At 43.5% G+C, this 142,158-nt stretch overlaps 3 protein-coding genes across 3 annotated transcripts; 2 read left to right on the top strand and 1 right to left on the bottom strand.

The window, feature by feature from the left end:
• Nucleotides 1-35,266: 35,266 nt before the first annotated feature.
• On the top strand, nucleotides 35,267-37,050 carry IL13 (interleukin 13). Its single transcript, XM_055144137.1, has 4 exons — nucleotides 35,267-35,399; nucleotides 36,382-36,440; nucleotides 36,596-36,700; nucleotides 36,913-37,050. Exons 1-4 carry the CDS (start codon nucleotides 35,267-35,269, stop codon nucleotides 37,009-37,011), a joined length of 396 nt encoding a protein of 131 aa, XP_055000112.1. The 3' UTR covers nucleotides 37,012-37,050.
• A 14,842-nt stretch (nucleotides 37,051-51,892) lies between these two features.
• On the top strand, nucleotides 51,893-60,729 carry IL4 (interleukin 4). Its single transcript, XM_004609965.2, has 4 exons — nucleotides 51,893-52,027; nucleotides 52,288-52,335; nucleotides 57,705-57,830; nucleotides 60,628-60,729. Exons 1-4 carry the CDS (start codon nucleotides 51,893-51,895, stop codon nucleotides 60,727-60,729), a joined length of 411 nt encoding a protein of 136 aa, XP_004610022.1.
• Nucleotides 60,730-73,248: 12,519 nt separating this feature from the next.
• Nucleotides 73,249-138,444, bottom strand: KIF3A (kinesin family member 3A). The gene is made up of 17 exons (XM_055141899.1): nucleotides 138,312-138,444; nucleotides 134,361-134,634; nucleotides 120,232-120,376; nucleotides 119,255-119,339; nucleotides 113,840-113,945; nucleotides 106,202-106,341; nucleotides 105,234-105,431; nucleotides 103,818-103,992; nucleotides 99,299-99,397; nucleotides 91,609-91,765; nucleotides 90,721-90,901; nucleotides 87,716-87,826; nucleotides 85,965-86,090; nucleotides 79,793-79,846; nucleotides 79,454-79,522; nucleotides 78,802-78,926; nucleotides 73,249-76,383 (listed from the first exon to the last, which is right to left on the bottom strand). Exons 1-17 carry the CDS (start codon nucleotides 138,315-138,317, stop codon nucleotides 76,335-76,337), a joined length of 2,100 nt encoding a protein of 699 aa, XP_054997874.1. The 5' UTR covers nucleotides 138,318-138,444; the 3' UTR covers nucleotides 73,249-76,334.
• Between the last annotated feature and the right edge of the window lie 3,714 nt (nucleotides 138,445-142,158).

Raw genomic sequence — 142,158 nt, 5'->3', positions numbered from 1 at the left:
AGCCCCCAAAAAGATGAAACAGAAATAGAATCTGATGCATAAGGTTGCTGTAAGGAATAAAAGACACACTGCTTGGAACTGCCAGGCACACAGAGGATACCATGTATTAGAGTTGCCAAAGGTTAAAATTTCATTGTTTCAAATAGCTAAGTAGCTTTCCATCATGGCTTCCTTACTGATGGCAACTCATTCTCAGAGACTGCTCAGATCTTCATTCAGTTGACTTGTTGCAACCATCTTTAGCCCTCAGTTCGCAACTTTCCTGATGGATTGAGAGCTGTAGCCCCCTTGACTTACATTCTCCAATACTATTATAAACTCATTATCCAGGTGACTATGTAACAATCCCCAGGCTTCACAGCTCCTGTCTTCTAAGAAGTCACTCATAGTCATGACAGTCGGATCCTTTGAGTTAAATAACTGCTGTCCTGCATGCTTTATTTAAGCATCTCTCTGGCAACCCCTTTGCATCTTTACAATTCAGTCCTGGGATACTCAAGCATAAGCAGTTCTTTAAGCTCAACCATTGGTTCTACTTTTTCAGTTCTTCAGTTCCCTTATGCTTTTACTTATTGATTAACTTCATCCCATGGCCCACTATCCTATGGCTGTCTTGTTCCTCTGGCCTCAAACTTGCCCACAACCTGCCACGCTGGCAGAGACCTGCGTGCTGCCTGCAGTTTCTTTAGCTGGTGCTTCAGCTCCCTGACCTTTTCACCTTCTAATGCTTTCCAGCTGAGTCTGCACCTCAGTGGTGGCTTTAAATTTCATTATCTTAGTTTAGGTTCTCCCAGAAGCCAACATGAAGCAATGATTCAGATGTAAGTTTATAGAACTGGGGAGGTAGCTCAGAGGTTTAACACAGACTGCATGCAGGATGCCCAGGTTCAATCCCAGCACCACAGGGTCTTCTGAGCACTGTGGGAGTGACTGCAAGGAACAAGTCAGGTGTGGCCCAAAAATCAAAAATACAAGTATACAGTAGGAGACTACAGTTATGAGAAAGTAGCCAGTGAAAAGTCAATTTTGGTGAATGGGAGGTATCAGGGACCAACCCAGGCCTACTGAGGTATGAGAACATGTGGAGCGTCTACTTTGCTGTTGAGCTATAGGCTAGTCCCCAAAGTGTGTTCAACCCAGTACCATAGTAGGCAGTGGGAGCTTAATCTCAAGAGGCTAGAAGATTTGGTCAAATACCTGCTCAGAAGAACTCCCCAAGGAGCAAGAGAGCTTAGGAATGCCAACTCCTGAATATTGAGCCAACAGGGCTATTTCCAAGTTCTGTTTTCCACTGGCTTGCCTGTGGCTAACAACCAGCAGAGCTAATGGTCACAGTTTCACAGTTTTAAAATACAAATAATGTAGAAAAATTTAGCTATTGTAGCTTCCCAAGTTCCAGGGTGCCTCTGTAACTACCTAATCCCAAGAAAATTCTTGAGTGAGCTGAACAGCTTTTTCACCAGACAAGGGGAGATGAAAGAATAGGAGGACTGGAACAGGAAGGGGGGCTCTCGGTGAAGAGCCTGCCTTTGGGGGCCAGAGAGTATAGACAGTGGGGTGCTGGCAGGAGAGATCCCTGAGTCCATTGCCAAGAGTGTGGCCCAAAAAAACAAAGATCCTGATTTTGATTCCAGTTGTACCCAGCGCAGTCCCCCACAGTGCTGCCTTTTCGGGTCCCTAGTGCCACAGTAAAGTGATCTTCAATGTATCACAACGAGGTGTGAGCACCACACCTAAAGTGCGCATCCCCTGGCGACAGGGTAAGCGAGTACCACATCAAGCGTGTTATATCTCCATGCTGCCCCCAACAGTGGGGGGTGGGGAGATGGTGTGGCAGGTATAGCTCTTGCAAGCAGCCACCCAGGTTTGATCTCCGGGACTGCACATGTTTCCCAAACCCCATCCAGAATGATCCACTAGCAAACTGGATATAGCCCATAATTAAAGTAGTGGAGTTTTAAAAAATAATAATAATAAGGGGCTGGAGCGATAGCACAGCGGGTAGGGCGTTTGCCTTGCACGCGGCCGACCCGGGTTCAAATCCCAGCATCCCATATGGTCCCCTGAGCACGGCCAGGGGTAATTCCTGAGTGCAGAGCCAGGAGTAACCCCTGTGCATCGCCAGGTGTGACTCAAAAAGCCAAAAAAAATAATAATAATAATAGTAATAAATGGTAGGAAATAGTCTGCTCAAAAAGGTTAAGTACACAGACTCACTTTTCCAGGCCTTGGCACAAAACTAGCAGTTTGAGAGAAACACCTAAGTCAGATATTAAGAAGACATTAACCAAGCTTGTACCACAGGGGGCAAGAGTAGCTGGAACTCTGGGGAGGGGAGCCCTGAACTCTACATCAATATAACTCTACATCAGCCATGTTAGGACACCCTCTAGCTTGCAAGTGGTGACATCACTGCACATGGCCAGGCCTCCAGCAAGCCCACCATGACCATGCTGAAGCCGGGCAGCTCTCAGGAAATAGGCCTGGGGATAAAGCCTCTGTGCCTGCCCCTGGACTCTTGTAACTCCCTCCAAAGGTCTGGAAACCAGCAAGACCTTTCAGCTGTGCACCCACAGGACCAGGTATAGGCAACCCTTAAAAGCTGACACCACAAGCTGCCAATCGGCGGAGACTAGGTGGGAACCGATGCCTCCCAGCTCAGGGCTGGCCCGTGGTAAGGCACCTGCCTTGCAGGCAAGTTTAATGTCAGGATGGCCCCTATCTGCTGAGTGCAATCCCAGTGGCATTGCCATTTGTGAGTCCTGGAGCCACAAGAAAGGTGCGTGACCTCTAGCATACCACAACCAAACGTGTGAAAACATCAGAACTAGAGTATGCAAACTGGCAAGCATCAGCTCTGTGACAACACCCCCTCCACCCCCCAGGAAGTACTACAGCCAACATTGTGAGCATGGCTGCAAACAACTATGTGCAACCCCCAGCTGGCATCACCTCCAAGAGTGCAAGCATCACAACCAAACGTGTTCCACCCCCTGGTCGTCACAACAATGGAAAGAAACGTGGAAAAAAAGTTAAAGGGTAAAAGAAAAATAAAAGAAATAAATATAAAGGTAAAAGTTCTCCTTCCCTTAGAATGTTGACAAATATTGGCATGCTCTCAATATCTGAACTTATGGAGAATAATCCAAGCTGTCCAACCAATCACAAGGTTTGAGAAACAACCAAAATGACCAAAAAATAGGACAAACTTGAATGATATTCAGCATGTACACAAGGAAAACACTCAAACTGGCAACTGTCTCACCTAATACACAGAAGCAGGCAAAATAAAACAAGATTATGTTCCAAACAAAAAGCTTGGGGGCCAGAGCAGTTGTATAGTGGGTAGGGCACTTGCTTTGCACACAGCCAGCCTGGGTTCAATCTTGGGCATTCCATATGGTCTGAGCCCCAGGAGTGATCCCTCATCACAGAACCAGGAGTAAGCCCTGAGCACAGCCAGGTGTGGCCCAATCCTACCCCGCCCCCAACAAAAGCTAAAGTTGCAGTAAAAGACTTTGGTAAAGTCATAGTAAAATAAATTCAAAGCGATGTCATAAAGATGCCCACCTAACTTGGGAGAAGAATGAATAGAGAAAGAACTACAGCAAAGTAAAAGACAGAACTACCAAACAGGTCATAGGGTTAAAAAATATAGTATTTGAACTGAGATTTAACAGCAGATCTGATGAGGCAGAAGAATGGGTTCAAAGGGTGGTAAAACCAAACAAGAAAAATGAAGACATTTTTTCATTTTTGATTCCATTGAAGATAATGAAGAAACAAAAAATTAATGAAGACAGCCTAAGGGACCTTTGAGACATCACATAGAGTAATATTCACATTTCCATGTTATCCAGAAGGAAAAAGAAAATGTGTGTAAAATTGATTAGAAGAAGTTCCAAACAAGATGAACACAAAGGGGTCCCAACCAAGTCACCTGAAATGTCAGAAGTTGAAAATAATCTTCAAAGCAGCAAGGGGAGAAATTGTTACATATTAACATATTAATACAGAAGGCTCAACCAACAATAAGAGCTTAGTAAACCCTCAGACAAGGACTTAATGACCCTATTGTGAGACAACTGTCACTGTCACTGTCATTCTATCGCTCATCAGTTTGCTTGAACAGGCACTAATAACATCTCCATTGTGAGACTTGTTACTGTTTTGGGCATATCGAATACGCCACGGGTAGCACGCCAGGCTCTGCTGTGCGGACGAGATACTCTCGGTAGCTTGCCGGGCTCTTGGAGAGTGAGATAGAACAATTTTCACAAATTTTCTTTTACTTAAGTTTTGGGGGTTTTTTTGCTTTTTTGGGGGGTCACACCCGTCGATGCACAGGGGTTACTCGTGGCTCTGCACTCAGGAATTACCACCTGGCAGTGCTCAGGGGACCATATGGGATGCTGGGAATCGAACCCGGGTCGACCTCGTGCAAGGCAAACGCCCTACCCGCTGTGCTATTTCTCCAGCCCCTTAAGTATTTTTTTTTTATAATTGTAATAGCCAGTTAGGTGTAATAAGCAATTTAAAATGAATTATTCTGTACCTGTTAAAGGGGCATTTTTGGGAGGTGGCTGGAAAAATGATGACAGTGGGAGAGGGAAGGTCACACTGGTGGCAGAATTGGTGATGGAATATTGAATGCCTATAACATGCATCATAAACAACTTTGTAAACCACTGTGTTTAAATAAAGGGGAAAACTTGTTACATAAAAGGGATTTTCCCCACAGCCTACCCTGCCTCTATATGACCCATAGCAGAAACTCTACAGATCTGAGGGAATAAGTAACATTCAAAGTACTGAAAACAAAAGTGTTCAACTCAAAATACTCTTATCTGATGAGGTTATCATCATAACTGAGGGAAGATAAGTTTTCCAGACAAGCTAGAGCTAACAGCTCATCATTATCAAACCAGTTTTCTAAGGCTCTTTAGGCTGAAAATAAAAAACACTGGATTAAAATATATATATAACATATGTTGGAAAGAAACTCACTGGTAAAGGTAAATAAAGGTAGTGGGTAATTATAAAGCTAGATGAAATGTTAAAAGACAAAAGTTTGACTAATAACTGAAACTACAATAATTAGATAAGGGATGTGCACACCAAAAAGATACCAAAAGGGATATAAATTTTGACTTTAAAAAAAAAAAAAGCAGGGCTGTAGAAATGGGTTGAAATCCGCAACAAGGCCGGAATGATAGTACAGTGGATAGCATGCTTACTTTGCCCTACTTGGTCCCATGAGCACCACCAGGGATCACTTCTGATCACAGAGCTAGGAATAGCCCTTAACTGCTGGCTATTGCCCCCAAAATTATAAAACATGAGGCCAAATATTTAGGGTTCTTTTGTCTGCTTTTGGGCCATATCCAGCTGTGCTCAGGGCTTACTCCTGGCTCTGTGTTCTGTCCAGGGATCACTCCTGGAAGTCCTTGGGGAAATATATGAAACACCAGAAATCCAAATCCATGTCAGCCTATGCAAGGCAAGCGACCTAGACGCTGTACTATTGTCCCAGCACCGCCCCCCCACACACCAATATGTAGTTTATTTTTATTTTTTTAATTTTTGGGTCACACCTGGCGATGCACAGGGGTTATTCCTGGCTCTGCACTCAGGAATCACCCCTGGCAGTGCTCAGGGGACCATATGGGATGCTGGGAATCAAACCCAGGTTGACCATGTGCAAGGCAAACGCCCTACCCGCTGTGCACCAATATGTAGTTTAATGGAAGAGCAAATGCTGTGCTGTGCATGTATGAGGGACTGTGTTCAATAGACAGTGAACAAAAACATATACTACATATATACATCTTATGGTAACTGCAAAGCAAAACCCTATAGTAGAAACACAAAAAGAAAGAACAAAATCTGGAATAACACTCAGAAAGACATCAAGGGGCAGGAGGGAGCTCAACAGACAAGCACAGGCTTTTGGGGTGCTGGCGGCCCAGCTGCAGCCCCCAGCACCACGTGGTGCCCTGAGCACTGCTGGGAGCAACTCCCTAAGTAGAAAGCCCAGAGTAGGCCCTAAATACTGCTGGGTATGAACCCTTTCTTCTTCCCCCAAATACAGAAAATCATGAAACCACAAAAAGGACAAGCAAATAATTGATGGGAATTACAAAAACCACCAGAAAATAACAAAATAGCAACACATACCTATCAATGATCACTTTTAATGTAAATGAAAATAAACCTAATACAATGGCACAAAGTGGTGTATGGCTAAAAAAAGACAAGACAGGGCTGGAATGATAGTACAGAGGGTAGAGTGCCTGCCTTGCAGGTAGCTGATGCAGGTTCATTCCCCAGCACCACCAGGATTGATCCCTGCACAGCCAGGAGTAAGCCCTGAGTGTAGCTCGGTAAAAACAAAACAGTCTAGAGGTATGGTTCAGTGGTGGAAAAATTAAATATGCGCCTAACATAGGAGCACTAAAAATATAAAGTAAATATTAATAACATAGGAGCACTAAAAATATAAAGTAAATATTAATAACCCCAAATATAAATTAAAACAATAAGAGAAAGGAACTTTAATACCTCAGTTACCTAAATGGATGAATATAGCAGCCAGAGAGAAAATAGGTAAGGAATCATAGGCATTAGAGGACACATTATGGGGTTACATGGGCTTACAGGTATATACATAAGAGTATATCTTAAGGCAAAAGAGTATACATTCTTCTCAAATGTACATGAAACATTCCTCTGAATGATCATTAATTAGACCACCAACAAGTCTCACATTTTAAGACTAAAATCATGTCAAGCATTATCTAACCACAATACTATGAAACTACAAATCAATTACAAGAAAACTGGGGGAATGGCACAAATTTGTAGAGATCAATTAAACAGACACCTTCTGGATCAAGTCCAATATACCTAGAGGCAAATGAAATGGGAATCCCACCTACCAAAGCTCTTCAGATGCAGAAAAGCAGCTCCCAGAGGCTGTTCATAGTGCTGCAAGCCTCCCTCAAGAATCAGAAATATTCCAAGTAACCCAATGCTAGGAGTGGAATCGACAGCATAGCGGGTAGGGCATTTGCCTTGCATGTGGCCGACCAGGGTTCGATTCCTCTGTCTCTCTCGGAGAGCCCAGCAAGCTACCAAGAGAATCCCTCCCACATGGCAGAGACTGGCATGCACCCATGGCATATTAGATATGCCAGAAACAGTAACAACAAGTCTCACAATAGAGACGTTACTGGTGCCCGCTCGAGCAAATCGATGAACAATGGGACGACAGTGCTACAGTGCTAACCTAATACTAGACCTGAAGAAATTAGAAAAATACATGAAACCCAATGTTAGTAGAAGGAAGAGTGCCAATGATCAGAACCAAAGTAAGTGAAATACAGACTAAAAAAGAAAATATTTTTAAAAATCATTAAAATTTAGAGCTGGTCTACTGGTTGAACTCTACAAGAAGAAAACATCCAACCCCATCAAAAAATGGGGCGAAGAAATGAACAGAAACTTTACCAAGGAAGAAATACAAATGGCCAAAAGGCACATGAAAAAGTGCTCTGCATCACTAATCATCAGAGAGATGCAGATCAAAACAACTTTGAGATACCACCTCACACCACAGAGACTAGCACACATCCAAAAGAACAAAAGCAACCGCTGTTGGAGAGGATGTGGGGAGAAAGGGACCCTTCTTCACTGCTGGTGGGAATGCCGACTGGTTCAGCCCTTCTGGAAAACAATTTGGACGACTCTCAAAAAATTAGATATTGAATTCCCATTTGACCCAGCAATACCACTGCTGGGAATATATCCCAGAGAGGCAAAAAAGTACAATCGAAACAACATCTGCACATATATGTTCATCGCAGCACTGTTTACAATAGCCAGAATCTGGAAAAAAACCCGAATGCCCCAGAACGGATGACTGGTTGAGGAAACTTTGGTACATCTATACAATGGAATACTATGCAGCTGTTAGAAAAAAGGAGGTCAAGAATTTTGTAGTCAAGTGGATGGGCATGAAAAGTTTCATGCTGAGTGAAATGAGTCAGAAAGAGAGAGACAGACATAGAAAGATTGCACTCATCTATGGTATATAGAATAACAGAGTGGGAGACTAACACCCAAGAACTGTAGAAATAAGTACCAGGAGGTTGACTCCATGGCTTCGAGGCTGGCCTCACGTTCCGGGGAAAGGTCAACTCAGAGAAGCGATCACCAACTACATTGTAGTCGAAGGCCATGTGGGGGAAGGGAGTTGCGGGCTGAATGAGGGCTAGAGACTGAGCACAGCGGCCACTCAACACCTTTATTGCAAACCACAACAGCTAATTAGAGAGAGAAAACAGAAGGGAATGCCTTGCCACAGTGGCAGGGTGGGGTGGGGGGGAGATGGGATTGGGGAGGGTGGGAGGGACACTGGGTTTACGGGTGGTAGAGAATGGGCACTGGTGAAGGGATGGGTTCCCAAACTTTGTATGAGGGAAGTATAAGCACAAAAGTGTATAAATCTGTAACTGTACCCTCACGGTGATTCTCTAATTAAAAATAAATAAATTTAAAAAAAAATTTAGAGCTGGTCTGAGAAAAGATAAATAAAATAAAAAATTTTAGTTAGTGGGGGCTGGAGCAATAGCACAGTGGATAGGGCGTTTGCCTTGCACGCGGCCCACCCGGGTTCAAATCCCAGCATCCCATATGGTCCCCCGAGCACCACCAGGAGTAATTCCTGAGTGCATGAGCCAGGAGTAAACCCTGCGCATCACCGGGTGTGACCCAAAAACCAAAAAATAAAATAAAATAAAATAAAATAAAAACTTTTAGTTAGAATCCCAAAGGAAAAAAAAGAGAAAGGTACAAACAAAATCACAACTGAAGTGGGAGAAGTTACAATGGAAACCATAGAAATACAAACAATTTTAAGAGCCCAGAATGAACAATTATATTCTAACAAGGTGGATAACCTAGTAGAGATGGATAAATCCCTGGAATTATATGCAAGCTACAATTACTGCAACAGAAAATATAACAAGATCAGTTACCAGTAAGGAAATTGAAGCAGTGATCAAAAGAATCCCAAATATAAATCTAAGGCCAGAGAGCTTTACTGGGGATTTCTATCAACATTCTACTAAGGGGCCAGAGAGATAGTACAGTGGGTAAGGTGCTTGCCTTGCAAACAGCCTATCTGGGTTCGATCTCAGCATCCCATACAATTTTCTGAGCACCACCAGGAGTGATTCCTGAGTGTAGAGCCAGGAGTAACCCCTGAGCATTGCCGGGTGTGACCCAAAAATCAAATTAAAAAAAAAACATTCTAAGAAGAACAAATACTTATACTTTTCAAACACTTTCCAAAAATTGCAGAAAAGGAAATAATCCCAAATGCGTTTTATGAAGCCAGCATTGCCATGAAATCAAAACCAGACAAAGCTGGCAACACACAAAAAGAATAAGTATAGGTGGGTGGGAGGGACGCTGGGTTTACGGGTGGTGGAGAATGGGCACTGGTGAAGGGATGGGTTCCCGAACTTTGTATGAGGGAAGTATAAGCACAAATAGTGTATAAATCTGTAACTGTACCCTCACGGTGATTCTCTAATTAAAAATAAATAAATTTAAAAAAAAAAAAGAATAAGTATAGGTCAATATTCTGATGAACACAGGTGCAAAAATTCTCAATAAAATATGTACAAACAGGAAATTAACATTAAATTAAAATTCAACAGGATATTAAAAGGATCATATGTCGTGACTAAGTGGTATTCATTCTAGAGATGCAAGGATTGTTCAATATTTACAAAACAATAAGATACACCAACAAAATGAAGAATTAAAGAAAAAATCACAAAACAGGGTTTAAGGATTTACTTAAGTGGCAGAATCCATAACCCAAATGTATGAAGCTCTGGGTTTGATTCTCATTTGCGTGCATGAGCGTGCATGTACATGAGCGCACACACACACTATATATGTGCATATATAAAATCATTTCAATATTTCAGTAGAGCTAGGAAAGGCATTTGACAAAATTCAACATCGATTTATGATTAAGAAGAAAAAAAAAACCTCTAAAGGGCCAGAGAGTACAGCCTTGCATGTGGCTGACCCAGGTTCATTCCCCAACACCACATATGGTCCTCCAAGCATCAACACAAATGATCCCCAGTTGGGTATGGCACCAAAACAAACAAACAGACAAACAAAAATTTTTTAAACCTCTCAATACGTAGGTGTGGGCTCAGGAAACATCTCAAGATATACTACCTATCCATAGCTAGCAGCTTACTCCATGGTTTTCTCCATCATCTGGAGCAAGACAGAGATGCCAACAGTTACCATTTAGCATAGTGCTGGATCCCAGCTAGAGCAATTAGCCAAAAAGGGGGAGGGAAGGCAGGGGGAAGGGACAAAAAGGCACTCATATTGGAAAGAAGTAAAAATGTCATTTACAGACATTTTTTTAACTTTTATTTTTTATATTAAATTTTTTTTTAATGAGTGAGTCACCATGAGGTACAGTTACAAATTTACCCATCTTCGTGCTTGTGTTTCCCTCATACAATGTTCAAGAACCCATCCCTCCACCAGTGTCCATTCTCCACCACCAATGAACCCAGTATCCCTCCCACCCTCCAATCTCGTCCCCCCCACCCCACCCTGCCTCTGTGGCAGGGCATTCCATTTTGTTCTCTCTCTCCTTTTGGGTGTTGTGGTTTTCGATAGGGGTATTGAGTGGCCATCGATTTACAGACATTTTTGTTGTTGTTTGGGCTAATCTGGCTGTGTTTAGGGTTCTTTCCTGGCTTTGTACTCAGGTAATTTTATATGTACATATATACATATATATATGTGTGTGTATATATATACTGTGTAGATATATACATATGTCTGTATATATCTATATATATAATTCATATATGTAAATATAAATATATTGCATTTCTAAAGCCAACAACAGGCTATCAGAAATAGAAATCAACAGCCTCATTTAAAATGATCTCAAAAAGAATAAATATCTAGGAATAAATTTAACCAAGGAAGTGAAAGGTATAAACTGTGAAAACCACAAGATACTGATGAAAGAAATCAAAGGACGTGGAAAGGGCTGGTATTATGAAAATGCCACATGATCTAAAGCAGCGTTTCTTAACTAAGTGTCACGGCTCCCTGTGGGGCCCTAGGATATTCCAGGGGAGCTAAAGGGGACAATCACATTGAGGGGGCTGACAACCTGAGACAAAAAGCCAACTAGTAGGACGGTGGGAGCACAGGAAGGAGAGCAGGTCAGTGAGGGAAAGAGGCGGGAAAATGCTAATCTAGAGCAGTGCAGAGTCCATGTGATCCCTACCCAAAGTTTAATAGCATTTTCATTTAACATTTTAAAAAGTTGTTTTGTCTTTGGGTAACACCCAGTGGCACTCAGGGCTTATTGGCTCTGCACTCAGGGATCACTCCTGACAGTGCTGAGGGGACCCTGTAGGGTGACGGGGATCGAACTCGGTCAGCTGCATGCAAGGCAAGTGCCCTACCCGCTGTCCTATTGCCTTAACCCCTTAGTGGTATTTTAAATAAAAATAGGTTTTAGAAAATTCTAAAGCCCATGTGAAACCACAAAAGATCCTGAGTAGTCAAACCAAGTTGGAGGTTTCACACTGAGTGATCTGAAACTATATTACCAATGTTTGGTAATCAAACCAGTAAGGTAGTGACATAACAGGGACATGTGTAGATCAATGAAACAACCAAGAGCCCAGAAATAAACCCAGGCACATAACTCACAACCACGGAGGCAAGAAAACACAACAGGAAGACAGGCTTAAATAAGCGGTTTGGGGAAGCTGTAGTTACATGGGGGTTATATCCAACTAACACATTCCTACACAGCAGATGAAACAACAAAAGGAAAATGTAATCCACTGAATGGGAGAAAAATACTCCCAAATCACACATTTTCTTTTTAGGGTTAACTTCCAAAATATATGAAGAATTAATACAACCCAACTTCCAAAAAATCCAGTTAGAGGGTCATAGACATAGAACAGTGGTTGAGGGTTTGCCTTGCCCACAGATGATCCCAGTTAAATCCCTGGTACCACTTCTGGTCCTGTGAGCACTGCCAGGAGTGATCCCTGAGCTTTGCCAGGTACAGCCCACAACTTCTATTTATTTTTATTTTGGGAGGGATTGGGTCACACTGAGTAAGTGCTCAGTGCTAACTCCTGTCTCTGTGCTCAGGGATCACTCTTGTCAGTATATTCAGGGAATTAATGAGGGGGTCAGGGGTCAGGGACTGAACCCAGGTTAGCAGTATGCAAGGCTGTACTAATTCATGAGCTCAAACAAATGTTAGAGGGCCATGGAAACAGCTCAAAAGACACAGGCTTTGCATCAGGAGCCCCCAAGTGTGATCTCCCAGCACTGCACCAACCCCTCGCATCACTGGGTATAGGCCTGGTGCCCCCGCAAACGTGGCTGGGTCCAAGCACTGAACTCTCATCCAGCCTGCAGAGCTGGGCTGAGCATCACTGGGAGCTGGAAGTGGCCTCAGGCTTCCAGAGCACTCTGGGGGAGCAAGCCTCAAAACAAACAAACAAAAAAAACGCACCCAAGGAAAATGAAAAGTCATTCATAAAGATTCACGTGCGCATTCATGTAGCATTATTCACAAGACACAGGAACTATTTAAATGCAGTTGACAAATGGATACAGAAAACTGTTAACGTGAGTAGACACACACAGTGGATTACTACACAGTCACAGACGCATCCCCTGGCTCCACAATAATAAAAGCAACCCAAATCAGCCTTTGCCCCAGAACCTATGTCCCACCCACCTTTGGATTCAGTTAATAGCAATCCCATTGTTCCAGTCACCGAGACAAAACTCTTGGCATCGTGGTTCTTATCTCCCATTCTATATTCAACCCATCCAGAATCTCACCATGCCCAGTTCTTCAGCAATGGTCTGTGGGCCAGAGTTGGTCTACAGATGGGAACGGCTGAGAGCCACAGGTCTGCCCATTCCGTCTGATTGCGGGTCTGTGGGCCCGTGTTCCCGATAGATGCCAGAACAGGTGTGAAGGGGTTACAGCACGCTACTGCACACCAGCTCTGCTCCGGGCAATCGCCTTTAACCTGAGTCAGCTGAGAAACCACCAAATACTCTCACCCATGTCTTCCTGCCCTGAAGAGTTTGTTCTCAGCACAGCAATTCATCTTGTTTTAAAAAGTAAGTCAACCAAATGTGTTTCTCAGAGGGGTATGGGTTAGCAACATCAAAATCAAACGAACACGTACATATATTGTAGATTATCAGTATCGAATGTCTCGCTGCTGCGGGAAGAAAGGTTTTGGCATAGCAGGCAGGGGAAACGCTATGAAAGAACCCTGGCAACTAACTAAAGGCTTGCAACAATCCAATGAGTATGTATTCAAACAGTTGGAAGTCAGTGAGAAAAGACTGAAGTACTTTACCTGCCTGAACCTGAGTTTTGAAATCTGACAGCCCCATCAGAGAGGTACCTGTGAAAACCGGCAGCCACTGGAGGGAGCAGAGTAGATTTGAAACGCCCACAATCTGCAGCTCCAGAGAACAGCTGTTATTACTGCAGGAAAGCCCTGGGTAAAGCTCCTGTCTTGACTCAACTGGCTCCAGCTCTTTACACAAATAGCCCTGCTGCGGGCACTCAGGGGCAAGTGGCTGGCACAAGCAGCTGCCCGAGAGGCAGTGTTATTTATTTAAAAGGCCACAAAGAAAACATTGGGAAAGAAGATGTCTACGGAGGTTCTGACAAAGCAGAATGTGTTCCTGGGTATTTAGAAGCTTGCCTGCGAGTCTATTTTGTATCAATACACAGGAGAAGCCTCAGGGGGCCCCAAGCTTACACCTCTGGCTGACCTTAAACCACATTTGCAAGAAGTAAAGGTTAGAAGAGCCTGAGTGACAGTGCAGCGGGGAGGGCATTTGCATTGCACACAACTTTCCATCCCCAGCACCCCATATGGTCGCTGAGCACCGCCAGGAGTAATTCCTGAGTACAGAGCCAGGAGTAACCCCTGAGCATCGCTGGGTGTGGCCCAAAAAGCAATAATAATAATAATAATAATAAATTAAGAACTGGGGCCACAGTGATAGTACACAGGTAAGGTGTTTGCTATGCACGCAGCCAACCTGGATTTGATCCCCAGCATTCCATATGGTGCCCTGAGCACTGCAAGGTGTGTGCTTCCCAGTAAAAAGGGGCTCAGACTAGGCAAGTTCATGGAGACAGAAGGTAGAATGGGGGCCGAAGCGATAGCACAGCAGGTAGGACATTTGCCTTGCACACTGCCAACCCAGATTCGATCCCCCAGCATCCCATATGGTCCCCTGAGCACCGCCAGGAGTAATTCCTGAGTGCAGAGCCAGGAGTAACCCCTAAGCATTACTGGGTGTGACTCAGAAAGGAAAAAAAAAGTTTATTCTTCAAAACCGAGACATTTGCCTATAAGCAAAAAGAATGAAATAAATTGTCTCTAGCAGATTTGTTCTATCACACTAAAGGAGATTTTTACACTGAAAAGAAAGGAAACTATGGGGCTGGAGCGATAGCATAGCGGGTAGGGCGTTTGCCTTGCACACGGCCAACCCGGGTTCAATTGCCAGGGGTAATTCCTGAGTGCAGAGCCAGGAGTAACCCCTGTGCATTGCTGGGTGTGACCCAAAAAGCAAAAAAAAAAAAAAAAAAAAAAAAAAGAGAGAAAGAAAGAAAGGAAACTAGACAAACCCATGTGAAGAAATAAAGAGCTCAAAAAATAAGGGTAAATTAATAAAAATAATATAAAGGCATATATTTTAATTTTTGTCATTTCAACAAAAATATAACAGTATTGACATATACTTGAAATACTGATTATTTCAGTGTTTCGTTCAGGCTTATAATGCATAAGGAAGGAAGGAAGGAAGGAAGGAAGGAAGGAAGGAAGGAAGGAAGGAAGGAAGGAAGGAAGGAAGGAAGGAAGGAAGGAAGGAAGGAAGGAAGGAAGGAAAGGAGGGAGGCAGAGAGGGAGGGAGGAAGGGAGGGAGGGAGAGAGGGAGGGAGAGAGGGAGGGAGAGAGGGAGGGAGGGAGAGAGGGAGGGAGAGAGGGAGGGAAGAAGAAAGGAAGGGAGGAAAGAAAAAGAGAAAAGAAATAAGAAAAGGCATGAAACAGAAAACAAATGGCAAAATGGACCTAATTTCTATTCACCAACATTACAACATTACACTGAAAGTAAACAGACTAAACACTCTGCATTCAGAAAGGAGAGATGAGTAGGAGGGATTTTAAAAACACATGATCCAGGAACTGGGGAAATGGCTGGAACTCACCCTTCCTGGGGGGTGGGGGGCATGTGGGAAGCCAGGGGTCAAGCCCTGCCACTGCATGATCCCTTGAGCACTGCAGGGAATAATCACAATCTCTGGTGGCCCTGAGTTTATCCCTCATGAATGCCCCCTCCACTCCCTGTGGCTTACAAGGCCCTGCAGCCCTGCCACACTGTCCTGTCCTTCCAATTCTGCCTGCATCCCCGTTAATCCTCCCAGCTCTAGGGCCTTTGCTCTTACTTCAGCACCCAAACCCCTTCTGCACAGTTACCCCTTGTGTCCTCAAGGCCCTGTTCAAATAACATCTATTTTTGTTGTTGTTTTCTGGGACACACCTGACAGGTTAATCAAACCCGGATTGGCTTCATGCAAGACAAACACTCTACCCACTGTACTATCTTTCCAGCCTCCAGTATTTTTTTATTTTTCAGAAGTTATACAAAATATAATAATGTGAACTGCAGATGCACAAAGGAAAAAATAAAAGAAAAATATCCCATAATACAGCATCCAAAAAGATCGGTCACTCTCATGGTGTGGGTCTGCTGTGCTAGTTGGCGGCAGATTTCTATAAACAGTAAGTGCTTTATTTCAAACCTAAAAACTTGGCCTCTGTGCCATTCAGCCTAGCATGGAAGATATACCATAAATAATTACAAATGCTTTATGTAACAGTTTACAAGCTAATTTGTTAAAAATGTAAATGTTTATCGAGTTCCTAATATATTCTATGTACTAAACACAATCCTGTTCTTTTTTTTTTTTTTGGCTTTTTGGGTCACACCCAGCGATGCTCAGGGGTTACTCCTGGCTTTGCACTCAGGAATTGCTCCTGGCAGTGCTTGGGGGACCATATGGGATGCCGGGGATCGAACCCGGGTCGGCCGCATGCAAGGCAAACGCCCTACCCGATGTGCTATCGCTCCGGCCCCCACAATCCTGTTCTTAACTTCTCGCAGCTATTTTCTAGTAGGTGGAAACCTGGAGCTATGGGGAACAAATACCATCGGTATCATTGTACGCTATTATATGGGACCAAGGAGATGAATGATCATCAAGATGTTATTTGAGGGGCCAGAGAGATAGTACAGCAGGTAGGGCATTTGCCTTGTACAGAGCCAACCCAGGTTCAATCCCTGGCACCACATATGGTCCCGTGACCCTCTCTAGGAGTGATCGTTGAGCAAAGAGCTGGAAGTAAGCCCTGAGCACCTCCAGGTGTGGCCCCAAAACAAACAAAAGTAAATGTAGAGTATTGACATTGGAGAATGCTCCTTTGATATTGTCGTGAAAAACTGCTAGTGAGAGTTACATAATGTATAATCTCACTTTTATAGCAAAATGTGAACTTGCAAAGAGAAAGAACTATTAGCAGATCCGCAGATGCTGAGATGCTAACAGCGCCAATTCTGAGTGGCCACACTCGATCAGGCTTTGCTTCTCATTGCTGTCATTTACATAAACTCACTACATTAATATATATATATATATACTGGGCTGAGGATGTGGCTTCAGTGGCAGAGCACATGAGGCCCTGGGTTCAATATCCGGCCCTGCGTGGCCCCCCCCCAGCACCACAAGCACTGGCCCTGCCCCACCACTGCACTGTTGATATGGCCCTGCTAGAAAACCAAACCCAAACACACCCCAAGCAGGAACAATGAAACACACCTGAGAAACAACCACCTGAGAGCCCACTAAATACTGTGACTGACTTTTCCAAAAGATTATTAGCTGCCAGTATGGGCAGAGGGAACGACAGGAGCAAGAGCACTGAGAGGGGCCCAGGCTGATAGACTACCAGCTCTGCAACCTCAGCAAAGGGCATCCTAAAGCAGTCGCAGAAGCAGAGACTCACTCTGCGGAAAAGATGCGGCCAGATGCTCGGGAAATGGCTGAGGTAGGCCCAGGAGTGGGGAAAGTATGTAGGAACTTGGTCTGAGAAATACTTAGATTTTCATTTCCATGCCTCCGAGTTGAGTGACTCCACTCCGGCAGGCAACGGCGGAGTCTTCTCTGGAGATTACAGTCACTGACCTATATCAGGCAAAATTGACGATGGTCCCACTGAGCTACAGCGGGGAGCACAGTGAGTCACTCACACACGTGGACATCCCAGTGTCCAACCCTTCCCGAACATTGGCTACTGAAATGTTCTCAGACCAGCTGGACAGGGAATCCTTGATGGCTAAGTTGCCTTCCCTGCCAAAAAGTGACCTAAAGTGACCTAAAGAAACTAGGATGGAGATCCCCCCAGTGAATAACCAGCTAACCACCCCCCAGAGAATACCCACAACACTCAAACACATACCCCACCTCTCACTCAAGGCTTCAATCTGCTGGGAACTCCCAATATAAAACAGGGACAGGAAGTCTTAGCTCACCTGACAATCAAGAAAAGCCCATTATGTGAAAGGAAAACATTCACAAGAAAAATTTTAAAGCACTTGGAGGAGATAAGAAGGAAATGCCAAACCAAAAAGCAAATACCTTTCCCCAACCAAAAATAAAAATTAATAAAAGTCTTGGATTGCTTTGAAAAAAATGTTCCAGGGGCCAGAGAGAGAATACAGAGGGTAGGGTGCTTGATTTGCACATAGGTGACCAGATAATGTACCCCTTATGGTCCCTCGAGCCTCATCAGGAGTCATCTTTGAGCACAGAGCCAAGGGTAAACCCTGAGAATTGCTGGGTTTATCCCCCATCCCCCCAAAATTACATTAAAACAAGATACTATAAGACACATGTGTTAAGAAAAAGTACAGAAATCACTGCCGAGATGTGATCCTGGGGGCCGCACGCATGTGCGGCCTCTCCGCAGCTGCACAAGCGTGAATCCAGACCCAGCAAAACCTCTTTCGGCATGGGCAACTCCTCGCAGAATGTCTCCAGCCTGAGAACTAAGCCTCGGCCCCGTGCCCGCCCAGGAGGGGAAAGGTATTTCTCTCTCTCTCGCCTCTTTCTCTCCGGGGATGAAGGGCGCGGTGGCCGCCATATTAAGACGACCACAGATTGGGTTTTCAAGCCTGCAATTATCTAATATCTGGAAGAAATCTCCCTGAACTTCTTGTTAAAGTACAGAAATTCAAAACCAGTAGCGGCCGCGCGACCTTATCTGTCTTCACAGTAGGTCTGAATCTAGTGGGGTACTCCTAACAACAATAGTGAGGTTTGTGTTGAAATATTGAATGTAACCAAAGTAAACAGAATGTAAAATGAAACTTATCAGTTACAAGGTAGGGGGTGGGGGGGCGGGATGGGAGGTGTACTGTGTGGGTTTTTTTTTTTTTTTTGGTGGTGGTATATGGGCACTGGTGAAGGGATGGTTGTTTCAGCATTGTATAACTGAGACCTAAGCCTGAAAGCATTGTAATCTTCCACACGGTGATTTAATAAAATAAAATTAAAAAAAAAAGAAAAAGTACAGAAATAAGCTCTTGGAATGGAAAAACAATGTATAGAGGCCAGAAAGGTAGTAGAGGGGTTAAGGTGCTCGTCTGGTATGCAGCTGGGCGTGGTTCTCAGGTATAGACCCCTGAACACTATCAGAGTGACCCCTAAATACAGAGTTGGGTGTGGCCCCAAACCTCATGCCACCCCAAAGTTATGAAACTATATCAAAGGTATATATTTTAATGTATATAATTATGTTTTTTTGGGGGGTTGGGGAATCTGGTGGTGCTTGGGGACTATTCCTGGCTCTATCCCCAGAGATCACTCCTGGTGGTGCTTAGGAGACACTATGGGGTACCAGGGAATCAAACGGGTCAACCACATGTAAGGCAAGTGCCATAACCGCTGCACTATCTCTCTGCCTCCCCAAAAGATAATTATGACAGAGAGAAGAGAGAATAAAGAAAAAAAAGTCACAAAACAATTCAGGAAAATGTCTCAACTAAGTACAGATATATAAATGTTTTATTATGAAGAGAAATTAGAAAAGAGCAAAAGTGAAAGGTTTATAGGGTGTCATTTCATTCATAGGAGCAAAGTAAAAAAGAAGGCCCTCTATTAATAGTTACTTCTATTTATATAAACTGGCATAGGATACACTAGAAAACTATTAACAGTAGTTGTGCTGGAGAGGACAAAATTTAGCATTCTGCTAATTTTTTCCTTAGAAATAGTTTTAATTTGGAGCTGAAGAGATAGCACAGTGGGTAGGGCACTTGTCTTCATGCGACTGACTGACCTGGGTTCAGTCCCTGGCATTCTACATGGTCTCCTGGGCAGCTCCAGGAGTAATTACTGAGTTTAGAGCCAGAAGTAATCCCCCCATACATTGCTGGGAGTGGCCCCCAAATAAAACAAAACAAAAACAATAGTAATTTTTTTGAGGGTGGAAGTTAAACCACACCCAGAAATATTCAGGGCTTTGTGTTTGTGAACATTGTGTGAGGGAAAAACAAGTTCTAACATATGTGAATTTGCATCTGTACCCTCAAGGTGATTCACTAATTAAAGAATAAAATTTAAAAAAAAAAAGAAATAGGGCTGGAGTGATAGCATAGCGGGTAGGGCGTTTGCCTTGCACGCGGCCGACCCGGGTTCAAATCCCAGCATCCCATATGGTCCCCTGAGCACCGCCAGGAGTAATTCCTGAGGGCAGAGCCAGGAGTAACCCCTGTTCATCGCCAGGTGTGACCCAAAAACCAAAAAAAAAAAAAAAGAAAGAAAGAAATATTCAGGGCTTATTCCTTTTTTCCTTTTTCTTTATTTTCTTCTTTTTAAAAAATTTGGATCACAATGATACAGAGTTACAAGTTGTTCATGATTGGGTTTCAGTTACATAATGTCCCAACACCCATCCCTCCTTTGCCAGTGTACATTTCCCACCACCAATGTCCTCAGTTTCCCTTCCTCGCCCCCACACACATATCTGTGGCAGGCTCACTCTCTCTGTCTCTCTCTCTCTCTCTCTCCCCTCTTTTCTCTCTCTCTCATTCTCTCTCCCTCTCCCCCCTTTTTTGGCATTATGGTCTGCAATAAAAATACTGAAAGGTTATCAGGTATATCCCTTTATCTACTTTCAACAGGACTGGAGCGAAAGCACAGTGAGTAGGGCGTTTGCCTTGCACGTGGCCAACCCGGGGTTGATTCCTCCATCCTTCTCGGAGAGTCCGGCAAACTACCGAGAGTATCCTGCCCACATGGCAGAGCCTGGCAAGCTACCCATGGTATATTCAATATGACAAAAACAGTAACTACAAATCTCACAATGGAGATGTTACTGGTGCCCGATCGAGCAAATCGATGAATAACAGGATGACAGTGCTACTTTCAACACTTAGTTCTTTTTTTTTTCTTTTTGGGTCACACCCGGCGATGCACATGGGTTACTCCTGGCTGTATTCTTAGGAATTACTTCTGGCAGTGCTCAGGGGACCATATGGGATGCTGGGAATCGAGCCCCTCAACACTTAGTTCTTGTCCAGAATTATTTCTAACTATTATTGTCATATTGATCCCTTCTCTATCCTAACTGCCCTTTGTCCCACACATACTTGTGGCAAGCTTCCAACTGTGGAGAAGTCCTCCTGGCCCCCATTTATCCTAGACTTCGATATTAGTCTCCTACTATTTTTTAAATTTAATTTTATTTTATAAAGCTGTTCACAATACTTTGTTACATTTAATATTCCAACACTAATTCTATCATCATTACACCTACTCACCACCAAATTTCAAATGTTTCCACCCCGACCTCCAAGCCTTGCCCCCAAAGCAGAACCTAAATAATTTATTTTTGTATTACTTGTTATGAATAATCCACTAAAAGTGATCTAGAAAATTTCCTAAGAGGAAAGTGTGTGAAGACTGTTGTGTTTCACTCAGAAGCCATTAAGCCTTTGTATAAGAGATTATTAACATGTTGTTAATGATTCAGCCTTGTGTGCTTATATATATATATATATATATATACACATATATGTATATATATTTTTTCTCCCAAGATGGGTTGCCTTTCTACTCTACACCCCATCAAATGTGGTGTGCTCTTGTATATCAGTGGTGTAGAGTCATGCTATTTCTTTTTATATATCCCAAAAATGAGTGTAGTCATTCTATATCTTCTGACTCATTTCACTCAACATGATATTCTCCATGTCCATCTATTTATAAGCAAATTCCTTTACTTCATTTTTCCTAACAACTGCATAGTGTTCCATTGTGTATATGTACCATATTTTCTTTATCCAGTCATCTGTTCTCAGACACTTGAGTTGTTTCCAGATTCTGGCTATTGTGAACAATGCTGCAATGAACATAGAAGTGCAGTTTCTACTGTGGTGTTTCTACTGTGTGTTTTTGGGTCCCCAGGGTATATACCCAGGAGTTGGTATTGCTGGGTCCTCTGGAAGCTCAATTTCTACTTTTTTGAGGAATGGCTGTATTGTTTTCCAAAAAGGCTGGACCAGTTGACATTCTCACAGTAAATGAGAATCCTTTCTCTCCGTATCTGCACCAGCACTGGTTGTTCTTTTGGATGTGTGTCCATCTCTATGGTGTGAGATGATATCTTATTGTTGTTTTGATTTGCATCTTCCTGATTATTAGTGATATAGAGCATTTAAAAAATTTTATTAGTGAATCACTGTGGGGGTACTGTTATAGATTTACAAACGTCCATGCTCGTGTTTCAGTCATACAATGATCGAGTACCCATTCCTCCACCCGTGCCTATTTTCCACCACCAATGGTCCCTGCATCCCTCCCACCACCCCCACCCCGTTACCCCGCCCCACCCCACCTCTATGGCAGGGCATTCCCTTTTGCTCGCTCTCTCTCCTTTTGGGTGTTATGGTTTGCAGTAAAGGTACTAAGTGGCCATCATGTTCAGTCTATAGTCTATGTTAGGCCCGCCTCTCTCAGTGCAAGCAGGCCCTCCCAGTAGAGCATTTTTTCATGTGCCTTTTGGCCATTTGAATTTCTTCTCTGAGGAAGTTTCTATTCATCTCTTCTCCCCATTTTATAATGGGGTTGAATGTTTTTTTTCTTGGAAATTTCTACCAGTTCAGGTTTTATTACTGATTCTGTGCTCAGGAGAACCCCCTGGTAGTGATTTTGGAGTTCCAATGTTGTACCAGGAATCAGTGTGGGGTCAGCAGCACACAAGGCAAACCTTACCCACCTGTATTCTCTCTCTAGACAAGTAGTTTTGAGTTTTGAGCTGTCACTGTCACTGTCATCCCGTTGCTCATCGATTTGTTCGAGCGGGCACCAGTAACGTCTCTCATTGAGAGACTTATTGTTACTGTTTTTGGCATATCCAATATGCATAGGTAGCTTGCCAGGCTCTGCCATGCAGGCGCAATACTCTCGGTAGCTTGCTGGGCTCTTGAGGAATCGAACACGGGTCGCCCGCGTGAAAGGCAAATGCCCAACCGCTGTGCTATCGCTCCAGCCCCTGAGTTTTGAGCTACATGAATGAAATGTAAATTCAAAAATAAAGGTGAAAATAAAATTATGCTCAAGAAACTAGTGCTGAGACAGGAACCCTGAACTCCAGCTGAACTGCTCGTCATACTACGAAGTAAGCTTCCCTTGAGGGCTCATCAGGCACAATGTACGAGATCAAGACTCCACAGGAATCACTGAGGGGCCACCACAATTTTTTGAGATTTTTTGCCTCTGGCAGCTCATCAAGTCCTTATAGTGAATATCAGAGGTTTAAACAAACACAAAAAAAGTGCTCTGACAGAGGAAGGGAAATGAAACATTCTGAAATTAGGACAAAGACTTCTAAGAGAAGGAAGGACAATAGTCAACTGCAGACCAGCTCCCTCTACTTTTCAACTAGGAAGAAAGGAAATACCCAACTCCAGCTAGTTGCCCTTAGCCATTTTGTCCCTCTGAACAGCACTGAAAAAAAGAAAAAAACAAAAACAAATGAAAAAAAAGAACACAATGAAGTTTGTCTCTCAAGAAATAAGCTAACTTGGGGCTGGATCGATAGTACAGCGGGTAGGGCGTTTGCCTTGCATGTGGCCAACTCGGGTTCAATTCCCAGCATCCCATATGGTCCCCCGAGCACCACCAGGAGTAATTCCTGAGTGCATGAGCCAGAAGTAATTCCTGTGCATCGCCGGGTGTGACCCAAAAAGCAAAATAAATAGATAAATAAATAAATAAATAAATAAATAAATAAATAAATAAATAAAGCTAACTAAAGCGTAAGATGGACTCAGAGAACTAGAGCGCATCCCCTCCCCTCACACCTTGCCTGCATACTAAAAGTCTCATAACAGCAGATCCTTTTACCCAACCTTACTCTCAAGGAAGAATCACAACAATATTAGGAGGTTTAAAAAAAAAAGAGAACAGATGAAAGAGGCAGAGCGAGCTCGAGAACCAGACTGGAATATAGCAAAACTGTTGGAAATTTTGATGTTGTTTTTGAGCCACATCCTGTGGTTCTCTGGGGTTACTCCTGTTTCTGCACTCAGGAATCACCCAGGAGGTGGCTTGGGGGACCATATGGGGTGCTGGGAATTGAACCCAGGTTGACTGCATGCAAAGCAAATGCCCTACGTGCTGTACTATCGCTCCAGCCCTCACAACCGCTGAAATTTAAGACAACTACCATTAAGATAGTAAAGGCTCTAAAGGAAAACTAAGCAACATTTAGAATGATGGACAATATAAGCAGAAAGATGAAAGAAAATCTAACAAAGAACTAGAAAGAAAGGCTTGATATCAAAACCACCACAGGAAAAATGAAGTCTGCCTCTGATGGCTTCCTGGTTGGCTGGACACAGCTGAGGGAAGAATCTCTGAGACAGAGGAAACCTCTACGGAAACCACCAAACTGAAAATTTAAGAGAAAAGGAAAAAAGGGGGGCAGGGGCTGACAAATAAAGAACAAAATCCATATCTAAGAATTGTGGTACAACTACTAAATGAGTAATATAACTATAACCGAAATTCCAGAAGGAGGAACATGATTAAAAAAATAAACAGGGACCAAATAAATACTTCAAAGATGAGAGGGAAAAAATTCTAAATGTACTCAAACTGGGGAGGGAGCAGATTTAATCAACAGAAGAACAAAAATAAGAAATGTGCCTATTTGGGGCTGAAGCAATAGTACAGCGGGTAGGATATTTGCCTTGCACATGGCCGACCAGGGTTCGATCCCCATCTGGTCTCCTGAGCACCGCCAGGAGTAATTCCTGAGCACAGAGCCAGGACTATGCCCTGAGCATCAGTGCTGAGCATCAGTGGGTGTGACCCCCAAAAAGCAAAAACAAACAAACAAACAACAAAAACAAAAACAAATAAACAAAAAATGTGCCTATTCTCAGAAGCCAGGTGAGCAAAGAGTAAGTGGAATGAAATCTTTTGAACACTGAGAATGAAGACAAACAACCTAACATCTGTACCCTCGGAAATTGTCCTTCAGAGCCGGAGCGATAGTAGAATGGTTAGGGAGCTTACCTTGTATGCAGCTGACCTGGGTTCAATTCCCAGGTTCGATCCCCATCTGGTCCCTGTGCACCTCCAGGAGTGATTCCTGAGTGCAGAACCAGGAGTAACCCCTGAGCAATATTGGGTGTGGCCCAAGGAACAAACAAAAAAGTAAAAAAAAAAAAAAAAGAGACTAGCATACTAATAAAATAGAGAAAATGGAATAATATAAAGTGCTTAATTAAAATTATAAATGTGGGGCTATAGAGATAGTATGGGGTTAAGGTGTTTGACTTACCTGAGAGTGACCCCAGTTCAATCCCCAGCACCACATGGTCATCTAAACTACACCAGGAATGACACCCCCAGCACAGAGCTGGGAACAGTAAACCCCCACAAGCACCACCAGGTATGACTCAAACCTTTCCCAATCCCCTGTGAAAGGCAGAAAAAGAGTGTCATGGAGCAAGAATAGAAACAAAGAACAAGGGCAACCAATAGAAAACAGTAACTTCTCTGGTGGCTGCTAATTCAAATATAATCATCATCTTGAATAGCAATGCCATCGATGCACCAATTATTTACAGGTGTGTGGATGGGTCAAGAAATAGACAGGGGACTAGAGCAGTAGCACAGTGGGTAGGGTGTTTGCATTGCACACGGCCGACCCGGTTAGATTCCCAGCATCCCATATGGTCCCCCGAGCACTGCCAGGGGTAATTCCTGAGTGCAGAGCCAGGAGTAATCTCTGTGTATTGCCGGGTATGACCCAAAAAAGGAAAAAAGAAAGAAAAGAGAGAAAGAAAAAGAAAGAAAGAAAGAAAGAAAGAAAGAAAGAAAGAAAGAAAGAAAGAAAGAAAGAAAGAAAGAAAGAAAGAAAGAAAGAAAGAAAGAAGGAAGGAAGGAAGGAAGGAAGGAAGGAAGGAAGGAAGGAAGGAAGGAAGGAAGGAAGGAAGAAAGAAAGAAAGAAAGAAAGAAAGAAAGAAAGAAAGAAAGAAAGAAAGAAAGAAAGAAAGAGAGAGAGAGACCAGGAGCCAGTGTGACAGTATAGCAGGTGGGACATTTGCTTTGCATGTGGTCAAGCTGGGATAAATCCCGGCAGCCCACCAGGAGTGATCCCTGTGTGCAGAGTCAGGAGTAAGCCCTGTGCACTCTGGAGTGGCCCAGAAACAGAAAGGAAGAAAAGAAGAAAGGGAGGGAGGAAGGGAGGAAAGAACCCCAACTACAGTTAACTCTTGAACAAGTCCCCCAGCCTTCTCCCCAGCCCAATAAAAAATGCCTATAGAAATTTCTTTTGGGGTCCCACACCTGACAGTGCTCAGGGGTCATTCTTTGTGGTGCTCAGGGGACCATATGTAAATGCTGCGGATTGAACCAATGTCAGCCGCATGCAAGACAGGTGGTTTATCCTGTGCACTGTCTCCAGCCCATAAGTCACTGTGTAACTTTGACTTCCTCAATATATAATTACTGATAACATACTACTCATTGGTGACTTACCAATAACTTAATTGACTAGTACATATTTTAAGATATGTAGAAGAAGCTCAATAATCAGTGATAGCACAGTGGGTAGGGTGTTTGCCTTACACGTGGCCAACCAGGGTTTGATTCCTCTGTCCATCTCGGAGAGCCCAGGAAACTACTGAGAGTATCCCGCCTGCACGGCAGAGCCTGGCAAGCTACCCGTGGCATATTCGATATGCCAAAAACAGTAACTACAAATCTCACAATGGAGACGTTACTGGTGCCCCCTCGAGCAAATTGATGAGCACTGGGATGACAGTGCTACAGTGTGCTACAGAAGTTCAATAGCTAATACAAGTAGCTCAACAGGCTGGACAGCTTCTTTGCATGCTGGAGGTTCTGGTTTGATTCCTGGTCCCACATGGTCCCCTATGTACTGTCAAGGGTGACTCCTAAGTGCTGAGCTGGAAATAACTCCTGAGCACCACTGGGTGTGGCAAATAAAAAAGTAATAATAGCTACACTAGTATTAATAGGAGACTAATTTCAGACAAAACAGACAAGACCAAGAAAAGTTATCAAAGACAAAGAGTCACTGCATAATAAAAAAGGATTCAATTCCCCCAGAAGACATAACAGTCCTGAACACACCTCTTACAACACAGTGTCAGAATGTGAGGGAAAAATTGATGGAACTGCAAAGAGAAAGAGCTGCATGCAGTACTATTGATGGAGACTTCAACACCTCTTTCAGAAGCAGACCCAGGAGACAGCTCAAAGGGCTGCATTGCCTGACATGCATGGAGCCCTGATTTGACGTCAAGCACCCTATGGCATTCAGTACCTCCAAATGTAGCCCTGGTGGGCCCCACCACCACTGGGGAGGGAGGTTCTCCCCTATCAAATGAACAAACAAAACCCATCGGTGGACAGTTTCAGCAGTCAGAAAATCAATAAGAATATATTAAATTCCATCAACTAGATAGAGGACAGCTACCAACCATACCAGACAACAGCAGCAGAAAGTACAGAATTCTCAATACTCAAAGGCACCAGGACGGGCCATATTTTGGCCCACAGAATATGCTTAGTGGTTTTAAAGAAACTGAAATACTATAATACCTGCTCTCAGACCACAGAACAAATTAAACCAGTATTAGCAGAAAGATAGCTGGAAAATCCCCACATACGTGGAGATGAAATGAAAACACTTCTAAGTAACATGGGTCAAAGAAGAAGTCTCATGGGGTGAAGGCAGTTGGGACAGAGAATGGATCACTAAGTCAATGATGGTTGGAGGGATCGCTTGGGATGGGAGATGTGTGCTGAAAGTAGATAAAGGACCAAACATGGTGGCCTCTCAGTATCTGTATTGCAAACATAATGGCCAAAAGTAGAAAAAGAATAAGGGAACTTATCTGCCATAGAGGCAGGGGGAGGGGTGGTATACTGGGAACATTGGAGGTAAAAAATGTACACTGGTGGAGGGATGGGTATTTGATCACCGTATGACTGAAACTCAAACATGAAAGCTTTGTTACTGTAGCTCATGGTGATTCAATTAAAAAAATTTTTTTAAAGAAAATGTACACTAATGGAGGGATGGGTGTTTGATCATTGTATGACTGAAACTCAAACATAAAAGCTTTGTAACTGTATCTCACAGTGATTCAATAAAAAAATTAAATAAATAAATAAGAATTCTCAAGAGACATTAAATAGTATATGGGATAAATAAAAATAAAACCACAACTTACAAAAATTTGTGGGATATGATGGAAGCAGTGCGTAGAGAAAAATTTCTAACATTGAGCCCATACTTTATTTTTTAAAAAATTATTAACTTATTTATTTATTTTAGTGGGTTTGTTTTTTTTCTTTTTGGGTCACACTTAGAAATGCTCAGAGGTTAGTCCTGCCTCTGCATTCAGGAATTACTCCTGGCGGCGCTTGGGGGACCATATGGGATGCCAGGGATCGAACCCGGGTTGGCCACATGCAAGGCAAACACCCTCCCCACTGTACTATCACTCCAGCCTGAGCCCACACTTTAGAGAAAAGGAAGATCTAAGACTTAAGTTTCCACCTTCGGAGACATGAAAAACAAGAGCAAGTTAAGTCCAATTAAGCTGAAGGACAGAGTAGAAATCAATGATATGGAAAAGGGAAAATCAATAGAGAAAATCAACAAAACCCAAAGCTTAGAGATTTTTTTAAAAATTAACAAGCTTCTCTATAAAACTAGGCATAAAGATGATATGCAAGTCTATCACTTTCTTATAGGCAGCAATGAACAGGGGAACTTGGAATTAAAAACACAAACCTGTGATCCAAGAGACAGTACAGGGGAAGGCGCTTGCCTTGCCTGCAGCCGACCCTGATTTGATCCCTAGCACCACATATGGTCTCCTGAGCACTGTCAGGGGACCCTTCTGAGCAGTGCAGGAATAACCCTAGAGCACTGCCTGGTGTGACCCCCAAAAACTATGAAATAAATTTTAGAAATATAAACAATAAATCTGAGGCTGGAGAGATAGAAGAGATGTTTAGGTACTTAGCTTACATGCAGTCAATTCACCACTCCGGCCCAGAGCACTGCCGGGAGTGCCAAGCACCAGGCTGTGTGGCCCAAATATAAAATTTTACTTTTTAAAAATAACTTTTTTTTTTGCTTTTTGGGTCACACCCGGTGATGCACAGGGGTAACTCCTGGCTCTGCACTCAGGAATCACCCCTGGCGGTGCTCAGGGGACCAGATGGGATACTGGGAATTGAACCCGGGTCGGCCGCTTGCAAGGCAAACGCCCTACCCACTGTGCTATTGCTCCAGCCCCTAAAAATAACATTTTAAGGAGTGTTTTCATAGAATTGCCTTAATTAAATACTTAGTCTAACAAAATATAGACAAAACTGCAAGAGGAACATAGATAAGTAAAATCAAAGAACCAAAGAAAGAGATAGTCTATGTTCATAGATAAATGACAATGTTGCCAAGATGTCAGCTCCATCTATGGAGCTAGGGCAATCCCAGGCAAAATCCCAGCAAGTTATTTTGTGTATATCCACAAACTGAATCTATTCAAATTGATAGGAAAAATAAAAAATTCAGAGTAGCTCAATATTGAAGAAGGAACAGAAGTTGGAAGACTGACTCGACTGATGTCAAAACTTAATAAACAGGATGGTGTGGTATTAGTGAGAGTACAGAGAAATAGATCAATGACAGAGTCCAGAAACAGATTCAAAGTCAACTGATCTTTAATAGAGGAGCAAAGGCAACATAATGAAACAAATATATTTCCAACAAACAGTGCCCTAACAATAGGACAATCATACAATAAACTTAATCTTGGGGCCAGAGCTATAGCATAGAAGGTAGGACTCTTGCCTCACATTTGGCTGACCCGAGTTCAATCCCCAACGCTCGATAAGGTCCCCCAAGTCCATTAGGAGTGATCCTGAACACAGAGCCAGGAGTAAGGTCTGAGAACAGCCAGGTGTGGCACAAAAACAAGAAGCAAACAAAAAAAGACACATCAGAAAAAAGACAGTAATTCTGATGGATATAAAGATTCTTAAGTTTGAACAATAAGAAATGTAAAATCCAATTTAAGAAACAAAGCCAGAATACAGAGGAATAACAGTGCAGAGACCTAGAGCACCTGACTTGTAAGCCTACAGTCATGAGTTCAAACCCCCATTGTCCACATGCACTGATCATGATATCACCGCAGCTCTGCTCTCTCAGAAGGATTCTAGCTGCTCCACAGCCAGGAACACATTAGCCCCACAAAAATGGGTTTGAGGGGCCAGAGCAATAGTATAAAAGGTGGGTGATTGCCTTGCATGCAGCCGAACCAGGTTTGATCCCCAGCACCCTATATGGTCTGCCAAGTTTACCAGAAGTGACACCTGAGTACAGAGCCAGGAGTAAGCCCTGCATACCACCAGGTGTGCCCCTAACACACACACACACAAAAGGGGGGTTAATCCCTGGTGAGCACATATGTGGACACTATAAATACCCTTGTGAGCCCCATTATCATGCCTTGTATGCCTCAACTAAGAGAGTAAGCCCTGGCGAACATGTGGGCAAGTGCTGCAACTGAAGGAGTGCAAACCTCACAACCTGGTGTGTGACCAACACCAGGGAGCATCGCAACTACAGGTGCAACCACGGTCCTGCCATATCACCAGCAATGAAGGGAAGGCAGCAGGGGAGGGAGGAAATTTTAATTTAAGGAATTAATAGGCAAAGGAACCCCAATTGATAAGAGGCACAAAAAAATCTCGAAACAGTCCCTGAGCACTGCCAGGTGTGACCCAAAATCTAAACCTAAAACCAACACCAAAGAAAAGATAAAGATGGTGAGTGAGCATGTGAAAACATGCTCCAGGCCCTCTATCATCAGAGAAATTCAAATTTCAATGAAGATAAGAGTAAGGTGCCACCACATGCCATCAGAATGACCAACATACAGAACCAACGACACCAAATGTTTGTGAGGGTGTAGAGCAGCAGGAACTCACATTTGTTTCTTGTAGAAATGCCAAATGGTATCACAGCCTAGGAAAACAGTTCAACAAAATGACACAGTCTTATCGCTTGATCCTGAAATTATTGCACTTTCTTGATCTTTATGCAAATGAATCAAAACCTTTGGTCTACAAAAAAACCTGCACGCAAACGATTATTACAGCTTTACTCAGAATTGTCAAAATGTGGAAGCAACTGAAAGGTCCTTCAGTAGGTGAAAGGATAAACTCGTCCATACAGGCAATAGAACAGGGTTCACTGCTACAGAAAAGGAGTGATCAAGCTATGAAAAGACATGAAAGAGCCTTAAATACATAGGACCCAGGATTCCAAATGTCATGGTTCCAACCCATCAGCTCAGCACAGGCTAGCAAAGGCCCTGGCTGCTGGCAGCAGGGTCAGGAGAGAGGGGGAGGAGGACCGGGAGCCACATGGAGGAGTTTGGAACTGGGCTGCAGAAACCTCTAGCAGCCTCATGTATTTGTTTTCCATGTTTTGTTTCTTGGCCCTCGGAGGCACACCCAACTGTGCACAGGGCTTATTCTTGGAGGAGCTTAGGGGATCATTTGGGGTTCTGGGAATCAAACTGAGATTAGCTGTGTGCAACACGAACATCTTTTTTGTTGTCAATTGGGGGTCACACCTGACAGTGCCCAGGGCTTATTCTTGGTTCTGCACTCAGGGATCACTCCTCGTAGGGCTCAAGGAACCATATGCGAAGCCAGGGATCAAACCCAGTTGGCTGCATGCAAGGCAAATGCCCTATCCTCTGTACTATCTGTCCAGCCCCAAGAACCTGAATTTTTAATAATGGGTAAGAAAACTGCCTGCCTTTTGCTTAGAGAGTTTCGGGCAAGTTGCAAAGATAGAAACATTCCTACCCCAGTGCAACCAACAAACTCGAGAATCCAACAGCCTCGATGTGTGGCCTCTGTGTAGATGGGGGAGACTGTGGCCCCCATGCCCTGCCACACACACACACACACACACACACACACACACACTCACACACAGCAGAAGGCAGGAGGGATCCTCCAAAGACTGTAGAAAGGGCTGCTGGCTTGGGCCCCAGGGAAGCGCAAGTGTGTCACATTTCCCTTTTCACATTTCCCTTCTATCATGCTTCCAATCAGACCCATTTTGTTGGTTAAATGCCAGCATGCTTTCCACTGAGGTCAGCAAGAGGGTGTTGGACTGTTCCAAGCTGGTCATCGATCTTCCAAGGGCCTTTGGGGAGCCAGGGAGCGGGTAGAGTGGATTCGGACCCCCCACCCCACACTTCCCAAATCTAACCTCTCCATGGATGACTGGATTTTCAAATATATCACTCATGGGCAACTACCATAAAAAAATGAAAGCTAGTGAGTTATTTATTTAATATTATTACTATTATTATGATTTTTCAGGAGCCAGGTTCGAACCCGAACCCGAACCCAGCTCACCATCTCGCCTTGGACAATGCGCGGCTCAGCACGCCAGATATGGAACTCTATGCATGACCCTGCTGCAACTCTATGTGTGATTCCTAATGGACATCGCTGGCTGTTTTGCAAGATTTGGACAGAATTAGCATTGGTGGGGCAGGGAGAAACCACGGCGGTAGCCAGAGCGTCGCCACCTGCCTTGGCCGGGTCAAGCGCCAAGTCACAGCGCCGCAGGACATCGAGCCATAGTGGCAGTGCATGCAGTAGCTCATCCACTGTGGGGTGCTGTCAGCCAACCACCAAGTGATCTGGGACTCGGTGCAGGTGTTTGACCTGGCACAGACCCTCCGAGATAGGGTCCTGCTCTGCCAGCTGCTCAACAACCTCTGGGCACACTCAGGAGATCAAACTGAGGCCGCAGATGTCCCAGGTGCTGCCCAGAGATGCAGGCAGGTGCGTGTTTGCCAGTGTGCAGATCGTTACAACATGCCAGTCGACCAAAAGCTTACCTTTGGAAGACTGGGAACACCTGTAAAGGTGATTAGAGGCCACCCAAAAGCCACTGTCCCTCCCGGAGAGCCCAGCAAGTTACCGAGAGTATCCTGCCTGCACGGCAGAGCCTCAAAAGCTACCCATGGTGTACTCAATATGCCAAAAACAGTAACAATGACAGTCCTCATTCCCCTGATCCTAAAAAAGCCCCCAGTATACCATCGGGCTACACTAGCAAGTGACAGGGACAAATGGAGACATTACTGGTGCCCGCTCAAGCAAATCGATCAACAATGGGATGACAGTGATACAGTGATACAGTGATTATTATGATTTTAGGGTTTGGGGGCCACACCCAGCAATGCTCAGGGGTTACTCCTGGCTCTGTGCTCAAAGCTCACTCATGCAAGCTCAGGGACCATATGTAGTGCCAGGGATCGAACCCAGGTTGGCCACGTGCAAAGCAAACACCTTACTGTCTGTATTATTGCTCCAATGCAAGTTAGATTTTTGAAACTAGTAAAACAACTTGACTAAGCTTTCCCCCTACTGACCGAGGGACACGAGAGACATATTTTCTATTGTCCCCACCTGTCTAATGGAAAGCCAAGGTTGGAGAAAAACGGAAAAGGAGATTTTGTGAAATTCTTCGACAGATGACACGGGGTGGAGGAAGGGTGGCCCTAAGCCCAGCACTGGGTGGGGAGAGCAGGGGGCCTCTCAGCCCAGTGGTCCCCTGGGCGGGGGCTGAGCCCAGTCTCCAGTGGGGCATGTCTGATCATTCCAAAGCCACACTGAAGGCAACCAAGAGCAGCAGCAGCAGCAAACAGATGGCATAGCCAATGTGTCTGCTCCGAGGACCGAGCCAGAGACAGCACCGGAGGGCAGGCAGCTGCAGACACAAGCACACACCCTGTCCCCTACCCCCGCCCCTATCCTGGACCCACCACCGTGGCCTGAGCACTGTGGAGTCCCTTCAGCTCAGCCTGCACAACACCCCACCCTCCCCCGCTCTGCTCACTTGGGGGCAACAGGGCCGGGCAGGGGTCCCGCCTCACAACTTCATGGAAAGGCCATCTCCTCCCTGTCATTCTGGCCAGCACCAGAGGCCGGGGGAGGCGGGCCGGCCAGCAGGGATCCCACTTATCAGCCCATCTCCCATTACATAATCAGCGCCCATATCTCACCAGGCATCACTGTCTCCACTGAGCCTTCTCCCACACGCGGGGGTGCGCCTGCCCGCAGCCCCCCACAGCGGGGGGCTGGGGACCTCTGACTCATCTTGGTGCAGGGCTTTAGGACTTACACAACCCACGGTGGTGGTTCCCCACTCCTTCCCCAGAAAAACGAACACCCCACTAGGAGATGCCATTGGCTCATGCTAGAGACAAGGAAACCCGGGTCCACAGAGGGGTCAAGAGTCCCAAACCCCAACTTCAGTGGGGATTGGAGGGTGGGGGCAGAGAGGCTCAAGGGGGCAACGCCAACTGGGCTGGGAAACTGGGTTTAGCATCAGAGAAGGTGGGAATTATGTCACTAAAGGGAGGAGTGGGTGACCAAGGCCGGGGTCGAGAAGTCCTTCTTAGAAGGAGCCACAACCCCAGCATCCAGGAAAGTCACTTTTTGGGGTGCTGTGGGGGAGGAGGGTGGACAAGCAGAGAGGAGGCGGCCCTGGGTGGGAGGGAGGGCAAGAGCTTGACACCAGCACCCAGCAGGCAAAGGCTTCAGCCTCTGTGTAAGGGGCTCTGGCTGCCCTGCAGAGAAACTGAGAAAGAGCAACAAAAGGGCCTAAGTGTGGTGGCCTGGGCCGCTGCCCCGACATCCTTTGCTCTGCAGAAGGAAAAGCTGCTTCCGCAGAAGCTTGGGCCCATGGGGGGCAAGCCAGGCCTCAGCCACAGTGTTTGGGCTCGGCTAGAGTAGCCCAACCCTGCAGGCCACTGCTCAGGGGCCTGACCACCTGCACTCAGGATGAGCAGGGAAACCCCTCTGAGAAGGCCAGGGTCCAGGAGAATCCTGAATCTGACAGGGTGGGAGGGGGCCGCTAGGGAGGGCAGCTCGGCACCTTCTTTCCTGCTGTCTGAACCGCGTGTTCAAAGCCAAGGGAACTCTGGTATCCTAGGAAACAGCCAGCTGAGAAGGTCAAAGCACCAATCCCTTCAGCTGCTGTAGTGGTCTGCCCCGACCTTTCAGTGGACCCCCAGGGCCAGAGGACGGGTGCTGGCCAGACACCAAGTGAAGCTTCTGCAGCTCTGACAGGTCATGCTGACCAAAGGATCTCTTTAGGGTGGTCTCGCCTCACTCTGGAGTAAGCCCACCTGGATGTAAAGAGCTACCAAGTTCTCTCTCAGTAATTAAACACACACGCAAACACACACACACACGCACACAATCAATCAAACTGTCCTGTGAGTGCTGGATTTTCCACAAAGTAAAATCAAGATGAGTAAAGATGTGGTTTTTAGATAGTGCCCCCAAAAAGCAGAGTGCCACAACTGGGACCTATAAAAGCTGCCACCAAGAGGCAAAGGCCACAAGCCACTCAGTGTATCCAGCCTCTGTGTCAGCTCCTGGCTCCTCCTGTTGGCCCCGGACCCCATGGCGCACTGGTTGACCGTGGTCATTGCGCTCACTTGCCTGGGTGGCCTGACGTCCCCGGCCCCGAGTACCGTGTCTCCATCAGACATCTACAAGGAGCTCATTACTGAACTGATAAGAATCACCGACAGCCATAAGGTAAGTGCCCGTGTCTGGACTCTGAGGGTGCTGGGGGGTGGTGGTGGTGATGGTTTCCTTAGGATGGGGTGGGCCACAAAGGATGGGTCTAGTCAAGATACTTGTGGGCCAGGAAAAAGACCCAATGAGCCAGGGCAATGAGAGAAAGAGGGAAAGAGAGAGGGAGGAGAGGGAGAGAAGAGGGAGAGAAAAGAGGACAGAGAAGAGAGAGAGAGAGAGAGAGAGAGAGAGAGAGAGAGAGAGAGAGAGAGAGAGAGAGAGAGAGAGAGAGAGAGAGCTATCCAGGGGCCATACAATAAGGATGGACCCAGAAAGGGCCCTGGCAGCTCTCTCTGGGACCACATGTCTGGCCATGCCCTCTGCAGCCCTTCCGGGAGAGGAGCAAGTGGAGAGCAGCACCCCCCCGCCCCCCCGCCCAGAGCCATTGGCATTTGCCAGGTAGACTGAAAGGCAATCTCGGCCTTTCTTCTAGCCCTCTCTCCTAGAACTAGCCTAGAACTAGCTCCTGTCCCCAGTGGGGATGGCGCCCACAGGCCTGATGCTGGGGGGGTGCTATCCCCTTTCATCATTACCAGTCCCTCAAGGCAGGTACAGGACCCCATTTCTGGCCTGGGTGGCCCCAGAGGGTTCACCCTCTGAAACCCACAGCCTGGGGTGTTTATTCACCAGGCCCCACAGCCCTTCTCCCTAGGAAGAGAAGCACTGAATCAGTTTCTCTGTTCCAAGGCCCTGTACACTGGTTTTTCACACAGTTATGGAAGAGAAAGGGGGTCCCAGGGCCTGAGCAATAGTCACAGCCGGTGGGCACTTGCCTGGCGCGCAGCCAACCCCCGGGGATACGATCTCCAGCATCCCTACGGCAACCCCTGAGTGCAAAGGCAGGAGTCACACTCCTGAGCATTGCCCCCAAACAAAACAAACAAACGCCAGAGAACAGGAGTCCCAGGCCTGAGACCCCTCACTGTGCTTGCTCCCACAGGCGGCCCTGTGCAACGGCAGCATGGTGTGGGGCGTCAACTTGACCCGTGGTGGCAAGGTAAGGAGCCAAGGGACATTGGGAGGGAGGGGGCTGGGGCCTGACTCCCTCAGCCTCTGTCACGCCCAGCGACCCCCCGCCAGGCCTCCCCCCCCTCCCCGGCCCCTGCACACCCTGACGACCCCCCCCCCCCCACGTGTCTCCCGCAGCAGGAGTACTGCGCAGCCCTGGAATCCCTGAACGCCGTCTCCAACTGCAGCGCCCTCAGAAATACGCGGAAGCTGCTCTATGGACTCTGCTCTCACAATTTCAAAACCGGGGTAAGCCCCTGCCCCACCAGAGGCACACGTTGGGGGGGGAGGAGGGAGGAGGAGGGCGGCGGCGCTTTGGGATTTCCGAGCTCAGCCCAGCGTGAGGACAGCTCGGACACAGCTCCCGGGGGGCTTTGGGGAGCTTCTGGGAAGTCCCTGGCAGGGGCTGGAGACCCTGCTGCAGCGTCCCCCAAACATCGGGCCTCTTTGTCCTGCGGCAGATCTCCAGGACGCTCGCCCGAGACACCAAAATTGAAGTGATCCAGTTCGCGCGCCACCTGCTCACCCACTTCCGGAAAATGTTCAGCGGCCGGGGCTGAGACGCCGCTGGGGTCCCCGCCCCGCTCTGCAGAGGAGACCTGACCGCGCCCACTGCAGCTGCGTTTCCTTTCATTCTTCATTCACAAGTTTCTGGGGAGGGGGGGTGAGGGGAGGGGGGTCAGAAAGGGGGAGATTTTCTTAGCTTTAACCTCAGCCTCTGCTGCCTGCCCTCGCCCCAGCCCCCCTCTTGCCTTAGCACCCGTACAGGGCCTCCTGGCCTCCCCCACCCGCCCCCAGGGGTCCGGGAGTGCTGCCGGGTGGGAAGACCCCCACCCCCAGAACAAACTGCGCTACTGTGCGGGGCACCTGCCTGTTTACACAAGGGGATACTGAGGCACACTGCAGCTGGCACTCATCTTGGCCTTATTTATTATTGCGTGTTATTTAAACAAGTGTTTGTACTGGGGACGGTGCGACTGTAGTCCCAGACTCCAGGGCTCCAGGCACTAAAGCACCAGGCGTTGGGAGGCCCCCCGGGGATAAGCACTGTGCACACATTTCTGCTACCTCACTGGAGCCTCGGCCAAGGCTGGGAGCAAGACACATGGGAACATGGTTCCCTCCTCTCCGCCAACCAGCCGCCTGCCCTTGGCCAAGGAGTAATTTATTGTTTTCCCCTTATATTTAAAGTATTAAAATATGTTATTAAATAATATATTAAAGAGCAGCCCGGAGCACTGCCTCGTGTGTGGATTGGGTGGTTGGGGGAGGGGGATGTCACTGAATAACCGGAAGTCAGAAATAAAGACCGTGACAAGAAATGTGTAGCCCTCACGTGTGTGTCTGGGTCTCTGGAGCCGGGCTGTGTTCTCACCAGGCTCAGGAGCCTTTGGGATGCAGGCCAGCAGCGGGGGACGGGGGGTGCAGGGCCAGAGAGGAACGGAGGGGCGGCGAGGGCCAGGATCCAGGTGAAAGAACACAAGCCAGCCTCTGGTGTATGGAGAGATCGGGGAGATAGATCTGGAAGTCCCCCCCACCACACGCCCACAGAGGGGAAGAAGCTAGGTTCAGGGAGGGCATCGTTGGGAGGGCCCGTCAGGGGAGCCCCCGCGTCCGGTCCACCCACATGCCAGCAGCCGCTCCCTCAGAACTTCTCTGGTTCAGAACCTCTCACGGAGCTGGTAAGGAGCCAAGCCAGGGTCTGAACCCCAAACTCACTCTAACTCCAAAGCCCACCACACACTCTTCCTCCCTCTGTCAGAACCTGATCTGGGGCTGCGACACGTCTTGATGGACTACAGCAGACTTTAGTTGCTGCATCCTGGGGCTCCGGCCCTGAGCACCAGCAGGTGTGGCCCCAAATTCAGAAAGCAAACAAAATCTTACAACACCAAACAAACAAAAAAAAATGCACCTCCTGAGGACAGAAGACCTAACTTTTAGAATATTGTCATCGACGTGTGTGCGGCCTTTCCAGGCGGGGGGTTCACTAGCTTATTTTTGGAAGGGGCTGCGGGGGGGCTCTCAAAGGGTGCTCAGGAGATCTGGGGGGGCCCCTTCAGGAGATACTCAGCCACTGCGCCAGCAGTTGAACGTGAGGGCCTGAGATGTGGTGCCGGCAACCACCAGGGACTTCCCAGCGGTGCTCAGGGGCCTGCCAGGCCATCCGCATTGGCTTGGGGAACCGTGTGGTGCCACAGATGGCGCCGGGTGGCAGTGAGCTCGGCTGTACAAGTTCCCGGTCCCCTCCCTAGCAGAAACACACATTCAATTTCCTGTCCCTCCAGTCCACTCTCACCACCTCTGCAAGCAAAACGTGCATCAGCCGCCTCGTGGGGCGGCCGGGGGACTGGAGTGGGGGCGGGGCACACAGGCAGCAACTCTCAGTGGGGCTCTGGGAGAATCTCAGCACTCTCTTCACTGTGTGCTTCGGTGATGCGTTGAGCAGAGGACGCGCCTCACTCCCTGCCTGGGAAGTTGCAGGGGATGCCCCCTTAGGAGCCCTTGTGGGAACCCCAAGGAGGAGGTCTCAGAGAGGCAGCGATCCCCCAGGAGTGGTGAGAGCTCACACAACAGGAATGCGGGCAACTGAGGCCACGGCAGGGGCTGTCCCGGGCACTGGGGTGTAGTGTGAGGGGTAATGGGGGGGGGGGGGCTGCTGTGCCAGGAACCACTCCTCAACACAGCGGCCTCTCAACTGTACCGGGCAGAGGGCAGGAAGAAGCCGTAATGACAGTGAAGGAGGAGCAGGCCTGGGGTGCCAGGGTACCACGGGCTGTTCAAGGCGGGGCCTGCACTGCCCCGGACTGAGGAACCTCCCCGCAACCATCAGTGAGGACCGGGACTCCACGCTCACTCGGCCCCACCCGCTGGAATGGAACCTCCAAATGGCAGAGGGTCTACAGAAGGACAGATGCCGCTGGGGGAGGCCCGGCAGGGCTCGGAGGGGAGGCCTCCTGCCAACCCTCTCCAGACAGACACGGGAAGAATTTAGGCCCAGGAGCTTCTGTGTGGAAGGTTGAGCTTGGTGGGTGGGGGGTAGGGGGCACTAGTATTCTGGGAGCTACTCTCCACAGGGGCTCGTTGAGGGTCACGCCCACCAGTGCTGGGGGCCCATGTGCCACGCAGCAGTGCTGGGGGACAAACAGCCTCACATGTTTATGGCATGTGCACAATCCCATGAGCCAATCGATTCCCAGCCCTTCATTTTTGCTTTGGGGCCACACCCAGCAGTGCTCAGGGCTTACTCCTGGCTCTGCACTCAAGGATCACTCCTTGAGGTGCCTAGGGGATCATGTGCTGGGAATTAGAACGAGGGTCAGCTGCCTTCAAGGCACTGTCCCTCTGGCCCACCCCTGTCATTTTTTTAAAGTATGAGGCAGACACTCTTATTTATTTATTTATGCCTGCAGACCTGGCTACTGCCATAGGAGCTGAGCCCCAAGCAGTTGACATAAGGTTTTCGAGACATCTGTTCTTGGGTGTACAGGGTGGGGCTGGGGAGTGGGTCATGCAGTGAATGTATCCTGCGGATGGTTACAGATCTCAGAATTAGTTTACTTCTCAGTTCTACTTACAACCTGGTCTGACCTAGTTCTTAAAATATAGGCATTGGTCTGAGTGATTAATAAGTCATATGAGAATATGTGAGAGAGAGAGAGAAAGACAGAGAGAGAGAGAGAGAGAGAGAGAGAGAGAGAGAGAGAGAAGGCTGGGGGAGTGCTGGAGAGAAACTGGGAACACTGGTGGTGGGAAACATACATTGGTGAAGGGATGGGTGTTGGAACATTGGATGACTGAAACCAGACGATGAACAACTTTGCAACTGTGTATCTCACTGTGATTCTGTCACTGTCGCACTGTCGTCCTCCAGCGGGCACCAGTAACGTCTCTCATTGTGAGAATTGTTGTTACTGTTTTTGGCATATCGAATATGCCACGGGGAGCTTGCCAAGCTCTGCCGTGTGGGCGAGATACTCTTGGTAGCTTGCTGGGCTCTCCAAGAGTGATGGAGGAATTAAACCTGGGTCAGCCACATTCAAGACAAACGCCCTACCCTCTGTGCTATCGCTCCAATCTAAAAGTATCTGCCTTTATCCTTTAATTTTTTAAAAATTCCCATTCCCCGGCTCCTTTCCTTCACTGAAGATACTGTTGTTTTTATGGCTGGGTTTTGCACACACACACCTAGCTGTGATGCTCACGCACTTTTAGTTTTGGTGCTCACCAGTGTTCTCTTGGTTGAGGCACACAAGTTATCATTGTGGTGCTTGCTAGATATTACTGTGGTGTTCACACAAGTACACACAGAGTTGTACTTTCTGGCTGTGGTGTGTGTATATCTTTTACAGTTTGCACCCACTTTTGTGATGTTATATACACCCGTTTGCGGTGTGGAAAGAAATCACTTGAGTTAGCAGTGATCACAGACAGCAGAGCTACCAGGCTCAAATAGCAGAGCTGTCAGGATTGGGCTATGATTCAGTTAAAAAATATTTTTAAAGCCATCCTTACATGTCCAGTTCCTGGAATGATTTACTCTGGCATCATGGTTTTAATTCCCACTTCACACAGAGGGCAAGAGGGGAGGCTGACCACGGCAGGGAGAGAAAGCCCATGTTCCCAGCTAAGCAGATACTTCACGAGGACCCCTTGAATAGGCTCTCACTCTCTCTGCCCAACTAAGGGACTGGCATTTATAAGGAAGATGAAAAGCCTTAGGATGAAATTCCACGTGGATTTCTGGAGAACAGCCTAGAACTGGACTAGGGGGGTGCGGGGATGGGTGTCCACTGGGACCGAGTTAGAGGGTCCTGCCAGCACCACCCAGTGCCACCACTAGGGGTCCCCTGTGCGCCACATCTCTGGGTTCTCAGTAGCCCGCCTGCAGGGGGCCTGGTTGATAACTTCTGGCAGGGGTCGGGGATTCCCACTGGCTGCCCTGCACCCTCCCAGTACTGTGAGCTCCTGGCATTCCGGGGACGAAGCACAAAGTCTCTGAGCCACAGAACAAGCCCCTGTTGGTAGCAACAGGGAGGCAGGCCCAGACAGAAGTGACTGGAGGAAGGAGGAGGAAGAAAGAAGGAAAGTAGGGGGAGAGGCCCACCCGCAACTGTGGCTGCCGACCCCCAAGCCTCCCACTGCCGGAGACCCCACCCTGAGCCTCTCCCTCTGCTGCTGTCCTCTAACTAGGGGCCTCGCTGCCTTCATGGCCAGGGCAAATGCCAGAGCGAGGGCCAGAGATAAAGCGGGTCACAAGGGAGAGAAGGGGGCTCGGTGAGTGGGAGGGAGATGTTATTCTCAGGGCTTGGGGCGGGGAGCCCCTGGCATCCTGGGAACCCCACACCTGGGACGTTTCACTGGAAGAGGGGCTGGGGCTCGGTGAGAAGTGAGACACACACGTGATTTTCCGGTGAACTCTGCACCAAACACTTCTGTTTGCTGCTCAGAGGAGGTGTCAGGAAACATTCCGAGTCACTGCAGGGGCTCTGTGGGGGGGCCGAGGCCACAGTGGCTCAGAGCCAACTGCAGCAAGGTCCAGGCAAGACCAGAGCTGCCTCTGCTTCCTTGAACCCAAGAGGCCTGAAGGTGGGGGGGTGGAGGGGGTGTCCAGGGCCGTCTCATTTTCCAATTCAGATCAATAAGGGCCCTCCTGCTGACTAGCCCTTTAGCTGACTGATTTGAACCAACTCTTGAGAAAGCGTCTGTCCCCTCACAGATGGCCCGCTGGGCTAATGGAGTTAGAGGCCAGTAGCCTGGGCCCTGCTAGCCCATCTTCCCGGAGAGCACGTGGAAACTGGTCCCCAACCCACCACTCCTATTCTCAAAAAGAAAAGCCCACGAGCCTCACCCTCTTCATTCATTTCTCAGCCCCACCCAGAAAGCAGCAGAATAAATGGTGTGCCACAAACTTTCCCAAATCAACTGATTTCCTGGCAGCCAAACAGGGCCCTGCGATGAAGCCATTTGAAATCCTAGAAATGATTTCTACTTCCCACCTCACTTTCTGTTATGCTCGCTCCCTTCCCCTCCTCCGTGGGCCCTCTTGGTGGAAAATGAGTCTCTCAAAAAGCACTGCTCAGAAATGCCCCCACGTGGGCCGGGCCTGGGCAGAGACTCACGGTGTGGCAACCACAAGGCCGACACCAAAATTAAACCGAGAGACCCTGCCAGTCAACCAAGCATCTTCCGGAACACTGAGGGGGCTGGGGCCCCCAGCGCAACACTGCAACCCCTGCACACCCTCAGCTCCCAGGGCTTGTGGACCCCACCAGCCTGAGCACCTTGGCAGAGTCTGGCCGAACCCAGGGCTCAGGTGCCTCTGGAAGATGGTCAGAGAAGCTGCGTCTCCTCTTCCATCTCCCCTCAGCTGTCTCCCACGTTATCGGGGGTGGGATGGGGAGACACACGCCTGGCAGTGCTCAGGGCTTGCTCCTGGATCCCTGATCAGGAATCGCTCCTGGTGGGCCTTGGGGGATCATATGGGTGCCAGGGATCAAACCCAACTGGATATGTACAAGGCAAGTGCCCTACCCACTCTACGATCTCTCTCATATATTTTTTTATGAGTCGACTCCTTTCCACTTTCTGACAAAGACAAGTTTAATTAAAAAATAATAATAGGGGGGCTGGAGTGATAGCACAGCAGGTAGGGCATTTGCCTTGCACGCGACCGATCCGGGTTCAATTCCCAGCATCCCATATGGTCCCCTGAGCACCGCCAGGAGTAATTCCTGAGGGCAGAGCCCTGCAGGAGTAACCCCTGTGCATTGCCAGGTGTGACCCAAAAAGAAAGCAAAACAAAACAAAACAAAAATAAATAATAATAATAATAGGGCCAAGTGGTAGTACAGTGGGTAGAGCTCTTGCCTTGCCTGCTGCCAATCCAGGTTTGATCCCCAGCACTTCATGGCCCCCTGAACACCACCAGGTACAGACCTGGTGGCCTCTGAGCACTGTTGGTGTAGCCCTGGGGACCCCCAGCACCTCTAGGTATAAGCAGTAACACACAGCAAGGGTCCAAGCACTAAGCCTTCAGACCCACACGACCTGAGGAGAAAGAACGGGAAGCTGCTCTCTGGCCCTGAGTGGAACTACCAGAGAGGAGGAGGACCAGCAGCCCCTCCCCGGGCTGAACCTCTTAGACCAATCAGATCCCAAGTGCCAAGGAGAGAGGATGGCAGTGGGGTGGGGGGTATATTTGGGGCTGGAGAGATAGTACAGCGAATAGGGTCTTGCCTTACACACAGCTAACCCAGGTTCAATACCTGGCATGCCATGTACCGGTCCCCCTGGAGTTCCTCTGAGCATTGCCGGATGTGACCCACCTCCTCACAAAACCAAACCACCAAGGAGGGGGCTTTCCATCCTTGGGGGCCTTCCTCCTGCTCTGGGAGTCAAGTGGAGTCACAGAGGGCAAAAAAAAAAAAAAAGGGAAAGAAAGGGGTCCTGAGACAGAGGGACAGGACGAGCTCTCGCACACTCAGCACACACCTCCCCTACCCCCATTTCAGGGGGTGCCATTAACCTCCTTCAGAGAGAGGCAAAGCCTGTTAAGTGGACCCTCCCTTCCACAGCTCTGCAGCCTTGCTCCCTCCACCCTGTGGATGGACCCCCTATCCCCACTCCAGGCCTCTGCTCAAGAACCTATCTCTGACTTTCTCGGGGACTCGGGCAAGGACTTAGGGAAGACCCAGCCCTGACTTTCCTGGTCACTTGGGGCTCCCCTTGTGCAGGGGTGCCCCATTCAGTCACAGAACCTACAGACTCCATAGCTGGGGCCCAGACGCAGCTCTAGGTGCTGGGGACCCATGGTGAACAAAACAAGGTCTCCCCAAAATGAAGATCAGAGTGTGCAGGTGTGCTGAGTGCCGGGAGGCTGCAAGGGCAGATGGGGGCTGCCATAGTCTGAGGGGAGGTGGGGAGACAGAGCCTGTCATGATGTGGCTCAGAGGGCCCCGAAGGGCCAGAGAGGTAGTACAGGGAGTAAGATGCTTGTCTTGCATACAGTCAATCCTGGTTCATCCTTGGCAATGCATATGGCTTCCTGGCACTGTGGCCAAGAATCCTCCCCAAAATTAAATATAATATTTTTGGGGGGTAAGAAAAGAGAAAATGTCCAGGAAGATGGAATAGCATGACCTGAGTCTGGAGTGAATGAGCTGGACAGTACCCTGACCTGCCCTTTTCTTGGGGAGCAACTGAGGCCAGCACCAAATTGCAGGGCACAGAGTGCCACCACTGGGGTCAAGGCTGACAGAGAGCCCGAGCTGCTGTGTGAAGGGCAGACTGAGAGGGCCAAAGGGACAGGACAGCGAGGAAAGCACCTGCCTTGCACACAGCTGACTGGGGTTTCATCCCCAGCACCGCCGAGGGTCCCTGAGACCCACCAGGAGTGATCCCTGAGTGCAGAGCCAGGAGAAACCCTGAGCACTGCTGGGTATGTGCTCCCTTCCCCAAAAAGAGCAGACAGTGGAGAAAGGGTGGGAGGGGGCAGGCTGGTCACGAGGTCTCTGGGAAGCTGCAGGTGAGAAACAATGGGGAGGGGGACGCAGATCAGATTCTGGAGCGCTGAGGTGCATGCATGTGAGCTACATGACAGACACTTTTGTCTATCATTCCTGTTAAACATGTGTGACCCATACAAATGACATATAACATGCATGTTATATATCATACAAATGCAGACACGTTAGGCTATATATCCACATTAGCTTTAAAACTCTAACATTTGAGGCTAGAGTGAGAGCACAGCGGGTTGGGCATTTGCCTTGAATGTGGCCGACCTGGGTTCAATTCCCAGCATCCCATACGGTCTGCCAAGTACCACCAGGAGTAATTCCTGAGTGCACGAGTCAGGAGTAACCCCTGTGCAACACCGGGTGTGACCCAAAAAGGAAAAAAACCCTCTAATACATACCAAAGTAATTCTCAGGAATCCATAGTCCAGCTTCAACAAAAGCTGCTCAAGAGAAAAGCACTTGCAGAGTAAAAGGAGGCAAAGTGGGATCGAATAACCCCGAGGACCTGATCAGTAGAGCTGAGGTCTGGGGGTGCAGGTGGGTCAGGGGAGGCAAAGGGGACCTTGGAGAAAGGTGGAAAAGTCCAGCACTCTGGTGGTGGGCGGGCTATAGCAGCACTGCATGAAATAACCATAGGAGTCCATTTAAGAAATCATAAAAAATATATAAAAATCAGTATGAGGCCGTACCTTAAAAACAACAACCATTGGGGGGGGGGAGGTATGCTGTCGTTCTTGGTGGTGGAATATGTGCACTGGTGAAGGGATGGCTGTTCGAGCATTGTATAACTGAGACTTAAGCCTGAAAGCTTTGTAACTTTCCACATGGCGATTCAATAAAACAAAACAAAACAAAACAACAACCACCATCATGACAAAGATCAGCCGCTCAAGGCCAACCCACATGGTCTGCCCCCACACCATTTCGGTCCAGTTCACACCCCATCACTCCGTCTTGCACTGGGGCTTGGGTGTGTGGTGGCAGTGTGGGTGGCCCTGGATGTGTGTGTGAGTGCCCTGAGGAGTGGGCATTCTCAGGGCTGCCCAGGTTCCACCATCACCATGGGTCGGTGTAATGCACCCCCGCAGTGCCAGGCTTCTCAAACACATCTCTGCCCTCGCCCCAGGCTCTGCCCCATGGGGCCATCTTGGCCACATCACTAGCTCCGCTCCCTCCGTGCAGCCCACAGGCCTGGCCTCACCTGCTCAGATCACTCTGAAGAGCCTGTGCCACCCCCGCCGAGCATGCCGTCCTGCCCAGGAAGGGCAGGGGGCGGGGAGAGTATGTTGCTGCTGTGCTCGCAGGCATTTCTCCTTGCTCCCCCACCCCCAACCCCCCCAGCATCCTTCTTCCCCTCAGCTTTAGTCGCCCTCCTCTTCCGCACTCAGAGTTGGGGACCAGCCCCAGACACCTCTGTTCACAGCCACTAACCCCACTCTCTGCCTCCTCAACTGCCATCTCCGAGTGACGAGAACCCAAGCCCCAAGCCTGGGACTTTTCCGTCTTCCTGAGCCCCACACTCGGCCACCTATGAGGTGATGGCTGGCCTGGGAGCCTCCTCCAAGGCGAGCACTATTCATGAGTCACCCCACACCCTCAGAGAGGGTAGGCAGAGTGGGAACGGAGAACTGGCCAGGGCCCAAGGCGCCAGGACACGGATGCTGCTTGGCTCTTGGATCCACTGCCCTCCTTCTGGGCTCCCAGCCCCCACCCTGCCCCCCAACTCCCTCTGCTGCATGCACCCACCACCAGGTACTGCCTGGTCTCTTCCAGGTCCTCCTGGGGTCACCCTGGTCCCACCCTCCCGCCCCGCTGCTCCTACGTAAGGTCACTTACCCCAGTCTGTGCTTAGACGTCACCCCCGCGCGTGAAAGCTCTGCTCTACTCTGTGCTCACAGCTGCTGGGGGTGGGGGGGGGGGAAAGGCAAGCAAAGGAGAGGCAGGACTGGGTGCGTGAGGCCCTTCGCCCCTCCGCCCCCACCCGAGGACAATCAGGGGCCTCAGAAAACTGAGCAGTTCTACTTGACCCCAGAGTTCTCCCTGAGCCTCCAAAACTACAATTTGCAGATGCCCAGAGGAGTGGAGCGTGGGGAGCCTTGTTCTGTAGGAGGCTGTGGAAGGCAGCCAAAGCACGGGGGACGGGGGGGGGCAGGATTTCTCGGGAGCAGAGGACAGACGAGTCCCTGAACCAGAGCTAGGATGGGGAGGGGAGGCTGGGGTGTTCCCTGCAATGGCCAGCTCAGGGGAGTGGGCCTCCCCCTGATCGCGTCTTCAGAGTTCTGGGTTCAGCATGGAAACTGCTATAGTGCTGGGTCCTAGGGACCAAATGACGATTTAAAAAATAATGATTTGGGGCATTGGAGGGATAGTACCTCCATGCAGGCAGCCCTGGTCAGATCCCCAACACCACATATGGGCTCCTGAGTACCACCGGGAGCGAGCACTGCAGGGGGTGGTCCAAACTCTCTCCCCGCAGGCAATATGAACTTGGGCCAGAGAGAGCTCAAAGGGGGGAGCACGTGCTTTGCACACAGAAGGCCCGGGGTTGGTCTCCGGCACCACCTGGTCCCACAGCTCGGAGCCAGGATAAACCCCCAGCACCATCAGGTGTGCCCCCCCAACCAAATAAATAAATTTAAAAAAACATTAACTTAACAACAATCTCGCCAGCACCCAACCCTGTGCACAGAGGACAAAGCTTGCCAGGCTCCTCACACGGCTCCTGCCTAGAGGCACGTTTTCCCATTTTACAGGGAAAAAGTAGCTCAGAGAGTGTCACCCATACTCAGGAGCGGAGCGCGCATAAGGCCAGCTGGATGGACTCCATGTCCAGCTCTCAGGAATGTTCTGTGCTGGGTCTCCACGAGGGGAGCTTTATATAGCATGAGGGACAGTGCTGGGGACTCGGGGTGGGGAGGAAGAGGCCAGAATTCAGCACAGAAACTACATCTCAGAGGTGAGGGGGGAATCTCTGTGCCCGAACCTGCAGCTCCTTAGTGTGCACACACACAGACACACAGACACAGACACACACACACACACACACACACACACGTGCATGAGCGTGGCAGCTGCCCTGCAGGGAGCCCAGTCCCCTGCTCCTCTGCCCTCTGGTCACTCCCTAATGTTTTGGAAAGTTCATCCTCTTTCCACTGACCTCACCCAACCATTGAAACAAGAGTGGTATTCTGCTTTGGAGTGCTTTGCTTTCCTTTTTCCTTTGGAAAGGGCTTTCTGACTCGCATCTTTGTCCCTAGAGCTCTAGAACCAGAGTGACCCTCAGAACAGCCCTAGGAAAAACCAACTGGCCTGCAGAAATGTTGCTTCTACAGCTGCTCACGTACTTGGTTACCCTGTCAACTGCCCCCCTCTTCAGTCCTCCCTCAAAGCCAGAGGCTCTCAGAGCACTGAAGCCAAGAGGACACTGCACATATCTTCAAGCCCACCAGCACTTCTGCTCAGCAGGGAAGTTTCAACCCAAATCTGATCACATCTGCATTTCACAATTCCATCAATTCTGGAAGAAACCTGTCAGCTCACAAACTGCCCTCCAACCTATCCTAGCCTCAAATTGGAAAATTCAATTCAAGAAATGGGTTGGGAACTTACACGGTAACTTTCCCAAAGAAGATATGAACAACGGAAGGTGCTTGGCATTACGAATCATCAGGGAAATGCAAATCAAAACCACAATGCTACGAGACACCTCACACGTTAGAATGACTGTTATCAGAGTGGAGAGATAACACAGGCCGGCAAGGATGAGCACAGTTGGGGGAACTGTGTGTTGGTTTAGCACTATTATTTTAATTTTAAACAAATTAGAAGCAGGGGAGCAATATTACAGTGAGTTCCTTGCCTTGCACATGGTCAAACTGGGTTCGATCCCTGGGACCCCATATGGTCCCCTGAGCACTCTCCTAAGCATAGAGCCAGAAAGAAGTCCGAAGCACTGCTGGCTGTGGTCCCCACACAAGAACATTAAAAAATAATTAGAAGCAGAAAAACTAAATAATCCAGTAATTCCATTCCTGGGTCTTTCTTTATCTAAAAGAAATATAAACATTACTTCAATAGGGCCTCCCCCGCCCCCTACCCTCTGGGCTCAGATCAGCAAGATTTATAAAAGGCAAGATATGGAAACAACCGAAGTGTCCCCCAGTAGATGTAGGGATAAAGAAACGGCCACTGGATGACAACGGAGCCACAAAAAAGGAAACCCTGACATTTGTGATGCTAGGGGTGATCTCTGGGGGAATTGTGCTCTCTGAAAGAAGTCAGGTAGAGAAAGAGAGATCCTGTGCAACTGAACTTATGTGTGGAATCTGAAAATATGAAACAATAACAACAACAAAATCTCACAGGAAAGAATTGGACATGTGGTTATGGGCAGGGGGTGGTGGTGAAGGCAGTCCATGTGGTACAGGTGTCTAGTCCCCAGGTAAACAGCACTAGCTGTGTGCAACATGAGTCAACCTAGCTCTAGGGCTTATTTCAAAATGAAGAGAGCAATTTCTCCAAGTTCTGATCACAAGAAAATCAGCTTTTCCTTTTCTTGCTATACCTCTATAAAACGGCGGGTGTTAACTAAGCTTTAGTTTATAATAATATCTAAGCTCATTATGCACTATACAATTATATAGTGTATGCCTTTCGCGAATAAATAAAACTGGAGAAGTGAAGTGTGAAGACAAGTAGCAATGTAGCAAGTAGCAAATAAAAATTTCAGAAGAGTTTACCCAAAGAGAAAAGACCTTTGTCCCAACTCTTGGGAGGTAATCTCTAAAATCCTGAGAGAGGATTTCTCTGGTCTTTGTTGAAAGCTCCTGGAGGTAACTCCTATACTTTAGGATTACACAAGAATTGAAGCATCTTTGTTATTCAGAGCAGGCCACCCATTCATCTGAAGAGACCATGGGGACTGACAGCCATTCTCTGTGGAGCTGGCCTGTTCTTTTGTTTGTTTGTTTTTTGTTTCGGACCACATCCTGTGATGCTCAGGGGCTACTCCTGCCTCTACTTCAGTTTGAATTCATCAGGAATTACTGCTGACGGTTTCTAGGGACCATATGGGATGCCAGGGATTGAACCCATGTATAAAGCAAATGCCCTACTATCTCTCTGGCTCCAAAGTTGCTTCTTTGTTTACAATGTGTCCCTTCACAAGTCTGTCCACTGTGTGTCATTGAACCTGAGGGGACAGACAGCAGGAACTCTCTTTTTTTCCCCCCAAGTTTCTTAAAGTTTTTCTTTTTCTTTTTTTTTTTTTAACAATAATGACATTCTACAAAACATCAGACTACCAAAAAGGACCGTGTCTTGGAGTCTGTGTTCACATTGTCCTGCAGGAGGACAGGTTGTGAGGGTGGCCCCAGGACCCCCGGGTTAGCGGCTGACATCTGAGGGAGGGCAGTCTGGGGGAGGCTGTACCTCTAACCTGTGACATTTGGCCATCAACAACAAGGTTGGCAAACTTGGCCTCAGTGCAAAAGGAAGAGTCCGACAGTCTAAAAACCTTCTGGTACAATATGAAATCCCCTACTCCGTGGCATGTACAGCACAGTAAAAAGCATCCCGAACAAAGCAACAACCTTGGCCATGCCCTTTCTCCGAGATCTGCTGGAGGAAGGTCAGAAGCTAAGAGAAACAGAACAAAGAGGCTCGGGGAGGAAGAGGCCACAGTGTGCAGGGCATGGCAGGATTGTGCTGCACCTGAGTGACGGGGGGTCAGGACATCACCAGGACGCTGGAAATCAGACTCAGGCAGCAGGGCAGTGGCGTGATAATATAGAGACAAGTGATTTGTCAGTCAGTAACAGTTGGATTCTACCCTCTCAGTTATGTATCTGTGTTATGAGTTTGTGTGTGTGTGTGTGTGTGTGTGTGTGTGTGTGGCCTGGCCTGGAAACCAGCAGCTTGCCCATAAACAGCATATAATTTCCCGCCGAGCTATGTCCCCAGCCCTGGGGATGTTTTGAAGTTCCATTTAAAGAGTGGTTATTCCTAAAACACACACACACACACACACACACACACACACACACACACACACACACAGTGTCTGCTAGAGACTTCCTTTTTTTTTTTGCTTTTTGAGTCACACTCGGCAATGCACAGGGGTCACTCCTGGCTCTGCACTCAGGAATTACCCCTGGCGGTGCTCAGAGGACCATATGGGATGCTGGGAATCGAACCCGGGTCAGCTGCGTGCAAGGCAAACGCCCTACCCGCTGTGCTATCACTCCAGCCCCGAGACTTCCTTCTTGTTAAAGACCTTGTAGAACTGTGATGACCCAACTTGGATCCCAGTTGAGACTCAATCTGTCAATTCCCAAATCCTGAAAGAACGGCACGCCTGCATGCTAGGACAAGACGATGTTGGTGCCCGTTAGTTTCCTTCCATCTAGAGAAAGAATCCAAGATCAGTTTTTTCATGGAAGGCGTTTCCAAGATGCCACCTGTCACTGGAAGAAGCCAAGCTGAAATACTATTGAAGAGAAACTTCTTAATATTACTCTTTCCCCAAGAGGACCGCACTAAAACTAATTCTCTTCTCTGCAAAGCAAAAACGCCAGCAGCAACCCCAAGCTGATAAGATTAATCTAAAGAACAAATTATGGTGTAATTTCCTATGATGCTACTTTGTAGTTGATTTTTTAAAATGGTTTCATTTTCCTCTTGGTTTTTATTTCAAAGGAACATCTTACCTGTTTTCTAATGGGGCTTTTTTTCTTTTCTAATGGGAGCTGTGATTGGCCCCCAAAGATCGAAAACTTGGTTTTTTCCAATGTAAATGAATTTTCCCTTATTTCAGCAATTTCAAAATCTATATATAGAGATATCTGTGTCAGAGTGCATTGTTGGTTCCCCCGAGTAAACTAATTGTCTTATACTACCAGTGAAAAATAGAGCTGTATTGATGGGTCTCGCCTCCCAACTGATGGCCACTCTGCTCTGCTTACTAGCATGTACCAGCAACATGGCCCATGTACACAGAAAGACTATTGTCCTGCGAGAGGTCATCAGAACGCTGAACACTCTCACAGAAAGAAAGGTGAGTGAGCTATCTGGCACTATCTCTCCAGATGATGATGCCGCCGGCAGTTCTTAGACTACCACGGCTTCTAGGGATGATGCTAGTTGGAGGCCTATTGGCAGCACGGGGGAGCAAAGAGAACACTCTGCCTTGGCATCGCCCCCTCCCCCCATTGAGGAACTGCAGGGAATGAGGGAATGAGGGCTGCTCAGCAAGGCTCACTTGGTAGAGTCGGTACTAATTCTGTCTTTTGCTCTCTCCGCCCTTCCTGGGTCAAGGATGCCTGTCTGGAGCTGACCGTAGCAGATGTCTTCGCTGCCCCAAAGGTAAGACTGTCCCGCGCTTGCTTTGGCATCTGGGCGATTTTGGAGAGGAAAGCCAGCCACAACGATTTGAATCAGAGACATTTGCAAGGGCTGGAGCACATGCTTTGTATGTAGGAGCCCTGGGTTCCATCTCCAGTACCACATAGTCCCCCAGCACAGCCAGAGGAACCCCTCTCTAGCACTGCTGGGTGTGGGCCACCTCCCCCACTCCAAAAAAAGAAATGAACTCTTGTAATGGAAAGTAAGCAGGCCCAAATTAAATATAAGGTATTGGATGTTTCCAAACACTGAAGATCCTGGTCTTTATACTAAAAAACGTCCTGGTGTTTCTGGTTTCATTTGAGAAAGAAGATACGTGAGAGAAAGCTTGGGTTTTAACATCCGAACTTAGATCCTTGTCAAGGAAGAGCTCTTTCGCATTTTACCCAGCCTCCCATGTAGCGCCTGTGATACAAAAGGCACTCGATAAATGTCTTATGAAAAAGAAAATTTATCTGGCCCATAGTTTCTTAAAAACCAAATACTCTCACAGAACCAGATATTGAGATTACAGGTTGAGAGCGCTTTCATTTTGTCTAAGAGACTTCCTATGGCAACAGAAAAGGTATGAATTACCAGAGCCCCCTTCTACCACCTGATCATCCACTAGCACCAGACTGGCTGTCCAGAGCCGATCAGATCAGTTTGCTCTGTCCTGCCAACTCCCTTCCAACCTGGTCTGGAACTGTCCTTTGGGACGGGTTTCCACCTCTCCCTGCTTCTGGCAGCTCAGCCATCTTGCTTTCGGCCTCCGGTGCTGGCTCATTTCCCCACCCCCTTATCTGTAGTGGGAGGAGATAGATTTGACAGCTGATAGTGTGTTTTCTCTGACAAACACATGACTACAGCCATATCAATAGCTTTGTGCATATCAGTTCCTGTTTTCATGGAAACACACAACTGAGAATGAAAACACCCAAAGCTTCAATTAAACCAGTGGTCTCCTAACTACCTGCTTTCCATGTGTATGAGAGGGGGTAACCGGGCCAGTGCAAAGTGCAGTGGGGTGGCAGGGCCATGCCTAGCATCCAGACCATAGAAGGAGCTTATTCTCTTCAGGCATTTACCTGGTCTGATTTCACTTAAGATTCTTTTAGCTGGTGGATATAGCTTAGTGGTAGAACAATTGCACTGCATGTGTGTGGCCCTGGGTTCAATCCCCATGACCACAAGAAAAAAAAGTAAAAAATATTATTTTAGAAGTCACAGGTGGGCGGGAGCAATAGTACAGCGGGGAGGACGTTTTCCTTGCATGCCGACCCTGATTTGATCCCCAGCATCCCATATGGTCCTCTGAGCACTGTCAGGAGTAATTCCTGAGTGCAGAGCCAGGAGTAACCCCTGAATATCACAGGGTGTGACCCAAAGGCAAAAAAAAAGTCATAGGTATGGAATATTTGTACTATTATTTATAATTGTATAAATATGCTATGTATAACTATATATTATTATTTAAATTACAATTTATATAATATTTTAGAATTCTGCCCTTCAAAGTCTCATTATATACCAGTTTCAGAGTCTCATTCTATACCAGTCTATCAGTAGGTTGGTAGGGATTAGAAAAGATTTATGTAATACCATATAGCATATTAATATTCTGTTCCTATAAATACCAGTCAAAGGTCCACTGGGTTCTAAGAAACAAGGCCCAGTGGGTTCTCTAGAGGAGGTTACATGCTGGGAGGGTGCCTGAAAAAAGTGCTGAAGGTCTGAATGGAGACGCCTGTGATAGCAGCCCCAGTTCTGACATGAACTAGCTGTGAGGCCTTTGTCAAGCACGCCTCTTTGTGCCTCAGTTTCTACAACTGAAGATCACTGTATCACTGTATCACTGTCATCCCCTTGTTCATTGATTTGCTCGAGCGGGCACCAGTAACATCTCCATTCATCCTAGCCCTGAGATTTTAGCAGCCTCTCTTTACTCGTCCTTCCCAATGGTGCCGCATTGGAGGCTCTTTCAGGGTCTCATCATTTTTACTGTTTTTGGCATATAGAATGCACCACGGAGAGCTTGCCAGGCTCTGACATGTGGGCAGTATACTCTCGGTAGCTTGCCGGGTTCTCCAAGAGGGAGAACTAGCTTGCCGGGTTCTCCAAGAGGGAGAACTAGACAATAAGAGGTCCTGCAGCCGCAAATGTGGCCGCACACTTCCAGGAGCTTTGTTCTATAGTCTCTGGATCTTGGCTGTTGATGGGATTACATGGCGACAGGGGCAGTTTGTGGGTGTGACTGCCTAGCTACTGGAAAAAGGGGGATCTGGGTGGAAGAGGCCCAGTCAGATCTGAGCAGGCTTGGAGATCTCAGCCCTGAGTTCCGCACACCTAGGTTCCTTCATGAGTGAGGCTTGTCTGAGTGTGTGGGGAGTGGCCTTGAGCATGGCTGTGGCTGGGTTCCAGAGGTCTTCGGCTACCGGACTCTGCTCAGGAACGGGAAAGGGAACTCAACCTGCCCCCCCTCCAAGGCCACCCCCCCCCCACCGGTGAAAATACGGAAGTTATTTTGAAAGTTGGCTGAAATCCAACTCTTAGTGGAAAGTATTATGGCAAAATGATACAACTCTTGATTAAGGGAGGGAAAAAGCTGATTGCAGAATAATTCTAAGAAAAAGGGGCCAGTGGTTAGAAATGATCAAATCCTCCATGACTCCGAGCTCAGGCTGTGACCCCACTCTTACCCATGTCACATGCACTTCCTTCCACTGCTTCTACTTCTCCCAGTATCACTTACTTATCTGTTAAGATAATTTAGGATAAGGAAAAGTTGTTAATTTTCAAAACCCACACAGGTAAAAGCATGGGGTGGAAAGTTACTTATCTGTGTTAGAAGAGAAGTGACGTTTCTTCCCCAAATCCAGGCAACTTTGCCTCTTTTGAGGAGTAAGAATTTCAGTACCTAAAGGTTGGGGTGTATCCTGCCTCTGGTAGTTCCTGAAGACAATGTGCAGAAGCACACTGGACTTCAGAGGCCACACCCTTCCCGATGTCCCTGAGAGAAAGGGCACCGTGGGCAGTCAGAAGGGGGAGTTTGCTAATCAGGGGCCAAAAGGCCCACCTGTGTGAGCTCCCAGGCTCCCAGGGGTTCACAGGTCACAGGTAAAGATCGCACAAATGCGGGTACTTGACACAAACTAAGGGGATCAACTGGTAGGATGGAGGGGGTGGCGCACAGGAAGGAAACGAGGTTGGAAGAGAGCCACAGTGAGAAAAGAGAAACACTGAGCTAACTTCCCAGAAGGTTCTTTGCTTACCAACTTAAATCTATTTTTTTTCAATTGAAAGAATCATCACCAAGTGAAAATGAAGGGTTTTCTAAGTGTCTAGCACTGAACACATGTAGCAGAAGTGGGGATGACAAATGCAACACCAATAGGCATGTTTGTTTGTTTAGTCATCCTAAATGAAGCCACTTAAGAACCAGAATCTGGCAGTCACTGTCATTGAATAGCCTCCCCTGGCACTCTGTTGCCCCTCTGGGCCCACTGGGGGCTGGCATCATTTATACAAAACAAGTTTTAGTATAAAGAGACCAAGACCTTCCATTTTTAGAGGACTATTCATACAAAATAAATTATTTAGGTCCTGCGTTGGTGGCAGACTTTGGGGATGGCGGTGGACACATTCAAAATATGGTAGTGACAAGATGTAATGGTGGTGGGATTGGTAAATGCATCAGATCATTGTGAACAACTTTATATAAAATTAAATTTAAGGGGCTGGAGCAATAGCATAGCAGGTAGGCACTTGCCCTGCACTCGGTGGACCCGGGTTCAATTCCCAGCATCCCATATGGTCCCCGAGCACCGCCAGGAGTAATTTCTGAGTGCATGATCCAGGAGTAACCCCTGTGCAGTGCCAGGTGTGACCCCCCCAAAAAATTTAAAAAAATTTTTTTTAAAGACCAAGATCATCAATGTTTGGAAACATTTATCACCTCATAGTTCATTTGGGCTGCTTGCTTTCTGTGACAAAAGTTTATTTTCCCTTTCTTTGGGGGGTGGAGTGGGGCGAGCAGCTCAGGCCCTATTTTGCCTCTTTTTTGTTTCTGCCAGGCTGCTAAGGGTGTACCCCAGCCCCGCCCCCTGGCTCTTCGGAACATGCTCAGTAGCAAAGCCTGCGCCAGCAGATGGGAGCAGAGCTGCAAGCCTGAGGGGCACAGTGCTGCCCCGAGTCACCAGAATGAAACCAAAGCCTTTAGAATTTGCTCCAAACTTTTTCCAATTCCAATTTTATCCAACTTATCCTTAGAGAGTCCTTTGAAAACTTATCTTTAGAGGGTATTTTTCAATTTTACATAGCATTACCCTCACAACTAGTCATAATCCATCAGGAACCTAATTCAACAGGCCACGAGTCAGGCTCCAGCGCACGGCCTGGTGGAAGATCGAGGATGAACAGAGCGTTCCCTGTCCAGATGGCCCGACTCAGCCTGAGCCCACTCTCCTGGCTCTGCGCCTCCATTCTCCAGAGGGAGGCCATAGGAGACCCCGAGCCCCATGCAGGTGGAGGCTCAGTCCCTCTCCCAGGTTCCCAGCAAAAGTGGTTTCTCTACTGGCACATACCTGAGTCAAAGGCTCCGTCATTCTCTAGACAGTCAGATGGCCAGACCCAGGTCACGGCCACCCAGTTTCAAGGCAGTTCTGGATCCGCGCCTGTGAGCCCAAATGACCCTTCCAGAAACTGTGTCCAAGGCATCATTCCCTGAAACTTCCCTTGATCCGCCCTCTCCTGATCCCCGACACCTCCACCCACCCCTGCACCCCACAGACCCACTGCTGGGCACCCAGCCCAGACCCACTCACCTCCTCTGGGCTTAGGAAGGCCTTCCTTCACCTGAGTTGTCTCCAGGGGCTCTAAATACCAAGTGCTGCCTGAAGCAGCCCTGCCCGGGACAAGAGGAAGTAGAATTCCCAGGGATACCTGGGCTGTAGAACCTTACAAGAATGAGAGAGTGATAATAGAATGTGGGCACCTTCCACCAAAAGCAACAACTTGGCTAGGGTGAAAAACAAAAACAGCAAACAGGCATGTGCTGTGCAGCGGAGTGACTCTGTCATGTCACCGCACCCTCCCAGGGAAGGGAAACCGCGAGGAGGCGGCTGCAATTTCAGGGCCTTCAGGAGGAGTCACTGACAGACGTTCGGGGCTGTAGCCAGCCTCCTTCTCTACCATGGCACGAATACCTGATGGGTTTCCGTACTTGCACACTTCCCTGAGACAGTATGGGCTTCTTTCACTTGCCTGCCTAGAAAGACAAAATCAGAAGAACTCTCTCTGCTGTGTCCAAAAGAAAGTTAATGCATGGATATCTGTGGCATTTCTCTTTCCAGAATACAACCAGGACGGAACTCTTCTGCAGGGCCGCTACGGTGCTCCGGCAGTTCTATAAGGATCACAAATGTCTATATCGCTTCCTGAGGGGGCTCGACAAGAACCTCAGCAGCCTGGCCAACATGGTGAGCTGAGTTCAACGGACAGATTGGTTTGTGGTGGCTGGTAGCAGCTTCACTCCTAAGCACTCCTCTGAGTCATGATGTCCATTAGCTCCCGAAACAAATTTTTTGCTGAGGCTCTGAGAGTGGCGGGTACTGTCCTGAGCCCAGGGATCTAGGATGAAGGCAAAGCTCTCACAGAATGTCCTAGCAGGGGCAAACGTGTCATGTGATGCTCAGGAGTGGCAGTGCTTCACGGAAGAAGGAACATGGGTGTCACTGAGGGAGGGGACTGACTTAATAGCAAGAATTTGAATTAAGTGAAGGTATAAACATATGAGTGACTGGAAAAAATAAAAGTACAGGAAGAAGGAATGGGAATGGCAGCGTGGCTGCATCAGAATAAGCAAGGTGAGCAGGTCACACAGGGCCTTTGGATTATCTCCTTGCCAGTGCCGAGGACTGAATGAGGGCTCCATATAGGTTGGGCATACGACTCACTACCACTAAGCCTTAGTTGTGAGGTGCAGGCCCTTTGGATTCTGCCCCAATCATGGTGGGAAACAGAACAGGGTTTTGAGTAGGCTGGAGATGACAATCTGACATATGATTGGCAAGGCTCACTCTGATGCACCATAGACTCGATGGTGTGTAGGCACAAAAGATGGTCTACTGGTCATCGCTAAGAACAGAGGCAGATGGGGTGAGAGTGGGGGAGAGTGAAGGTGACAAACTTCTTAGTCTCTAGCCTGGGTCCCTGAGGGAGAGCTGATAAATCTGGAAGATGGTAGGGCTGGGAATGAGGAGGCAAAGAGGTGGGGCAGATGCGAATTAACAAAATAACCGTTGGTTTTGTAAGTCAGGAGATGCCTGACTGGATGGCCAAGTGGACATGTTGGGAAGATTGCTGGGAAAGGCTGACACTTAGGGAGTTAAAAATGTTGCTATAAAATAGGGGCTGGATGATAGCATAGTGGGTAGGGCATTTGCCTTGGATGCGGCTGACCGGGTTCGATTCCCAGAAACCCATATGGTCTCCCGAGCACCACCAGGAGTAATTCCTGAGTGCAGAGCCAGAAGTAACCCCTGAGTATAGCCGGGTGTGACCCAAAAAGCCAAAAAGAAAAAAAAAACCTTTGCTATAAAATGAAGAGTCCTGGGGCTGGAGTGATGGCATAGCGGGTAGGGCGTTTGCCTTGCATGCGGCCGACCGGGTTCGATTCCCAGCATCCCATATGGTCCCCTGAGCACCGCCAGGAATAATTCCTGAGTGCAGAGCCAGGAGTAACCACTGTGCATCGCCGGGTGTGACCCAAAAAAGAAAAAAAAAAAAGAAGAGTCCTCAGAAGGATTTAGAAATCACAGATCTGAATGACACAGAGAAAAAGAGTCAAGAGCCAGGCCCAGCCATGCTCTAGCCTGTGGAGGTCAGAAAGAGAAGGGTCGGGCAAACAAGATGCCCAAAGAGCCGGTGGAGGAGGAAGATGCCAGAGTGATGCCTTCGAAGGCAAACAAAGGCAAGGCAGAGCGTGACTGTGTCTCACACAGTGAACGGCCAGGTCAGATGGAGACTGAGCCAGGTCACTGATCCACAGAGAATAAAGGCAGGGAAGAGGAAGAGGAAGGAGGGAAAGAGAAGGAATAGAAAAGTCTTCGGAGTAACTCTGGGTACAGAGGAATGAACAATGTAGATGAAGGACAGGGATGGGGTGAGCGAAGCATCTTCTCTGGGAGGGGAGCCACGGTGGCACTCCAGGGCCACACCCAGCAGTGCTGGAGCTGGGGCACCAACAGTCTTGGACATACAAGACATGTGCTCTACTGCTTGAGCCACAGCCCCAGTCCCAAGCTTCTCTCTCCCCTCCCTCCCCCACTATCAGGTTATATACCAGTAAGATGGTTCTGTAGAGAAGAGAGAAGTAATCACGCAGGAGTGAGGAAAAGCCAAGAGCAGACGTTACTAAGGCCAAGTAGAGGTGCCAGAGACCTTCATTGGGTCCCTGGGTCAGCCTCCTCACTCAGAACATGCAGCTGACACAGTGCTCATTCTCTTTTTCTCTGAGGAGGGGTGATGCCTCCCAAGCAGTACTCAGGGGGCATGGGGGCCACTCCCAGTGGTCAGTGCTAGGGTTGGGAATGAGACACTGCTCAGGCCCTGTAGTGCCAGGGACTGCCTGAGTGCTCAGCGGCCTCTAGGGACACACTCCATGATCTTGGTCGGCCATGTAGTACAGGGTCTCAAACTAGGGCTGGACATGTGCAAGGCATGCTCCTCACCCCTGAACCATCTTCCTGGCCCTCAATCGCACCTTTAATCCTAATGAACTCTGAACCACTGCCCTGCTTTACAAAGGAAAAGACTGGAAACAACTTATCAATGAAGTTGTCCATCCGAAGCAATAAAATTAATAAGTTGGTTAGAGCTGAGATTCAAACCCAAACATGGCCTATGGTAGATACCCAGAATCCTCTACTCTCAACATGCCACCAAGCAGTGGTGTTGTTGGCTAATGGGCAGGAAGACAAGTGGAGGAAGCTGTCTGAGTGGTTGAGGACAGAACTGAGTCTTCATACCACAGCCCTGAGCAGCAACAATCTGTCCACAGATCTCCAGAGCCTGCAGCTGGGGCACTGGCCACTGCTGTGAAATGTTAAGCACTGACAAGGGGTTAATCCTGCAGGATGCAGGCAGGGGCAGTTTCCCCAACAGACTAGCCTGGAGGCACCCGTCTGCGCTTTGCTCAGGCGGCAAGGGCTAGAGTGGGCAGGACTCACTGATGGTGCAATGACAGTGGGAGCTAATGAAGTATTTCTATTGCAGACCCATTGTCCCGTGACAGAAGACAGGAAGAGTACACTCAAAAGCCTCTTGGAAAGGCTGAATACCATCACGAAAGAGAAATACTTCCATTCTTCAAGTTGAATATTATAATTTATGTTTCTAATAGAGTTTATTTTTTTAATATTTATATATTTATAAATAAAGTATGTGTAGAAGCTGCCCGTGTGACATTACTTTGATGGGACTGGCTATCTGTACATGACATGTGAAAATTATGGCTTGCCACTTTTGAAACAAACTGAGAGACTAACTGGCATGGGAGTGAAAAAACTAAGTAACCACTCATTGAGGATTTTGCTCTGTGAGGAGAGAGTCATATTGTATGAAATGACACAAAGATGCACAATGGGGCAGGCGAGACAGTACGGGGACAAAATGCCCACCTTGCACGCAGGTAACCCTGAATCGGTGCCCAGCACGGCTGGGAGTGCTCCCACAGCACAAAGCCAAGAGAAACCCTGAGCAAGTTCTGAGCACTGCTGACGTGTTTCCAAACAACACTCCCCACAAAAGAGTGCAAGATGCAAATGTAAGAGATTTGCAGATGGGCTCAAGGGCCAGACATACTACCAAGTAATTCTGAATTGAAAAGGTGTGAACCTGATACTTACAACATAATTTCATTGGCACACAGGCTATTATAGTTGAGTTGAAAGAGGAGGGAAAAAAATCACTGTATTGAGATAAACAAATGGGACTATATAAAACTAAGAAGCTTCTGCACCGCAAAAAAATACAGTGACCAGAATACAAAGACAATCTACAGAATGGGAAAGGATATTCACCCAGCATCCATCAGATAAGGGGTTAATATCAAGGTTATACAAGGCACTGGTTGAACTCTACAAGAAGAAAACATCCAACCCCATCAGAAAATGGGGCGAAGAAATGAACAGAAACTTTCTCAAGGAAGAGATATGAATGGCCAAAAGGCACATAAAAAAATGCTCTTCATCACTAATCATTAGGGAGATGCAGATCAAAACAACTATGAGATACCACCTCATACCACAGAGACTGGCACACATCCAAAAGAATAAAAGCAACCGCTGTTGGCATGGACATGGGAAGAAAGGAACCCTTCTACGCTGCTGGTGGGGATGCCAACTAGTTCAGCCCTTTTGGAAAACAATATGGACTCTTCTCAAAAAATTAGAAGTTGAGCTCCCATTTGACCCAGCAATACCATTGCTGGGAATATATCCCAGAGAAGCAAAAATGTATAGTCGAAATGACATCTGCACTTACACGTTCAATGCATCACTGTTTACAATAACCAGAATCTGGAAAAAACCCGAGTGCCCAAGAACAGATGACTGGTTAAAGAAACTTTGGTACATCTATACAATGGAATACTATGCAGCTGTTAGAAAAGATGAAGTCATGACCTTTGCATATAAGGGGATCATCATGGAAAATATCATGCTAAGTGAAATGAGTCAGAAAGAGACAGACACAGAAAGATTGCGCTCATCTGTGGAATATAAAATAACAAAATAGGAGACTAACATCCAAGAATAGTAGAAATAAGTACCAGGAGGTTTGCTCCATGGTTTGGAAGCCGGCCTCACATGCTGGGGGAAAAGGCAGCTCAGATAGAGAAGGGAACACCAAGTAAAATGTGGTTGGAGGACCCACTCTGGAAGGGAGATGCGTGCTGAAAGTAGACTAGATTGAACACGATGACCACTCAGTACCCCTATTGCAAACCACAACACCCAAAAGGAGAGAGAGAACAAAAGGGAATGCCCTGCCACAGAGGTGGGGTGGGGTGGGGTGATGGGATTGGGGTGGGAGGGATACTGGCTTCATCGGTGGTGGAGAATGGGCACTGGTGGAGGGATGGGTTCTTGAACATTGTATGACGGAAACACAAGTACCAAAATGTGTAAATCTATAACTGTACCCTTACAGTTATAGATTCGCTACTAAAAAAATAAAATAAACAAAAAATAAATAAAATTTATATTATTTCTTGGCTAAAAAAAAATCACTATCACTATATCACTGTCATCCTGTTGTTCGTCGATTTACTTGACCGGCCACCAGTAATCTCTCTATTCCTCCCAGACCTGAGATTTTAGCAGCCTCTCCTTACTCATCTTTCCCAACGACTGGAGACTCTTTCAGGATCAGGGGAGTGAGATCTATCGTTACTGTTTTTAGCATATCGAATACGCCATGGGTAGCTTGCCAGGCTCTGCCTGTGCGGTGGGATACTCTCGGTAGCTTGCTGGGCTCTCCGATATATATATAAAAGACTCTCTAAGATTTGTTGCCTACTGTCTGAACTCCATCAACTATGGTGTGGTAATTATGGGAAACGGGTAGGAAGTGTCTTATAATGTGCCCCAAAAGCGGCCTGGAGCATGGCAGCATTTGGGTAGTGGAGGTAGGTTGTTGGGGCTGGGTCCCTTGGGGCGGGGAGGGTTCTCACCCTCTTCCCTCTGGGGCGCCCTGAGTGAAAACAGCCTGGCATGGAGTTGAGTTGAAAAAGGAGAAAAAACATAATTCAAACATGTATTTTCATTGTTCTTTTGAGAATCTCTCCTTATTATGATTCTTAATTCGTTCATCCAATTATTTTATTTATACATTATTACTGTTTTTTGTGTGCTAGGCAATATAAATTTATTTATTTATTTTTTATTAAGTCACCATGAGATAGAGTTACATAGCTGATCATGGTTTGGTTTCAGTCATATAGTTTTCCAACACCCACTCCTCCACCAGTATTCACAGTAGCCAGAATAAGTGCCCAAGAACAGATCACTGGTTTAAGAAACTATGGTACACCTACACAATGGAATACTGTGCAGCTGTTATGAAACAGGAAAAAAATGAAGTTATGAAAATTGCTTATAAGTGGATAGGCATAGAGAATATCACGCTGAGTGAAATGAGTCAGAGGGAGAGACAGACATAGAATGATTGGACTCATTTGTGGTATATAAAAAAAATACATATATATGAGACCAATACCCAAGGACAGTAGAAACAAGGGCTAGGAGGATTGGTCCACGGTTGGAAGCCTGTCTCCCTTCTCTATCCCAACTGTGTTCTCTTTCCTAACAGAGAAGGCAGTTGGGATAAAGAAGGACCCACTGTGACAATGATAGCTAGAAATGATCACGTTGGAATTTGTTATATTTTAACACTTTCATTTATCATCAGATGATTGCTTCTGTCACATATTTCCTTTTTTGTTTTTGTTTTTGTCTTGGGACCACACCTAGTAAGTTCAGGGCTTACTCTTCACTCTGTACTCAGACATCACTCCTGGAAGTGCTCAGAAAAACATATGTGATGCTAGTGTTTGAACCTGGGTCAGCAACATGTCAGGAAAATGCCTTACCTGCTATACTATTTCTCCAGCCATCTGCTACTTTTATTTTTTTTGCCTTTTGGGTCACACCCAGTGATGCACAGGAGTTATTCCTGGTTCATGCACTCGGGAATTACTCCTGGCAATGCTTGGGGGACCATACGGGATGCTGGGAATTGAACCTGGTCGGCTGCGTGCAAAGCAAACACCCTACCCACTGTGCTATCACTCTAGCCCCAATCTGCTACATTTTTAAAAAATTGATTTTTATTAAAAGCACTGTGATTTACAAAGTTGTTCATTGTACAGTTATTTCAAGCATTTAGTGTTCCAACACCACCAGTGTGACCTTCCCTCCACCAATATCCCCAGTTTGCCTCCCAATCCCAACCTGCCCCCTAGGCACAGAACAAAGTTACTTTATATTGCTTATTCCAACAAACCTTTAGGAACTGGAAAATAGAATGATCAGAAAATAAATCAATAAGGGTCAATTAGTGATTACTATCTGATTTTGACCTATGTAAATAAGAAAATTAAAATCATTTAATATAATATAAAAATGTCTATTCTTAGTTACATATATGCATTTTCAACTCTGGAATCTAAAGTATATTACATTGGATTTTATTTTATACTCTTATCTCCTTGTGGTACACGGGCAGAGCCTGGCAAGCTACCTGTGACGTATACGATATGCCAAAAACAGTAACGATAGGTCTCATTCTCCTGACCCTGAAAGAGCCTCCAATTGTTGGGAAAGATGACTAAGGAGAGGCTGCTAAAATCTCAGGGTTGGGAGGAATAGAGACATTACTGGTGGCCGCTCGAGTACATCGACAAACAATGGGATGACAGTGATACAGTGATGCAGTGATAATTCAAATATATGACATCGCTCTGCAATAAACAATATTTTGAGAACTAATAATATATATTCCCTGATTCCCAAGTCTTTGAATCAATCAATATACAAAGTGCAGAAATCTTAGTTATGGTTACCAAAAAGACTAAGTGCTAGCAACCTGACAATAGAAAAGGTATAATTGCAAGTGGCTGAGAGGTAAAAGCAGAAGAAAAGAGCAGGGACAGGACTCTGGGAAGTGGTCAGCCAAGAAATGGACTAAGCAATACAGCAAAACAGACAAGAGTAAGAGATTTAAGTAGTTATTCAAAATCAAAGGGGTAACAGGTAAAAATAATTTTCATTAGAAAGTTGGAAGGAGGGGCTGGAGCGATAGCACAGCAGGTAGGGCATTTGCCTTGCATGCGGCTGACCAGGGTTTGATTCCCAGCATCCCATATGGTCCCCCTAACACTTCCAGGAGTAATTCCTGAGTGCAAGAGCCAGGAGTAACCCCTGAGCATCACTGGCTGTGACCCAAAAAGCAAACAAAAAAAAGTTGGAAGGAGTAGTGAACCCTCTCTTTTCAACAGGGAAATAACACACATCTAAAGTTGATTAATCAAAAAATAGCAAGAGGAGAAAGGATGATTCTGAGTGGTAGGAGAGGGGGTGGGTGTGTTGTGTGGGACTCTGATTTGATACATGTTCAAGTTTTCACAGTCAAGAGGAAGGGAATGACAAACAGCCATAGGAACAGAACTTAAGAGCTGGTCTGGGGAAGCAGACACTGGCGGTGGGTGTGGGGTTGGGACACTGTCTGCATGGAACATCAATAAAAACTGGGAGGAAAAGAAGCTTTCTTAGTAAAAATAGGGGGGAGGGGAATTGTAAGTACCTTTGGATTATGACAGTACTATCCAAAGAACTAAAAACAAATTAAAGTTTGTTTGCTAAGAATGGAATCTGAAATAAAGATAAGTGAAAGAGGGCAAGAGAATACTGACTTTCCACTGAATTCCCCGTGTGTGTGTGTGTGTGTGTGTGTGTGTGTGTGTGTGTGTGTGTGTGTGTGTAATATTGCTGGCTAGAGGCTGGGAGATGAGAGGACAGATAGGATGTTCCGAGATCTGGGTTTCTTGGGGTTAAAACCACTCCAGTCCAGTTTAGGCTCGATCTTTAAGTGTTTTCCCTTGAACACAGCATCTCTCTTGCTTGTGTCTTTTTTGCTTACCTACTTCCACTATGGAGAAGCCTGTGATCTCTCTTCAATGAATTTATACTTTTCTCTTTTTCTCCTCTCACATCTTTCTAAATAAATTTCAATAAAAACTAACTTGCTTCATACACACACACACACACACACACACACACACACACACACAAAGATATAGCTAGACACCAGACCCCATACCAGGCTGTTTCACTCGGGGCACCCCAGAGTTGGGGGGTGGGTGAGACCCCTCCCCGCCCAAGGGGACCGAAAACCTCCAGAACTCAACCACAGCCATGCTCACGGCCACTTTCCACACGCTCAGGCCAAGCCTCACTCACGAGTGAATTTTTTCTTGGACCCAGCGGCCGCATTTGCCACAGCCCAACACTACAAAGGACACACCCTACCCATGCTCCAAGTGTACCGCACCACAGTTGATGGGATTCAAAGTAGGAGGTAACCAGCCTCAAAAGGAAATATTATATTATTTCGGTTCTGCTTTGGGGCAGCGGTTGGGGGACCAGGATGGAAACACCCAAAATATGGTGGTGGGAAGGTGTAATGGTGGTGGGATTGGTGTTTGAATATTAAATGTAATCAAATATTGTGCACTACCTTACAAAATAAGAAGAAAATAGAATAAAAACATCATGTGAATTACAAATTTTAAAAAAAGGAACTGCTCCATTAAAAAATTAAAGGGGCAGGCTAGAAAAATGGTGCAGCAGGTAGGACATTGCCTTGCATGCAGACAACCCAGGTTTTGATCCCCACCTTTTCATATGGTTCCCTGAGTACCTACAGGAGTAATTCCTGAGTGCAGAGCCAGGAGTAACTCCTAAGCATTGCTGGGTGTGGCCCAAAAACAAAATTAAAGAGGAAAAGAGCAAATACAAATGTCAAATCAGAGCCTCACCCATGAGTGAATCTGCAGGAAAAACCCAGGTATGCAGGAATTGAAAACTCCAGGCTCAAAGGAACCGACGACCTTCCTTCCATCTCCCTGTTTTTCCAGTAGCTTGGCAGTCACCCCCACAGGCTGTCACTGGCACCATATACTCTCATTAACAGTCATGATCCAAGAGATTTCTCTTGGAAGAGAGAATAGAATGATATGCCATATCAATGCTGCCAGACCCCACAATGCCAGGCTGTTTTATTTGGGGCAACCTGGAGGAGGGGCCGGTAAGGTCCCTCCCTGCCCTAATGGACCAGCTGACCAGCTCCAGCAGCCAAAAATCTCCAGAACTCAACTGCTGCCATGCTCATGGCCACTCTCCTCACGCTCGAACAAGCCTCACCCATGAGTGAATCAATTTCTGGACTGCGAGGCAGTGAATGCTTACTTTACATCTCATACTTTAAACCACCAATACACCCAGAGCAGCACACCACATTTGATTGGGAAGGCAACCAATTTTAGGGGGTACTTTATTTATACAGATATAGATGTAAGCACACAAGACTCAACCTTCTTTTCCTTCTTTATCTACTTTTTTTTTTATTGAATCAGCATGAGATAGTTACAAACTTTCATGATTACATTTCAGTCACACAATGATTGAGCACCCATCCCTCCACCAGTGCACATTTTCCACCACCAATGCTCCCAGTATCCTTCCCACCACCACCTCCTTCCTCTGTGGCAGGTACTTCTTACTCTACTTTTGGGCATTATGGTTTGCAATATAGATACTAAGAGGCCATCATGTTTGGTCCTTAGTCTACTTTCAGCACACATCTCCCATCCTGAGCAATCCTTCCAGACATCATTGACTTAGTGGTCCCTTCTCCATCCCAGCTGACTTTTCCTCCAAAATGTGAGGCTGGCTTCCAAATCATGGAGTGATCTTCCTGAAGGCTCATCCTTTAACCAACATGTTACTAATCTCTTATAGAAGGGCTTTTTTTGCTGTTGTTTTTTCCCTTCTTGGGTCACACCCGTGATGCTCAGGGGTTACTCCTGGTGGTGCTTGGGGGAGGCCATATGGGATGCTGAGAATCAAATCCAGGTCGGCTGTGTGCAAGGCAAACACCCTACCTGCTGTGCTATCACTCCAGTCCCATTATAGAAGGGCTCAATGTCTCCGGGGTGAAATACAACAATCTTAACATACTTTCCTCTAAGAAACCTTTTTTGTCACTTCTTTTTTTCTTTTTGGGTCACACCTGGCTGTGCACTCAGGAACCACCCCTGGCAGTGCTCAGGGGACCATATGGGATGCTGGGATTCAAACCCGGTTCAGCCAAGTGCAAGCAAACGCCCTACCCGCCGTGCTATCACTCCAGCCCCCTTTTATGTCACATTTTTAATGGATTATTCATAACAAGCAATACAAAATAAATTATTTAAGTTCTGCTTGGGAGGCAGGTTTTGAGGTTCGGGGTGGAAATATGGTGATGGGAAGGTATAATGGTGGTGGGACTGGTATTCAAATATTAAATGTAATTAAATATTGTGAACAACTTTATAAAAATAAAATTAAAAAAAAAACAAATGTCAAATCATTGGAACTTGCCCTTTGAAGACATGGTATCTGTAAGAATATGGATCTAGTAACAGTGAATGAGCATTCTTTTCATCCTCACTAACACAACTAAAAACTAATACTACTAAAATTGTACTAAAACATGTAACATCTTTTTAACCCTTTCCAAATAAGGGAACAAATCAAAAGCCTAAAGTCTCACCCTGACCACAGCCAGTTTCACCCTGCCCACATAAAATACCAGCATGCCAGGGGCAAGAAGACAGTCATGGCGCCTTTGAAGGCCACAGCAAGAAATTTAATTTCCTCTCTTCTTTGATTGAGACTCATTTGCATTCAGTGGCTAATGTGAGCTGTAGTCTGCCACAGGATATGAGCTGTGGGTTCTAGTTTGTGTATGAAGCCAGGATGGTAGAGGAAAGGCTATCAAGAAGATCTAAAACATGCCATGGAAATGGTAATACAGGGCGTGGAGATGGCTCAAAGGCCTGGGGCAAATGCATTGCATACCAGAAGCCCCAAATTCAATTCCTGGCACGGCATGGTCCCGCCAGCACTGTCAGGTGCAGCCCTCCAAAACCAAACTGAACCCCCAAAAAAAGAACAATTGAAGGTTGTAGGCAGCTGTGTCATAAAGCTTCAGTAGTTAGAAATTAACCAACACTTCTATTAACTTGAGATGAACAGGTAATGTAACTTCTGATGTCCCAGGCTTTGGATAAAAACACCCAATGTTTTTATCCCAAAACATCCAATAATAAACTTCTGACATTACTAAAGTAGTGAGAACATGACTTAAGGACAACACACACAATAGCTGCAGGGCAACATCAAAATTAAATGAGAGTCGCCTGTCATTTAAGCCTGTCCATTTAAGAGACCTAGTCCCCATCCTACCCCCACCCCCTGCTGCTTCATGGGACTTGCTTTGGGTCTGTGTGTGAGCCACATGCCACTGAAGGCAGAGACTGAATTCTTCCCTCCCTGCTATCAGCAACTGTCATCCTTTCCTATATACATGCCCTCTAGCTGGCATGAATACTTAATATATTTTTTTAATGAAAGAAAAAAGGTTTTGCACAAAGCTGCAGTAGAATTTGTTGATACTGTTTTCATTTGCGCAATATCCAGCAGTGTCCAAGGGTTATTCCTGGATCTGTGCACAGGAGGCCCCTACAGCAGTGCTCAGGGGACTTTATGGATGCTGGGGATTTGAACCAGGGTCAGCCACATGCAAAGCAAGTGTCTTCCCTACTATACTATTTGTCCAGTCCTGGTTGAGTGTTTTTATTGAAACATTCTTGGGCCAGTTAAAGATACTGGCCTCTGAAGCTGGAGCGATAGCACAGCGGGTAGGGTGTTTGCCTTGCACACGGCCAACCCAGGTTCGACTCCCAGCATCCCATATGGTCCCCTGAGCACCACCAGGAGTAACTCCTATGCATCACCAGGTGTGACCCAAAAAGCAAACAAAACAAAACAAAAAAAACCAAACTGGCCTCTGATTAAAATGCTTCTTCCTGCTATTTGTCCAGGACAGTGTCCTCCCTCTCATGCTTTACCCTCCTCTGGGCATCTTGGTCAGCCTCTGAGTTGGTCAAAGTCCCCAAAGCCTCACAGTGAACACAGTGCTTGGCCATCCCCTGGAGCAAGTCACAGCACAGTTTATGAGCCCTCTGGCTTGGCTGTCAGGCCCGCACTGCCTTAGCTCCCTACAACTGTATTTCTCAACCTCTTTCCAACTGTAGTCTCCTTCCGAACTTGCTTCTTGCCCAAGATCCCCTGAACTATCAGTTGGCCCCCTCGGTCTTTGCCATGCCTCTATCCCTGGCCCCACTAGACACAATTTTTACCTGTGGCCCCCTTAGAATATTCTGGGGCGCACAGGGAGCCATACAGCTTTCTGTTTGGGAAATGCTGGTCCGAGTTAAAGACAAGCGTGCTTTGGTACTGTGTGCTGTCTGCATACCTGGGTAGCGGCTTGACTATGTGAATGAAAGAAAAGAAGGTAGATTTGTTCCCTGTGATGATGTTATATGCCAGCGACAAGTGCCAGCTGAGAGGAGAGGTCAGGGTTATTTCAGATTCCTGGATACAGGCATGGATGCCACCTACTCTCCACAAACTCTTCTCTAATCCTTCACCACCTTTGCAGGAGCTGGTTCCCTGGAATACAAATCTGAAGGATCCACTTCAAATTCTCTCTAGGTTGAGCTGGGGAGATGGGTCAGAGGTTGAAGCACTTGCCTTGCAAGAAGGTGTCCAGGGTCTGATTCTTGGCACTGCATGGCCTCCTGAGCACCACCAGGAGGAGTCCCTGAGGCAATTCTAGCCAGATCCTGGCCTATCTCTTCACTTTCAGAGCCTGACCGGCCACTTCCTTTACTCCACTTCAAATACACCACCCATGCACAGATAATCTAGAGTCTGGTGATTCTTTCTGCCTGGAAAGCCTTTTCCCACCTCAGTCAGCACTCCACTGAGAAACAGTCTTCTCTGAACATTCAGTGAGGCAGGCAGGTATTAGGCACGGTGCACATGGCGAGGGAGGAATGCCATGTCTGAGAGCTCACCATATCCTTCCTGTGCGCTGTCACCCTCTGCTTACACTGGCCCCTCTGCTCTGAGGCCGGCCAGAAGCTTTGCAAGGACCTTCTACCTTCTACTCAGCACTGTATTGGCACGTAGCAAAGAGGGAAAAGACGGACACGTAGAACATAAGGGCTACAACAGAAGAGAAACAAAACAGGATGCCTGGTGACCAGCAGGGTATAAGACTGGCAAAGTATTTCTGTAATGACTCTGGTACTTTTAGGTTGGGTTAGGCAATATCCTCTTGTTAAGATTGGTATCAACTCTGAGAAGTATTTCATTCAGTTGTAAAGTCCCAGTTAAATTTCTTTGTACAACTATAGAAATAATGCCTTTGATTAAAAACTAAAATTTCCCCAACCCTCAAAAAAAGGAATGGGGGAGGGGAGCAGGTGTGGAAGAATATCTGATGTGTTGAATTCTTTAGTCAGAGCCATAAAAGTGTTTGGGTAAGACAATGCGATGTTCTGATAACGTTGATAAAAGTAACTTGAAGATTGGGTCACAGGAAGCCCAAGATAAACGCTGAGAGGAAACAGGTTCTTTTTAAAGTAGCCTCTTCATAATCATTTTCCCACACATTTGTTCACCTTCCGAAGGAGGACCGAACACTTGATTTGCTTTGCAAATGAAATAGCTTATGAGACATACAGATAATGTCAAACGAATATAATTTAGAAAGCTGGCTTTCAGTTAGACTGCGGCTTCAGATGTCTGTTAACTTGTCGGCTATAACTGCACCTTACACTCTGGGTGTGTTTTTGTGTGCACCTGGTTTTGGAAGAGATTTCTGGAGGGCCTTCATGAAAACTGCAGGGGACAGTGTCCTTAGTTGCTTCCTGACAACATAGGCAATAGTAGGTCTCCTACGATGGCAACTGAGTGGCACTTGGTGAGGAGAATGACTGCCACAGACCCAAAGTCAGTTGGAGCTGCAGGGCATGTGGTGGCAGGTCCTACATATGTCAGGGCAGACCTTTCACTTTATTTTCACATTCTACAAACATGGAAAACCTTTACAAAAGTTGGGACAAAGAAGGGAGCCAGCCAGGCCTCCTCTCCACATGGCAAAAAGCACATGAAAGTTCTCTGAAGCTTGTTGACAAATCAAAACTTCTTAGTGTTTACTCTCTTAACAGTTTAGTACAGAAGGTAGTATAAATGTCATCAAAAGAATATGCAGTTAACAATCCCAGTGATGAAATTATTCTTATTATTTTGCTTTTTGGGTCACACCTGGCGATGCACAGGCATTACTCCTGGCTCTGCACTCAGGAATTACTCCGGGCGGTGCTCAGGGGACCATGTGGGATGCTGGGATCAAATAAGAGTCAGCCGCATGCAAGGCAAATGCCCTACCCACTGTGCTATCGCTCTAGCCACACGATGGAATCATTTTTTGAAGATAACTTAAGCTATGAAAAGTTTTGGAAAGAGATTATGATACTGTTTCTACTAAGAAAATTCTCCTCCTTTTATCACTTAGTGAGATGCACTCAAAATATATACCTCCAGTTTCTATTCTCAAGCACCCTTACCAAAATCTGAATGAAAGCATTTTTCATAGAAGCGAATTTGATCAAGAAAAAGTTTCTTTAAAAACATTTTTCTGGAGGCTCGAGAGACAGTACCACAGGTAAGTCACTTGGCTTGCACATGGCTAATCTGGTTAAATCCCCAGATGGTCCCTAAAGAACTGCCAGGGGGCTGGAGTGATAGTACAGCGGGTAGGACATTTACCTTGCACGCGGCCGACCCAGGTTCGATTCCCAGCATCCCATATGGTCCCCTGAAAACCGCCAGGAGTAATTCCTGAGTGCAAAGCCAGGAGTAACCCTTTTGCATCGCCGGGTGTGACCCAAAAAGGAAAAAAAAAAAAAAAAAGAACTGCCAGGAGTGGTCTCTGAGTGCAGGGCCAAGAGTAAGACAAAGTTGGGTGTGGCCTCAAAAACAAACCAAAAAAATCTCTCCTAGCTTTCTGTTTCATGATGATTTGTATTTAAAGATTCACTCACTAAGAATCTTTCTCTTAACCATATGAAGCTGAAAAGCTAGCACAATAAAAGCCTGCCTATTATATCAGGATGGAAGTAAACACAAAAATAGTTAAAAAAAAAAGCAGATCACTACTAAAGGCATTAGTAAAGATTTTTATTTATTTAACCATGCTTCATGTATACATACAATATCAATATATACAACTTGAACAAATACAATTTGTACATAAAATACAGTGAAAGTGTGGCTTTTGAAATAACTGCAACAAACTCATTTGTAATTTGTCTTTTTTGGCCAGTATACAATATAATAGTAATGCTACTGAAGTTATTAATGATTTAAATTAGTCAGACTACAGTATGAGTTCAAAGGCACTAAGAAGATCTATGTTTTAATCTAGCAGTTTTAGAACAACAAATAACTTAAAAGGAAAACAAACGCATACATTAAGAAACTGGGCAGACACTGGCGTAATTAAATGTAAACTCTACCCATTCCTTAATTCACAGCCCTGTAAGGAAAGAGAGTAACTTTCCTTAAGAATTAAAGGGAAATACATTTTTAAAATTTCAAATGAAAAAGCATCAACAACAAATATCAATCTGAAAGGCATAATCATAATTTTAAAAAATGTTACAGATGAAGTAGCACCACCCTCTACTCCAAAGTAACTTTCTTAAATTTGCTACCAAAAAAAAGTTCCCTTTTCTCAGAAAGTAGATGACATAGCTTGTCATATAAATTTTACTTAGAGAATAAACACATGGATACAGACCTCCCCACAGATTAATCTTATACTTTAAAAAGAGTCTTAAAAAAAACAAAAAACAAGAAACTGAGGACTACCATATTTTAACATCCTAATTATTAGTGTATAGTTACAGGGTATTAAAGAATATACCACAATTATTAACCTTCTACCAAGGCTCTTTTAATAAATAAGTATTTTTTATTAAAAGAAAAGAAAATATCCCTTTAATAACATACATATATATTTATGTGTGACACTCATTTTAAATCTACCTATTTCAAATAATGACCGATATTTTTTCTATATCCTTTCATGAAATTAACACTGAAGTTACAAAATATTTCATTTGTAGACATACACAGTAGATGTGAAAAAACCACAGGACTGCTATGACTGGAGCTAAGTGAATAGCAGTAAAATCAGCGTTACATGGATACTCCGGCCTGGCTCAAATGTTTAATTTTTGGTACTCAATATAATGAATATTTAATGCAGATCTGGTGTAAGCAATTATAACAAAAATGCTTTTAAGAAAGAAGGCTACTTTTAAAATGTCTCAATGTTTTGACTTGTTATAGATTTCTTTCTATTATTAGAAAAAAATCTAGCATAGGTTTAATATTTCTGTTTTAAAGATAATGCAAAAAATTATTCCTTTCCTAGTAACTGGATTGTTCAAGGCTAGAAACAAGCACTTTTATAAAGTATCCATCTTTTCTACTAGCAAAATTAAATTTTCTCTATATTAATTACTAACAGTTAAGTGTGCTTCTTTAATTGCCAAGATATTCAGCTTATACAAAGCTTTTATAAGACAAATTCAAGTTTTCACAGTACCTAAACAATGCCCCACAGAATAAAGTAATAAACTTCTAACTCCCTTATATACTACAAAGAAAATGATGCCAACTGAATAAATTCTTATTACCTAGAAAATAGTCACCAAACACAAGATATTTAGTACACAAACTTGGAATGTACTTTAACTTTATGGACACATTTTCACCACTGTTTCACAAATATACCATCTTCACTCACCTCACTCTATACACAGCTTTATAACTATAAACCAATATATAACCAAGTGTATTAAAAATAATGTTAATTTAATAAATACTAACCTGTAAAGTCTAAAAGTTTGTAACCAATGTTTAGGGCTAACTGGAAACATCTTAATAAGTATAGGACAAAGTAACTCTAAAAATAATTTCAGTAAGCAGTCAACAAAACAATTTTATCTACTACAACTTAATTACTATAAAATAAAATATTTTTTATTTATTATTATTTTTAATTTGGGGGCCACACCCAGCTGTGCCCAAGGTTTATTCCTGGCTCTGAGATCAAGGATCCCTTCTGGCAAGGCTGTGTGGTGCCAGGAATTGAACCAGGGTAACAAGGCAAGGGCCCTACCCACTATGCTACCTCTCTGGCCCTATTATTATTATTTTTTTTGAGTAATATGACCCAACAATTTATAATACAAGAAATTTAGGGAGCAGATTCTTTATATAAATAAAATAAAAACCAAAGTGTTTTAAAGACAAGTGATTAAAAGGTATTTTTCTTGCTTTGCTTCACTTTCTGGAAAATGGAAATCACTCCCAATTGGATACAGAGCAATTTCCATCAAAATTTAGAATTCAAACACAAGAACGCATTTACTTGTCACATCACAAAGTGAGTTTGAAAAGATGATACAAATACATGCAAATATCAGTGACAATTTTCTGTAACTATAGCGCCTTTATATTTAGGTACAATTCACTGTCTCAAAGGAACATGTAACCAGAACAAAAAATATATATTTGACTTGAACTCAATGTGAAAAAAGGCTGAGAGGTCCAGATAAAACATAGTCTTAAACTGTTTTTCAAACATGAATACATCCCAAAACTGACCATAAAATTTTCTATAGTAGATCTGTAAGATCAGACATCTCATACTTCAATTGCAATGAATGTTAAAATTAAAATAAGAACTTATTTAAACAGACCAGGTGGTTGTTAGGGTTGAATTATTCTTAAATATGCAGTTCATACATTCATATTTAACAGTACAACAAAAGACAATTAGATATGCTACTTTGCGTGCAAAAAAAACCCACCTTTTTTCTATTTTGAAATTCCAGTTATCTGAATATACAGTAGTTGGGTAAATTACTAACAGGCTTATGTATACATTTCAACTGCAGCTCTACAGTATGAGCTGCTCCTGCAACTTCCCTGCACAGTATAAGCAGAAGAGTAATATAATAATTTGAATGAATAGCAGTTGTACCAGTTTAATATGTTAGGTTAACTTTATATAGACTAAAAGTTTTTAGGCAAATTATCATTTCCAGTCTTACTCCATGATTTACAGTGTCCATTACTTAAAATTACACAAAAGTCATCAGTGTTTTAATGAAAGATTTTTGTCCAGGCATGAGAATGTCACTAATTTTTATTGTAACTTTAAGTCTGTAACATTTACTGGAGTAAAGAGTCAATTACAGTTTCAGGCTTTGCAGAACGCTTTCTGTTTAGAGAAAAGAAAAAGAAAACCATGAATGCTTTCTTAAAAGACTGAAATTCAAACATTTGTAGTAGATGCTATAGGGAGGTCATAGTCTAGAAGCAGACCACAGTTTAACATGTGTGACATGTTAAGAGATCAGTTCAAGCTTTTTCAACCTAAGGGAAAGCCATCCTGAGTAGGTGCCAGCACATGGTACGCCACCTAGAGTGGTGAACACTGAGTGGAAACACATCTCCAAATCTGCAAGTGGCAATGTGGGCTTCATGCTTGCCAGACCTAAGCCACTTAATTATCTCTTTCCCAGATGAGAGAGGTGCTCAAGTTGTAGATTTATTCAGTGAAAGTCAGGGACACAGTTAATCTGAGGCACCATCTCACAAAGGCATGCGTAAGAGGAACAGAACTACTGTATTAAGGTACCACACATATCATAATTTTACTTGGCACAATGAGTTATTAATTTCTAAATAGGAACATGACAATAAACAATCACATAGTATAATATCGCTGTCCCTTATTGTTAATATTTGCCTATGCTTAAGATCATCTATTGTTTTCTTAGAGTTTTCATAATATAGAAAGCTAACTCTGGCACACAGGTATTATGGTATGGTTCAGCTAACATTAGTTCACATGTATTTTTTAATTTTAATTTTTTAATTAACACACTGATGCTAGTGTGTACCACTGGTGGCTCACACTTGAAGATGGTTTAATGAACACAAACTGCAGCACTGGTGTCAACATGCTAAGCCAAAATAATACCTATTTTTAGAAATGAACACTCTGAAAAGAGTATCCAAAAACCTTATCAGATTATCTGCTTTTATTTTTCTTACCTAAAGTCATATGGTTTAAAAAACAGTGACTAAAATCTGAGCGTTCTCATGTAAACAATCCAGAATTCTAACATACTTTTAAAAATAGTAAGATTCACAAACAATACTAAACTACTATACAAACTAGTGACATGGTAGCAGCCACTCATAGTAGCAGAGAGAACACTATCCAGTTTTCAATAGTCCCTACCACTGGCTAACTTTTTATTGGAAACACCACTTGTCTTACCACTTTCAACCACTTGCATTATTATTTTTCTTACCAGCTACAGAGTTAAGAGGAAAACATGTCTATTAAAAGTATAAATGTAAAGGGGGTCAGAGAGGTAGTACAGAGCATAGGGTGATTTCCTTGCACACAGCTAACCCGGATTTGACTGCCAGCATCTCATTAGGTCCCCCACACTCTACCAGGAGTGATCCCGAGTGCAGAACCAGGAGTAAGCCCTGAACCCTGCAAGGTGAGGCCCCGAAACAAGCAACAACAACAGCAAAAGATATAAATGTGAAAAATCCATAAGGATTCTTATTTATTTGAACTGATTTACTTTATTCATTAATATTACATGCATGACTTCTTTTGATATATAAGAAAATTTTATCCCTGACATTTAAATGCTAAAGAATGTAAAAACTTGCAAACTCCTAATATGCTGATTTATCCTCTCTCAGTTCAACTACCCCAAATATATAAATGCTAAGCTTTATTAATGTTATTTAGAAAAACTGTATTAAAACTACATAACTTTATCCTAGATGGAACTCAAAAGTTCATGTCTTCAAATAGGGAAAACAAAAGCTTTTTATCCCAGGAGACCTTCAAAGTCTTACAGTTACTTAAAATAAGCTAAACTGTATCTGACAAGAAGAGAAGGAATATATGCTCCAGTCCAGGGATCCCATATCCTCATTTTCCTTGTCTTATATTAAAATACAAGTAAACTCTTCAACAGTCAAAACTAATATAAGAAAGAAGGTCAGAGAAGTTTTCTTTAAGTGAAAACTGAGGAATCAAGATTCTGGGGGCAACGATTATAAAAGAAATACAAATCAACTGAACATAACACCTTGGAACCTAACCAGAAAAATTAGTTAGGATGTCACTATAAAAGTTAGTTCAGGAATTAAGAGAAAATATATGACTTATTACATGTATTTGGAAAGAACAAAGTAAATAAGAAATAAACTATTATTCAGGAGGGCTTAACTAAGTGAGAGAATGCTAATTTTTGCTTGTTTTTATTTTGTTTGGGAGCAACATTCTGCAATGCTCAGGGGTCACTCCTGGCTCTGTGCACAGGACTTACTCCTGGATGTGCCCAGGGGACCATATAAGGTGCTGGAAATGGAACCTGGGATGACTGCATGCAAGGCAAGTGCTTTACCGACTATACTATCTCTCTAATCCCTAGAAGACAGTCACATTTTTAGCCAGAGTTTATTTACTTATTGAAACTACCTAAGGATTTATCTTAAATTCATGCCAAAATGCATATAACGCTAATGAAATTTTCTTTTTAAGTATCTAATTAGAATACCTCCAAGTCTTTCTTTTATGGGACTCACAGACAGTACTCACCTTCTCCCTGTCTTGGGCCTTGCCTTTCCCTTTGAAGTTCGTGGCCGTTCTAATTTCATCAAAGACTGTCGCAGACTCTCTTCAGTATAGGCGAGATACACATGAGAAAGGTCCACTTCAAAGGGCTAAGGAAAGGAAACGAACAAACAACACTCTTCTAAGACATTAAACCAGATTTGGGGGTGATCTAAAATACTCAATAAACTCGAGGGAAAGTCAAAGGCCAAATAAGTGTCTAAAGATGATTTGTTAATGTCATTTTCCTGAAATGCATTTGTCAGATTGATGAGTAAGTCCCATGCCTTAAAATTTTCTTAGAAGAAAAACTACTGCTACCTTCCTTAAAGACTGCAACTACTTTTTGTTGATCTTAAGAAGACTAGCTCTGAGAAGAAAAAGCACATTTGAATCTCTATCCAGAGAGGCAGTGAGAAGAGTATTGTGAACAGCACCTCCGGGGCTCTCCTGTGGCATAAATGACAGACTTCCTCTCCTGAATGAAGGTCATTAGAACTGTCCCACTCAGCACCCCATTCTAGAGTCTTTACTCACAGAAGACTAGTCCACTTTTCAGCAGACTTCACTGACATAATAAAATTTAGTGACCTTTTTTCCCATAAAGAAACCTAAATATTTTTTAAAGTATTCTTACATCTTTCTCTTTTTTATCAGAAACTGGAGTCTGTTTCCGCATATTATTTCCTGTATAGGCAACACATTTCTAAAAAACAAGAGGAAAAAAAGAAGGGGGAGATTTGTTTTAATTAGTAATAATTATTATAAATAAGACAAATTGTTATAGATATGATATTACACTCATACAATATGCTCAACAGAATGGGACCCAGAGATCATTCAGCCCTATGGAGCCCCAACCTAAACCTTTTACACCAAATATTCTTTGTGCTATAGTTAATTAGGGAAACATTATCCACCTTACTTTAGGAAGTACCTCTCAAGTATTTCAGAAAAGAATGAAAGCAATACTCACTAGCTGCCATTCTCCTATGTCTTCATTCCAATGGACATAGTTTTCAATCATTTCCTTTTAAAAAAGTCAAAAGTAGTCTACTTTTAATATGTACTGATATTTAAAATACTATTCATACTTCTGTTAAATATTAACAAAAGAGTTGTTTTAAAACACTCTTACTTCTTGATATAGTCCTTTTATAAACTTTAAAATATATAATTTTTAAGAATATATATAGCTGTAAGTGAAGTATACATAAATGTCAGGGGATGAAGAACATGATAGGAACCTTGGGCTAGATAGAAAAAGCAAAGAGCGGGCCAGAGTGATAATACAGCAGGTTGGGAGCTGGCTTTGCACAATAGTCAACCCAGATTCCTGATAGCTCAAATGGTTCCTGAGCTCAGATAGGAGAGATTCCCTGAATGCAAAGGTATGACTAAGCCCTAAGCATGCTGGTGTAGCCCAAATACCAAACCAAAAAAAAAAAGGAAAAGAAAAGATAAAGTGATGAAGAGTCAAGAGCAGAAAACCATTTGATGAGAATAGATTACTGTCATAGCATTAGTCTCTGATCAGGGTAATGCACCCACTACAAAATCAGTAAAAGCAGGTTATCCAAAGAACAATAGCAAGAACCAAGTATTAATTGTGTACCTGGGAACTAAGGATTAATTATACAAATCAGAGTATCCAAAGGGGGCAAAAAAACAGTAAGTATCCAAAGGGGGCAAAAAAACAGTAATTGTGTACTTGGGAACTAAGGATTAATTTATACAAATCAGAGTATCCAAAGAGGGCAAAAAAATAGTAAGGTTTATTTTCAGGCAAATTTCTTTTTTTTTTTTTTTTTGTATTTTGGGTCACACCTGGCGATGCTCAGGGGTTACTCCTGGTTTTGCACTCAGGAATTACTCCTGGTGGTGCTCAGGGGACCATATGGGATGCTGAGATTCAAACCTGGGTTGGCTGCGTGCAAGGCAAACGCCCTACCAGCTATGCTAATTGCTCCAGCCCCAGGCAAATTTCTTAAATGTATACACATTCAAAATAAACATATTAAAATTTTACGGGGCTGGAGCAATAGCACAGCGGGTAGGGCGTTTGCCTTGCACGCGGCCAACCCGGGTTCGATTCCCAGCATCCCATATGGTCCCCTGAGCACTGCCAGGGGTAATTCCTGAGTGCAGAGTCAGGAGTAACCCCTGTGCATCGCCGGGTGTGATCCAAAATGCAAAATAAATATATATATATATATTAAAATTTACCAAAATGCACTAGAAAGATGAAAATTTTGGAATAAAGGAGGCTGAGGGGGCTGGAGAGATGTTACAGTAGATAGGATACTTGCTTTGAGCGTGGCGGACTCGGGTTCAATCCCCAGCACCCCATATGATTCCCGAGTATTGCTAGGAGTAATTCCTGAGTGCAGAGCCAGGAATAACCCAGCACTGCTGGGTGTGGACCAAAAACAAACAAAAGAGAGGCTGAAATTATAAGCTATACTGGTATTAAGAATTAGCATCCTGTGGCTGGAGCAATAGCACAGCAGGTAGGGCATTTGCCTCCCTGGGTTCAATTCCCAGCATCCCAGATGGTCCCCCGAGCACTGCCAGGAGTAATTCCTGAGTGCATGAGCCAGGAGTAACCCCTGTGCATTGCCGGGTGTGACCCAAAAAAAAAAAAAAAGAATTAGCATCCATTAAAAGATAGTGATAGGGGCTGGAGCAATAGCACAGTGGGTAGGGCATTTGCCTTGCACGTGGCCAACCCAAGTTTGATTCCCAGCATTCCATATGATCCCCCAGCAGCCCGAGGAGTAATTTTGAGAGCAGAGCCAGGAGTAACCCCTGAGCATCGCCGGGTGTGACCCAAAAAGAAAAAGAAAAAAAGATAGTGATAGTGAAGAGATGAACAGAAAATTCCTCAAAGAAGAAATACAAATAGCCAAAAGGCACATGAATAAATGCTCTGCATCATTAATCATCAAGGAGATGCAAATCAAAATAACAATGAAATGTCATCTCACACCACAGAGATTGGAACACATCAGAAAGAACAAGAACAACCAGTGCTGGTGTGGGTGCAAGGAGAAAGGGACTCTCGTTCAATGCCAATGGGAGTATCTACTGGTCCAGCACTTCTGGAAAACAATATGGATATTCCTAAAAGAAATCTAGGAACTGAGCTTCCGTTTGATCCAGCACTTCTACTTCTTGGAATATACCCCAAGGGCTCAAAACAAAATGGAGAAAAGACATTTGCACTCCTATGTTCATTGCAGCAGCCTGTTGCAAGGGTAGGAGATTCTGCGTCGCTCTCTTCCAGGAGCTTTGTTGTATAGTCTCTAAATCTTGGCTGTTGATGGGATTACATGGCACGGGGGGAGGGGGGGGGCAATTTCTGGGTGTGGACTGCCAAGCTACTGGAAAATGGGGGGTCTGGGTGGAGGAGACCCAGTCCTGATCCAAGCAGGCTTGGAGATCTCAGCCGTGGGTCCCACATGCCTGGGACCCTCTGCTGGTTCCTTCATGCACTGAGGCTCCTCCAAGTGTGTGAAGAGTGGCCTTGAGCATGGCTGTGGCTGGGTTCTGGAGGTTTTTGGCTGCTGTGGCTCTGCTTTGGGCGGGGAGGGAAACTCAATCTACCCTTCTCTGAAGGGCCCCAATGAAGAAAGCCTGGCATGGGGGTAGGAGATTCTGCATTGATCTCTTCTGGGAGCTTTGTTTTATATAGCTCTCTTCACCTGGGCCCCGTTGGAGGGGCAGGTTGAGTTTCCCTCCCCGACCCAAGCAGAGCCCCGGCAGCAAAATCTCTGGAACCCAGCCACAGCCATACTAAAGGCCACTGTCCACACACTTGGACGAGCCTCACGCATGAAGAAACTGGCAAAGGAACCCAGGCATGTGGGACCCGGGGCTGAGATTTCCAAGCCTGCTCGGACCAGGACTGGGCCTCCTCCACCCATTTTCTAGTAGCTTGGCAGTTACACCCAGAAACTGCCCCTGGCACCACGTAATCCCATCAATGGCCAAGATCCAGAGACTATTTAAAACAAAGCTCCCCGAACCTCTTATAGTCTAGCCCACTGATATGCTTAAAGCAGCAGATCTGTGTTTGGTTTTAACATACTTGCTTGTATTCTCTGATATACATTCTCCGTCCCTCTTCGAGAGCCTGACAAGCTACTGAGAGTATCCTGCCCACAAGGAAGAGCCTGGCAAGTTCCCTGTGGCATATTCAATATGCCAAATACAGTAACAATAACAGGTCTCATTCCCTTGACCCTGAAAGAGCCTCCAATTGTTGGGAAAGACGAGTAAGGAGAGGCTGCTAAAATCTCAGGGCTGGGATGAATGGAGACATTACTGGTGTCTACTCGAGCAAATCAATGAACAATAGGATGATAGTGATACAGTGATGTTCATTGCAGCACTATTCACAATAGCCAAAATCTGGAAGCAACCCAAGTGTTCAAGAATAGTGATTATATGGGGCCGGAGCGATAGCACAGCGGGGAGGGCGTTTGCCTTGCACGCGGCCGACCCGGGTTCGATCCCCGGCATCCCATATGGTCCCCCAAGCACTGCCAGGAGTAATTCTTGAGTGCAAAGCCAGGAGTAACCCCTGGGCATCGCTGGGTGTGACCCAAAAAGCAAAAAAAAAAAAAAAAAAAAAAAAAAAAAAAAAAAAGAATAGTGATTATAGTAAATAAATAAATTATAAATAAATTATAAATTATACATAAATAAATTATAGTACATATCCATAAATTATAGACATATCAAAATGGAATATTTCTTGGCCATGAGAAAAGAAAAAAATCATTAAATTTGCTACCATATGGGGGAACCTAGAGAGTATCATGCTGAGTGAGGTTAGTCAGAGGGAGAGAAACAGAATGATCTTTCTCATATGCGGATATAAAGAAACATAATGGTGCAGTAACAAACACCCAAAGGCAGTGGAAACACAGAACATGAGAACTGGTATTCAGTAGGAAACATGCCACTTGAGGGGTCTGGAGGATAAGGCAGGGAGGAGGGTACATCTGTGGTGGCAGGAAGTAGCATTCAATCGGCAGGAGGAGGTGGTGCCAAAAGGTGGTACAGTGTTATGTATGGAACCTATCTGCAACAGCATTGTAAACCACAGTGCAAAACTTATAAAATTAAAAAAGAAGGAAAAAAAGCACCTCTCATAGAAGCAGTCTACTGGAAGGAAGGTAAATGGGTGGGCAGCATTGGTGGGAAAAAGTGGACACTGGTAAGTGTCCACTTTACCAAGGGATCAGTGTTGAAACATTGTATGCCTAAAACCCAATCATGAATAACTTTGCAATTTCACAGTGACTAAAGGAAAATTTTTAAATAAAATGTTAAAGTAAAAAACAAAAAAGAGGATAGTGGTTGTGGCATATGAATTATGAATGTACTAAATGTTATTAAACTATTAATTTAATAATAGTTAAAATGGATCATTTCATGTTGTATGTATTTGCTTGTTTTTAGGCGATGTTCAGGTGTTACTCCTAAATCCCTCCTGGCTGTGCTCAGGGGACCATATGAGATGCCAGAGACTGAACCCAGGTCAGACGCATGCAAGGCAAACTTCCTACCTGCTGTCTAATCTCTGGCGTCTAATGTTGTATGCATTTTAACACACAAAGAATTAACATATGTAGAAAGAAAGAAAAAGCACAAGAGTTCTGTTCTGGTAGGATAATAACAGGATAAAAAAACTGGATGAACAGAACCTATATTTGTACACTGCAGTTACATAAATCTTGGTTTCTTTAAAGGGCTGATACTCTCTTATTTATATACTCAAAAATCATGTGTTATAGAAATCTCAGACCGAGCAACCTTCGGCAGAGATGGCCCGGGACTTTGCAATAGGCCTTCCCCCCGGCCCGCTCCAGACGGGGGCAGGTGCCGTCCCACTGCCTGCCCTCTAAGAGCTCCAGCGGTTGCCATTTTAAAGAAGCCAGAAAGAAGCACCAGCTCCCACGTGGCCACGATCCAGAGACACACACAGTAATCTCGGACTGAGCAACCTGCAGCAGCAATTTCTTCAGACCCTAATTATTAAAATCTTAGAATTCCAAAAGTGCATGGCCACTCTCGTGGCCACGTGACATTATATCCATAACACGCAATACAAAACACATTGTCTAGCAATTGTATTTTCAACAGATATAAGGGGAGATAGGACTGGTCTCGAAATATCGAAGGTAACTAAAGTAGAGAAAGAATACCTTGCAAACTATCGGCCACACAAGCAGGGGGAGGTATGGAAAGTGGGGGAGGGGGAATACTGGGGATTTTGGTGGTGGAAAATGTGCACTGGTGAAGGGATAGGTGTTGGATGACCGTATGATCGAAGTTCAAACATGAAATTTTTGTTACTGTATCTCACAATGAATAAAAAAATAAAAATTAAAATTGAATCATGTGTCAAGAAAAAGAAAGAACAGAGGGGAAAGAGTTAGTATAGGAGGTAAGGCGCTTGCTTTACCCTGGTCTGAAAACCCACCATAGCATATGGTTCCCAAAGACCTGAACCAGGATTAAGTCCTGAGCATACCAGGTGTAGGTCAAACCCCATAAACCCACACCAAAAAAAAAAAAGAAAGAAAAATTAAGAACTAAAGTGAAATGTAATGGCATTAGTTCAGTAAAACGTTATAGTTATAACTAAAAAGTAAATATTAACACAATGGGTAGGGCATTTGCCTTGCACGCAGCCAACCCAGGTTTGATTCCTCTGTCCCTCTCAGAGAGCCCGGCAAGCTACCAAGAGTATCCCACCCGCACGGCAGAGCCTGGCAAGCTCCCCGTGGCGTATTTGATATGCCAAAAACAATAACAACAAGTCTCACAATGGAGACGTTACTAGTGCCCACTCGAGAAAAATCGATGAACAACTGTACAACTGTACAACAGTACTACAGTGCTACTTCCTGGACTGGAGATAGTATAGGAGGAGAGAGGTAAAGCACTTCCTTGCATAGCAGCATATGGTCCCAGCACCACCAGAGGTCACTCCTGAGCACAGAGTCAGGAGTAGCCCCTGAGAACCATCAGGTAGGGCTCAAAAACCAGAAAAGAAATTTTATTTCCTTATTCCTTAATCCCTATCAGTTGACCTCACCTCTAAGTCACTTCTTACTTAGAAGCCATCTTCTTACCTGATAATCCTGGGGTATAAAGTTATCAATAATAAGCATCTGAAGTCGAAGTTCCCGACTAAGTTGTCGGATATTTTCCAATAGTCCTTCAATTTCTCTCTGATGTTCTTGTTGAAGATCAGCCATCTACCAGAAAAACAAGGAAATTTTTTGTCTTTAGCAAGATGAAACTTTTTTTGCTTTGCTTTCTGGGTCACACCCGGTGATGCACTGAGGCCACTCCTGGCTCTGCACTCAGGAATTACTCCTGGCGGTGCTCAGGGGACCATATGGGATGCTGGGATCAAACCCGGGTCAGCCGCATGCAAGGTAAGCACCCTACCCGCTGTGCTATTATTGCTCCAGCCCTGACAAAACACTTACAAAAAGTTCCATATGCCACAGGTCTAAAAAGTGGTTTGAAATCTAACAATAAAACAATAAGTAGGGCTAACAACTAAAACAACAGATATTTAACAACAAATAAAGAGGACCAGAGAGTTGGTGTGAGGTTAAGATACTTGCCTTCCATGCGAATGCAACAAAATTTGAATTCCAGCATTACGTACGGTCGCCCAGCACTGCCAGTTGTTGTGCCTGAGCACAGGGCCAGGAGTGGCCCCTGAGCAGTGCCAGGTGTGGCAAAAACAAAACCAAAAATGAAGAGAATAACATTCTTTATTCCATATGAGTTAAAGTCAAAAATAGTTAATTTGCTTGACTGGCTAAAATTTCTTTTTTGATTTGGGGATTACACCCTGTGGTGCTCAGGGCTTACTCTAGCATCAGTGGTCATTCCTGGCAGTACTTGGGAGACCATACACAGTGCCAGGGATCAAATGCGGGCCTCCTGCATGCAAAGCATGCACTCGAGTCAATTTAGCCATTTTCCACATCTTGACAACTAATGTTTAATTGCATATAATATTTCTTTAAAATTATAAACACATAGCCATACTATGGCAGGTCAAAAGAATGAACCACCTGACCTGGGTTCATTCCTCAGCACCCCATATGGTCCCTTGAGCCCTACCGGAGTCATCCCTGAGTGCAGAGCCAGGAGGAAGCCATGAGCACTGCTGGGTATGGCTGCAAAAGACAAAATTATAAACATACATTCACTGTATCACTGTCATCCCGTTGCTCATCGATTTGCTTGAGCAGGTACCAGTAATGTCTCCACTGTGAGACTTGTAGTTACTGTTTTTGGCATATTGAATACGCCACAAGTAGCTTGCCAGGCTCTGCCGTGCGGGCGAGATACTCTCGGGAGCTTGCCAGGCTCTCCAAGAGAGGCGGGGCAGAGGAATCGAACCCAGGTCGGCCACATGCAAGGCTAACGCCCTACCTGCTGCGTTATCGCTCCAGCCCATACATTATGATTCCTTTAAGACTCAATGCTATGTAAACAAATTTTTTTTTTTTGCTTTTTGGGTCACACCCAGCGATGTTCAGGGGTTACTCTTGGCTCTGCACTCAGGAATTACTCCTGGCAGTGCTGGGGGGAACCATATGGGATGCCAGGGATTGAACCCGGATCTGCCGCGTGCAAGGCAAACACCCTGCCCGCTGTACTGTATCACTCCGGCCCCACAAAAAATTATTTTTAAAAAACAGGATGGCTCAAGTGGTAGAGCACATGCCTTACCTGAGGCCTTGAATTCCATATTCAACACTTATGAGTCTTTGACCTCTGCCCCCAAGTACTGTTGGGAGCGCCTACCACCCAACAATTCAAAATCACATTAACAAGCAGTTTCTAAGAGCCCAACCTCTGATTTCGCAGCCATCAGCATAGTCCAAACTTTCTTTAATTTCTTGGTCTTTCCTTGTGCTTCCTCTTGCAAACTGGTATATTTTTCTTCAATATCCAAGCGTTCTTGCTACATCAAAAATATGTAAACTTCAGAATAATTTTATTAAATTATATATTTCTTTTTTTTTAATTTTTAAAATTTTATTGAATCACCGTGAGATAGTTACAAGCTTTCATGTTTGGGTTACAGTCACACAGTGATAAAAAACCCATCCTTCCACCAGTGCACATTCCCCACCACCAATATCCCGGGTATACCCCCCTTTCCCACCCTCCCCCTGCCTATATGGCAGACAATATTCCCCATACTCTCTCAGACAATATTCCCCATACTCTCTCTCTGCTTTTGGGCATTATGACTTGCAACACAGACACTGAGAAGTCATCATGTTTGGTCCATTATCCACTTTCGGCATGCATCTCCCATTCCAACTGGTTCCTCCAGCCATCACTTTCTTAGTGATCCCTTCTCTATTCCATCTGCCTTCTTTCCTCTGCTCATGAAGCAGTCTTCCAGCTATGGGGCAATCCCCCGGTCCTTATATCTACTGTCCTTGGGTATCAGCCTCATGTGATGCTACCCTACACTCCATAAATGAGTGCAGTCCCTCTATGTCTGTCCCTCTCTTTCTGACTCATTTCACTTAGCATGATACTCTCCATGTTTATCCATTTATAAGCAAATTTCATGACTTCATCTCTCCTAACAGCTGCATAGTATTCCATTGTGTAGATGTACCACAGTCTCTTTAACCAGTCATCTGTTTTAGGGCACTCGGGTTGTTTCCAGATTTTGGCTATTGTGAACAGTGCTGCAATGAATATATAGGTACAGATGTCATTTCTACTGTGCTCTTTTGCATCCTCAGGATATATTCCCAGAAGTGGTATTGCGGAGTCATATGGAAGCTCAATTTCTAGTTTTTGAAGGACTGTCCATATTGTTTTCCAGAAAGGCTGGACCAGTTGGCATTCCCACCAACAGGGAGGGAGTGTCCCTTTTTCCCCACCACGCCAGCACTGGTTGCTTTTGTTCTTTTGAATGTGTGCCAGTCTCTGTGGTGTGAGATGATATCTCATTGTTGTTTTGATTTGCATCTCCCTGATGACTAGGGATGTGGAGCATGTCCTGGCCCAGATGGATTTACTAGTGAATTCTTCCAAAGCTTTAAAGAGGACTTACTCCCAATCCTCTTTAAGCTTTTCCAGAAACTGAAGTATCAAAAACACTTCCAAACAGTTTCTATGAGGCAAATATCACCCTCATTCCAAAAACAGACAAAGATACCACAAAGAAAGAAAATTATAGACCGATATCCCTGATAAACACAGATGCAAAGATCCTCAACAAAATATTAGCAAATAGAATCCAACGACTCATCAAAAAGATCATACACCACGACCAAGTAGGATTCATTACAGGGATGCAAGGATGGTTTAACATTTGCAAGTCAATCAACATAATTCATCATATTAATAAAAGAAATAATAAAAATCATATGATCATATCAATAGATGCAGATAAAGCATTTGACAAGATTTAGCACCTGTTTATGATGTAAACTCTTAGCAGAATGGGCATCGAAGGAACTTTCCTCAATATAGCCAAAGCCATCTACTAAAAGCCCATGGCAAGTATCATTCTCAATGGGGAAAAACTGAAAGCCTTCCCTCTAATATCGGGCACAAGGCAAGGTTGCCTGCTTTCGCCACTCCTATTCAATATAGTACTGGAAGTCCTGGCCATAGTAGTTAGACAAGAAAAAGATATCAAGGGCATACAGATAGGAAAGGAAGATATGAAGTTATCACTATTTGCAGATGATATGGTACTGTACTAAGAAAACCCTAAAGACTCTAAAGAAAAGCTCCTAGAAACAGTAATTCGATATAGTAGTGGCAGGCTACAAAATCAACACCCAAAAGTCCATGGCTTTCTTATATACAAATAATGAAAGAGAAGAAAGAGACATTAAAAAAACAATCCCATTCACAATAGTACCTCAGAAAATCAAGTACCTTGGAATCAGCTTAACCAAAGAGGTGAAGAACCTATACAAGGAAAATTACAAAACACTACTTCAAAAATAAAGGAGGACACTAGGAAATGGAGACACATCCCCTGCTCATGGATAGGGAGAATTAACATTATCAAAACAGCAATACTGCCCAAAACACTATACAAATTTAATGCAGTCTCTATCAGGATACCCATGATTTTTTTTTTTTTTTTTTTTGCATTTTGGGTCACAACCGGCAATGCACAGGGGTCATTCCTGGCTCATGCACTCAGGAATTACCCCTGGCGGTGCTCAGGGGACCATATGGGATGCTGGGATTCGAACCCGGGTTGGCTGCGTGCAAGGCAAACGCCCTACCCGCTGTGCTATCACTCCAGCCCCTACCCATGATATTTTTTAAAGAAATAGACAAAACACTCCTGAAATTTATATGGAACAATAAACCCCCACGAATAGCTAAATTATATATTTCCTAATCATTATAAATGTGCAGCAGCTACCCTTTACAAGGTACTCTTGAACATACAGGTTTGAAGTGAACAGATTAATTTATAGACAGATTTTCCTTTTTTCATCTCCTCATCCTACTTACCATGAAGATGAGGATGAAGACCTCAGGGTAATCACTTAAGGTTTTCTTAAGAATATTTTCCCCCTGGCTTACTTTTAGTATATTATACATATGCAAAGTAAGTGAGTTTACTTGTTTGTTTTATTATATTATTAGTAAGGCTTTTGGTGATGAGCAGGTCATTAGAGATTGGAGATATATATACATAAAAACATATATGTATATATATGTATGTATGTATTCACTGTAGTTTAGATAATAGCAATCAATTTCTAAAGTTTCACTAAAATTATTGATACTTAGCTTCTCGCTACAAAAAAATAAAATGTCTTTAGCAAAGTGCCAACAAATAGCAAAAGTTCACATTACCTCTTTTTCTTCAAGTTCTCTGCGAAGCTGCTCTGCTCTTTTCCTCCTTTCTTCCAGTTCCATATTGGATTCTTCAAGAAGTTTTTCTTGTTCCTCGGCTTTTGCTAATAAATCTACACCACCAACAATCACCTTCTTCTCCAATGCAGATAACTTCTCTAGCAAAGTCTGATGCTCTTGTCTGTTAATTAAATGAAACACTCTAGGAGCTGGAGAGATAGTACAGTAGGTGGGGCACCTGCCTTGTATGCAGCCAACTCAGGTTCCATCCCTAGCACCCCATTATGCCAGGAGTGATCCCTGAGCACTGAGCCAGGAGAAAGCCCTAAGCACTACCAGGTGTGCACAAAACTGTATCTATCTATACATATATATATATTATATATATATTAACTGCTATTCCAAAAATTAACAATCTAGAAATAAAATGTATTTATTAATTTTGGAGTCACAGCTAGCTATACTCAGAGGTTACTCCTGGCTCTGCACTCAGGAATTACTCCTGATGGTGCTCAAAGGACTATATGGGATGCTAGGGATCAAACCTGGCTTGGCCAAGTGCAAAGCAAATGCCGTACCTCTGTACTATTGCTCCAGCTCCTGAAAGTAAAATTTCTAAAAAGAAACATAAAAACTTCTTATCAAATAAACCACTGTGAAACATAAATGATTCATTCTTTAATTTTAATTTGCTAATATTTTTTTCTTCCCAGAGAGAGGAAATAATCAAAACGTGCTTTTCAGAGTAGAAATATACCTTCTATCCCAAATTAGCTTCACTGGAGACAAAAAAGGTTTTACTTATTGCTCAATATTCTTACTTATACATGCTATGAAATAAGACTAGAAATTTTAGTTACAAATCCATCTCTACTTTGTAATACTCACTGGGCCTTAAGAAGATCTTTTTCCCGTTTCTCTAATTCAGCTCTAGCCTTATTCCTTTCTTCTTCTTCCATGTCAAGCTTTGTTTCAAGTGCTTTTCTCTCCTCATCAATTTTTGCTTGCATTTCAACCATCTTATCTGGGGAAACTTTCTTTTTACCTATTAGAGCCATTCAATAATTACAACAATCACTCTAGACTCAATGTTTTATTCTTATATAAATTATCTTTGATATCTGAGGTATATTCCTTAATAATACAAAATAAAAATATCAAGACTGTAAGAAGGTACATATTGTATTTCTATCAACTATTTCTAAAGACATTTTTAACAAATTGATAAATTCAAACTATCATTCAGTCAATGATAACACAAAAACAAAAATAAGCAATAGAGAGAAGCAAAACAGATGAGCAGGAAAAAGGAAGCGCAACAAGAACGCCAAATAAAAAAGCAGAGAGGCTGGGATGCAGCTCAGTGGCAGAGCACTTGCCTCTCACATATGAGGCCCTAGATGTGATCCCCAGAAACTTAAAATGAATAATCTAAAGATATGTGTTTTCAAATAACACATATGTTCAAAAAAGCAATAGGATCATTTACTTTTCTTCTAATACCTACGTATAACATCAAGCGGCTTCTCAAAATATCACCCACAATTTATTAAAGTGAATAAAGGACAATCTAGGCACAAAATTCAGGTGGGGTGGGTGCTGTGGCTCACTGGAAGATAAGTGAAGCCCTGAGTTCAAGTTTTTGAACTGCAGTGGAAAAATGCAGATAAAATTTCAGGCAGATTTATAGCACATAGTTTTTAATATATATTTTTAGAGTTTTACTAAAATTTTTAACTAACTTCAACAAAATTTTTTATCTGAAAGTATTTGAAAATATACTCCCAAGTGAAAACATTTAATACTTTTAACAATTAATTATATAATATTTACATAGCTATTAGGCATTTCATATTTGCTGAGCTGTCATGAATATAGCCTATCTTGAGTGAACTACAATAACTATTACAAAACTCAGCATTCTAAGTCAAATTAAATATGTCAATATCAAATATAAGTAGAATATCTACCAAGTAATAAAGCTGCAAATATAACTTCAAATTCATTTTTCACTATAATGTCTATACTGCTTTATATACATAAAATAGGTTTTCCAAAAAAAAAAGTTGACTTAATTTCAAGATTTGAAGAAATAAAAAATTTAAAATAGCTTATGAAACCAGTTAAGAAACAGAATAAAAGATGATTTACTTTTTATAACACAACTTTGAAACATACTTTCCTTCAGAAAAATGATCAAACTTTTGGTAGGACTGTTCTGATGTTCTCCTGAATTTTTTTCTGTCATCTTAATTAACTTCCTTCCCAAAGGATACAGGATATAGTATAAACTGTTAATTATCCTACCCAAAAGTTAACCCCTCCTGATAACAAGAGAACTGAAAAATGATGATGACAGAGACATACATCAAAATATATTCTTTCAGGTACCATGAAACAAAGAATAATTCACACTTTTTTTCTTATGATAAAATTACATTAAAAACAGCATTTAAAATACATTACCCTTCATTTCTATAAAAATGAAAGTCCAAAGCAAACTTAAACCACAAAACAAATAAGCTAAATAAAAGAGTAAATCAAAGCGTTGATCCAAATTCATGCTCTGGTGTGGTGTGATTCATTGCATTCCAAAAGTCAGGATTTTGGACTGATTCTGTTAACTTCTATGGCATAATTGTATGTATCAGATATTCTATTGGATGTTCTGAATGATGCTCTTAAAAAATAATTAAAAATCTGATTCCAGTAAATTTCTGGAATTTGTCATTGTTAACACTCTTAGGATCTGAGACAGGGAAGAATAAGTTCAGCTATAAAGTTAGGCACATGAAATAAAAATATTTTTCTTTTATTCAGGCCAGTGACATGACTCAGTAGTAAAATACTGATTATATGTGTGAGTCCTGGGTTCAATTCCTGGCATCGCAAAAAGTATATGTAAGTTCCTTTCCACTTCAGAATTTAAAACATTTATTAAAAAAAAAATGGCAAATAAGACCAAAAAGTGTGAAGATCTGAATACTAATAATACAGAAGAGTTGACCTGATCAATATATGTATGCTAATTTTTTTTACTTCCATGGTTCTCTTCTACTCTTCAAAATATATATATTTTTTAAAAATCATAGAGACTCTAATTTTCTAGGTTTCTATAGTTCTCTTCTAATCTTAAAGATATATATTTCTAAAAGTCCTGAGCTAAAGATGATCATAAAATATAGCTAGGTTGAGTTTCAAAGTCTAATGTTTTAGCAACATTGTTACAGCCAGAATTACTCAGATAAATTATATTTTCAAATACTTTAAGCAAAATGTGTGCTAACTCCCTTAATGAGGCATTTAAAAATGTGACATCACTATGCCATTTTTACATTAAATTTTTTTTGGACCACACCTGGTTATGCTCAGAGGTTACTCCCAGCTCTGCACTTAGGAATTACTCCAGGCAGTGTTTGGGGAACCATATGGGATGCTGGGAATGAAAACAGGGTCGGCCATGTGCAAGGCAAGTGCCCTGATTGCTGTACTATCACTCTGGCCCCTACATAAGTTTTAATAAGTATTTTTTAAAATCTTAATCAAACAAAATAAACAAAAATTCTAGTATTGCATGACAAAACTCAGTACAAAATTTCAAGTTAATATATCTAAAAATGTTAGTCATAAAGAAGTTAATTAAATTAAACAAGATACAATATTTTTCATTGCCCTTTGCCATGTGCTCTAACCAAAGCTGTGAAAATTAATTTTAGCCAGGTAAAAAAATTTCATGGAAGTGCTAGCTGAATTAATTTTATTTTTGTTAAATGAGTGCTCAAAAGCATAAGTAAGAATTTTTAAAGGGAAGAAAAAAAATGCTCAAATCATAATGGTATTTTCAGTATTTGGTTTAATGGAGCTTTAACAATTTAGAAAAATGGAGGACTTTTTTTGTTTTTGTTGTTTGAGTGAAAGCTGAAATATTTGCTTAATATAAAAGACAGATACTTACCTTATAAAAATATTTTTTAAATAAAAAATGTAATGAAGTTTAACAAAGTTGTTTACAGTTTAAATAACTGAACCACGTGGAGTGCAAATCAATCACACCAACCTGCTTGATCTTTCAATAAGAAGTAGTAAGCAAATCGTAGACAGGAAGCATATGCACAGAGATGAGGAGGAGAAAAAAAAAGCATTATTTCTTTTGTAAAACAAAAAAATGTATAAAAGCATTCATTTCAAGTATAGGAATCATCGAAATTGAAATAGAGCAATTTTATATTTTAAAAAAGCATACTTAACAAAAACAGATTTAAGTAAAGCAAGGAAAATAAGATCTAGTCTAAGATTACAATTTAAATAAACCGCTAAAGTTCACACTGATCCCCAAAGTCCTACAATTATTAACAGTTCAGTACCACATGTTTATGTTACCAAGAGACATAGAATTGGGAACCTGCTAATAATGAGGGGAATAAAAGAGCAAAACAAAAGTAAGCCAATTTTTTCAGTTAGCACGTTAAAAATAGCAAAATTTAAATTGTCCGTTTAAAATTTTCCCAATTCAATGTTCTAAAGATCCGTTACAGGTGTGCCCCCCTTTAAGAAAATAAAACACAAATTCCTCAATCAACAAAGTAGATAAATTATAGTAATTTGCAACCACTATTTGAGTAACAAAAGATTTAATTAAGAATTACTTTCAAGTATAAAATGCTCCCATTACATTTTACTTCCCAGATTTATTTATATGCATTTTCCCAGGAAAAAATATACATTGCATAAAGTGAAGTACACCTGCACAAGAAAACACTGCATTCAATCTATTGGTGGACTGTTAAGATTTATGAGTCTATTGAAGTAAATGATCAATTGCTGATACAGGCAAAGAATGTTTAAAAACATACCATTCACATGTTTAATAGGGAAGAAACATACAAGTTATGCATAACAACACATGCTGATTCATCTTCTCTCCACCTAACCAACACACCTATGTCACAACAAAAGAACTTAATGTCTGTGTCAGATATGCAAGTAATAATTAAAATTGCTTGAATTGACAAGTAATTTTACAATATACTTCTAATATATAACTACACTAAGATTTAAGGAAAGTGTTAAAACAGAAAGTTTAATTTTGCCTCCTGCTAACATATTTTCAAATATTTCAGTTTATAATACCTCCATATGTTTTCTAAAATAACCAATTATATGTTTTCTAAAATAATCAATGTTTTGATAAAATTTAATGCATAGCAATAGAGAAAATTCCCTACTAATCTTGGAATTCTTTCTCTAAAAAGCTAAAAGCTTAAGAATAATAACCAATAGCTTTTGGAGTTTGGGGTTTTGTTTTGTTTGGGGGCCACACCCTGCTGAATTGGGAATAAGCTACTTTTGGCTTGGTGTTGGGAGATGAGAAAAAGGGGGTCAAGCACCTTCTGCATGAAATACATGCATTCTGCTACCGAGCACTCTTCTCCAGCCATTTATGTTTGTCATTAGTTTTGGAAAGGTTATATCTAAAGTTAGTAAGCTGCAAGTTAGTACAATAGAGCCTCATTTCCTTTCTTCTGGAAATAAATAATACTTTGGGGTGGGGAGAGAACTTGAAGGGCTGGAGCTCATGCTTGGTACTTTACAGCCCTGGGTTCAACCCCCAGCACCCACAAATCCTCCGTTCTTCCAGCACTGCAGGAGCCAAGCCTGAGCACCCTGAACACCAAGCCAGAAGTAGCCTGAACACCACCAGGTTAGCCTCAAAACAAAACAAAATTAATAATACTTACAACTTAATGATTAGACCCATCCTGTATAAATGCTTCCTATGGATCTGCATTCTCTAATCATACTCTTACAAAGTTTCTAAAATAAATTAGGAAAATTAGAGCTAGGGACAAGTATAACTTGATATTAAATACTTTTATCTTTGCTGGCTTCAAATTTTACTTCTTCTGTCTTTATTTGGGAGCTTTCAATCTTAAGTTATTCCTAAGAATAGGACACCAAAATGTAAAATCTTTACATTTTAAGACATGTTATAATGGACAGTGGTGCACTTAAAAATATAACATACTTTCAGAAATTCAGGATTGGTTATTACATGTTCCTAACATTGGCAGAGATTAAAATTTTATAATGAAACAAAAAGGAGTCAGAAGATTTGATCTTTTTACAGCTCACTTGCTCTCTTTTTATTATCTCAATTGCAAAAGCATGAATCTCTCTTCCATTGTCTCCAACAAAAACTTAGCACATGTTTTAATAATTACGGTTAACTAGAAGCAATGAAGGGGGTGGCAGAAATTATCACATGCTTTGTTCTGCTGAGAAGTTAAACAAGTATTCTTTAAGTAATGAGAGGGAGCAGTGCAGCAATTCTCAAATGAAGCCCATGGATTATGGAAAAGCCAAAGCTCTGTTAGAGAATTTAAGAGCTACCACTCACTAGGCAAGAACTTATCCAGAGGTTTCTCTATGACAGAACATGTAGAGTCTGAACTACTGCTGCTGCTACTGCCTGGAAGACAAAGAAACGAGCCCAACGGAACCAAAGAAAGAGGAAACAAGTGAATAAACACACAGAGAAAAATTCAGTCCCAGAGAAAAAAATTCAAAGAATAATTAAACTTTGTATTAAAAACTTGCTTCCCCCTAAAATCAGTCTGGGTAGTCCACACACACTGTACTCTACAAAGCCATAGAGAGGAATCATCATCTATTTCTTTGACCATTCATAAATCTCACTACCTAAAAACTTAAGAGCTAAAATGACAAGGAAGAAAATCATCATTTGATGACACATTTATTTAAACAATTTAGGTTGGTAAACTGATTGATAAAGGAACTGAATTTTAAAATTTAAATTATATACAATTAAAATTATAGGTATGATTAATTATCCTTCATTAAACAGATTAATTTGTCTCCAATTCCATTCTTTTTCCTCTAAAATATCAACCTAGCAGACATGAATCCATGTTTAAAATTTCATGGCAAAACTTTGAAAGGCTCACTGAAAAAATTTTAATTTCCAAGTCTAGAAGTAATTTGCAATTTAATATTTTCAAATACCAAGCAACAGCACTTTTCTATTTAAATTTACTGCATTTTGTCTGGGGACACATCCAACAGTGCTCAGGACTTACTCCTGGCTCTGTGCTCACGGACCACTCCAGGCAGGATTCAGAAACCATATGGGGTGCCGGGATTGAACCCAGGTTGACAGCACACAAGGCAAGTGCCCTTCCCAATGTACTATTGCTCTGATCCCTTTTTTTTTTTTTCCGCTTTTTGGGTCACACCCGGTGATGCACATCCTGGCTCTGCACTCAGGATTTACCCCTGGCGGTGCTCAGGGGACCATATGGGATGCTGGGAATCAAACCCGGGTCGGCCGAGTACAAGGAAACGCCCTACCCGCTGTACTATCACTCCAGCCCCACTGATCCCTTATTTTTAAACAAATTTATTTTTAAACAAACTTTTAAACAAATTTATTATCTGCTTTGAACAGTATGTGTTAGAACAAACACTATTGACATAAAACCAGTATTTTTTTTTTTAAGTAAGAGTCAGCAAACATTTTCTACGTTGAGACAGAAAATCTGCTTCAGTCATGCAGTCTCGTGTGAAAGCCATAAGCCACAAGTGAATAAACAGGCATGGCTACCGAAGAAAACGTAATTTGCAAAACCGGGTGATGGGCTGGATTTAATTAGCATACTGTACTTGCCAACTCTTGATTCTGATGTTACAGAATCTTTAGAGCTTTATAATTTGGGACACCTGATAAGTGATGATCTTACTTGCTGCAAGATCATTCTACTAAATACTAAAATAAGCAAATTATAAACTAGCTTGAAAACAATGATCTATGTTAATGGAAGAGAGTTCTGACATCAATAAAAGGTTTGAAATACAGGCCATTATAATATGTCTCTCTCTTGCATGTTCTGTTTCCCTATCCTGATATAGTCATAATTTACATTTGGCAACAACTGCCCCAAAACAGGGAGGGAACAACAAAAAGCTAAATATATATATATATATATATATATATATATATATATATATATATATATATATATATATATATATGTTCTTGAACAACTTTTCTATTTAAAAAGTCATTGATTTGTTCATTTTTGGGGTCACACCCAGTGGTGACCCAGACTTACTCCTGGCTGTGCCTGGAGGACCAGGTGGGGTGCTCCTTACTCACTGTACTCTCTCTGGCCCCAAATCAGTGACTTTTAAAACCTAAGTATACTAGAGAAAAACTTGTATTACTGATTTCCTAAAAATATTTTGGCTTCAAACACAAAGAAAAACTATATAAAATAAAAATGTTACTTGACATTTTTAATGGTGTGCCAACTAGCATACCTTTATACAATTCTAAATTTTAAAAAACAGAACATATGGCATTCTATTCAGTTACATATAGGAGACCAATAAATAAGAAAAATACAATGAAAAATTAACCATATACTGGTACATTACTTCTGTTCAAATTACTACCATAATCAAAAACTGCAAAATAAAAGGAACACATTCAATGGCATTAGGAATGTTAAAAACATTATTAGGTAGCAATCCCTGTTAGTTTCTAGAACAAAAAACTTACCCCGTCTTTTTTTCCTTTTCTCTCCATCTTCTCCAACCTCACCTTCTTCTTCATCATCTTCCTCTGAACCACTGATATCAGAGCCTGATATTTCTTCCCCTTGAGCAGGAATTCGAGACAATAATTTTTATTCTGAACCAGATCATTGGATATTTAGGAAATGCTTATATTAATCTTCTTATAATAAGTTATTGCTACATTAAACAACAGCAGAAATTTATTTTAATATTCTTACTCATATCTAATTCCTACATTAGATATGCTAAACTCAGAAATGATATACACAGAAATCATGTTCACTAGTTGTTTCAGGTACTACACCTGGCTGTGCTCAGGGAGGGGCCAGAGTCCTACCAGGGGACACTCAGGCACAACAGGATATCCAGCCGCATAGGTGATGCTCTGGAGGAAGGGCGGCATGCTGGGGTGGAACTCAGGCCCCACACATACAAGGCACACGCTTCACTACTTTGCACCGCATCCCCAGTTCCTGAGACTTTCATTTTTATAATTCCTAAACAGAAGTTAAATTCTGAGCCATCAGAAAAATTACTACTTTAAGGGGAGCATTTTCTCTTTAGTTTCCCCTTTAAGATTTTCATTCAACATGTGTTTTTTTTTAACTTTGATTTTGTTTTTAATGAATCTTAATTTGAGCAATTTAAAGTAAATAATGATCAAGAACAGAATTACTAAGAGTGAAGAATGTAGCTCAGTGTTAGAGCATATTTTGCATACACGAGGCACTGAATTCAAACCCCAGAAGCAAAAATAAAAAAATAAATAATTACCTTATGAACCAGTAACTCACTTCTGGTTAATAAATGAAAAGAAAAATTCGAGACAGGAAGATAGTTCAAGTAGCAGAGCACAGTCTAGTACGTACAAGGCCCTGAATTCAATTCACAGCAGGTGTCTCTGACCCTCCATAGTCCTCCCACCCTGCTTGCTACACCACCAGGTGTGGCCTATTGAAAAAAAAAAAGAAAAGAAAAAAGGGCTGGGGAGATAGTGCAAAGGGTTGGAGCAAGCGTTTTGCATCTTGGAGCCCTGAGTTTGAATTCACAGATCTGCATGGCCTTCAAGTAGCAATAGAGGAAACCTTAGAACACCTAATTAGAGTAGCCCAATGATAGGTGTGGTAAAAGAATAAGAGGAAAGCGGAGAGAGAGAGAGAAAGAGAGGAACTAATTCAAAATATATATACATCCCTATGTTCATTGCAGCACTATTTACAATAACCAACCTAAGTGCCCATTATAAATAAATGCATAAAGAAAATGCTCAGGATTGATTCCTAAGTGCAGAGCCAGGAAAAACACCTGAGCACCACAGGGTGTGTCCCCAAAGCAAAACAAAGAATATTACAGGGGCCAGAGAGATAGTACACAGGCTAAAGTACTTGCACTCAGCCAACCCAAGTTTGATCCTGGCACCACACATGGTCCCCATGCAACACCAGAAGTGATTCCCGAACAGAGACAGTAGTTAGCCCTTTGAGCACTGTCAAGTGTGCCCCCTGACCAAAAATAAATGTATATGTGTATATATATATTTTTAGACACATATATACACACATATATGTGTATATACATAAGCTATATATATGTATTTCCCTCTCAGAGAGCCCAGCAAGCTACCGAGAGTATCTCGCCCGCATGGCAGAGCCTGGCAAGCTACCCGTGGCATATTCAACATGCCAAAAATAGTAACAGACAAATCTCACAATGGAGACGTTTTTGGTGCCTGCTCGAGCAAATTGATGAGCAACGAGATGACAGTGACAGTGATATATATGTATTATTTATACATGACAATATGAATGGACCTGGTTTTAATAACAGCTCTATGACTAACATTAGGGAAGGCTGGGTGATAAGTATACAGGCACTGTTCTATTATTTGCAACTTTTCTGTTAGATGTAATAATATCGAATTATGAAATTAAAAAATGTTTAAACAAAAGGTGCACTGTATCTCCAGAGTCAGCAAGAGCTGTCCCACTGGCACAGCCAGGCCACATAACACAGGAAGGGGACCACAGAGGACCCCTAGTAGTGCCTGGAAGGCCCCATTAAACAAAATTATGCAATGTAGCACTGTCATCCCGTTGTTCATCAATTTGCTTGAGCGGGCACCAGTTACGTCTCCATTATGAGACTTGTTACTGTTTTTGGCATACTGAAACTTTATATAGTTTGCCAGGCTCTGCTGTGCAGGTGGGATATTCTTGGTAGCTTGCCGTGCTCTCTGAGAGAAACAGAGGAATCAAACTTGTGTCGGCTGCTTGCAAGGCAGGCAAACACCCTACCCACTGTGCTATCGCTTTGGCTAAAACAAAATTAAAATATTTTAAATTATTCTTCAATGTTTTTGCCTGCTTCTTAAATTGTTTATATGATAAACTCTATTAACTGGACTTTTATTGAGTAATTGTATAAATAAATGTCAAAAGAGCATTAATGTATCAGTAGCACTGTAGAAATGTCGTCCCGTTGTTCATCAATTTGCTCAAGCGGGCACCAGTAACTTCTCCACTGTGATACTTGTTGCTACTGTGTTTGGCATATCGAATACGCGGGAAAATATGTTAGTATTACCATATAATTTAGCAATTCCACTTCTATGTTCAGCAATAAAAAGTAGGATAATGAGTACTAGGAGCTAAGAGATGTCTCTTTTCCTCAGCCCCTGGTGACTATTACTCTAATTTCTATCTATAGAGATTTAGTACTTAATGAGTATAAAGTTTCAATTTAGGATGATTTTAAAAGTTCTGGAGAGAGGCTGGAGCGACAGTACAGTGGGTAGGGGTTTGCCTCGACCTGGGATCGATACCCAACACATATGGTCCCCTGAGCACCGCCAGTAGTAATTCCTGAAGGCAGAGCCAGGAGTAACCTCTGAGCACAACCGGGTGTGACCCAAAAAGCAAAAATAAGTAAAATAAATAAAAACAGTTAAAAAAAAAAGTTCTACAGAGGCCAGACAGCTAATACAGGGGTTAAGACAATTGCCTTGCATGCAGCAGGTTTGATCCCCATCTCTGTGCGGTCCCTTGAGCACTGCTAGGAAAAACCCCTAAGCACTAGCGTAGCCCCAACCTTCCCCCCAAAAAGAGTAAGTTCTAGAGATGGATGGTTGTGATGACTACAGAACAATGGGAGTATATTTAATAACTGTGCACGTAAAATGATTCCAGTGACAAATTTTTTTATATATAGCTGCCAAATTTTTAAAATTTTTAAATTAAGCCAGCAAAATAGTTACAAACTCAACATTAACTTATCTAAGAAACTTTAATATTTTCTGAATGAATATAAATATACCACCTAGTGGTCACATTTAAAATACCAAATTTTATTATAACAGGTAGCTGGAGCGATAGCACAGTGGTTAGGGCGTTTGCCTTGCATGTGGCCAATCCAGGTTCAATTCCCAGCTTCCCATATGGTCCCCTGAACACCACCAGGAATAATTCCTGAATGCATGAACCAGGAGTAATCCCTGTGCATTGCCAGGTGTGACGCAAAAAGCCAAAAAAAAAAAAAAAACCAGGTAGCTCAATCAATGATTTTTCTCAATGCTATACTCAAGTCTACTGAACCAGCTGCTTCTCCAAATATTTGATAGTGACGTATTTGAATTTCATACTATCTAATTAATTTCTTCACAAGCTAAAAAGAGGTTATTTAAAGTCTCTGCTTATTTGGTACCCAAGAGAGAGCTCTGATCATTTTTACCTAAATATATAAACATCAAAACTTGTTCTTAAATATAATCATCACTTTATAACCATTCCTAAGAAATCTATTAAAAAATCACAAAGACTGAGGTGATAATTTAAATTATTTTAAGTCATACATAGCAAAAATATTCTTTTACTTGAGTTTAAGATGAAAATTGATAAATTAGGTACCTTGCAAAAATACATCTTTAAATATCAATAATAGAGACGCAAAGAGGTTTTTGTTTGTTTGCTTTCCTCTGTTTGGTACCACACCTAGCTGTGCTCAGAGTTAGGGGTGTGAGGGGGTGGGGTGGAGCTATACTGGGATTCTTGGTGGTGGAATATGAGCACTGGTGAAGGGATGGGTATTCGAGCATTGTATAACTGAGATTTAAACCTGAAAACTTTGTAACTTTCCACATGGTGACTCAATAAAAAATTAAAAAAAAAAAAAAAGAATCACTCCAGGTGGTCCCCAGGGGACCATATTTGGTGGTGGGGATCAAACCCAGGTCAGCCAAGTGCACAGCAGCACATTACCCACAGTACTATCTCTCCAATCTAAGAATTTTTAATAGGTACTTTTCATTTTTTTGCTTTGGTCTGGGGGCCACATTCAGTGGTGCCGAGGGGTCATTCAGGATCACACAAAGGTTGGCTACGTGCAATACACGGCAAAGGACTTAACTCCTGTACAAGCTCTCTGGCTCAACAGGTGGAGGGTTTTTTTTCTATTAGAACACTTACTGGTTAAACAACTTAGAGATTAATATTTTAAGATTAAGTTACCTTCCTCAAGTTTTTTTTTCAGTTCTTCTATTTCTTTCTGAAATTGACGAAGCAAAGCATCCTTTGGATCTTCATTAATTCTAGCCTTATTTTTAATATTCTTAGCACGGTTGGCGTACCGTAACGTACTGATAGTTTCGTCGTAATTGTAGTCGGCTGGCCCAATATTTGCACACTATTAAATTAGAAAACAAAACATTACTTGACACCAGTTAAAAATCACTAATATATCAAAAAGAATTTCCCATTGGAGGACTGCTTCAGCAATACTCGCCTGGAAGACAAGGCCTAATGGCTGAGTATTCTGGTCAGCTGGTGTAGTACTACCTGGGCCTGACAGTGCTGGGCACCACCAGGGCCATGCCAGCCCTTTCTTTGCTCTATCGCCCCAACCCCCAGAGAGAATTATTTTTTAATTTTTATTATAGCATGATGATTTACCTAATTGTTCCTAATACAGCTGTTTCAGATACTAAATGTTCCACCTCCAGGGCAGGGTGCCCTTCCCTTCACCAATGTCCCAAATTTCCCACCCACGACTCCAATCCCTGCAGGCACAATCAAATGTACTTTATGTTTGTTACAAAAGTTTTTGTGACAAAAACAAAACTTCATGTTTGTTATAATACAAAGGCAAACTGAATTATCAAATCTTTTTTTTTTTTTTTTTGAATTATCAAATCTTAGATCAGTAAGTCAATCTGTGATCATCTGTATAATTGTCATAATTGCTATAGCTTGTAATGATGTACTAAAGTCATTGTCTGCGGCCTTGGTAATCATTTTTTCCCCTAAAAGAGAATTTTTGAAGTCCATTTATATTCTGGCCTTTGTGAGAAAGAGAGCAACAATCACATGGATTTCCAGACACCTTTATAGGCTAGCTCATAGGATATATTTTTTTAAAAGGGGCTGAAGAGAGAGAATAGGGAATGGTGTTTATCTTACATGCAGTCAACCCAAGTTCAATCCCTGGAACCACCAGGAGTAAGCCCCAAGTAGAGAGCTGAGGGTATGCTCTGAGCACACCACCCTTCCCCCACAACAACAACCCCCCCCCAAAAAAAAGAAAAAAGAACTACAAATTTTAAAAAAGGCATAATAATAGCTATGGTGTGGGTGGCGGGGGTGGGGGGGTGTTGTTCTGTGTTTTGCTTTTTTGTAAATGTACTACATATCTGGGGCTGGGGAGTTAGAGGGGTAAGGCACATGCCTTGATCCCTGGCACAAAGGGCCTGGACAGCACAGCGTCCTCCAGGCCTCACACTGATCTGCCACCCTGCTGGCCACCCCCTGGGTCTCCTGAGAACCTCCTGACAGGTCCCCCCACCAAATAATGTACAGTATATCAATTATCAATCCAAAGAATAATGTTAAATTTGCCTGATGCTAGCTATACTACTAATTAAATCTTACCATCATGGTTTTTGAATTTCCTCCTAAGGAATCCTGAAGAAGACGGGTCAATTTAGAGTTACGATAAGGCACATGAGTGCTTTTTCCATCAACCAAGGCAGAAATTACATTACCAAGGGTAGAAAGTGAAAGATTGATTTTTGTAGCTTCCTTTAGGCGCTGTCCAGTAGCTCCAGTTTTTGCTTGTCTTTCTGAACCCTAGTAATAGAAAGATAAAAATAAAAGTAAAACTTTAAATAGAGCACAATCTTCTCAAAGTTAAAAAAATAAAAATCATAGAGGAAGAGAAGTGACTGAGTGTAGAGAAAAAAGCAGGACTCATACAAGTTCTGCTTAAGTTGGTTGCTGAGTATATGGGAGATCATTATACACTTTCTACTTTTTGATTATGTTACAAATATTTCACGATGGCACATATGCTGCCTGAGCCCATGTGCTGCTTGTGCCCACGTGGCCGGGCACATGTGTCACCCGCATCTCCCCCCTTGAGATGTGTACTTTCATGCTTTCATACTTTTGTGTCTAAAGGTCGGTTATGTGTAGGGGCTTCCTCCACCCTTGGAGAAGCCCATGTTCTCTCTTGAGCGCGTTATTCTTACCATTTTCTCTTCCACTTATCCCTTCCTCCTTCCCTCAGAAACCTCCAAATAAAATCTATTTACTTAAAAAAAAAACAAAACAAATATTTCACGATGAAGAGGCAGAACTACAGTCTAGTGGGTAGGTGCTATACTCCCAAGCCCACCAGGAATGATTCCTGAGTGCAGAGCCAGGAGTAAGTCTTGAGCACTGCCGAGTGTGGTCCAAAAACAACACCAACAAAAAAGAACTATCTTATGATAAATAGTAAGCTAAACATAATCACAAGAAAGAACTTAAAATCATATGGAAATCATACCTCCTCACTTGATTCCTAGTCATACATAAAATAAAGAAGTCACACTTTATTAAGTAGTATCGCTACTTACAGCAAGATCTACAAGATGGAGCTTCCCCATCCTGACATGCATGTTACCGTCAACACCTTTCTCACTGCATTCTATAGTAATCGTAAAGATGGCATGGGAGCGAGAACTATGTTCGTTCATATTAGTTGCACCAACAGAACCTTCAATAAAGGGGGGAAAATTTTAAGTATGCTAACAGTGAATACCTTTAAAATAATAAAAGAAATCCAAAATGTTTAATATATCTGAATATAAATAATGAATTAACATACAAAATACTTAATTTCGCCACAGCAAAAATAGCCAGAGCGTGACTAAACTGTAAGTTTGCATAGTTAGCTAATATTAGCAATTTATATAACAATTACAATGACAGCCAAAAAACTTATGTTTCTCACATTAAAGAAGCAATACACCTGGCAAGGCTCAGGAGTTCTCCTGGCAATGCTCGGGGGAACATATGGAGTGCCAGGGATTGAACCTGGGTGAGAGGCTTGCAGGGCAAATGTCTTACCCCTGAGTAACCCCTGAGCATTGCCGGGTGTGACCCCCCCCCCAAAAAAAAGGTAAATGAAAAGTTAGTGAAAAATAAAAAGAATTTTTGAGTCCATACAATCTTAGTTTTCTATTCTTTTATATAGTATACATGTGTATGTATATATAAATACATACATGTATACTTTTTTTTCTTTTGTAGTTCTATATATAGACTGGAGCACAGTGGGTAGGGCATTTGCCTTGCACTCAGCCAACCTGGGTTCGATTCCTCCATCCCTCTTGGAAAGCCTAGCAAGCTACCGAGAGTATCTCACCCGCATAGCAGAGCCTGGCAAGCTACCCATGGCATATTCGATATGCTAAAAACAGTAACAGGGGCCGGAGCGATAGCACAGCGGGTAGGGCATTTGCCTTGCACGCGGCCGACCCGGGTTCGATCCCCGGCATCCCATATGGTCCCCCAAGCATCGCCAGGAGTAATTCCTGAGTGCAAAGCCAGGAGTAACCCCTGAGCATCGCTGGGTGTGACCCAAAAAGCAAAAAAAAAAAAAAACAAAAACAAAAACAGTAACAACAAGTCTCACAATGGAGACGTTACTGGTGCCCGCTCGAGCAAATTGATGAACAGCGGGATGACAGTGCTACAGTGCAGTGCTACAGTTCTATTCATTGATCTTAGGGCTTTAACATACTATGCTACTGAGCAACACTGCTGGCCCTAGTCTCTTTAAAATAAAATTATGGATTTATGGATTTTTCCAAAAAATATTAAAAATCCATTAAATCTGACACTACTCAATTATCTAATTAGCAGTGCTACACTTCTAGTGTTAGTGATGTGCTTCCATATTTACTTACTTTTCCACTTAACATTACTTCCATATATATTTCCATGTGAAAACTTGAAATTTTTACTGAAATTGATTTTTTTATTCCTTCCTTTGCTGAGAAATATCTGAGATTTTTCCCTATTTCATTAGGTCTCACTTGGAACATTAAAACAAGCAGCTGTAAGCAAACAGCTTTTTTTCTATTTAATTTCCCTCATATATACTTTCCCAACTGAAATCACCAGGCCAAAAGCGTAAGAATCATTTTATAGCTATTAAGCTATTAAATCATATTACATGATTTATTCATTCATACTATATGATTTATTTATATCATATTATAGCATTATAGTAGCAGTTTTCAATTTGGAATGGGAGAAAACATAATTTAAAGTAATTAAATGTTTTAATATTGTTTTCATAGTAAAGCATGTTACTCATGACTTAATTTTTTTCATATTTCTAGTTACAAAAAGTTACAAAATTTTTTCCCATATTTCTAGCAACAGACATTCTGATAAAGTGACCTAACTTTATAATCCCTAGGAGAGAACACCTTGTAGCAATCCAGTAAACTCTGCTCCACCCTACTGACATTGAAAAGAAAACAAAATATACATTTATAATTTTAATGCTTATCTAAATATTTTGGAAAAATCTGGGTCTGGAGAGACAGTACAGCAGGCAGGGCTCTTGCCTTGCACGCAGCCAACCTGGGTTCAATCCTCAGTGTCCCATATGGTGCCCTGAGCACATCAGGAGTTATTCCTGAGTGCAGAGCCAGGAGTAATCCCTGAGCACTGCCAGGTGTGGCCCCCGAAAAAAAAATGAGAATTTTATTTTTGTTTGTCAAGAGGACTTTAAAAAAAGTATCATGTAAATATGCCTCTCTCTCTCTCTCTATATATATATATACATATATATATATATATATATATATGCATGAGGTGGGGCTGGAGTGATATAGTACAATGGGTAGGGCATTTGCCTTGCATGCAGCCAACCCAGGTTCAATCCTTGGCATCATATATGGTCCCCCGAGCCCCGCCAGGAGCAGTTCTGGAGTGCAGAGCCAGGAGTAAGCATCATTGGGTGTGACCCCAAAAGAAAAAAATAAAACAAATATATATGAGAGGTATACTCATGTATATATGAATATTAACTGCAGTGTTACTCTTAATAGCAAGACTAAAAATAACCCAACAATATCCATCATCAATAACAGACTGGGTAGGGATCTGGAGGATGGCTCAGTGGCTTCAAGTTCACTGAAGGCCTGAATGGAAATCGCAGTGCTACAAGCACCGAGGTGGTCCTGTCAGCTCTGCTTCTTGGGACACCTGAAAGACAAAGCTATGATTCCTAGCAAGACGAAATACAGGGACCAGGTAAAAAAATGATGGCAGATGCAAGGAAATGCTATAAAATTATTTTAAATGCCTATATATAGTGTGTGCTAATGTAAAATGATCTTCAAGAAAATATTAAGCAAATTAAGAAGAATACTGTGAGACACTATATAAACACACAGACTATCACTAACATGAGACACTAAAAAAGGTTGCTGCCAGTCACAAGGCTGGATAACTCACACTGAAGGGTCAGAGACTTGTTCAATGCATGCCTCACTACCTCTGAATTTTATAATCATGTGTTTGGATTATTCTTCAAAATGACCACTTTTGAAATGATTTATGGTTGAAAGGCAAAAAAGACACTTCCTCATTCGCAACAATACCCATAATGTAAAGGTTCTGATTTAAAATGTTCATTTTGATAGGCTATAGATTTTCTGTTTTTTTTTTTTTTTTGCTTTTTTTTTGGGGGGGTCACACCTGGCAATACACAGGGGTTACTCCTGGCTCTGCACTCAGGAATCACCCCTGGCGGTGCTCAGGGGACCATATGGGATGCTGGGAATCAAACCCGGGTCGCCTGCTCGCAAGGCAAATGCCCTACCCACTGTGCTATTGCTCCAGCCTGATAGGCTATATATAGATTTTCTTGTGAGATGACTTTTTTCCTAATAGGAACTATCCCCAGGGGAGTTGGTAGGGGTCACCTGCCTGCTCAGGTGCTCCAACAGGTGGTGCTCAGGACCACTAGGCTCTCACCAACAGTGCTCAGAGAAGACTTATTTTCTCAAGTATAAAATTAACCATTTCTGTAGTGTAAAAAACTTTACAAAATGTGTACCCATATTATATTTTTAAAATTTTCTCACCTTAAAAATATTGTCTTTATAGGAGTGGAGAGATAGTATAGCAGGTAGGACACCCCAGTCTGGGTTTGAATCCCTATATCCCACAGGGTTCCCTGAGCACTGCCAAGAGTAGTTCTGCATGCAGAGCTAGGAATAAGAGCCTCACTGGGTGTGGCCCAAAAACCAAAGAAAAATGCTGTTGCTGTGGTGCTGGGGATCAAACATGTGCTGAGCTACAACCCTGGACCCAAGTTTTCATTTAAAGTAGTAACTCTTACTGTTTTATTTCCCCCATATCATGCTACATACTGGGGGAGGATTTCAGACCTGGTGAAGCCCAGGGTGGGGGACACTTGAGACTGCAGCACAGGCATCAAACAAAGGGCTCTCCTGGGTCTCTCTGCAAACTATACCCAGTAGCCCACTGTGCCATTTCCCCAGCCCCTAGGACCCGTTTAGCTCTTGATAGTTACTTCACTAAATTTCAACAAGATAAAGTTTTATCTCTATATTGAAACTTTTCTTTTTGGTAAAGATTAAAAATTTGTTTCTTTAATTATATTGAGTACCTTATTCTGTTTGACAACACCCTTATTTTCATAAGATATTTAGCATGTTCCTGAAAAAATTTAATATTCCAAGTTCCTTAATTCTCAGGCAGTTAACAGGAGATTTTGGTCGTTATTATAAATGAAATTTTGCATTTAAAAATATTATTTAGGGGTTGGGGAGATAGCACAGAGGCAGAAATTTTTGCCTTGCATGGGGCTAATCCCAGTTTGGTCCACAGCATCACATAAGGTACTGGGGCAGCACCAGAAGTGGCCCCAGAGCACAGAGTCAGGAATAAGTCCTGAGCACCATAAGGAATAGCCCAATAGCCTCCACTATCAAATTTAATTTTTTAAAAATCATAACAAGGGGCCGGAGCGATAGCACAGTGGATAGGGCATTTGCCTCACATGCGGCCGACCTGGGTTCGATCCCCGGCATCCCATATAGACCCCGAGCACCACCAGGAGTGATTCCTGAGTGCAGAGCCAGGAACAACCCCTGAGCATTGCCGGGTATGACCCAAAAAGCAAAAAAACAAAAAACAAACAAAAAAATCATAACAAAAATTCCTAGGCCCTGTGAAAAATGAGATGGTTACAAGATGTGTGGGGAACTGGGAGGAAAAGAGCATAAAAAAAATCAATCTCCTGGGGCTGGAGCAATAGCACAGCGGGTAGGGCGTTTGCCTTTCACACGGCCGACCTGGGTTCAAATCCCAGCATCCCATATGGTCCACCGAGCACCGCCAGGGGTAATTCCTGAGTACATGAGCCAGGAGTAACCCCTGTGCATCGCTGGGTGTGACCCCCCCCAAAAAAAAATCAATCTCCTAACAGCAATAGCTTCAGGATGCTAGTGGTAGTGAAGAATATACACAGAAGTGAGAAGCTGCACAAGCTGCACTCATGAAACCTACTTAATAATGGAAACCAATGATAAATTAATTTAAAATAAACTGTTTAGGGGCTGGAGCGATAGCACAGTGGGTAGGGCATTTGCCTTGCACGCAGCCGACCCAGGTTCAATTCCCAGCATCCCATATGGTCCCCTGAGCACCGCCAGGAGTAATTCCTGAGTGCAGAGCCAGGAGTAACCCCTGTGCATCGCCGGGTGTGACCCAAAAAGCAAAAAAAAAAAAAAATAAATAAAATAAAATAAAATAAACTGTTTAATTAAATATGCAGTACATAAACATATTTTATATAAAAATTCAAAAATAGAAATATAACAAAGAAAATATTTTCTACATCACCCTCCCCAATCTTAATTCTTCAATTTCCCCAAATATACCCATTATTAAAAGTTCTCTCATTTTGCACTTTATACATGACACATATACACATAAATATAAAAATATACTGCTCAGTACAAATACCAAAATATATTGTTTAATAACTTTTGACTTTTGGGCTGGAGTGATAGCACAGCGGGTAGGGCATTTGCCTTGCACGCGGCCGACCCAAGTTCGATTCCCAGCATCCCATATAGTCCCCTGAGCACAGCCAGGGGTAATTCCTGAGTGCAGAGCCAGGAGTGACCCCTGAGCATCGCTGGGTGTGACCCAAAAAGAAAAAAAAATTTTTTTGACTTTTACATATAAAATTAGCATTATAATTAATGTTGCTATCATAATGTTACAGTAAGTTATTTTTGTTCATAACTAAAATTATTATTTTATGAATACATATGCTTGATTAGGACCACTGGATTAAAAAGAATGCATTTTAAAGAAACTTTCAATGAATTTCATTACACTTCTCTTCAAAAAGTTGTAGTGGCTTGCTTTCCAAACCTGCATTCTCCGTTGAACTTTGCTTGCTTGTCTCTGTTTCTTTTCTTACCTTTTTCAACTCTGAAGAAGACTTTGTTCTTTTTGTTTGTTTTTATTTGGAGGACACACTGGTTGATGCTCAGGGGTTACTCCTGACTACTCTGCACTCAGGAATTACTCCTGACAGTGCTTGGAGCACCACATGGTGCTGAATCTGGGTCAGCAGCATGCAAAATAAGCACCCTTCACCCTTCTCACTCCAGGTCCTGTATTCTCTTTTAAACATATACTTCTCTCTTTCTCTCCACTCACATCTTTCTAAATAAGTTTCAATTAAAAATTTCTTGCTTGGGGGGGCCGGAGCGATAGCACAGCGGGTAGGGCATTTGCCTTGCACGCGGTCGACCCGGGTTCGATCCCCGGCATCCCATATGGTCCCCCAAGCACTGCCAGGAGCAATTCCTGAGTGCAAAGCCAGGAGTAACCCCTGAGCATCGCTGGGTGTGACCCAAAAAGCAAAAAAAAAAAAAAAAAAAAATTTCTTGCTTGGGGGCTGGAGAAATATAGTACATCAGGTAAGGCACTTGCCTTGTATGTAGCCAACCCAGGTTTGATCTCTGGCATCCCATATGGTCCTGTAAGTAACACCAGCAGTGATCTCTGAAGGCAGTGCCAGAAATAAACTCAGGGCACTGCTGGATATGGTCCCCAAACAAGAAATAATTTCTGGTTTCACACACACACAAAAAAAAGTTGTAGTACTACATATTCCCACTTCTACAGGAACTCACTATCCTAGGTATCTTTTCATCCAAAGCAATTAAGTAAAATTATCTGCCACTGTTGTTTTAAAATGCATCTGCTTGATTATTTGATGATTTTTTTTTTTTTTTTGCTTTTTGGGTCACACCTAGCAATGCACAGGGGTCACTCCTGGCTCATGCACTCAGGAACCAACTCTGGTGGTGCTCAGGGGACCATATGGGATGCTGGGATTTGAACCTGGGTCAGTCGCATGCAAGGCAAACACCCTACCCGCTGTGCTATCACTCCAGCCCCTATTTGATGAATTTGAACATCCTTTTAAATGCTCGTTGTGCTGTATAGTTCTTCTGTGAATAATATATTCATGTATATAATGTTTGTTCATTTTCCTATTGAGATTCCGTCTTTAATAGGACCAAAAAATGTAAAACTTCAAACTTAATACTTAAGTTCAAATGTAAAACTTAAACTTTGGCACTCAAAAAACCTAACACAAAAGTAACCTCGTCAAACAGTGAAGAGAAAAGCTGTCCGCTTACTCAAAGAAGACACACAAACGGCCATAAGGTATATGAAAACATACTCTTTGTTAATGCTTACTAATGGTCTAAGTCCCAATATTCTACTCCTTATTGAGGAGTATATAGCTTTGGAAAAGTTAAGCTAAGCTGCAGTTTTCTCACACATGAATAATAATTTATTAACATTCTAGTCCACTGTGACGATTAAGATATTAGAGTTACAAAGCACTTATGAGAGCATAAGAACCCAATAAAAGTTACCAATATTATTATAGCTAATCAAAGACAGTCATATGAAAGTTTCAAAGACCTTATTATTACTAAAAAACAGAATTTGGTCAACCTGGGAAGGAATATGATATTGCTCATTCATAATACTTTCTCTACATAATAAATTTCAAAGAAGAATTTTCAAGAAATCTAAAACTATAGATCTCTACGGGGCAAAGGGCCATATCAATTATTCCTACGTAAGTCTCTTAAACAGAGATATTAAATCCCAATTACTACACTTACGATTTTTGTGGCCTAGTGTCATAATTCTATCCATATCATCAGCATTATTTACCACGTAAGCTGATAAATCTTTGATATAAACTCCTACATCAGGTCTTTCTTTAACCTAAAAAAAAAAAAGAAAAGATGTGACACGCATATATAATATTCCAGTTTTCATTAAAAATATTATATGTTTGGGGCCGGAGCGATAGCACAGCGGGTAGGGCGTTTGCCTTGCACGCGGCTGACCCGGGTTCGATCCCCGGCATCCCATATGGTCCCCCAAGCACCGCCAGGAGTAATTCCTGAGTGCAAAGCCAGGAGTAACCCCTGAGCATCGCTGGGTGTGACCCAAAAAGCAAAAATATATATATATATATATATATATTATATGTTATATGTCCACACTGCTAAGGATGGGGTGATGAATTAGGTTCTAGGTTCATGATTCATGAGGTGACAACTGATAGGAAGGACATACAGATGAATAACACAAAAAATTATTCTGATTTTGATGATGTCATAAAAGAAAAATAGAGGAAAGTCAAAGAATACAGTAGAGATCAGTGGGGCCAGAGAGACATACAGCAATCAGGGAACTTGTCTTTCATGAAGCTGACCTGCATTCAATCTCCAGCATCCCATATGGTTTCCCAAGCACCACCCAGAATGATCCCTGAGTGCAAGTCAGGAGTAATCCCTGAGCATTGCCAGGTGTGGCACAGAAACAAAAATTAAAAATTAAACAAAATAATAAAAAAAACTAGGGTAGCTGGAAAGGGCAGGAAATGGGAAGTGAGATATTTAGCTAAAGAACTATGCAAAAATAATATTAAGCAGTTATTAGTCTTTATCATAACAGTAATTTGAAGAGCTACAGACCCCATATTGGACCTCACTCTTCATTGTAATAGACCCTAACGGCACAAGACGAACTCTCCTTACCCTAGCAAATAGCTGTGCTATCTGGGAGTTCAGAGTCATTTAACGAGATTGCTTATGACTACCACTGGACCGGAACCCTACCAGCCTACATCTAACCACGAGCAAGCAAATCATACCCCTAAAGAGAAAAGGTATTTGCAGACCTTCCAACACATTGCCAATTAGCAAAGCACCTGCTGTGCTTCCTTGCCAGCTCTGGATGTCATGCTCCATCACCACGAGGAACAGAGACTCCAGATTCTCCTTAAGCCCACCCGAAGGCGGGTTTTCTAGATCTCATTCAGGGCAGCATGACTGAGAAAATCTAGGATCTAGGCCTCTGATACCTCAGAGCATAACACCTGACATCTCAAACACAGTAACACCACCTGGGCCTGGTTAAAACAGGGCCACAGTCATGGCAGGAAACCTGCAATTGTAAATTCAGCAGCCCTTACACAGAGCCTCATGAAGCACCAAACAACATGGGAGACAGAGAAATTCATGGGGACCAACTGATCAAGATGATAGCCTGAAAAGTCAGTTACATAAGTTCTCTTCAGCATTTAAAACAAGAATCCCAATCAGAGGTACCAAATTTAACATTTTTAGAAGAGAAAAAAGTTGGCAACACACCTTTGAACTCTATCTTCTTTAAGAAAACATACAGAAAATGCCTCTAATTGCACATGAAATCTCCTGGATGGCTCCAGCATCTCCCCACCCCCCTTCCCCCCAGGAAATAGATAGCCCATTTGGGGAAAAACTGGTTAAAATGATGCTCCTGAAATAAGAAAATCAATGAAAGAGAACTTCAACAAAGATAGAGAAATATGAAGACATGTTTGAGAAAAGTCTAAAGAGAAATTATAGAGCAGAGATGCGTCCAGTCCCCACACCAGGCTGTCTCATCTGGGGCAACCCGAGGGTGGGGGTCAGTGAGTCCCCTGCACCCACCCCAACAGAGCCCCAGCAGCTGAAAACCTCCAGAACTCAATCACTGCCATGCTCACAGTCAACTTTTACAGGCTCGAAAAAGCCTCATCCATCAGTGAATCTGCTGAAAAACCCAGGTATGCGGGACTTGTGACCAAAATCTCCACACTTGCATGGAGTCGGGAATGGGCAACCTCCCCTCATATCTCTGTGCTTCTGGTAGCCTGGCAATAATGCCCACGAACTGCCTCTGGCAGTTAAGCTCATTAATGGCAATTTATCACAAATAAATCTCTTGGAAGAAAGCAACAGGAGAGCAACAGGCTGTAGAGATGCCTCCAGATCTCAAAGGCACCATCCACATAAAAAAAAAAATTGAAGTTAACCTCAGCTGTATCGCCTGTTTAAAATTTTAGAACTCCCCCGCAACATCTCATACTCTACACCACTGATCCACTGATGTACTAAGACAAGGGCTCAATGACTCCAAGGTGAAATACAACAATCGTCACATACTTTTCTCTAAGGAAACTCTTTTGTGTGGGATGGGTGGTGGGATTGGCTCTGGAACATTTAAGGTCTGAAACAACTGTATTATGAACAACTTGATAAATCACTGTTATAATTTAAAAAAAAATTTAATGTCTGGTTTAAGATAAATTCTAAAGTACTCCCAGGCATTTATAACATAGAATGAAACTTAACAAAATCTGCATTTTTGAATGTTCATAATTGTTTTATTTGTAACTATTTAAACCTATAAATAGCAAATATGTCCTTCAACAGGTAAATGGCTAAATTACCACACTCTACACATACTATAAATATATATGGTATTAATAACATGTAATACTACTTAGAATTAAGATGGCATGAGTGAGTAACATAACAACTTAAGTAGACCTCCACAGTGATATGCCTAAGGAAAAATTCAATCTCCAGAAACCAGAGAGATAGTACAGGAGGTAAGGCAGTTGCCTCACATGCTGCTGCTGAGGCTGATTCGAATCCCCAACATCACATATGGTCCCCTGAACAACGCCCAAGTTATTCCTGAGCAAAGAGCCAGGAATAGTCTCTGAGCACTGGTGTGACCCAAATCCCCACTCCCTGCCCACCAAAAGAGGGAGTGGGGGGCAATTTCAGAAGGTTACAGTTATATTTCTCTAACACTTTAGAAAATATAAACTTTTAGAAACAGAAGCCAGAGCTAAGTGGCTGTCAAGGTTAGGGATGGAGAAAGTGGTTTGAGAGAAGTCGATGTGGTCAATATGAAGCATCCATGCAATGGCACAGTCTAGTACCCTGACTGTGGTAGTGGATATACCAAGCTACACATAATTTTTTAATAAAGAACTGGAGAGATAACATAAGGGGGTTAAGAAGCTTTCCTGGCACATGGCTCACCCCAGTTTGATATCCAGCACCACATGGTCCCCCAAACCTGCCAGGAATGATCCCCGAGCACAGAGCCAGGGTTAAGCCCTGAATATGGCCAGATATTGTCCAAATCCTCACCCCCAAAGAAAAAAGTACAGAACACAAATGAATATAAGAAAAATGTAACAACTGAATAAAACCTGTGGATTGTATCCATAACAATAACCTGGCTGCAATACTGTACTGCAGATAACTTGATAAACTTTGCCATCAGGAAAAACTAGGATAAGGAAAAACAGGATTAATCTGTGTAAAGAGTGATCTCTAAATTATTTCTTAGAACTGCACATGGATTTATAACTAGTTCAACAAAAAATAATTTTAAAACCACAGATTAGGGGCTAAAGAGATAGTATAACAGGTAGAATGTTTGCCTTGCACACAGCTGACCCAGATTTGACCCCCAGTATTGCATATGGTCCCTAGGGTATCACTAAAACTGATGCCTGTGTGCAGAGGCAGGAGTAACCCCTGAGCATCACCAGGTGTGCCCCAAAACAATTAGTCCTAGGGGACATTAGTGATGGGACTGGTACTGGAACATTGGATGACTAAAACAACTTTCTTATGAACAACTTCATAAATCACAGTGTCCTAATAAAAAAAATTTTAAGTATAGATGAAAGTATAGTTTCTACTTCTGAAGTGAAATTCACACTTGTATTTACATGAGTAGATAAGGAGATTATCTGGCGCTAACTGGAGGTCACTCATGGGCCACCTTCCAGGACTCACTGCTGCTTCTCATAAAATGAGGCCTCAATAACCATGCCACCGGACTCTGCACCAGGCTGTTTTCACTCTGGGTGTCCAAGAGGGGGTTGGGTGAGAGTACTCCCTGCCCCAAGGGACCCAGCCCTGGCAGCTGACCTCCACAACCCAACTGCTGCCATGCTTCAGGCTGCTTTACACATGCTCGGGCCGAGCTTCACATATGAGTGAACGTATTCCTAAATCACATCATAAGACACTCCCTACTCATTTTCCATAATTACCACACCATATTTGATTGGAGGCAGATGGCGCCAACGTCGCCCAAACCCCTCACGCTCTCCTGAACCCAGCTCATCTCACCTTAGACAATGCACCCAGTATGCCAGGCATGGAACTCTACATGTGATCCCTGCTGGAACTCTAAGCGTGATTCCTGATAGACATTGCCGGCTGTTTTGCAAGATTCGGACAGTATGGCGTCAGTGGGGCACGGAGAAACTGTGGCAGCTGCAGCATTGCTGCCTGCCCCAGCAGGGCCAAGTCACAGCACTGTCCAACATAAAGCCCATAGAGCCGTGGCAGCAGTGAGTGCAGTGGCTCATCCACTGTGGGGTGCTGTCAGCCAACCACCGGATGACCTGGGACTCTGCGCAAGTGTTCAACCTGGCACAGACCCTCTGCAATAGGGTCCTGCTCCGCCAGCTACTCAACAATCTTCGAGCGCACTCCATCAATCTCAAGGAGATCAACCTGAGGCCGCAGATGTCCCAGGTGCTGCCCAGAGACACAGGCAGGTGCGTGTTTGTGAGTGTGCAGATTGTTACAACATGCCAGTCGACCAAAAGCTTACATTCAGTAGACTGGGAACACCTGTAAAGGCTATTAGAGGCTGCCCCTAAAGCGTCTATCCCTCTTGGAGAGCCCGGCAAGCTACCGAAAGTATCCTGCCTGCACAGCAGAGCCTGCCAAGCAATCCAGTATCCATGATGTACTGGATATGCCAAAAATAGTAACAAAGACTGTCCTCGTTCCCCTGATCCTGGAAGAGCCCCCCAATACACCATCGGGCTATACTAGCACATAACAGGGATTAATGGAGACATTACTGGCACCCACTCGAGCAAATAGATGAACAATGGGATGACAGTGATACAGTGATTTACATGAAGGAAAACTGAAAGGATATACAAAGTGTTTATCTTAGGGTGGGGCAGATGGGGACAGAACAAGACATCAAGCAAAAGTGCTCACAATATTTTTATTTTTGAACCATCTGATCATATTTCCTGGCCACAAAAAAGTGAAAATTAAATTGCTAAACATTTTATAACTTTTCTACAAAAGTTATATACATTAACATGAGGTAATATAGTAAACAACGTATACTTTGAAAAACACTCCAAATTCAATTAACCTTACCTCTAATCTCTGTGTCTGATCCTTGCCCAAAAGATCACGAACTTCTTCATTATATATTTCCAAATAAGACACTCGAACCAAAAATCTATAAACAAAATATCATTTTTAAAATGTAAAAGTAAATTTTTTAAGACTTAATTTATTGAATCATGAATTAGAAAATTACAAAATTATTCATGATTGAGTTTCAGGCATACAATGTTCAAGAATCAATGCCTCCCTCCACCAATTTCCCAAGGATCCCTCCCAACCCTCCAGCCTGTCTCTATGGTACCCACTTTTTCCTTTTTCTTGTTTCCTTTAAGGCACTGTGGTTTACATAACCCTTTACCTCCGTTTGGCACCCAGTTCTCATCCAGAGTGACCACTTGCCCCTATCATTGTCAGAGTGGCACCCCTCCCCTCCACTATGGCAAGCTTACGAAGGACCAGTTGTCCTGTTCTTCATTTCTATTGTCTCTGCACATTATTCTCCTACTGTGATTACTTATGTGCCACAAATGAGTGCAATATTCTATGTCTGTCCTCTCATTTCACTCAGTATGTACTCTCCATTTCCATTCAATGTATCAGCAAATTTCATGACTTCATCTTTTCTAATGGCTATATAGTACTCCACTGCGTATATGTACCATAGCTTCTTTATCCAGTCATCTGTTCTTGAGCAACAGTGAAATATTTCTAAGATCAATCTGGTTTTCTTTTTGTTGTTTGGTTTTGGGGCCACACCCAACTATGCTTAAGGCTTACTCCTGGCTCTGTGCTCAGAAATCACTCCTGGTGGGCTTGGGAGACCACATGGGATGCCAGGGATCAAACTTGAGTCAGCCGCACACAAGGCAAACTCCCTTCACGCTGTACTATTTATTGCTCTGGCCCCTATCTTAGATCAATTTTAACTGTGTATATAAATTTTGTATTCATAAGCCTTTCCTAAATTGTCCTCCTCAATAGTAAGAATATCAAAATCCTTTTACCTTGTATCACCCTCTGCTTTTGCAATGTGACCAAATATGTGAGCAAATGAATTTGGAATGATTCCTCTAAGTTCAGGAACAGCTCGAACACCTTCCATTGTGAAAGTTTTGCCTGTTCCAGTTTGTCCATATGCAAAAATAGTCCCTGAAAATGATAAAGAAAATCAATCACTTTTTATATCTAATACTATAGAACAATGCTATCTGAAATTTAATCTTGGACCCTGTAATACAATTTCTTTCCTGGACTGACAAGTATTAAGTACAAAATTTTACCTTTATTATCAACAGCTGCAAATATTACAATTCTGTGTCACAGAATGAAGCTCTGTTAAATAACCAGTCTGGGAAATATTCATATTAATAAAAGTATGCTAGTTAGAGGATTGGCTCAAAGGACAGCTATGCAGGCTTTGCATGCAGGTTCCATCCACAATCCCCCAAGCGCTGCAGGAAGTAGCTCGTAAATAAAAGTACCCCGCATCTCCTAGTAATAAAATATACCCCAAACCACTAATTAAAAATCTTACATTATAATTAGTTTCTAACTAAAAGAAATGTATACATTAATTACTTAATACTGAAGCCAAGACAATTGCTCAAAAGGCTGGAGTATACACTTTCCATAAATGAGTTCCAGGTCTAATTCTTAGCACTGCCTGATCCCCCAGACACCAAGACAGATATAATCCCAAGCACTGCTGGGTGTGACCCCCATCACCACCAAATGGAAAAAAAACCCTACTTGGAAAAGACAATTACAGAAAAAAATAAATAAATAAAAATAGAGGAAAGGGAAGAAAACAGGTCCTGAGTAAAAATATTTGTTTGGATCTTTCTATCTGCCACTTTTAGTCTGCTGGAATGAGGTAAGGTCTACCCAATGACTGACCGGGGATAGGAATAATCACTCTACTACATGATAAAAACCAAGTCAAACAATTTCCTTCAAGAAATCATCCTAATGGCTGGTAGACAGTTTACATAAGTGGTGGATATTTTTTTTCTTCCTAATTCTGGAATGTGATCTTTATTTTTTAATAGAGGTGCTTTTAACAGTGCTTAGGGTGTCTGGGAACCACTCCCAGCAACGCACCAGCCTGGCAGTGCAGGCACAGTGTTTCAGTGGCTACTAAGGCCATGCTGAGGGAGACATGAGGCATAGGTGGTCAAACTCAGGTCAACAGTCATGTTAGGCATGTGCTCTATTGAACTATCTCCCTTGCCCAAAACCTTGTTTTGTTGAGTATGTGTTTGGGTGGGGGTGGGGAGCAGGCAATGGTTATTGGCAGAGAGAGGCCTTCCCAAGGTGGTGCTGGAGGAGAGCCTGGGGACCACTCCTCTCAGCTCAGGGATTACTCCTGGTGGGGGTCAGCGGATGATATGGAATGATGGGGATTGAGCCCAGGTTGGCATGTGCAAGGAAGTACCCTACCCACTGTACTATCACTCCAGCTCCAGAAATATACTTTTATTTATTTTTTTGGGGGGTCACACCCAGCGATGCTCAGGGGTTACTCCTGGCTTTGCACTCAGGAATTACTCCTGGCGGTGCTTGGGGGACCATATGGGATGCCGGGGATCGAACCTGGGTCGGACGCGTGCAAGGCAAACGCCCTACCCACTGTGCTATCGCTCCGGCCCCCAGAAATATACTTTTAAATGTGACAATTATTATAGGTAACTACACATATAACTCAAACTCTCTAAATCAAATCATCCATTGAACAAAAAACACATACAGGTGTGACGTTGTGCTAGGCACCAAGAATAGCAACAAATTAAACACAACCTTAACCTCATGTATGTGGTATGTGTCATGTTAGGAAGGGCATCTATTGAATGATAAGTAGGGTGAGAATTAGGAATGAGAAACAGAGTTTTACATAAGAATAAAGGATATCATCAAAACAGAAGAATTGATGTAAGAAGAAAGGGAGAAGAGAGAGGAGGCTCAGGGTGAAGACATGATCTGAAATACTAGTTAGAATTAGAAACCAAGTAAACAAGAGGGAGAAAAAGAAAGGAGATTTTGGAGCAACAAAATGAGACCAGAATACGGGCTGGAATGATAGTATATAGTAAGTAGGGTACCTGCCTTACACACGGCCAACCCGGTTTCAATGCCCAGCACCCCATTTGGTCTCCCAAACCCATTTGGAGTGAACCCTGAGCATAGAGCCAGGAGTAAGCTATGAGCATGACTGGTTATGGCCCTAAAATGAGAGAGAGAGAGAGAGAGAGAGAGATCGAAGGAATCACTGATGGAAAAGGCAAGCAAATGCATACAGACCTAGAGAAAATGGCAAAATGGCAGGGTCTGATCACACTGACATGAAGATCAGGTTAAGGCTTTCAGAGTTTTTCCTATAAGCAAAGTCATAAAATAATTTTTCATTCAAAGGAGTTAGATTATAATCACCAAGGACATGACATGGCCAAAGAAATAGAAGAGGAGATGTAAAGAATCCAGGAGTCTACAAAATACAAAGATAGTCTACAAAATGGGAAAAGATATTCACCCAATACACATCTGATAAGGGGTTGTTATCAAAGATATACAAGGCACTGGTTGAACTCTACAAGAAGAAAACTCCCAACCCCATCAAAAAAATGGGGAATGGAAATGAACAGAAATTTTCTCAAAGAAAAAATTCGAATGGCTAAAAGACACATGAGAAAATGCTCTACATCACTAATCATCAGGGAGATGCAGATTAAAGCAACAATGAGATATCATTTCACACCACAGAGATTGGCCCACATCCATACAAACAAAAGCAACCATTGTTGGCGCGGATGTGGGGAGAAAGGGACTCTCCTTCACTGCTGGTGGGAATGCCGACTCGTTCAGCCCTTTCAGGAAACAATATGGACGATTCTCAAAAAATTAGAAATTGAGCTACCATTTGACCCAGCAATACCACTCCTGGGAATATATCCTGGAGAGGCAAAAAGATATAGTAGAAATGACATCTGCATTTCTATGTTCATAGCAGCACTGTTTATAATAGCCAAAATCTGGAAAAAAACAGAGTGCCCAAAAACAGATGACTGGTTAAAGAAACTCTGGTACATCTACACAATGAATACTATGCAGCTGTTAGAAAAGTTATAAAATTTGTATATAAGTGGTTCTACATGGAAAGTATCATGTTAAGTGAAATGAGTCAGAAAGAGAAGGACAGACATAGAAAGACTGCACTCATCTATGGAATGTAAAATATCATAGTGGGAGACTAACACCCAGGAGTTGTAGAAATAAGGATTAGGAAGTCTGCCCCACAGCTTGGAAACTGGCCTCACATGCTAGGGGAAAAGGCAGCTCAGATAGAGAACGGAACATCAAGTAGAGGATGTCAGGAGGACCCATTCGGGTTGGAAGATTCGAGCTGAAAGTAGACTATAGACCGAACATGATGGCCACTCAATACCTCTATTGCAAACTACAAAACTCAAAAGGAGAGAGAACAAAGGGGAATGCCCTGCCACAGAGGCAGGGTGGGGTGGTGGGGGATGGCGTGGGGGTGGTGAAAGGGATACTGGGATCATTGGTGGAGGTGAATGGGCACTGGTGGAGGGATGGGTAAACGATCACTGTATGAGTAAAATGCAAACACAAAAGTTCATAAGTTTGTAACTGTACATCACAGTGATTCTCTAATAAAAAATTTAAAAAGAAAAAGAATCCAGGAGTCTGAGTTATCAGACAAGTGAAAAATGGTGCTGACAATAAAAGAGAATGAATGAGAAAAGTAGAAGGATTTCAGAGGGTATTTAGGTGACAAAAATCAATAAAACCTGTGCGATAACAATCTGTAAGAGGAAAAGGAAAAGAAATAATCAAAGGATTTCAAACTTCTGATTTCAACAAGGGGTATATAGTTAATGTCATGTGTAAAACGCAAATACATTAAAAGAAAAGATCATGAATTTATTTGGGGGGCATATTAAGTTTTAAATTCTAAAAGCCTTTGAAACATCACCACTTTACTCAGTAAACTTCAAATGGCTAATCATTTTCAGACTTTTGTGAAAATTAATAATAACAGAAAAAAATTATACATGGAAATAAAAAGTTTCAAGCTTTTAAAAACTCAATAAACATTTTGAGCTCTGTCATTGAGAATGTAACTTAGGTGGGGGCGGGAGGGCCTGGGGATGATGGTTCAATGGCAAAAAGACACTTGCCTTGCAAACATGAGGGCACAAGTTGGATCCCTGGTGCTACCCACATGCATCAAGCACAGTACCAGCAGCTCTGTTCTCTGGACTCCTGGTGCCACAAAGTATCTCAGGTTACACCAGAGTCAGATGTATGCTCGTTGGCCATTGCAGCAACAAAAAAGGGAAGGGAAGGGAGAATTTTATTTTTGGGGATAAAACAATATTGTTGCAATTTTTATTGCATCCATGGAGCTAAAAATATCAGAAATTTTTAGACTGCATTTAATTCAGGGGTGTTGAGACTTGAATCTGGGTCATGACACATGCAAAGCACATGACCCTGTAAGGTAGAGCACATGACCCTCAGCCCTACAGGCCTCATTTAAGAAAACAGACAACTATCATTTGGTGATCATTTGATATTTGGTAGGTCAAACCCCTCACAAGAATTCTTAATTTCCACTCCACTCCTAAGAGATAAGCACTAATTGTATGCCTATTATTTCTGTTGAGGAAACCAATTGATTTACTTTGGTTTGGGGGCCACACCTGGTGGACTCAGAAGATGTGCAATAAGTGCATTACCCTCTGTACTTTCCTCTGGCCCCAAAATGATTTATAATAGAGAGGCCAAGCGCATACAATGGAGAAAAGCTCCTCAACAAATGATATGAAAGATACAGGACTGCAGGGCCAACTGCAAAAGAATGAACCTGGGTTGCTCTCTCCCTCACACACACAAAATTTAGTTCAAAATGGACTAAAGTATGTGAGACTGGGTGGGGCTGGAGTGACAGTACAGCAGGCAGGGCATATGCCTTGCATGCAGCCAACCTAGACCCAATCAATCCCCAGCATCTCATATTGTTCCCCAAGCCTGCAAGGAGTGATTCTGAGTGCAGAGCCAGGAGTAAACCCTGCGCATTGCCAAATGTGGCCCAAAACATCCCAGAGTCTCACCTGCCCCAAGGGACCCAGCCCTCGAAGCCAAAAACCTCCAGAACTCAATCGCCACCATGCTCACAGCCGCTCTCCACACACTCTGGCCGAGTCTCACCCAAGAGTGAAGTTATTCCTGGACAGCGATGATTCATACCCACACATCTTACCCATACTCCAAGAGTACCACACCACATCTGATGGGGCTCAAAGTAAGAGGCAACCAAACTTAGAGGGAAATATTTTCTTTATAGACTTATAGAAGGGCTTAACGGCCCCTGGGTGAAAACACAATAATCTTCACACACTTTTCTCTAAAGATACTTTTTGTAGCATTTCCAGCGGTTTTTCATTACAAACAACACAAAATATATTATTTCGGTTCTGCTATGGGGCAGGGATTGGTGTTCAGGATGGAAACATCCAAAATATGGTGGTGGGAAGGTGTAATGGTGGTGCGATTGGTGTTTGAATATTAAATGTAATCAAATATTGTGAACTACTCTGTAGCACTGTAGCACTGTCGTGCCACTATTCATCGATCTGCTTGAGTGGGCACCAGTAACATCTCCATTGTGAGACTTGTTGTTACTGTTTTTGTCATATCGAGTATGCCATGGGTAGCTTGTGAGGCAAGCAGGATACTCTCTACTCCATAACATAAAAAAAAATTTTTTTAATGTGGCCCAAAAAACAACAGGGAAAAAAAAACCAGATGTCAGACCTGAGGACGCCAGGCCGGACACTGGCTGAGCAGTACTGGATGCCACAAGGCTCCCCCATAAGTACTGGAAGGATGGAGGCCTGCAGAGCAGAGACCAAATTCAGGGCCTTAAGTTCCATCCCTCTGAATTACTTCCCCACCCCAAAGGGGTAATTTTAATAGCACTAAGCCTCTATCTTGGGAAAGAAAAGAAGTTCTCAAAATAAAATGATTCACAACATAGTGCAGGAGTTAATGTAAATGCTGTGCATGTACCTGATCCCTGAATGACTGGCCAGGCAGTGACTGGCGCCGCCCTGGAAATCCCAGAGCATCACTGTGGTGGGCCGGGCAATCCCTGACATCAGAGGGTCTTCCCATGAGTGCCAGCTGAGAACTGCTGGGAGCCTGCCAACCACCTGCCACCCAAAATAATAATAAGACAATGGTTCTCAACCATCAGTTCATGCATCAATTCAGTCTGCAGAGTTTTCCTACCAGCACAGTTATTTTCAGCTTAAATAGTATATAACTTTCATGTTATAATATTACATTCAAAAACAAATATATAAAATACTTAACAGTAGTTGATTTCTGTCTAGTGGTTTGCAAAATTTATTTCTCCTATTTTAACCAGCCCACATATGTAAAAAGGTTGAGAACTACTATAATAAGAAATTGACAGAGACAACTTTTTGCCCAGAAATTCAACTTCAAATAAAATTGATAAATTCATGGCCAGACAGATAATACAGGGGTTAAGATGCATGCCTTGCAGGGGCCGATCCTAGTTAGATCCTAGCATCAGAGTTCCCAGGTGCAGTTCTAGAGGTCCCTAAGCACAGCCTGTGTGTCCTGGTGAGCCCAACACTGCAGGCACCAGAAGCACTGCACCCTTGGTCCTTGCACTGAAATGCTGGCCCAGCTGGTTAAGAATCACCACAACAGGGGGCTGGAGCGGTAGCACAGCAGGTAGGGCATTTGCCTTGCATGCAGCTGACCCAGGTTCGATTCCCAGCATCCCATATGGTCCCCCAAACGCCACCAGGAGTAATTCCGGAGTGCAGAGCCAGGAGTAACCCCTATGCAGTGCCAGGTGTGACCCAAAAAGCAAAAAAAAAAAAAAAAAGAATCACCACAACAGACTAGAGAGATAGTACTGTGGGTAAGGTGCTTGCCTTCCACACACCTGACCTGGGATTGGTCCCTGGTATCATATACGTTTCCTCCGAGCAGCACCAGGAGTAATTCCTAAGTGCAGAGCCCTGAGTATTGCTGGGTGCAACCCAAAACTGAAAAGAAAAAAAAAAAAAGGTTCACTATGAGGATTGAAGAGATAGTCCAGTATCTAAGGCATTTGGGTTTTGACCTCGAGCACCCCATATGGTCAGAAGATCACCCTTGCTAGAAGTGATCCTTGAACACAGAGCCAGGAGTAAGCCCTGAATACCACCAGGTGTGTCCTATGCCCACCCTCCGCCCCCCCAAAAAAAAAACCACAAGGGGTCTCTGAGAACTCTGAGCACCACTTGAGAGGCTAAAGCACCCCCCCTCCAAAAAAAAAATGACATTCCTGAAAAGACAAAATACTCAAATTCGCTCAATAAAAAATAGGTAACTTGGCAACTAAAGAGATAGTTCAATGGGCTGAGTGGAAGCTGTGCAGGCAGAAGGGCCCTTACTCTGCGCCATATGGGAGAGGGAGCACCACTGGGAGCAACCCTGAGAAGAGACAGGAGCAGCACCAGCGAACTGCAGGGTATGCCCTCCCCCACCAAAAAAAATAATAATAACCTGAACAGCCTTATTTTAGAAGTTGAATCTATAGTTAAAAACCTCCATACACAGACAATTCCAGGCTTCACTGAAAGATAAATTCTACCAAAGATTTAGGGGCAATGTATACTAATTCTAGATTTAAATTTTCAGATAATTAAAAAGGAATGAATATGGAATTCTATGCAGTCACTAGGAAAAATGAAGTCACGAAATTTCTTATACATGAACTCATTTCACTCAGTGTGAAATGGGTCACAGAGAGACGGACAGACAGAATGACCACACTCACCTGCAAGATATTAAAAAATACAGTATGAAAATAATACCTAAAGACAGTGGAAATGAGGGCCATGATAGGAAACTTGCCACAAAGGTGGAAGGGAAGGAGTGGAGTTAAGACAGAGAAGATATTACTATGACAATTATAGTTGGAAATGATCACTCTGGACAAGAACTAAGTGCTAAAAGAAGGTAAAGTGATATGCAAGATATGATCTCAGTAGCAGTATTGCAAACCACAGTGACTAAAAGGGAGGGAGAGAAAGAGAGAGAGAGATAGAGGAAGAGGGAGAGATAGAGGGAAAGAGAGAAAGAGAAGGAAAGAGGGAAGGGGGAGAGAGAGACAGAGACAGAGAGAAAAGAGAGAGAGAGAGAATGAGAGAGGTGTCTGCCATGGTGGCAGGCTGTGGCGGAGGCCAGGAGGGAAACTGGGGACACTGATGGCAGGAACTGTACACTGATGAAGGGATGGATGCTGAACATTATAACTGAACTCAATGATGAACAACTTTGGAACTATGTATGTCACATTGATTCAATTAACAAAAGAGAAAAAATTAAATTAAATTTAAAATAAGAAGGAATTATCTTTAAACAATTCTATAAAACAAGCATTTTCCTGAAACAAAAACTGAAAAAGATATTACAAGAAAACTACTTACATTTTTCATAAAGATGCAAATAATTTAAACAAAATTTTAATAAAACAACCTTAACAATATATATCAAAGGGTAATACACCATGACTATGTAAAGGTTGGTTTCACATTTAAAAACCCATCAATGTAAGGAATCATACTAATGAAATTTTAGAAAAGACAGACCAGGGTGGGGGATACAGCTCAGTAATAGAGTTCCGGCTTGCACTCTACCACTAAGCTCAGCTCCCAGCACGACACATGCCAATCCAGTAGCACTGCCAATTGTGACACCCAGCACACAGGTCCCCTGCCTGCTATACTATCTCTCCAGTGTGTACTATGAGACACACTGAAAACAAGCAAACTAAGTGTGCAACCCCCAGTCATCATAATAGAGAGAAAGTGGGTAGAGACCATTAAAACTGCACTTGACAAAAAAAAAAAAAACTTTCCAGCAAACACACGGGAACTTCCTCAATCTTATAAAAGATGTCTGGGGAGCAACATGACGCCAGCGACACCCATGCCACCAGACCCCACACCAGGCTGTTTCACTCGGGGCACCCGAGAGGGGGGTGGGTGAGAGCCCTCCCCGCCCCAAGGGACCCAGCCCTGGCAGCTGACAACCTCCACAACCATCATGCTCAAGGCCGCTCCCCACACACTCAGGCCAGGCTCACGCACGAGTGAATGTATTCCTGGACTGTGTGGCCGCATTTGTGTTCATGTGACACATCATTAAACACTCCCTACCCATTCTCCGAGAGTATCACACCACATTTGTTGGGGTTTAAATAGTGGGCAACCAATCACTGAGGGAAATATATATCTATCTATATATACACATATACACATATATACATATTTTGGGATATATATGAGAAAGTTCACATCACTCAACCTTTAACATGTTAGTTTTATCCTAAAGAATGTCTTAATGGCCCCTGACAAATAGAAAATCTCCACACTCTTTCTTCTATGGATACCTTTCTGTAGCATTTTCAGCGGTTTTTCATAACAAACAATACAAAATATATTATTTACTTCGGGACAGGGATTGGTGCTTGGGATGGAAACATACCAAATATGGTGGTGGGAAGGTAAATGATGGTGGGATTGGTGTTTCAATATTAAATGTAATCAAATATTGTCAACTACCTTATTAAAATAAAAACTTAAATGAAAGCTGTCTATAAAATATCTAAAGATACCATACTTATTGATAAAAGAATAAATGCTTTCTCCCTAAGATCAGAAACGAAACAAAATGTTCACTCTCCCATCTCTAGTCAACATTGTATTAGAGTGCTAGTCAAAAAAAAATTCAGAAAATGAAATTAAGAAATTACAATGCAGAATCAAAGACAATACAAGGGGTAAAGCACCAGTCTTGAATAGGCAATGGACTCTAGCTTGATTCCCCAGCACCACATATGGTACCCAAGCACTACTGGGATTGACCAAAAAAATAAAACCAAAATTAAAATGAGGGGCTTAAGAGGTAGTACAGCAAGCAGGGAACTTGCATTGCATGTGGCCAACCTGGATTCAATTCCCAGCACCCCATATGGTCCCAAAAGTACCTCCAGGAGTGATCCCTCAGTGTAGAGCCATGAGTAAAACAAAAACACTAAGTGTGGCCCAAAAAGCCAAAAAAAAATTTTTTTTAATTAATAAATAAGGGCTGGAGCGATAGCACAGTGGATAGGGTATTTGCCTTGCACGTGGCCGACCGGGTTCGATTCCCAGCATCCCATATGGTCCCCTGAGCACCACCAGGAGTAATTCCTGAGTGTAGAGCCAGGAGTAAGCCCTGGGTACCACTGGCTGAGGCCCCAAAAAAACAACAACAAAACGTGCATACTATAAAATGGTTAATACACTTGAATTTTCTCATTTAAAAAAATCGTAATTATTGAATTTTTATGGTTTATGACTTATGGTTAATTTTTATGGTTCAGACAAGCCTCACATATGGGGAAGCCGGCAGAGGAACCCAGGTGTGTAGGACCCGGGGCCAAGACCTCCAAGGCTGCTCGGATCAGGACTTGGCCCCTTCCACCCAGATCCCCCATTTTCCAGTAGCTAGGAAGTCATACCCGGAGACTGCCCCCAGCACCATGCAAACAAACAAATAAATAAATAAATAATTAAAAAGATATCACAGGGCCAAAGAGATAGTCCAGTGGATAGGGCATTTGCCTTATACATGGCTGACCAGGATTCATGATCCAGGCACCCATACGGTCCTCCTGAGCACTGCCAGGTGTGCCCCAAAAAGCAAAAAAGAAAAAAAAAATCACAGTAAAATTAAGAAAAAGACAAAATACAGAAGTGGTAGTATATTTGTTAAGAGCATTTTCTGGGACACAATAAGTCCTAAGAAATTAACAACAACCAAAAGTCTACTCAGAATAATATGCAGTGTTGCAGGATTCAAGGTCAATCTGCAAAACACAATGAGAAACCAGAAGGAAGAACCATAATCAATAAAGGTTGATAAGTTTTGGCAAAGATGTGAGTTAGAAACCTCATACATTGCTAATGAGAATGTAAAAATCATGTAGGCATTGTGGAAAAGTCTGGCAACTAATATTTTGACTGTACATCTATATATAAAAATACATGTACACATATATATAAATATGGTTCATGTGAACTGAAGACATACATCCACACAAAAACTTGTACAAGAATGTTCACAGAGGGGCTGGAGCGATAGCACAGCAGGTAGGGCATTTGCCTTGCATGTGGCCGACCCGGGTTTTATTCCCAGCATCCCATATGGTTACCTGAGCACCGCTGAGCATCACCAGGTGTGACCCAAAAAGCAGAAAAAAAAAAAAAAGAATGTTCACAGCAACATTATTTATAAAAGTGGGGCAGAAGTGAGAGTGGGGAAGACAAACAGTCCAAATGTTCATCAATGATGAATGGATAAACAAAATGTGGCAGTGCTATGTTCTTAATAACAGATAGGGTGACAGTCCCAATAGGCTACTAGGTATCTTCTAAGTGTGGAGTATATACCATCCAAGTTTGTATAATTATTCTACAACTTTCCCACTCTATAATTTTCTGTTCGTAGCAAAGTCTCAAACCAGGCAAATCCATATACAAGAAAATATGCTGCCAGGGTAAGAGGAAGCAGAATTGGGAATAAAGTTTACATGCACTGCCTGTTTTTATTGGGTGGGAAGAGAAGGTGGTGTGCAGCACACCTAGTGGTGCTTAGGGCTTACTCCTGACTATACTCAGGCATCACTCCTGGCATGGCTTGGGAGACCACCTGGGATGCGGGGACTGAACCCGGGTCAGCTGCATGCAAGACAAGCAAGCACGTCTTACCCACAGTACTATCTCTCCACACCCATGAGTTTCTCTTTGAATGATGGAATGTTCTGCAAATGGAAAATGGTGATAGTTGCATAACACTATGAACATATTAAAAACAACTTACATAGGTACCAGAGAGATAGTACAGTAGGTAAGGCAACTTGCTTTGCATGTAGTCAACATGGGTTCAATTCCTAGCAGCCCATATGATCCCCTGAGACACGCCAGGAGTGATCCCTGAGCACAGAGCCAGGAGTAAGCCCTAGGTACCACTGGCTAAGGCCCCGAAACAACAACAACAAAACGTGCATACTATAAAATGGTTAAAATAATACATCTGAATTTTCTCATTTAAAAAATCTTAATTATTGAATTTTTATGGTAACTATACAGTTCAAAACATGGAATTATAAAAACAGTTCTATTCACAATAGCAAAATAGTAATAAACTTATACAAAAGAACTGGGGCTAGAGAGATAGTATCACCATGGGTAGGGCTCTTGGCTTGCACACGTCTGACCTGGGTTCAATCTCCAGCATGTCATATTGTCCCCTGACCACCACAAGGACTAATTCCTGGGTGCAGACCAAGGAGTTACCCCTGAGCATTGCCACCTAATGTGTGCGCGCACACGCGCGCACACACACACACACACACACAGATATATAAAACCTCTACATCAAAAACTTCAAAATACTGGTATGTGAAAGTAAACAAGACATAGAGATAGGTATCATGATTACTAGTTGAAAGACTCGATATTGTCAAAATTATTCAAGAGAGAGAGATAGAACAAGGGTTAACTCTATTGCTCTGCATGGAGCTCACACCAGCTCAATCTGTGTCACCACATATGGTTCCCTGAGAACTTCCAAAAGTGATCTCTAAGCAGAGTCAGAAGGAGCCCCTAAGCACTGTCAAATATGGCCTAAATCCACTTCCCACACACACACAAAAAATTCAGCACAATCCCTAGCCAAAAATATACATATGTATACTTATACACACATATAAATATATATGTACTGTATGGAATTTAACAAGGTGATCCTAAAATTTATAATAAAATGCAAAGGATCTAGGAAAATCAAAACAATTTAAAAAAAATTTTAAAAAAGAGAATATAACTTGGGGCCAGAGTGTTAGTACAGTGGGTAGGGCATGTGCCTTGCATGCAGTTGACCTGGATTCAATCCACGGCATCTCATATGGTCTGTCAAGAACCACCAGGAGTTATTTCTAAGTAATTAACAAAATTAAGACAAGCCATATACTGGAGAAAATGTTTTAAAATTATTTACTAATCAATAATCTGATCAATAACTAAATACAAAGTACATGAAGACAGCAGATTTAAAAATGGATAAAATATTTAAGTTATCCTACTAAAGTTACAAATGTTTAATACATTTAATATTTTCAGTCATTAGAGAAAAACAAGTGACAAAACAATGAGATGTCACTACAGCTTCTCTAGAATGGCTGTACTTAAGAACACTGATAATTCAAATGTTGGCAAGAATATGAAGAAACTGAAATTCTCATGCCATGCTGGTGGGGGTAAAAAAAGCAATACTATATTCCACTTTGGAATTTGATAGTTCCTCTAAAAGGAACTATCTGACCTAGTAATTTTACTACTGGTACCAGTCCAAGAGAAACTTTAAAACATGTCTGTACGAGGGGCTGGAGAGACAGTACAATGGGTAGGGCATTTGCCTTGCATGCAGCCAACCTGGGTTTGATTCTCAGCATCCCATCTGGTCCCCTGAGCACCACCAGGAGTAATTCCTGAGTGCAGAGCCAGGAGTGACCCCTGAGCATCGTCGGGTATGACCCAAAAGCAAAAAAAAAAAAAAAAAAAACATATCTGTACAAGTGTTAAAGTAGCATAACTTGTAATAGCAAAAAAATTGGAACGATCTATATTTTCATCAAAAGCACCAAAAATGTATATTCAATCAAAGAGAATACAACTCAGCAATAAAAAGGATAAACTGCTGATAGATAAAACACAGAAGCTTCAAAAATTAAAAACTGGGTAAAACAAAATAAGATAGATTTATGTGTTCATATGATTTATGTGAAATCTTGAGGAAAGGCAAAACCATAGACAGAAAGCAGATACATGAAAAGTAGGTAATTTGGAGATGGAACATAAAGGCATGACAAAACTAGGTTGACTAGCATAACTCATAAATCTATGCAATTACAATGAGTGGATGTATGGGGTTTTAATAATATCTTGATAAGTATTTTAAGTAAATTATATAAAATACTCACCATTGTAGCCTTCAAGAACAGAATCAATAATGGGTCTTGCAGTTAAGTTATAAACATCAAGTTGTTTACTCTCCGGTCCAAAAACAGTATCAAAAGTAAATGTCTTTGGAGGTTCATTGGAAGAGTCAGTCTTATGAACAGTGATAGTTCCCCTCATTTCATCCACACTGACAGCCTGTCTGTAGCACATTGATTTCTCTCTCTCATTGAGGGGCCGGCATCTAACAACCACCTTCACATTATCACAGCTTTCTGGCTTCTCTGATTTATTGATCTGGTGAAGAAAATATTTATATGAGTCTCCTACTTCCAACAAATTTAATTTAAAACTTGGAAAAAATTATTTTACCATATCAGCTACTTGCACATATTAAGCATCCCATAGTTATTAGAAGCAATTAAAAATCTTACAGATATACAGAAAAAAAATAAATATATTAAAAAAGAAGACAGGAGCTGGAAATATAGTACAGAGGGAGGGAGTTTGCCTAATACAGAGCCAGGAGTTACCCCTGAGAAACACCAGATGTGGCGCAGAAACCAAAATAATAAAATAATAAAAAGGAAGATAATGTTTTACAATACAAATAATGGCCAGTGATCCAATGGTAGAGCACATGCTTTGCAGGTATGAAGTCCTAGGTTCAATCCTCAGTGTCGTAAGTAAATACAAATATAATGTAAATGGGGAAAGAAAGCCCAATTTACACTTAATGCTATTTTAACAAAATACGAATCAATATGTCAAGACTTTCAGCACAAAGTCCCTAACCTCCTCTGAGTTTCCAACTTGTATGGGAAAACACATGTTAATAGTTAACATCTTTGATCAAGTGATCCAGGGAGATGGTTCAGAGGGCCGGAGTTTATGCTTTCCATGTGGGGAGACCTACATTTGATCCTCAGCACGGAGTTTTCCCCAAATTACAGGAAATGGCCCAGGGGAGAAAAAACTATGCAAAATCTATTATCTATAAGCCAGGGGATATCATTCAGCAGTAGAGTAACTGCCTTGCATATAGGAGGCCCTGGGTTCAGTTCCTAGCACTGCAAAAAGAAAAAAAAAAAAAAGTACTCTGATCAGGCCTGAGCAGGTAAGGCACTTGCCTTGCAACACAGCTGAGCAGCAGCACATATGGTCCCTCTGGAGTAAGATCTGAGTACTGATGGGTATGACCCAAAACTAAACAAAAACTTTGATTAAAATTAGAGTAGTAGAGACCATGTTCTCCTAAGACTTCTATTTTTATTTTCTGTAACACATTAGTCAAATGCTTTTATTATTAGATATCCTCATATATAATCTTAATCATCTCTATAGAAGATAAGACAGAAAAACCATAGGCTTTTAAAAACTGCAAAATATAACTCTAACTTTACAAATATATGTGTTTGTAGGGTTTTCTATAACTGAAATATTTTAAATTAAGAATAGATATTAAAATACAACCCATCCTAGGAATATAATTTAGTATTATGAAGCCATGGCTTCAATGCCCTCCAAAAAAAACCTATTAAAATAAAGTTCAATATTTGAGTATATATTTATTAAATTCCGACTGTTTCAGAGACTCTTCTAAGCACTAGAGAAAAAATGGAATCCATGGTCACTGACAAGGAACAAATTGTGTATCAATATAATAGTGTTCTCTCCATCTCCATTTTCTACCCCGGCGTTATCAGAGAATCCTTAATATATGCCTGCATCTAATTAAGTTCCCCAGGCTGTTCTCTGACAGTCAGCTTCAAAAAAAATGTCTAATCACCTTCCTTACTTAAAACTCTTCAGTGGCTTGGCTTGCCACAAATGGCAAGATGAAAATCAAAATCCTGGGGCTGGAGCGATAGCACAGCGGGTAAGGCGTTTGCCTTGCACGCGGCCGACCCGGGTTCTAATCCCAGCATCCCATATGGTCCCCTGAGTACCGCCAGGGGTAATTCCTGAGTGAAGAGCCAGGAGTAACCCCTGTGCATCGCCGGGTGTGACCCAAAAACCAAAAAAAAAAAAAAAAAAAAAAAAAAAATCAAAATCCTTAAAGTGGCCTGTATAAAGTGGTCTGTAAAACCTGGTTCTGGCCCTTTCTACTCCAAGCTTCCTTCACAAGTTCCCCTGCCTGGCTCTCTCAGCCACAGCCACACTGGCTTTCTTCTGCGCCTTTCTGAGTCAACAAGCAACTTCTCACCACATCGGCTGTTTCTTCATGCCTATAACATTAGTCTCACTTCAGATATCCAGCAGGTCTCTTCCCAATAACCACCTTATTTGGGAAGATTCCCCTAAATGGGTCAAACCCTTTTAATTATCCCCAGAGCACCCCCATCTCTCCTAACACCAGCTTCACAATTCCTGTTTGCTTCTTATTGGACCAATGTCTGATGGTCAACACCTGAGGTTGCAAACAGTGAAAGGACTGAATTCAGCCCACGAATGTCTTTTGCCTACCTCATGGTATTCAAAATCTTTTCTTTTGTTTGCTTTTACCTGGGGGCCATACCCCACAGTTCTCAGGGTTTACTCCTGGCTCTGCACTAGGAATTATTCTTAATGCTGTTCAGGATGCCAGGGATCAAACCTGGGCCTACCACATGCAAGGCAACTGTCCTACCCACCGTTTATCACTCTGGCCTCCTCGTATTCAAAAATCTTTTGACCTTGCTTATGGACCACATCAGGAAATGCTAAGGGCGTACTCCTAGCTCTGTGCTCACAAACTACTCCTAGACCTGCTCAGAGGACAATATGCAATGAATGGACTGCATGCATGGGTTGATTGCATGCAAGGCCAGTTAAGTACCTTACCCCCTGTACTATTCTCTCCAACCGCATTCGCTAAAGTTCTCAATTGAAAATTTCACATATACACAAACACACTTCAGATCCTCTAGCCAAGGCAGATGAAATGACATCAGCAGGCTGGCATTCCTTTACGGCAAAGCTTCTCAATTCATTACAATCTATTTCTATCCGTTTCACGCCAACCATTCTACCTCCTGCATTATGGTCAAGTGTCTTGTCTCTAAACGGGCGGCTTTCCTCTGCCTGGAAAGGCTAGGTTCTCCTTCCTCGCACGCGCCAGGCTGAAGCTGATGAGGTCTCCAGGGCCTAACGTGTTGTTGGCATCCACCGTTTGCTGAATAAATTAACAAACGGCCCGAATGCAAGAAGATCCAAATGGTGTACATCTACTGCTGGGTGTCAAGAACCATCCCTCTGGTCTCCCGTGCATCATCTAACTTCATCCCAATAACCGCCCCATGGGGGAGGAGGGGGTTAATTACATGGGAACGATGTGCCCCAGAAAGATTGATTAGTTTACCCGGGGCCTCGCAACCAGCAAAGAACGGGCCGCCGCACAGGTGCTTTTCAAGACCCCAGAGCGGATTGGGGTCGCCCCCTGATCAAATACGCGGAGAACCACCGGTGCCAACCTCCGCACGCCAGGCGCTCACACACAAAGACACCTTACGGGTGACACTGCCCGGGAGGCCACGGGGCCACGGGCGGAATGACAGCTCGGGCCCGGGCGCCGGAGGGATACGCACACCCCGCCCGCGCCCCAACTCGGCCGCCTTCGGGGCTGGGCCAGGCGGCGCGGACATCCCCCACCCCCCACCCCGGGGTGCGGAGCGTCGGCAGGCGCCCCTCGGCGCGGCTCCCCGCCGTCCCACCCAGTGGGCAGGGCTGCGAGGCAGAGCGCATCCTCCCGCACAGCGCCTTTATGTCGGGCAGCGCAGGCCTGGCGGGCTGCAGCAAGGACGCGGGCGGCCGGGCCCGGACCCCTCAGCACCGTCACGGGCCGCAGCCGCCCAGGCGCCTCAGCAGCACCGGCCCGCTCGGTCGGGCCCAGTCCTGCCCCATCCCCGCGCCCGCGCCTCCATGGCAACGGCCGCGCCCCCAGCCAGGCCGCTGGGATGAAGCGGCCACCCCGAAGGCTGAGCGCCTCTCCTCACCGGCATCTTTGCTCCCTCCCGTGCCCGGCGCACGTCCCCGCCCTGGGTGCAGTCCAACGACGCCGGGGTGGCGGGAGAGCCTGGCCCGAGAGGCACCCACTCACACCCCGCCTGGGCGCTCTCGACACTGCGGTTCCTCGGGCGAGAGCGCGCGGTGCGCAGGCGCCTTCCGAGCTCGCCCCGCCCTAGCGCCCGGCCGGGGCTTCCTCGCCCCGCCGAACTACGCCTGCGCGGAGTCGGTCTCCTAGGACGCCGGGCCGAGCCGCGCCTGCGCAGTCCTACCGCGCACCCCCCCCCCACCCACCTACCCACCCCAGGTCTCCCGCCCGCACTGCCCCGGGGGTATGATTCCGAGGAGAGGGCGCCCTTAGATCACAAAGCCCGTCTACCACAGCTTGCTCTACTCCGAGGGTTATAAAGCACAACGCCAGTGGCGTCCGCAAAGCGAAAGACTTCCCAAACGTTACAGCGCCAAGGTCGTCAGGAGATGTGCCCTTATTCTCCCGAGGATCTCTAGAGCCTGCGAAGGGACCTAAAATAGAACCTGGCAAAAGATGGGTTTTTCAATAAGTATTTGTGGAAGATTGATGTACCCTCTTTCCTGTCTGAACCTTTGCTCTCAGTACCACTCCAGTTAAGTGTTTCTGAAGCATTCCCGAGTGCTGTTATACAAAAATTGAACTCTTGATCCCGGCTCCCATCTAGTCCCCAACCTCATTAAAGAGAGCTGGGAGGGGTCGGGGGCCCTCTCAGAGTCCCCAAACGGCTAGTATAGGGTGAATTGCGTGTGTTGTTCGGGTGTATCTAATCTGCCAGTGGAGTTTGTTGTCTATCTTCAAAGTCAAACCAGAATCACCTTTTACCTTGTTACAAGAGCTCAGAACTGGTGTCCTTGCGAGCATCTTGTCCATATGGCTATTTTTAACATACGAACCAGAAAAAAAAATCTTATTAAAACGTGAATTTGATGGGCTGGAGCAATAGCACAGCGGGTAGGGCATTTGCCTTGTACACGCTCGATTCCCAGCAACCCATATGGTCGCCGAGCACCGCCAGGAGTAATTCCTGAGTGCAGAGCCAGGAATAAGCCCTGGCATTGCCGGATGTGACCCAAAAAGAAAAAAAAAAAAAGCAAAAACGTGAATCTGATATTGGGTATTGGGGAAGAAACACATCCTGCTATGTTCAGGGTTTACTCATGGCTCTGCACTCAGGGATCATTCCTGGCAGGCTTGGGGGACCATATGAGGTACAGAGGTTGAACCCAGGTCAACATGTGCAAGGCAAACGTCCTATCCACTGTACTATCCGTCTGGCCCTGCTCTCTTTTTTGGTTTTTTAATCTTTTCACATTTATATTTAATATGCAAAATAAGGATATTCAGTCCTGCGTATTTATTATTGGTACAAACATTCCTTTATATCAATAGAAAGCTCCATGTCTACATCAATAGACATTAAATTTTTTGTGGGACATTAAAATGTTGTGGCTATAATTGTAGTTTCGGTGACATGCTTACAATAGTATTAACGTTTGTGGTTCTGATGTACAGCTAGACACCTCATCACCACCAAAATGCCTCTTGCTTTCCACCAATGATATTGTATTTTCTCTCAAAACCTTGTGTTTTCCTTTAAAACCTTCCGGTGATTGCCAATATGACAGTGTGAAAGTCACCAGACTTCACATTTTATTCTTTCCTCTCACTCATTCAGTACCAGCTCATTTGGCTTCTTCCTTGATTCATCTGACATTCCACTCAGGCTTCTGTGTTAGCATGCAAGGGCAAACACTGGAAGTAGGAGCTAATAAAATAACTAGAGTGGGCCTGAGGAGGCCCACTCCTTTACAAGGAGTAAAGCGCTTGCCTTGCATACAGTCAACACTGGTTCAATCCCTGGCACCATGTATGGTTCCAATAGCAAGACCAGAAGTAATCCCTCAGCACAGCTGGACTTGGCCCAAAAAACAAAGAAAAAATTAATTTAATTTTTTATTAATTAACTGATTATAGTGGCCTGAAATGGTGCTCAGCAATAGAGCACTTGCCTTCCATGTGTAAGGATCTTGGTTCCTTCCCCAGAACTGAAAAATAAATTTGAAGCATTTTACTTAGTGCCAGTGTACTGTTCTACGTTCGAGCGGGCACCAGTAAGCCAAAAACAGTAACAATAAGTCTCTCAATGAGAGATGTTACTGGTGCCCGCTCGAACAAATCGATGAGCAACAGGATGACAGTGACAGTGACTGTTCTAAGTACTTGTTCTTAATTTAATTCAAATGTTTGAAGTAATGAGTCATTTTAATAGAAAATAAAAACAACTATTTTACACTAAAAGTTTAGTAAAGAAACTGAGGACAAGGTCATTAAGTAATAATATTTGCCAGGTTACATATAAGGATGGACTGGAATGATAGCACAGTGGGTAGGGTGTTTGCCTTACGCTCAGCTGACCCGGATTCGATTCCTCCATCCCTCTCGGAGAGGCTGGCAAGCTACCAAGAGTATCCCGCCCATACAGCAGAGCCTGGCAAGCTACCCGTGGCGTATTCGATATGCCAAAGATAGTAACAAGTCTCACAATGGAGACGTTCCTGGTGCCCACTTGAGCAAATCGATGAACAACAGGATGACAGTGCTACATATATGGATGGTGACAATGTCCAGATAAAAAGGGGGGAGAGGAAAGCCTTCCTTTATAAATCCACCCCGTTTCTACACCTCCTTCAGAATGTCTGTTCCCAGATCATGAGCCCCATCTCCAGTTAAAAGTCCAGTCTTTGTGGCTCAAAGGTAGAGCCTGTGAGGCCCTGGATTTGATTACTATCACCAGGGCAAAAAATACAAAAAAGCGCTTTTGTTTTGTTTTGTTTTGAGGCCAGACCTGGATGTACTCACGAGTCACTCCTGGTGGAGCTCAGGGAACCAAATGTGCTGCAGGCCAGTCACATGGAAGGAAAGGACTTTGCCTGCCATTCTCTCTCTCTCTCTGACCCTTCAAGATTTTTTCTTTATCTCTGATTTTCTACATGAACATGGTAGGCCTAGGTATAGTTTTTGATATTTAATCTGCTTGGTGTTCTCTGAGCTTCCCAGATACATGGTTTGGCACTGATATTACTTGTATGAATTCTCAGTCATTACCACTTCAAATCTTATATTCCTTTCTCTATTTTGTCTCCTTCTTATACCCCCACATATTTTACATAAATTTAATATAATACTTTACATTTTAATGGTGTATATCTTATACAAGTAGAAAAGCATAAATCATAAATGTACATCTTGCTCAATTTTCATAAATGGGAATACCAGTGTAATTAGTATTTAGGTGTCGTTCAATAATACTTACCAGCCTTCAAGAAGCTCCATGTTACTTTCTAGTCACTACCCCCAGCCTCTCCCATTCTCCACACCAGTGCAACCACTATCTTGATTCTAACATTGTAATTGTCCTTATTTTCATATAGTGGATTCACACAAGCTGTACTCTTACTTGATATATCTTCCTGTATTCAATATCTGTTTGTGAGATTGCTCCAGGTTATTGGACACAGCAATACTTTCTTCTTTTTCCTCCACAGCAAACAATTCCATGTGTGACTATACCACAATTTATTTATCTCCTCCCGTTGTTGATGGACATTCATGTTTTACTCAGTTGGGGACTATTACAAAAGTGTGACTTAGAATATTATTGAGGAGTCTTTTGATGTACACAAAATATACCAGACATTTTGTCAGGTATATGCACATTAGAACTCTGCATTATCTATTAATTCGGTGTACCAACACACTGTCGGGCTTCCCTGAGTAAGTGCTGAGTGGATAAACGCATATGAATG

Source organism: Sorex araneus, chromosome 6 (genome assembly GCF_027595985.1).
Source record: "Sorex araneus isolate mSorAra2 chromosome 6, mSorAra2.pri, whole genome shotgun sequence".
Lineage (NCBI taxonomy): Eukaryota > Metazoa > Chordata > Mammalia > Eulipotyphla > Soricidae > Sorex > Sorex araneus.
This window is presented reverse-complemented; position numbering and strand designations above follow the sequence as displayed.

Bases quoted from the DNA above. Each gene is read 5' to 3' on its own strand.
- IL13 (XM_055144137.1), top strand. From the start codon at position 35,267: ATGGCGCACTGGTTGACCGTGGTCATTGCGCTCACTTGCCTGGGTGGC. The intron at 35,400-36,381 runs ATAAGGTAAGTG...GCTTGCTCCCAC, and splicing joins GATAAGAATCACCGACAGCC to AGGCGGCCCTGTGCAACGGC. The intron at 36,701-36,912 runs GTAAGCCCCTGC...GTCCTGCGGCAG, and splicing joins CTCACAATTTCAAAACCGGG to ATCTCCAGGACGCTCGCCCG.
- KIF3A (XM_055141899.1), bottom strand. The intron at 105,432-106,201 runs GTAAGTAGCGAT...TTCTATTACTAG, and splicing joins TCCATCTTGTAGATCTTGCT to GGTTCAGAAAGACAAGCAAA. The intron at 76,384-78,801 runs GTGAGTACTGTC...TTCTCTAAACAG, and splicing joins AGGCCCAAGACAGGGAGAAG to AAAGCGTTCTGCAAAGCCTG.
- IL4 (XM_004609965.2), top strand. From the start codon at position 51,893: ATGGGTCTCGCCTCCCAACTGATGGCCACTCTGCTCTGCTTACTAGCA. The intron at 52,028-52,287 runs GTGAGTGAGCTA...TCCTGGGTCAAG, and splicing joins ACACTCTCACAGAAAGAAAG to GATGCCTGTCTGGAGCTGAC. The intron at 57,831-60,627 runs GTGAGCTGAGTT...TTTCTATTGCAG, and splicing joins TCAGCAGCCTGGCCAACATG to ACCCATTGTCCCGTGACAGA.